Here is a 138,744-nt window from a genome sequence, read left to right on the forward strand (position 1 = left end):
TAAGTGTGAGCCAGGGGACTAGAAGGGTCATTCCTGCTGCCCATGGTACCAGACTGAGGTTGGAAATATTGATGGACCAGGGTTGTACTGTTTGTTTCAGTGAGAGTTTTGTTATAAAGGGAGTAGCAGATGGATGCTTAACACAAAGGACTGAATTCAGTGGTGAATGGCACTGTATGCAGCCCTTCAGTGGGCAGGTGTGGGGTTCCAGTCAGCTCTCAGTTTGTCCTCAGTGAAGCTGTTATTCTAGTTGGACTCTATTATAAGGCATGAGGTTTGCTTTGTTAGTGGGAATGGGATCAGAAATGCCTATACAGGAGACACTGCATACAAACTAAAGTAATGTTTCAGTTTTTCACAATTTGATTAGTATTTCTGGAGGAAAAAGAGGCTCCTGATGGTGACTCATATATAAAATTTCTGCTAGGTAGCTGCATCCTGCTGTGTTCTGCCCTGACCCTACATAGTTTTCAGCTGTCACAGGCTGTCCCTTGCTCTTTCCTTGTGAACTCTGTGAATCAAAACAAGAACAAGTACAGTGTGAAAGTGTGAATGGCCTGTGCTACAGACCTCCCTTGGGATCTCTCCAAGAACAGAAGTCTGGAGTCAGCAGCTGTAGAGATGTGCCCTGGGCAAGCTCCAGGAGAAGACAGCTTGCTCTTCACACCAGCAAACAGCCTCTCACCTGTGCGGCTAAGAGGCACCAAGCTCCTAGTGCTTGCTAGAGCAGCTGTCGTGGGATCAGGGCACAGAAAGGCAGAGCCTGAAGGTCTCTGTGGTGTCCAGAAGAATGGGCTGCACTTATGGGCAAGCAGCCCCTCTGCTGCTGCTGCTTCATGCAGAGCAGCCTGTCTTCCTCGTCTTAGGGTAGCATGGGGCTGGAAAGCTTCTTCCTAACTTTCTCATGTGATGCACCAGCAAGTCTGTTGCTTCTGCTCAGGCTGGACCACAGATGAGCTACTCAAAGTCTGGGTCTGGCTGACTGCAAAAGGTGTTACCCAACTTTTGTTCACTTGGCTTTGTTTTCCTCTTTCATACTGGGTAGGGAGAGCATTTGAATCTCCAGCAAAGTAGTGCAACACAGGTTTTTAGCAACACCTAATGTATTCACCACTCTCTTGCAGTCAAAAGATGCCAGCAGAACTGTACTGGACTATAGTGACTTGTTGTCCGTGTACGCCAAAGCTGGAGCCAGTAGCCTGCAGGCAGTGAGAGCAGCCGTTTTCCTCCTTCCTGCTGCAACCGACTCACGCATCCCGTGCTTGTGCTCCCTCTGCCTTTTCCTCTCTGACACGGACCATGTACATGCATATATGCTTAATGGGTGGCAGAAGCAATGTCAGCCTTACCTTTGGGTGTCTGTGTTTTTTTTTGTGCATGGCAATCTTTTGACCTGTCTCCCTGCTCTGCAGCGGAGAGGAAGTAGACTGAATGTTTATTACATTTTGTAGATTACATACTCCCATCTACAGCATATGTTTACAACGAATTTATAGACCCCTATAAAGGGGCTCACAGGCATTATATTTAATTAATGTGGCAGAAATTATATCATTGTAATAACTGCCTGGCCTTTGGAGGTAAAACTCGATGCCAAGGATTCCCAGATGACTCATCTCCGATAAGAACCAGAAATGACACAGGCCATATATTCTATGGCGAATTTGTTTGGATTGGTACCTTTAGGGTATTCAGCCTTGCCAAGTCTCTGTGGTGCTGACACAGTTTATTACACATTTTCATTTATTAAGGGATTATTTGACTGCAGTTTGTTGTTTTATTGTACGGCAGGTGATAATTTTACACTAAATTAACTGTAACATTTCTGTTAGGAACAGGCCGAAGAGGCTTCTTGCTATGATGCTAAATACTAAGTAATGGCTTTTATTCATCAAGGGAGTAATTTACTCTCGTGTGCAGGGCTTGAATACGACTTTCCACCAACCTGTTATTAGTCTGCATGTGTATGCAGTTTGGGTTAGGGTTAATGGGTCTTGTGCCAGTGCAGGCTGCCTCTTAAAAACAGATATCCATGCTAGAATCTCACAGCTCATTGTTTTGAGGCTTGACTGTAAAATGGTTTGAGGTTATCAGTTCTGCACATAGGCAAAGAAATGGCCACCGAGATCTGGAGGTGGGTGATACTCATCATGTAAGCCCAAAAGCTCAGCTTTTAGCACCAGATGAGGTTACAGCTGGGCAGGCAAAACCATGAAAGCTCCTAGCACAGCTTGATTCTTTGGTAAAATAAAAAGATGCTGTTTTCTTTCCTGGATTAAATTTTTGCTATTTCAACCAAAGAAATACTTCAGTCAGAAAATAATTTTCAAACCTTTTATAAAAACAAAGGAAAAAATGAGCAACAACCACCACACCCCTTTTCCCACAGAAATTAATAACTTCTGAAGGAAAAATGTTTATCCAAAAGCCCTTTTTTCCATTTAAAATAGATTACAGATGAAAATAATTTGCCTGTCCCTTAATGAAGTTCATTATACCAGACTAGTTTCATAGTCTGTCTCACACAGATATCATTGAGCTAAGCTTTATGTTGGGAGATGGGAATTCCACACCAAATTGAATTGGAGACTGAAGCAGGAACAATTATAGCTGCAAATTATTAAAGCTTTGCTATACTGGAAATTCACAGCATGCTTATAATGGTAACTTACTATTAGGAAGAACTGCACTACAAAGCTAAAAATAGAGGCAAAAATCAGAACCATATTGCTTTGATCACAATTCCATGTTTAAAGAAAGTAATCATTGGCAAAATAATCCCCTTCCCAACTGTGCTGTGGATTAGCTTTGGTTAATGCTAACATTTCCTTTATATGGAGCACATCAAGGGAAAAAAATATCAATTAACATCTAGAGCTGTGTAAGTAATTCGTAGTAAATAATTTACTCAAGGAAACCCCCTGACACACACACGCTCTTTCTCACTTATGACTTTTCTGCAAGCAAACTCTGACTTTCAGTACATGATACTGGTGAGTGATAACTTACCAAGCGGTTAGCTGTGAGTTACACGTATTCTGACTGGACAAGCAAGTGAAGTGTTATGCTTCTAGCTGCTGAAAGGACGATCAGAGCTCCTAAATTAGGTGTTCACTGTGGTGGGTTTTTTTTGTTTCATTGTTTTGGTTTTTTTTTTATGATTATTTATTCCAAATTGTCTGCTGGGGGATATTTTCTAGGACTCCTTTTAAAATTTGCTGCTCAAAGATCGTTCCATGGCAAATTTGTTAGCTGGAGTGTTCATCGAAAGCTGCCACCAAAAGCAGTGCGCATCCACACGCAGCTATCTTTTTCAAGTGTTCCCCAGGTCTAAAAGCACTAAATGGGCTTGTCTGATTTATTTGGGGATGTTTGCTATTGCTTTTAGATGAGGGAATGTGAGACTTTGTAAATAGCTGTTGTCTGTTGCCTTTTGGGGATGACATTTAATTTTCCCCCATCTCCCCAGTTTTCTGGAGTCCGTTTTCTGCAAAGGGAACATTCAGCAAATTTCCAGCTCATCCTCAATGTGGGTTGGTTGATTTGTGTCAAGGGCAATGGCAATACCAGCCTATGAAACAAAACTCCCCTGGGCCCCAGGCCTGGGAATTCAGTGTTTGCAAGTGGGAGGCTCTGCCTGTGCATGCCAGCTCAGGTGCAAACATTTTTTGGGGAAAAAAACCTGTCCACTTAAGAGCAGAGGAGTTGCCTGGCACCTGCACAGAAAGTACGCTTGAGAACAGATCCTTGCTGGATAGCTTACAAAAGCTGCTGCTCCTAAAGCCACCAACAAAAAAAAAGATGAGCAGATTTAGGAATGAACCAAGATTCAAACAAATCCTTTGTGCACGTTCAACATATCTTTGTGCATAACTGAGAATTTAAATTCATTCCATCCTTTGGAGGACATTTCAGTTGGTGCATTTTTAGAGGGATGTGATCTTGTGCCTGGTCTGGAACTTGGAGGTCCCTTCTCCTCTTGTCTCTGTAACATGCTGGTGATGTACATCTCTGTGGTTTTTAGGTGGCATGTGACAGCATGACATGAGCTTGTAAAGCCCTGAGAGATCCTTAAGTGAGGGTTATCCTACAAGGGCCCAGTGAGATTACAAAGTCCTGTTGTGTTCAGACAGTGTTACAAATAGTGAGGTGCGCTGGCATGAGTGGCATGGGTATCAGCTGCATCATGTCTAGTTTTACATCCAGCAAAATTATTAGAACCACTGCTGTTATCATCAGTGAGAATAAAAATTCCTAAAAGGATAGGGCTACTATGGGACATCCTGTACAAAATGATGCTTGGAAGTTGCACCACAGTATATGCCATTTTGGTACATTTCTACTCATCAAGCATCCCTGCAGCCTGTTCAAAGAACTGTAAGTAAAACTTGAGCTGCTGATAACCATTTTACAAATGAAAGCCTTGATTTTTTTTTTTTTTTTGATGGTGTGAGACTTGTGAATAAAATAGGGGGAAAAACACAGAGCAGAATAAATTTTATTAGTGGAGTAGATGTGGCAGAAAAATTACAGTTTCTGGAAGAGTGTTGGAAACAGCATAAGAAGGTTGGAAAAGAAATAGCAGCTTCAATTTTGATCGTCTGTTTGGGGTGATAGTAAAACCAAGAGTACCGTTTCCAGTCTAAAATCCCTATCTCCAATACTAAGGAGCATTAGAGGCTAAATAAGGATTTGAATACAAATGTCTTCAGCTCCAGCTCACCACAGAGTTAAAGGATCTGTTCCAGGGAATGCAGTATCCACATGAAGAGCCCCCCTAGATCTGTGCCTTTGAAGCTTAAGTTTTAATTTGGGATTTAAAAAAAACCCAGTTGCACAAGGCCTTGCACATGGCTTACAGGCATCCTGGGAGAGATCCTGCACTGCTGCTGGCTTGAGCAGAGCTGGCTTGGAGGTCTCGCTGCTTGCCTGCCCCGGAAAGGGAACGCTGCCCTTGGTGATGCTGCTGATGCAAGAATGATTCAGCTTTGAATGAGAGAGAAGTGCTGAATCCAGGACAGGTGGGGTGGCACACAGGGTGGCTGAGCGCCGACAACGCTGGCTTTAAAGCCAAACACACATGGTTTGGGTTAAAGCTGGCCTCCATCTGTCCAAATGCATTGCAGATTATAGATGATGTGGGCTTTGCATGGGAAATTTTTTTTTTCATCTTGGCATAAGGCAACCAAGGAGGCACATGTATGATGTGTGCATTTTTCTTGTGCTCTGTGTCTCATTTAATCAAAAGAGCTTTCTTAGCAGCCCAGATACGCTGCGTGACCACTTGTATTATTGTCAGCATTGTGCAATGTTGTTATTTTGCCTGTTCTCTTTCATGTGCAGGCTTGAGTGTACTTGGAAGCACCAGGCACAGCTCACTCATTTAGGGGCACCTGAACTGGGATAAAATTAGGTAGCAGGTAGTTTTACCATCACACCTTTACCTCCTAGTGTAGCCAGAGCTGGCAGTTGGGTCATCTTCAATGGATGCCCATGGGTGGCCCTATTAAACAAGACGCCTCTGCACTTGGAAGTGCTGTGTCCCTGCAGCAGTGATGATGGGGTCCCAGAATGCAGGGGATGCTGTTAGGTGAGCTGGTTTGGAGCTGGGGCTGGCCCACAGCTCCAGCCCAGGCCAGCTGGATTCAGGGTTTATGGCCTCTCTGGTGTATTCCCAGGTAGGTGTTGGAAGACCCAGCAGCAACAGGAGGGCCTGCCTCGGGGTGACAGTGGGGAGTCGCTGCCCAGCCTCACTGATGCTCTGTCAGCTGCCCAGCTGCTCTGTAAGCAATTCTGAGGTTGCATTTGTTTTTATTTATTCCATTACATAAAATATTCAAATTTGAGGAAAAAAAAACCACCAAACCAAACAAAGCCCCACAAAACAAAACTCCTCAACACCCAGAGATATTTCCAGAGAACAGTATTTTGTGTTTGCTTCTGCTGGGCAGTCTCTGGCCCTTCAGCTTGCAGTGCAGCAGTTTCCATTTTGAGCCCTCATATTCTTGGGTCAGACCTGGATACAGGAGCCTGTAACTAAAGATTGGTTTCTGAGTGATCTCACTGTGCATCCCAAGACCTGCACAGGGTCATGCCAGTACAAGCCATATTAGTAGCAGACAACTTCATTTACTCAGTGAGAGAATATGTGCATCACAGCTCAGCTGTGGGCTTGGAGGGCAAGGAAGCATTTGGTGAGGGATTGCTGCTTAGCAGATAAGCGTTACAATTTTCTCACCTGGGAAAGCTCCATCTTCCCCAAAATGGGGGGATGCCTCATGTGAGCTCCCTCCTGTGATATCTGGAAAACATTCTGAGAGATTTTTTCCTCCTTCAAATAAAGAACTCACTGAGTTTTCTGTTCCTTTGAGTCCCCATGCTTCCCATTCCCAGAGGCATAACATTGAGCCTAATCACCAACTAGAACAACTGAGGCCTTTATTTTGGCGTAAAGCTGCATGAAGAAAGAAAGTCCCCAGTGTATACAGCTGCAACACTTGCATGATTGTAAGAAAAATGGAGGAATCCACCATGATTTCCAAATCTGCGTTTTCTTTCTTCCTATAATGAGTGCGATGCATAATTTACACAGGCAACAAAACGTATGAAGCTGATTATTTTTTTCTTTCTGTTTGTTTTCATTCAATTGCAGAAGGGCTGGAACTGCAGAACGCTGAGATAAGAGCCCTACCCTTTCCTCAGCGTGGCGAGCACAACATGGAGGATGGAGAGGAACTCAAGGTACAAACGTGAGGACTTAGCTGGGTCTTCTAGCAGCTATCAAGAAAAAAAGAAGTCTCATCTCCTTCCTGTTTTGAAAAGGAGGAGCATGAAGAGCCACGGTGTGAAACACTCAGTGTTCTGGGGGCAATCACAGCCTCAGTCACCGAGATACCTGCCCACACCCAGGACTATGGCAATAAACTGCTGACTACAACCAGTATTATAAAAATTCCTCCCTGGATGCTGTAGGCACACCAATGATTTTGCATATGCCAAAGCCTCACTGGGTGATGACATAGTTCCTCTTTGGGTTGACTCATGAGCTGCTCCTCCTGGTTGCTATGAAAGTGGAAAGCAAGTACATTCAATGGAAAGACAGAAAAATCTCAGTATTGTTTCTGGATTCAGATTTGACCCTTTCACTTTTGCAGCTGGTGAGCTTTGCCACTTAGACATTTACCAACTTGTTTGTTCGTGGCAGAATCAACAACAATAAAATTTGTGTGTATAATTTAAAGCAAACAATCTCTACTGTTAATCTGGCCTTCAAGGCCTGAAGTAAACAACCGTATTTCAAGGTACTTGTACTGAGGAAAGAAAAGCATGTCGGTCCTACTCTTTTTCAAATGAGACAAAATGTTTAACAGACTAAAAGCTCTAACCCCCAAGTTGTTATGGTGAGATAACAGCTCCATTAATTAGATGATCAGATATTACCTTATTAGAAAATTCTTGCATTGGTCTGTCATGGCTTGTGGTTGAGACATGTTACTCTCTTCTTTTGAGCCTTTATAATATTCCAGTAGGTTATTTAGTGTAATTGCCATAATTCTCTAATCTGCACATTTGCATCAGTGTTGTGTGTTGGTTATGACCTCGTTCAGGGTATTTATCTGTGCTGGTTTTCAGCAGCTCTGAGGAAAAAAAAAGATCCTTTCACAATGTGGAAGTTTGCCACTGTTCCAGGCCTTGTTTTCCGTCACTCACCAGGGGAAGTGAACCTGGTAGATTTGTGTATTTGAGCCCTTTCTTAGTTAGCAGCATGCCAGCATGTAGGCAGACGGGAGAGTGAGAGGGAAAAGTCTGGATAAAGACATTAGGGCAGCTGACAGGGAGACTGAGAGCTGACATAGCTCCCCTGCCACTGACTCCTGAGCAGGGGCAGTTTACATGGGGGTGTAACAATGTCTCCTGCTATGTCTGTTTGCCCTGCTGCATGGAAGATTAAATTGCCTGCAAGCTGCTGATGGCAGGAGCTTACAGCCTGGTGATTTAAGGGGAACTAAAATCACTGCTGATCCACTTTGAAATGTGGCTGTCGGCAGAGAGCTTGCTGCAGCAAGAGCCAATGGGACGGTGGCACAGCTCTGCCAGCACAAGTCATCCAGCACCCAAGTTAGCACCAGGCTCTCTTGCAGGGCTATGGGCTGCCCAAACTGAAATTGCCTGTGGATTTCAAGCAGACCTAGCATTTCACAACACAATCTCTCCCTGTAGTTCACTATGGAGGGCCCATATACATTTGTGTATTGTACAGCTCCTTCACAGCCTGCAATACTTTTAAGATGCAATACATGTTTATCTCAATGTAGGATAGACACTAATTAACACTGCTCGTTAATGAGGGCACTATCAACTTGCATAACGGTGAACCACTGAGTGCGCGCAGCAATGTATGAATGAGAGGTTAACAGCAGATGACAGCTCATTTCTTTCTGTTCTTCTGCCCAGAACATCCTGCCAATACACACATTATAAATAATGTGCTCTTCTGATGGTAAGGGCAAGCATTTCAGAAGTGAGTGTCGCTTCCTTCTTCTAGGAGTGATTACATGACATTTGGGGTTTCAGCCTTAATACCATCTATTGCCTTGGTTGCTGGGATCAGCTGTTTCCCCCCAGGATCTCTACTGGTTGACTGCAGCCCCGTTCTGCTTTCTGAATTAGAAAGTTGAATGTGAAACAGATTAACTTAAAAGCCTATAGAAAAGGGCAAGTGGCATTTTTTTATGTGCCTGAGACGCCTGTGCCCATCTGACTCACAGTTCACGGCTCACAGAATGGTGTCATTAGTAATTCGTGTAAATGTTCACTTGCTCACCCACCCACAGCCCTGTTATATACTGCTTTTCCATGCAAAACGTTCCACCAGCAATAAAGCCCAGTTAGCATCATGCTATCTTTGCTCTCCCACCCATTATGCCACATCAGTGTTCCTTCTGTGGGAAATACATTTACTTGCTGTGAAGAGCCATCTAGTGAGGGTTTACTGCATATAAAATCAAAGTAACTATTTCTTTATTGTTTCCAGGCAATACTGAAAGAAAAAGTGCTCTCTTTTTTTTTCCTCTTCTCCCTCCCTCCATGTGCTCCTACTGCACTCAAGCTTCAGCTAAAGCAAACGGCTTGAGCAGGTGAGGCTGTGTGGGACTGAATGCTTATTCTTTTGGACATTTCTTTACAAAAAACAGGGAGCACTTGTGCTCACCCTCACTCAGCTCTGCTTTTGAGGTATAAGCATGGGTTAAGGAAGAGTCATGAAGGACCTGCCCTCTGCACCGGCAAAAGCAAAAGCAACGTGACTGGGTGGAGAAAACAGGGAAGGGCCACGCTATGCAGAAGTGAAAGGCTCTGAAGCCGGTCGTGTTTTAGTATACGGGGAATGGAAGAACAGAGCCAGGCGGTGAAGTGCCCCTTGTCACACAGGCAGCGATGGCATAGCCAGGAACTTAATTCAGCTTTCAGAAAGCTAAGCCAGAGCCTCACATAAAGGGAGCATCATTTGAATAGTGGGCAATTCCGTGCTTGTTTGCTTTTTTGTTTTGTTCTCTACAGGACAACAAACTTCAGCACAAGAAAATGAGGAGTAGAGTTGGGACTGTCCATGCACTACAGAAATTTGAAGTTACTGCTCCTGGAGTATCAAAAGCACAGATGCATTGCAAACCTACATTGTTAAGAATCTTACAGTCTGCAAAAGATACTGAACACACCGAGTTAAATATTAAGCATTCAGTCAGGGAAATGACAGCAGCTTTTCTACAGGCTTGTGTTGTGCTCTGAAACTATACCCAGTGAGTGTGGCTGGGTGAAGTGAGGGGGTGCAGGGCCAGCATCAGGTTTTTTGGCTGTACTCAAGCAGTTTACAAGCTAAATCTGAGTGGCTGCAGGCAGCGGGGTCTCTGTCAAGGTGTGCTTGGGATGCTCCCCAGCAGGAGATATGCTGGAGTCTCCATCATGACATTCACTCTGCAGCCTCCTCCAGCCCTTTCAAGGCACTCGGGGTGGGAGTTTGCAAGCAAGCAGGCAGCTGCACACCACTTTGCCTTATGCTGCACTGGCACTGGAGTTACCCTCCCCACCTCCTGCCTGCATGTTTCCAGTGCTGGTTCTCAGTGGGCAGCTTTTCTGTCCCTCAAAAGCTCAGCTCTGTGCTCTCCTGCCATGTTCTTGGCTCAGCTCCCCTAGGCATAGCCAGCCAGCCCTTGATGGGAGAGTGCTAAGCATCACCTTCTCTGTAGGGCTGAAAAAAATGGCTGGCACACTGGAGGAGAAGACTCTCAGTCATCTGACACTGCAATACACAATAAACAGGACAGTAATTTTTCACAGCTACACAGCTTATCAGGACAGGAAAAGTAATCCAACTTTTATAAATAAGCCTTTATTCTACAAAACCCAAACACTCTCACACACAACAAAATGCTCCGAATTCTGAATGCCTGTCACTTTACAGTGACTATTCCTTACTTTTTTTTTTTTAATGCAATCAATGATTTTTAGTTCTTTTTTAACAGTGGGAAAATCCCCATTTTTTAGTCAGTGGAAAGTGTCTGACTACATCAATGATTAATAGGTTTCATGTAATAGCTGCAACTGAAATTTAGAAAGCAAACGAGCCAAAGAAAGCCAAATGGATTTGTTATAATGATTTCATTAGGGATTTTTAAAAGTTTGCTTTATCCTTGCAGTTTGTTGTCAGAGAGAATTGGCTGAATTCAGTCAAAACGGTTTGTTCTTTGTCTGGCCGTGGTCACCATAGCTACCATTTCAATCTGTTAACATATGCGGTATTATTTTGTTCCTGTCTCTTAAACTCTGTTCACAGATGCTTTCAAGATTTTCCTTTGTACATATCTGATTGGTCCATGCCCGGTTTGGCTCCATGCCTTTTTAGACGAGAGCCTCTGTGATGAGGACAAGGTGGTTAGGCATGTGGTGCAGCAATGGCGACAGAAGGAAAAGCTGGGGTGGGGATGGTTCCTACTCCTCTGCAGCATGGGATCTGTGAGAAATACCTTGGGAAGACATTGTCAGAGGTGTATGTTTTTTCTGGAGAGTAAGTGTTCCCTGGATGTGCTGTAGCAGATCTTCAGCTGCTGTAAATCAGCACAAATGCATTCATTTTAGGGGAGCTGTCGTGACTGCTGATGGTCAGGTCCTGTGACGTTGCTCATTACACAGGTTTTGGGTAAGGAGCCAAGATATGAAGGGAGGCATGACTACAACATTTAAAATAAGTAAGTAATATGATTTCATAGCCTCTACTCTCTTGCTTTCTCCAGTCTTAGAAAAGGTTCAGGTTGTCACTGAGTATGGAGGTGTATCCACTCTGTACAGTGGAGGTGATTGGAATATTTAGTGATCAGATTATCCACATTTCACATTTTAATTGGCATTGAGTTGGGAAAAAAGTCAGTTTTCCCTATTGCTGAATGTGAAGATGATTGATATGGCTTCATTTTTTTTCCAACTGCGAAGCAGGCAGGTAAATGTATTGATGTATGTACACAGACAGTTTATAGTGGGGAAGCTGTAAGAGGAATCAGATAGTCTGGAAAAGATACAATTTTCTTTCACAACAAAACTCTCACAGTAAAGTTAAGGTGAGTGTCTCACTTTTTTTTAGTAGTATAAAAGCCTTTGTTTAAAGCTCCTTGGGTCTGATTTTCAGAGCTGCTGAGCACCCTGCTCTTCAATGTCTTTTAATTGGAGATGTAGGTGCTCAGCATTTTTGGCAGCTGGGACCCCTGTATAATGCCTATAGAGAGTAGCTGGAGAAAGTGAGAGAAATGTTACTGTAATGAGGGGCTAATTCTGCCTCTTCTTCCTACCTCTCAGCACAGATGAAAGAGTGCCTATGAGTCATGTGATGTGCACAGAGAAGGGGAATTCTGATTTACTGCTCTGGGTCCCCAGGGGCAGGGATGCTCTCTTAGCACGACTCACAGTATGTCACATCTGCATTTCCAGTATAAGGCCCATTTTTAAGGACTCCTAGTTTGGCTATAAAAATTCACTTAGCATACATGAATAGAAACCAAATTGACAAGGTAGATCATAACTGCTCTGAAAGGGCCATTAGTTCCTGTCATATGAAAAATCCACATTTTACAAAAGCGAATATTGTTCACACTTGCACAACAGCCTGTAACTGTTCCTTCTAAGTCTTTATAGCCTGTATGGAAATAATAGTTTCCAAAATCACTATTGATACCACAATAGTATTCCTGCACAGAAACTGCAGGAAGCAGATGCCTGTGCTTGATATTAACTCAGAGCTTTCCAGTGCCTCTGCACAGGTTCCAATCAGTACAAACTCTAGATTTACACTGATGTAACTGAGAAGAGGAAGACCACAGTATAAAGATTTGGTCTGGTGACTGAGAGTTTGGTGCAAGATTTCTGGTGTCCTAAGAAGCATACCAGCTTTGAGAGGGCACCAAGTCTGGTGAGAATCCATCTATCCCCTGTACTCACAGCTGGTGGGGAGGGGGTAGAGGAGATGCATCTGTATTTGGTGCTTTTGGTATTTAATAAGGAAAAAGCCTGGGACAAATAGGAAAGTAGCTGTTTTTTAAGTAGTGATTTTAAGAGGTACTAAGTCATAGCATTTTCTAATTTTGTTTTTCAGTTGTTAATTAATCCATCAGTTAATGCCAAATTGAGGTTTCATTAGTATTTTTCTTTTCCAGGTTTTCATCTGTTTCATATTTTCTTTAAACAAATAGTGAGGAACCAGCTTTGACTTCATTCTCCTCTCCCTGGGATCACTAGCATTTGAGTTTTACAGATTATATTTGGAATGGATGGAAGAGAAACTGTAAAATCAAAGGTTGGCACTAGAGTCCTGATGAGCTGTGCTATGCCTTAGGGGTGTGTTCATGGAAACACCGGGCCTGAACCTTCTTGTACTGGTTTTACAACAAAGGGAATTTCCAGTGATTTCAGCAGAGTGATCCTAAGTACATCAGAAGGATGTGAATAAGATGATTTTCTACACTCCCACATGTGTGTATGGACATACTGACCTATATTTTCACTCTGTTACGAAATTTTGCTTGGACCTATGACTACATGTTTGAAGGGCAATTTCAGATGAATTTCTGACAGTTTCTTTTCCTGTGGAAATGCCAGTGGTCAGAGGTCCTGTAGGCCATCCTGGCTGAATTTCCCCAAGATCCTCCTATGCCATCCTATGCTCCCACCAGTTGACTGCAGCGACACGGGCCACTGGAAAGCTGCAACCGTGGAGGGTCTTGCATAGAGGAGTTGTCCTGCTGGATCCAGCTGATGCTTCCCTGCTAGCCTTGCTGCTAGCAGAATCCTCCAAAGATTGTGCCACAGTGGTGAATGAGTAACTACTCCTGGGGAAATCTTCCCTCACTCAGAAGAAGGAAGATTTAAATGCTGAAGTGCAAGGGATTGTATTCCTTGCAAAGTTCTTAAATTAGTATCTACTGTTAAACTCACATTTTTGTCCCATTAGGTCTTGTGACGAAGAGCTCCCTGAAGGGATTGTGTGCATTGCTTCCTTGAAATCTCCTGTGAGAAAGATTGTATTACTGGACTCCCAGTCACCCTGAAAATGATGGCAGCAGTTCCCTGCCACTCCAGCTGCCCTCACAGACTTCATCATTGCATACTGCCTGCTCTGCTGCTGAAATGGCAATGATGGAGAGAAATGGAATGAAAGAAGCTTATAAAACGAGAGTGGTATCTTTCCAGGTAAATGCTGTGGAGCTGCAATCCTCCTTATGATGAATTGACTCCTGAAAAGAAATCTTATTTCCTCATTCATTTTTTTTTTTTTTAAGGAGTGATCAGTCTCTTTGCACCTTGTATTTCTCTTCTGAGACAAACATTTTCTAATTAAACACAGAACTGAGTGGAGCAAACCCATCAGCTACCTGAGGCTTTCTACTCTTATTTTGCTATGTCCCACTTTCTTGTCCTCAGGAAGGGAAAAGTGCCTGTTCCACCTCATAGGAGGCTTGGTTTCTGTGAGAAGGCATCAGCCATGGAGGGGTTAACAGCACCAGAGCCTAGCTCCTGTTTCCCCCCACCCTCTCACTGCTGTCCCTCCTCACTTTCTCCTCTGAGCTCTTCTTCAGGGTTCCTCAGGGGTGCAGGGTGGGTGGCATAGAGGTGCTACCTGTCTGGGTGCTGCCACCCAGGTGTACCCCTACTCTGGACACCTGCTGGCTGGGGCGGTGGAGGAGCTGAGGGAGAACAGGGCTCCTAAGCAGCCTTAAATTTAATTAGCTGAGAGAAGCTCCTGGCGGAAAAGGAGAGAGGGGAGTCCTGTGGGAGCAACACAGAGGGGTGGTGAAAGCCATATGCCCAAGGAGCTGAATTCCTGCTAAGGAGATGCTCACAACAGCGTGTACAGATGGGTGACTCCTGTTTCCATCAGCTTCATGAACTGTGAAATAGCTCCTAGCATGGATGCTGAAACAAACCCACTGGGGTCTGCGTTCACACTTCGCTGGGATAGACAGGGTGCTCTCTGGAACTCTGCCTGTGCCAAGATGTCATGCGTTTGTTCCAGTGCTCTCCCTGGCACCACCTGCCTCTGCAGGATTTCAATCCCATCCTCTCCCTCCCAGGGCCAGCTCTTAGTGCCTCCCCTCTGGGCCAGCTACGAGTCCTGCTCCACGCCAAGACAGGGTTTCCTGTGCTGCTGTGGCTCTCCTGGTCATGCCATGCTCACCCTGCAGCTGCAGCAGCCCTTCTGCCTCCTGCTGCTGATCAACCCCAGCTTCCTCTCTGCACCCTCTCACTCCCACCACAGTCATCCCCGTATTTTTTCCACTGGCCTCCCACTCACTACAGGATATGAGCCATTCTCTCCAGTGGGAAATAAAAGTTTGGATTAAAATTTGCTGTATTATTCCTTCTCTTTCAGGCAGCTTTCAGGCTCCAAGGACAAATTTCCAAAGGAACACATGAGATTTAGGGAGAGATTTTTAAGGTCTTTTAGTTACATTAAAATTAAGTTAGATGCCCCTTGGGATATCTTCAGCAGAAGGAGGTGGTTTTGAAATTTGCATGTGATGTCTGTTTATGTTTTTTAGGCAACTAAATGCTTCCAGAGATTTTGGGTTTTGAACATATAAGTCCCCTTGAAATCAAAGGGATCCAGGCATCAACTCCTATACATGCCTTCCAAATTCCAGCTCAAGTTGTTGTCAAACTTGGAGCACAAAATTCTAATGTAAGAGATTATAACCCTAATTTCCAATCTGCTTTAGCAGGCAGCTTAGCTTCAGAGGAAAAAAACAACCCAGTGTTAACTGTATAAGCATCTTGTTCAAAGGGTAACGTTTTCCTGATTAATAGCCTTTCAGTATTAAAAACATTCAGTCTAGAGCATGATTAATTGTCCCTTCTACTACTAGTGACCAAATATATGTGTATGTATATACACAGATACATATATATATATACGTGTGTAAACACCCAGGCACATTCTCACTAGGATAAGCATTTTCAGAGTGTCCGTTTTCAAGGAAAATATAATATGCATGAGGTGAGAGCTGTTTTTTACAACTCTGGCAAATGGGAAGGGTTTTAGCTCCTGTAACCCTTTGTTGCAAGAACTGGCAGCCTGAGGGATGTGTGGCAAGCATCGCTGCCTTGGTGAAAGGCACAAAACAATTACCTGGACAGGGAGGAGATGAAGAATGAGGCAGAAGATTCTTTGCTTTTAATTTGGGGAACAAAGGCTGCTCAGTTGATGGACATCCTGGCTGTGTTTCTACTTCCTAAGTATTTTACTTGTGGGACTGACAGAGTTAATGACAATAAAAGGTTTTAATTTAAAAATTGGCAAGGAGAGGTGTTTTTCCCTTGACAAAGATAACCAAATTTCAATAAATTATTTAAAAAGACAGTCCTGCCTGGTCTAACCTGTTATGCTACAGCAAAAACACAGCAGTGACATCTTTATAAGGATAAGACTTCCCCCCTTCCCCCCCCCAACCTTTTGCTCTGATGTATAAACAGCTGAACAGGTTAACCATCATGTTACAGTAATGTGCGGAAGTTGCAGCCAAGCTCAGGGCCTAGGAAGAATACCATCCTTGCCTTTTGTGACTCGGTCTTCTACAGATCATATACAAAACTCCTCCTGATCCTACACATGGCTTGATGAACTTCAGCAGAACATAGCGGTGTACACACTAATGTGTAGGATCAGGAGCTAATGTGTCTAAATGAAGTACTGATCCAGGTAAACAAGACCCTGTACCCCTCAGTCTCTCCTGGTGCTCATGGGGTTTCCTCCTTGTCTGTTCCACCTTGCAGAACTTCAAAATAATGAAGTCTTAATACTGGGATTCTCTAGAGCAAGTGGTGTGAGACGGAGGAGTAGAAATGTTGCTCTTTTGGCATTTGTAGTAGTCAAAGGCTGCAAAAAGTGCATTCACTGTTGCTGCTGAAAAATAAAATAGAATTCTGTATTTTGTGTACAGTCTCTATGTACACTCTCGCCTACACAACGTGAAGAGTTTTCTTTATGGCCAGAAAAGAATTTTTCAGTTTCCTTCAAGAACACCACCAAAATCTGTAGCGCTGTGTTGGGACACTCTTGAAACTTCAGGCTTTTAGCCTAAGCAGAAGGAAATCCAACACCACTGTTAAGGAAGCAAAAACAAACATGAAAATTTTTCTCAATGGTTACAGATGAAAAGCTCCATCAGCATCAGAGATGTTAAATTCAGGGCTCCTGAGTTTGTGCAGAAAGGTCTAAAAAAGCAAAGCTGGGGATGAAGAGGGGGGTGTTGGCTTGGGACAACAGCTGTGACAGGTGTAAACTGGCTGCGATAGTGACAACCCCGAGATCTGCTACTTAAGGACACACACAGTGCACACATTTCTACCCACCGGCACCAGAAGACACTGATTCGCTGCTCTTTCCGGGCATCTCATCTTCTGCCAGGGGCAAGGGCAGGCTGGTGAGCAGGCGGGCGGGAAAGGGTGTGCCCCGCCATCCCAGGGGATGGCTTCTGCACGGGTGGCATCCACAGGTGATACGGTGCTCCTCCAGCTTGCTCCTATGGGACAGTGCTGCTCAGGAGGGCCAGGGCCCTTCAGGAGAGGCAAGCAGTTGTGAAGTGCCAGCAGGAAGGGTTTCAACAGTTGAAAATAGTGAAATGGTGTTATAAATATTTTAGATTATGGATTTAAGAATTTAATCCTGGGGCCTAAGTGGGTAATGGCTATGAACAAGGGAGGAGGAAGGGAGAGGAAATGAGTGAAGACCAAAATTAGGTCTTGATTTGCAAAGCCATACACATGTCTTGGTGTATGTCTGTGGTCCCAGGTTCAGGTTCAAATTCAAGTTGAGTACTCAGGTGTGCTTTTTCTTTTTTTCAGGGGTGGGACCTTCAAAGCAGATGGAAAAACATTTCCAATTCCACTCAAGCTCATTTTTAAATGAAAAATTGGGTGTTCGCATTCTGCCCTTGCATTTCTGGAGCAGAAATACTGGAGTACAGAGAAGAATAAGGAACACTGCCATGTTTGTGTTCCTGTCTATCATGGAAAATGTATTCTTCACTGAAGAACTAATACACTTTGCACTGGGAAATATTTGTGGCCGTCAGTGCTGGGGTTTAAGAGCATAGCTAATTATTCCCCTGATTTAGAACTGATATTTTTAAAGAGTGTGTGATCAAGAGTCACTGTCATGACCTTCAGTTTTGTGAGCTAGAAAAAGTTATTTTTATGTGGTGTAAATATTATTTTTGCACTGTAAATAAACGTGGTGAAATCACAGGTACATGCATGTCTACATGAAGGAAATTGATTATGCATCTGTCAGTGTCTACACACAACACATATTCCAGCATCTGAGGAAACTAAATACTGTAAAGAGGTCAGTACACTGAAAGAAACTAACATGGATTTCAAAAGGTATTACTTTTCTGTTTTAATGGAGCAAATAGTGCATGAAAACTGGGGAGGACCCCTTCCAAACTATAACCTAGCAGTGAAATAATTTTGATAATCTTAAACACATTATAGAAGAGGAACGGTAAACCCAGCCCTAGAGCCCGTAGCTCTGCCTCAGCAGCACTTTCCCCCTCCCCCTGTGCAAATTCTCTTGGATTAAAATGGCAGAGGGAGGAGGGGAGCGGCTGGGGACAGTTTGTCTGATACGAGATAACCGCTGCAAGTCAAATCGCACTTTTAATTGCACGGACCAATAAATAAAAAAACTTGCTAAGGAAGTTAATTTGAATGAAAATACAAGACACACCCCACAAGCTGTTTTCCACGATTATGTATTGTTTTCCCTCGCCCTGCTGTACAGTTCAAGTCGCAAATAAAAGCGAGCAGTTTGTACACTTTTGTTGCTCATTTCTGTTATGACGGGTCTGGAGACCCCATTCCTGTCCTCCCCCCGAAACAATTTTCCCCCTGAAGCCTATAGGGTTTGCTGGTAGGAGCCTCGTGTCACAAGGAAAGGAAAAGTGGCCTCACTTCCCCTTTTGTTTCCGTCCCTCGCCCCTCGCTCCTCGCCCAGGCTCCTTCCCAGGTTTTGGGAGGCTGTGCTGCAGGTAGGGCAGTAGCCCACTCCCGGATTTGGCTGGGGGAAGGCACAAACACGCCAGACTACGGCGTCCCCGACTCCTGAAGCCCGATCTTAACGCTGGCAGCCACGTGGAGAGGGTTTCCGTGCCGAGCCGGGCCTTCGCACGCTGAAGGGGCAGCGCTGAGGCCCGAACTCCCACCAGGCCGCACAGGTCGCCTGGGGGGAAAGGTGCCCAGCCGGCAAGGCACGGGATATGGAAATCTGGGTGTGGGGTCTGTTGTTCAGGCCGGGCCCAAAGAGAGATTCTGACTTCGCAACAGAGCGCCTCAGGGGGAACGGAAGGGAGGGTGACTAAAGAAGTGCTCGAGGGGACCTCGGGACGACCACTGCCGCTGCCCGAGGCAAGGGCTTTGGCCGCCGGCTCTCCCTCTGGAGGGAAGTCGGGAGCGCCCTCCTGTCGGGACCCGACCCTGCTCTGGGCTGCGGCCAGGAAGGGCCGTCCCAGTGTGCCCGTTTTCCAGCTGGCTGCCCGCATCCCTTCAGAGATCTGCTCCCGGCCACCGGGAATCGCCAACGACGATGTCCCGTGCCATCGGTGCTGCTCCCAACCGGTCCGCCCCCCCTCCTCAGGCCATTCCTGACCGCTAGGCTTCCCAACACCTCGGAACACCCTTCCCCCTCGCGGAGCAGCCTCTGCTGCCGGCAACACGAGCCGTCCCGACCGGACCACGAGCAGAGCCACAGGCACTAACCGCCCCCGGCCGCGCCCCGACCGGACCGACGCCCCTAGCAACAGCCCCCATGGCAACAAGGGCTTTGTATGGAACCCATTCAAACCACGCCGTAACCTTCCGCCTGGGGGGAGGGGGGAGGTAAGAGGCAAAAGTAGTCCCTCAATACCCTCCCGGGGCTGACTTCACGCTGGGGCGGCGAACCCCGCTGTCGCCCACCCCGCGAGCCGAGCCGAGCCGAGCCGGACCGGGCTAAGCCGCGGAGCACCGCTGCGGTGGCGGCACAGCAGCTCGCCTCCATCCCCCTCCGCTCAGCGGCAGCTCTCTGAGAAGAGGTATCGCTGGGCGGAGAGATCCTGGAGCCCTCACACGTACGGCCCAGCGATACGCCTCCACCTAACCCAGCAAACGGAAGCGCCAGGCCGCCACGATGGGCAGGAGGCGCTGTCCAATGGGCAGACGGGCTCGCCTCCCAAAATGTAGGTTTAGCCAATGGGCAGGGGCAGGAGCGGGGGAAGGTGGGGCTGGTGGCAGGCAGCAGCGCAGGTTGAACGGAGTCCCAGCGCAGGGCTGGGATGAGTCTTAAAGTTCGGGGCGATCGCAGTGGGGGATGTAACCGCGCTGCTGCCGCCGCACACCGGCCCGGCCCGGCCCGCCCCGGTTCCCGCCCGCCCTCGGCGCCTCCCACAGCCCCCCTCCCTCTCCCCCCCCCCCCCTCCCCCGCAGTTTTTAAACTCTGCTCTCCCCCTCTCCCTTCTTCTCCACACCCCAACACACCCCCTCCCTCCCTTTTCCTCCCCTAAATGCCAGCCATGATCGAGAAGGGCCCGGAGGTCTCGGGGAAACGGCGGGGCAGGAACCACAACGCCGCCGGCGCGAATAATAACAACAACGGTGGTAGCAAAAGTTTATCCGCCGCCCCCAACGGCAACAGCAGCGGCAACTCCTGGGAGGAGGGCAGCTCGGGGTCTTCCAGCGATGAGGAGCACGGTGAGGAGCGGGGGGGTGGCGGTGTACAGTAACCGGGGGGGGGGGGGGGGGGGGGGGGGCAGGGGCCGGGCGGGCCCACGCGGGTAACGCTTCTCCCTCTGCTTCCCCCAGCCGGCGGCGGTATGAGGGTCGGGCCGCAGTACCAGGCGGTGGTCCCTGATTTCGACCCCGGTAAGTCTTCGTTAATTTTTTAAGGTGGGGGGGCGACTCCCCCCCATCCGTTGCTTTGGACCCCCTCCCTCCAATGAGCGGAGCCCCGATGTGTGTGTGTGTATGTGTGGCTCCGCTTATTGGGGAGGGGGTGTGTGTCCAAAAATAATCCTCCCCAGTTGCGGTCCCAAACACCCAGAGCAAGAACAAGGAACCCCCTTCTCCTCCCTCCCCCCCACCCCCGGCACACACGGTAGATAAAAGAAGTCTCGATGCTTTCCAGAGGGCGCTTTGCAGGCAGGGAGGAACAGGGAAGCTGGCAGGGCTAGGGGAGGCAGGAGATGGCAGTTGGGTGGATTTTTTTCTTTTTTGATTTTACCCTCTCCTGGACTCGTGTGTCCGTGGGCTCGGTAGCAGGGCTGGAGCTAGAAGACAATAAGTTGTAAATGTATTTTATTTTCGGAGGTGTTTAGAAGCGACTTGGGTCTGTATTTAATTTTTTTCCCTTCCTAAGAAGCTGCTCTCCTTCCCCCTCCAAAAAAAAAAAAAAATGTTTCACATTCCAGCTATTCTGCTGCGGTTCTTTGTAAGCTAATTTAAAGTGGTATGGAAGCAAATTTTGAGCAAACAAAGGAATTGGGGCTGTGCTGAAAGGCAGGTGCTGGAAGCATGTTAGTACTGATGTATCTCGGTGTATAGAAAGACAGGCTGTTGACCTCCTTAGTTTGAAATCTAAGCAATTCCCCCCCCCCCCCCCGCCGTATTGTTCCTTTGTAAGTGGAGGTTGAAGCTAGATGAAACCCTCCTCCTGTCTGGAGATCCTGACATTTGGAGTTATCCCTTTGCCCAGCCCAAACTTAATTGAATCATCTGCACCTCTTGCCTTAAAACAAGAAGAATGGTGTGGAACACCACAGTGTCTCCTTATCGAATGATCCTGAGAGTTACTATTGTGCGGATTCAGGAAAAACGTTTCTTGTGGATCATCCTCAGGCTCTGCGCTAATATGTTGAATGCCTTTTTGTATTATTAAATGTATATATTTGGTCGGGGAGGGTGAAGAGGTGTTTTTTTTTTCTAAGTTCAATATTATTTATATTTATTTTTGGAATCATTTTTCCCCATTCCTCCCCCCTTCATTTTCTTGACAAAATCAGATCCAAGGTCTTGGCACATGAGAACTCCATTTCTTGGTTGACCAGGAGGAAGGGGGGAGGGGGAAGAGGAGGAGAAAAAGAAAGGGGGGGGGGGAGAGAGGGAGCTGTTAGTTAGGCAGCAGTTGACTCTGTTTTTCAATCTGTAGGTCAAACACAACATTTCTGTAACACACGATGTGGATCACATTGGCTATTAGCCAGGTATCACAACAATACTTGGGCTTTTCAATCACCCCTGTGAATTATGCTCTTTTGTGCAATTTGTTTCTCTAACATAATAGATGGAGGGGGTTTGGAAATACTGTGTGCCCCTTCCTCACAGTTCTGGCTCTAACTTAAGAGACATTCTGGCTCATACTTAGAGACATGACCTATACAAAGGTGATTGCTTTCTGTGCTGTGTGGAAGGGAGGGGAAGTGTGTGATGTGGAGAAGCAAATTTTTTTCTGAGTAACAGCCTAACATAGCATCAGCAAGCACTCTTATCTGAGTACACAGTGTAATATAGTGAGCTTTTAGTAGATGCACACTATGTAAGTGATCAATCTTCTGATGACCTGAGCGGGCAGCGGGTCCTCCTTTACTCTATACTCTCCTTCCCTCCCCCCCTCTTTTGATTTCACAAGTTTGAGGTGAATTTTTGTCTGCTTGTCCATTGAAGAGTTGGTTTCCTGGCCTGTGGGATTACCCAGGAATAATTTTGCAGTGCAACATTATTCTCTGAATTTTGTGATCTCTTCTGGGTCCTGAAGGCTAAATAACCATGTTATGTTTATTTGGTATGCCTGTTTTGTTTCCCTGTATAAGAAAGAAAACCTTAAATAAGCTGCAGTAGGACCTTTTGACTGAAACTGTTGTCTTGTCTCACTGGTAGAGTTTCAAAGTTAAATCAATGGAATAGTGTTATCAGAGCATGCAGTATCTGTTTCTCAGTAGAGATTTTGGGGACTGTTTGACCGAAGGGTCCTAAAGCTTGGAGGTTCTTTGGTGTCAAGTTGTGGAGGCTTTCACCTTCAGATTAGCTGGCTGGTAAAATGCAGAGTGCTCATAATGCTTTAGCTGAGTCTGAGGGGAAAAATGGCACAAACTAGGCCTTGTGTGTATTGTTTTTGTTTTTTTTGCTTTCGACTTACTGTTCAATTATACCTTGGGTTTGGCTGATTCTGATGTGCATGTTCCTCTGTTCCCATGCAGAGGGGCAGAGAAAGCATTTAATTTTGTTTCACTTCTCAGCCACGTGAACTGTAGCAAAGAGCAATAAAATCAGGAAAGCTTTTTCTGAAATCTTATTCTGTGAGACTATGGGAGAGAAGAGTGATAGAACAAGGCCGTGGTGGGGTGTTGGTCTGGGTTTCGTGAATTAAATAGCCAGAGAAGAGTGAAAAAGTAGCATATTGTATGGCCTGAAAGTGAAGAGAGTGTCTCCTCAGTGATTGCCTAGGTTTTGTGAGGGAAGAGACCTTAGCACTTTTTAGTTAACATGGAGGAGGATAGAGAGTGCTTGTCTCTCCCTCTTTGAGCTGAGTATGAGGAAAATGATTCAGGGTTTTGCTTCATCCTTAAAACCAGAAAATTACAAGTTCTCATTCTGGATTAAAATATCTTAATGCAAGTTTTTAATACTTATGGCTAAAACTTTTTGTGGCAGTGGCCAAGGAAGGGTCTGATGTGATTCTTTGTAAAAATACTCATGGCTGGAACCTTCTGTGGGAGGTGGTCCCTTAGTAAATCTCTATGATGTCAAGGCCTATTCTGTGTCCTGGCAGAGCTTATAGGTTCTTTGCCAAAGTTAGTGCTGGTATCTTTCTCACTTATCCCGATCTCCCCTTACTCTGGGAGAGTAAGTTCTTGCTGCATTGATCCCACTTTTTTATTCTCAGTAACTTACACCTCTGTTATTTGTATAATAAGAACAGTTGTACAGTAAAGGCAAGGCTTTTGCTTTTTTTTGTTTATTAAACAAGCTGATTCAACTAGGAAGGAGAACAGGCAAAACTTTTGGAGCTGAAAATCTCATGTCAAAGCATGCTAGAGTTGGTAAAACTTGAGCTTCAGCTGTGTTTCACTGCTTGGCCATGACTTCACAGATATGATGTGAAAAATTGCTCTTGTCTCTCCTATATCTTCTTTTGTTAGAGCTCAAGAGTCAAATATTTGCCAGCTTAAAATTCTATGCATTAAACAAAGGCTGATATCAGTAGGTCAGCATTTCTTGTGAGTTCTTGGTCTGAGATGTTTTAAAGAGGGAGAACTATTATGGTTCTTTTAATCCATACAAATCCATGTGTCCTGATAATGGAAAAACTCAGTGGAAGGAAACATTGCGTATCCTAAAACTAAATAAAAATCTTTAATATGGGGAAGCACTGATATTGTACTTGACCATTTTACTTGTTGCTTATTAATTTATGCTACTGGAACACTGAAAGAAGGCATTAGTGAGCACTTTAACACAGCCAGTGAATTTAAGTAAAGATTAAAGCTTCTGTATGTTTGAGTGACTCCCTGAAGAGATCAGTCTCTCCTAATTTTGACAGGTATTGAAGGCAGATGAGCTTTTCTTTCTACTTGCAGCACTACAACTTCAGTTTTCCCTTATTTGTTATGGTAGTAAAAATACAAGCTGCATCTTGTACCTTTGGACATCAGCTGCGTTGGTCATCTTTGGAAAGCAGCTTCTGGTGCTATTTCCAGTGGAAACAGATGAGCAAAAGCTGGTTTGACTCAACAGTGTCTTATTGCAGAGGTCTGAAGTTGGGATGTGTGTGTCAATCCCTTGCTGGCTGTGCTGCTCTCTTAAGTTTATTGTTGCTGTACTGTAACAGGTAAAGTAAAAATGGTGGAAAGAAATACTCTAGTGCTTTCACCTCTAGGTGCAGAAAAACTTACTGGATGATGCTCACTGCCAGAAATCCTTGAGGAGCTCTTTCTCTGGTCCACATTTCTGTGCCCCCCTGTGCTTCTGCCCAAACACTTTGTGTATTTCCTGGCCTCCTTTCATGGTCAAGGCTGTGTTGTTTCAGTGTTATCAAAAATTAAAGTGAAAACAAACAAACAAAAAACCCCAAACCTTTTTAATGTAGTCAGAAACTCTTGTCAGTGTAGTAGTGTCATAAGAAGGGTAAAAAAAAGCAAGCAACCAAAAGACGCCAATCGCCCCCCTCTCACCTCCCAAATAAAAGAACAGTAAAACCCACCCAAACAATGTGTGGCATGGTCAGGTCCTAGGGGAGGGAGCTGTTGTATCCATCCATCACTTCTGGCTGTTAAAATTTGCCTGCTGTCTGGCTTTTTAGGATCAAAGGTGAAAGTGTAATAATAGGCCAGCCCCATGATGGCTGATTCCCCTGGAATAGCTATATTTCAAAAGGAAATGTAGCTATATCTGTAGGTGGTTATAAAGGCCATATTTCATTAGGTTGTATCTTCATCTAGTTTGCAGGGTTCTCTGCAGAAGCGCCTATTGGCCTACACAGTAGGGACTGAGATTGCTAAAAGTTGCCTTATGACTTACACTTGGCAAGTCCAGCTCCAAGCCAGCTTGTTCTGTTTCTTTGTTTGCAACTAGTGCTGCTCCTAACAGTCCATATAGTTTGCAAATAGTCTTAAGTACCCAATGGCTGTAAGAGAAAATGGTGTTTAGATGAACCGACTCAACAGAAAGTGGATGGGGGGAGAATGTGCTCTTCAGGTGGAACTTTGGGATCTCCATCTAAGCAAGTGTAGAAGTCAACTGAACTCCTGAAACTGGAAATACTGGTACATCTCCTCACATGACTTTGCCTTAAATGCCCTTAGTGCAACAGTCTCTGGAAAAGTTACTGGAGAGTTACGAGGATGTTTGATCTAATCAGAAATACCAAACCATAATCTGCTAGTGCCCAATCTGTTTGGGCTGACAGAGGCTGCCTAGTATCTTAATAAACCAGGCATGCCTCGGTCCTTTTACTGTGGTCTGAAGAGATGTGCATCATTCTAACAAGAGTGTGTTTTCCCTATTAGGTGGTAGAGAATTTAAGTCCTGTGGGCTTTCTCTTAAACTTTCTGGTGGGGAAAAGAGGAGCTTTTCTCTCTAGTTGAGTCTGCTCAGCCCCTTTCTCCCTCGTGGGCTATATTTGTCTTGCCCCTGTTCTTCCACAAGTGTTTTCTCTGTATGTGGTGTGCTGCAGAGCTGATGAGAAGGTGCCCAACAGGTGCTCCACCAAAAGCTGTTGTTGAAACCTTGATTTTTTTTTTTAAATTTTTTTTTTTTTTGGCTGTCTTGACCCCATGGGCTTTTTGATACAGTCAAAGGGGGTTCTAAAGGTCAAGCTGCTCCCCAGTAGTCCTGGGGAAGGGGGAGATGACTCCTGCCACCTCCTCACTTGTGTTGTGTCGGCAACTCTGCTGCATGAGTGTCTGTATCATCTTGTCCCGTCACTACTACATACTGCCTGGTCCAGTCACCAGGGCCGGAGAGGCTGTGGTCCCACTGCTACATGAGGAGAATGAAGCTGACTTGTAGATGCTGACACTTTAGCTTATCCTTTTGCTTTTTAAATCCACTATGGAGAAAAAGGAGTAGTGCTCAAGTTGGGGATGTATTATCCATATCTTTGGCACCTCAGCAGCAGTACAGCTGTTGATTTTTGTGCCATACCTTTCTTGCTGCTGGGCTGCTCGCCTGAGGGAAACTTTTTGTCTGTGTGGCTCAATAGTTACCTTTCATCCGGTCTGTTCACTTACTCTGTGAAGAGGTGCAGAAACTGCTAGTGGTGAGTAGAGCTCTCACTCCACCTTATGCCAAAGCATGGCTCCGGAGCTTTCTTGTTACTCAAACAATACCAAGAACATCCTTCTAAAACCTTAATGCTGTAGTAAACAAACAAGTCTCAGTGCAGCCAAAGCCTGTGGCTTCCTTCCCTGCCTGGCACATGCAGTGTTTGTATGTGGAGGTAATAGTTGTCTCATGTACTGACAAATGTATTAATGGCTGGCTTGGAATTAATACTAGGTAGAGTGACTGCTTTGTTCTTCATAGCTGGTTCCTGCTGCTTAATGAGTTGCTCTTAAAACTCTTGTTTTCAGCCCTAGTTAGGTCTGTGACTTGGCCAAGTGAAGGCTTAGAGCTTCCTGTGATTGGTCATTATAATTAGTTCAGAAATCTTTGCCTCTGTGATCAAGGCACACTGTATAATGCGGCTTATAGTGGGCTCTAGTCCTGTCACATACCTTCAGAGTAGTGTAAATGACAGTGCTTTGTTGGACGTATGTATTTTTTAACTGGGGTAACTTTTAATATACTTTTTTAATAATGTGCCAGACATATAAATCTGAAGTAACTGGCTCCTCAGAAACTTATGGTTAGTGCTAGTCCCTGCTTCCCTCAGATATAACAACTCTCTGTGGCCAAGGCTTGCCTTACTCATTCCACGTGTTAGGTAGGATAGGTACATGGTGACTGGTGGCTGATTGAGTCTAGAGACAAAACCAAAAAGAAAACCCTGGGGTAGTTAGAGCATGCTCCCTGTCTGTACTTCTTTCTGCACTAGGTGACCTTGTCTTTTGAGGCTTTGATTTGATGGTAGAAGAAAATGAGCAGTCCCATGTTTTTAAGTATTTAAACTTGAGAGAGCAGTTTGAAATTCAGTTCTTGAAAAGACAAAGTTGATTTGAAACTAAATGTGGTCTTAAATGCTTTTGTAGGGAATGTTGGATTAGACGTGTCTTTTTTTTTTTAACTTTACAAGCTTTTAATTAGTAGTCTCATATGAAATTTTGATGACTTTGTGCTTTTGAAAGTGCTCAGTCTTAGTGAAGACAGTGAAAGTTTCTTCAGCATATTCTAGAGTCTGGCTGCTTTTGTCCTTCCCTGACTGTATTTAAACACAACAGGTTGTGATGGGACTGCCTTTAAGTATTGTAGGTCAAACTCAGCGAATTTGCTTCACTTCTCATGTGAGATTTTGAGATGGACCAAGTGAGGTTAACCTACCTTTCCAAGTATCTTCAAAATTTCATCTCTATGCAGCAACTTTGAACATCATAAAGGAAGTATTGGTAAATGTTGCCTCTTTGAGAGGAGGAGGCTGCAGCAATGTGATAGAATTGCAAAAATCCCCTCTTGGGAGGAAATTCTAGTCTATGCTTCCCCCTTCAGCCCTGCTCTGTCATGCAGGTACCTCTAGGGGACATCTGCAAATAATAATCTGAGTGTGCCAATGGCTTGCTTTTGCAGTGCAGTTTCCTAATGAAAGGAGTCTAACCACGTGGTTGTCCATATGGCAGTTCTGCTTTTTGTAGGTATCTGTGATAGCCTGTTATGATAGCATGTGTGCGTACTTTTAGATGACTAGATGTCTTATCAAGTTGGGGATTAGTTTATGTAGAGACTTATGTTTGAAAGGTGGGTATTGAAAACAATTATTAGTGTACATGACCTTGAATTGGTGTCATTCTAGACTTTACAGTTGTAGTATGAAAGTATAATATAACAAATGTGTAATCATAGTTGTGGCTTCGGGATTCAGAAATCCCTAGGGAATACATGTAAAGAAGACTTGCATGCAGGGGCACAATGCCTGCCCTCCCCTCTTAACTAGTCCTTGGAGAGGGCACAGAGTTAGTTTCACAGGGGAGAATGGGGCTGGATAAAGGCGAAGAAAAACCTCTCCTGAGCAGGAAATGGCCTCCCCTCTTAAAGAACTGAAGCTACAGGACTAGGGAAGCCTGGTTTACATAACAGCATTGCTTTTGAAGCAACTCTGTACTTGCAGCTTGCATTGAAATGCAGAGTTTTTTCTCTTTCCTCTGACTTCCTACCTTCTTTGGGGATCTAAGCACATCTGTCTGTTACTATCTGTAGCGCTGGTTTGAGTTTTGGCCATGTGTGAGTGAGGATAGTGGAGGATTTTTTTGCCTCCACCCCACCCGATGTTGAGAGCTTGCTGCCCCATGTAGCAGGCACTGTTGGCTGGAGTTGTGTATATAGTTCTGCACTTAGGTTGCTGACAGCTGTGTGAGAATCTAAAAGTGCCACATCTGTAATTCAAGCTTTTTTTTTTTTTGTTCTTAACAGTGTAAATAATCTCTGGATACCAGTCTGCATGTCTGTTCCCCTGGCTGGCATCCCTCCATCCTTAGGAGGGGGCTGCTCTGGGTGCTTTCAGTGGGGAGTAAAGGGCTGTAAAGGCAGGCAGGCGTACCAGGTGTACCATTTGTGCTTTCTTAGTATTGTTTTCTGTCTGGGAGTCTTTAAGATGTCCCTCCTGGGACCCTTGTGCTGATTTGTGCAGCTGCCACCACACTGTTCATGACAGTAGCCATGGGAACACAAGTAGGATGGTACAAGTTTTAAACTCCCAACTTGTTGCTAGGCAGACCCAGCTCACAGTGTGTGGATTAACTAGTCTTAACAACAACAATGAAACCCCCTGTTCTGATATTCTGCAACTTCCCTAGGGGAAGACAACTCTGCTCACCCCAAATTCTGGGTATTTGTCTTTAAGCTGGGAGAATAAAACCAGCCCTCAGTGGATCCCCATTTACCAGCCAATTCTGGGGGAAAGCCCTCTTGTACACGTGAATAATGAGTACATGGTGGCTGCGTGAGCAGGAGTTTCAGCAGGTAGGTTTTGACGCAGCCTTTACTTAAAGTGCTGTGAAGTGGTGTGGTGTGATATCCAGTGCAAAACTGTTGCACTGCTCATATAGTCTAAAAATTGTAGCCTGCATTAAAATAGATACTGCTGAAAATGACATACACTCTAAACAAAGGTCACAGGCTTAAAATACCACAAGGTCACTTCTAAACTCTGGCTGTAAAAACTTAAAATTATGACTAAGAGAAGGTAAACACCTTCAAAACTTGCACTGCTTTTGCAGACTGTTAGCATAGATGCTGGTATGTGCTGGATGAGCTGGAGACCTTTTAACTTGGGCAATATTTTGTTGGTAAGTTACTGTGTCCCAAGCTCATGTTTTGGCACTTCTCGTACAAGAAGTAAGGGCAGCCCGTTCCCTAGTGTTGTTTTTGTTGGTAATGCCTGAGAAAGGATGTGTGGCAAATTGTAGGGGCTTGAAGGCGAATGGAGACCCAAACTTTAAGGGAAGGGTGGACCTCAAGTGTGTCTTGGAGGCTGAGCTCTAGCATGCTTTTCCCCTGCAGCTGTTGGCTTCCTGTATCACAGCAGTAATTTGTTATGCTCTGCCCACTGGTTTAAATGGATCTTTTTTATTTTATAAGCATTTGATGTGCAATAACTATCATTCCTGTTGGAATAAGGCCATTTATAGAGATGCTCCCAATTACCACCTGCTCTTTTTCTTTCTTAGCAAAGTACACTCTTACCTAATTTAACCTCCCACAGCAACTAGTTTGAAGTAGTTTTTATTTCACACCTTGGCTCACTGTTATCCCTTTCCCCTCTGACTGGCTTAAAAAGCTGCAGTTGTCCTTGCACGTCCTTCCAGAAGTTTCCTACTTCTGGAGGAAGAGCTGCTTGCTTGGTTTGCCCCAAATGTTTCTGCAGTCAGCTCTTTTTGTAGTTGGCTCAAAGATTGTTTTCCTTTAATATGCCTCAGATTTTTTTTTTCCTTTTCCTAAGTTGCTATTTGTGGTTCTTCCACTTTCATTATAATTTGTGTACAGCTGCTAGATCCTATCTGTCCACCCTTTTACTAACACAGCCCTGTTCCGATTTCTGTGCTCTTCCTCATGCTATGGGCCCTTTTTTCCTGTACCTGGTCCTTCCAGGGGAACCACCTTCTCTGTGCCTGAGCTACACTGCAGTTGTTCTCCCAGGTTCCTTCTCAGGCTGGAAGAAAGTGGTTGTGACTTTTGCTTTGTTCTAATTTTGCTCTGAAACGGGGAAAACATAGCAGAACTCTGCCCCTTAACCTATTTTACGTCTTGCATGCCTCTCTGGATATGGTACCTGCTTGCTTTTCAAGCATTTAAATAGCAGTGATGGTTTTGCCTTTTCAGGCTCCTTCTTCAAGGCTTTTTTTCCTCACTGAAGAATTTCTGCCTCAGCTTCTGCTGTTGAAGCCTCAAGGTGCTACTTGCTCTTATAGAAGCAAATGCTTCTCTCACCTTTAGCCTGCTAGAGCGTCTGTCTCTGGCTAGTAGTGTCACTCTTATCCTGTGCTGTTGCTGTTGTGAGCAAATAGGTGTGTGAGAAAGTTGATCTCTGCTGCAGCCGGGCCCGCAGTGGGGACAGGCTGAGTCTGGGCTGGCCCCTGCCTGCTGGGCACTGAGCCTGAGCTGCTGGGGGTAGCTCTGAAACCTGTCCTATGAATTTGGAGAGGAGGGAGGGGAGGTCTCCTCACCCCTTTTGCGAATAAAGCAAACCTCAGGGCTGCTGGCTGACTCAAATCTGCAGGCAGCAAGTTTTGATGCAATGAGGACAGGCAAGTGCCACAAAGAGCTTTTCCTCTTTTTGTTGCAGACTCGGCCTTAGGCTCATTGCTGGGTGGTGCTGAGGGGAGCTGGGAGGGTACAGCTGGATCTCATCTGAAGTTCTCATCACCTCTCTTCTGCTGTTAGGCTTTATATGAGTATTGAGTAACTTGGGGGAGAGGCTTGCTGGTGGGAACTTGATGGCAGAGGGGAGATTTCTCAGAGCTGTCCTCTGGATTTCAGCCCAAGATCTGAGCTGCTTGGCAAATTGTTTCCTCCTGTGCGTACTGGCTTTGCGAAGTGGGTTTGCTCTCTGGGAAACTGCTGCATTGCGCTCCAGCTCTTTCTGTATCTTGGGTGGGGTTTTAGTCCTTGGTTTGGTTCCTAAAATGCACCCCCCCCGCGATTTGCTTGGGAGTATGAGTGCATGGGATTAGTTTCTTTTGTTTCTTGGGTGGTTTCAGGTGAAACAGTAAAGGGTCTTTCACATGCAGGTCAGATGCTGTCCTTGTGATGCAAACATGGCAGGCACGAATTCAGCCACCTTGCCAGCAGTCTGAAAACTGGCAAGGGTCAAGGGTATATTTGTAGATTTGGGTGAAAAAATGACTTTTTATTGGAGCAGAAGCAAAGGTGATGTGAGCTGGGAGGTCTTGCGGTTTGCTCTGGTGTAGCTAGTGGCTGAGGAATTACCCGTGTGCTGGTCCAGAGCAGAGATGTTCAGCACTTGTTTTGCATGACAATCTGGGCCTGGCTGCTACTGGTTCCAAAGGATGGAGGTATATTGAGAGGACCTTTATAAATTCTTAAGCTGTTTAAAGCATCTGTGCAAAGTAGTTACATTAGGCAACTTGATGTCTCATTGTACCCATCTTGCTGAAGTTATTTTGAAGGATGGAGGAGAAATAAAGTTGGAACTTTAAACCCCCTAATTAGAATATTTTTAGAGATCATAAAATCAAATAAATGAGGAGTCAGGGGAATTAGGCTTGGAAGCAGTTGTTATTGCTGTGAAACTTGCTGGGAAGGGGACTGTTACATGTCTTCTTACCTGAACCATTGAGAAGAGGCTCTGGGAGCAGATGTTGGGCTCCTTTTGAAGCGAACCATCTCCAGCTCAGTTTGGTGGAATGCTGTCCTGCCTGGTTATCACTCACTCTGCTGCCACTGCTGTTGTTGCCCAGAGCAGCAGTCTGTCGTTTTATTTCAACTCAAGAGAAGGAAACTACTGGGTGCAGTAGTTCTGCTCACAAAATGATTTCTATGGCTGCTGAGGGAGGGGGTAGGAGGACAAGCGATAGGGTCTCTGAAAGAGATGGGTAGGAAAAACATTTCCAGTGACTATAGTGCCTATATAAATAAAAGCAGCGGATTGAATTCGTGCTGCCAGAGCAGGGACAAAGCTTGGAGCAGGTGCTCACCCAGAGTGTGCTTAAGTTGGATAGATGCCTGCTGAAATGCTTATCAAACATGAGAAATACAGAAAAAAGGGTGTATTCCACCTTTTTTTGATGATGTGTTTTAAAAATAACTTGCATTTCTAAAGTGAGCAGCAGCTACAGCCAGGGTTTGAAATACTGCCTTGGTGCTTGTGAGCTGCAGTGGGAAACACCTGTGCTGCAATATGCCCTGCAGCAGGAAGGGATAGAATGGCTGTGTGCTGCTTGCTCACTGTGGTGCTTGCTTGTTGTGGTGCGCTGCAGCGGGGTCCTCCTTGTGTGCTAGGGTTGTCTTCACACTTTTATTGCTACTCTGTTCTTACTCTTTCATCAGTAGACGTAATTTGGCTTGGTATCTGTATTTCACTGCTGTTGAAGTGGTTCTGAGCCTCTGGAGTAGGAAAGAATGAATCTAGTCAGTCTTAGCTCACTTATACCCCCATAAAACTATGGTGTGCCATTGAGGCACTGAAGCTGTCTTCAGACTAAGGAAGACACTACTGCACTAACGTGCTAATTTTATACTCTCACTTGGCAGGTTGCCTTTGTAATCAAAGGGCTGGAAATTTTTCAGTTTGAACAAAATGTTCTAAGTAGCTGTTCTCTAGGTGGAAATGGATTTGATATGGGATACTGCCTTCAAAAGAAACGTATCTTTCCATATCTTTCTGGGCATAATCATTCTAACCAAAATTCTCTTTCCTGACTAAGTGAAGCTTAGTTAAGACCTGAGTAATGCTTACCTGTGGAGTTTCCTTAGCAGAGGTAAATCTTGTCAATCTCCATGCCTCTGATGGAAATGGAGAGGGGGGATGTTTTTGGAAAGTACCTGGAAGTTTTAGGAATGAGAGTTGCAATGAATTGCAACAGAACCATTCCATTATGTGTCATTTTCTCCCTGTTTAATAACTATTGTACAAGCTTGGTAGAGAGCATGGTCAAAATGCAAAAGTTCTTCCAAAGCAAGTTTGGAAGAGAATGTCCTGGTGAGTTTTGCAGTACCTGACACATAGGGATTGTGCAGTGGGGAGTAAATCTGCTTCTTATTAGTAGTGTAATTAGAAACATCTTTTAATGCCCTCGGGATTTTTGCCCTTTGTTTTGGGGAATCGGTGAGCACTGACCAGAGAGCATACGTGTCCTGACTTTTACCGATGAAAATGTCCACAGGAGCAGGACAGTCACAGAGCAATCATATGTTTTTAGTGTTTTGAAATGAAATGTTAACGTAAAGGCTGTATTACGTTACTAGAAACCTTAAAACAAATGACAGAATTGCTTCCAGGCTGTATGAAACTCATGTCTTTGTGTTGCCTTTGATTTTTTTTTTTTTAAGTAGCTTCCAGTGTTCTTGAATCTATATATAATTTTAAATACGCTGTTTCCTAATGAGCCTAAAATTTCAACTTCTGTAATACTAGGAGAGTTGGCTGCTAGACTTTTTTGGTTTGAGTTTCACAAAACTGTGTGCTGTATGTGAAAAGGGCAAGCTGACTTGACAACAAGAATGTGTTTTTGTTCTGCATTTTGGCAAGACAGTAGTCTTGGAGGGTGACTGTAAGGAGAGAGAAATTGGTGAAGATGTGAAAATGATGTGAGAAGGACTTGTGAGGTCAGCAGAGCTGGAAGCTAAGTGTCATAGAGGGGAGGGGGATTAGGAAGACAACCAACCAAGAAGGGCTGAAAAGTCTCAGTGGGGAAAATCTTATTTGGAAAATAACATTGTGCTGTTAATGCCCTCTTCTAAAGACACTTGGCTGTTCTTTCTGTTGTTTTAGCATGTGATAGATTAAGCATATAGTTGCCAGTGCAGGTGAACACAAATCTACCCTTCTTATGCTTTGTAGAAGATGAATTCCTGAAATCAGTGAACAGCCAGACTGGTGAAGTGATGATGGAAAGGATGCTACATTGAGGACTATCTTACAGCAGCCTTTGGCTAGTATCTGAAGGCCTGAAACATCCATGTTGAGCTACTGCTGCTGCCCATAGCAGCTGTTGTTGTCTGTGTTAGGGGCTCGCATGTATGGCTGGTTACTGCTCTGGCAACCTGGTCATGGCAACTTGCCTGGTGGTGGGAGAAGCCAAAAGCAGGCCTGTCCTTCCTGTCTTTCCTCCCAGGGAAAGAGAGCTGTGGCTTTCTCTGCTCACATGCCCTCTACCAGCCCTGCAGTTGTTCAGGCCATTCAGCTGAAACCCTTCTTTGCTGTGGCTTTTGTTCTACCTTACCCCAAAGCAGTTTCCTCAAAAGTTGAGGGCTTGCATAGTGGGATGCAAGTAGTGTTCACAGTACCTGCTGTTCTTCCTCTGTTGCTTGTAATTTCCTGTGACCATCAGCAAACTGAAGTCCCCACAGCATACTGATTACTTGTCCCTACTGTACTGGGCTTGGTGAAGCTTGGTCACCATGGATCCAATACCTTGCTTGCCATAACCCGTGTTAAAGATGAATGTGTGTGTGGGTTGCAGGTGAGCATTTCATTTATCCAGGGAATGGAGACCTTGCGTATAGCTACCTTCTGCTGGTCTGTACAGGCCACAGCAAGTGTGAGCAAGCCACATGAAGTGCTGGTTCATGGGAGTGTGCCTGAGCAGGAAGAGCCATACAGTGTAAGTCACTGTGCGGTCTGGCTGTTGGCACAGTATTCAGCTGAGTAAAGTTGCAAGGCATGTGCTTTGCAGGGTCTGAATTCACCTCTGGGCGGCTCTCCTAAAGTCTTGTTATTTATGTCCAGGCTTGAGTTTTAGAGTACAGGTTCTTTCCTCCACTTCTGTTTTACTCCATATAAGTTGTTGGCTAAATACTCATGGGGTACGGGGTCCTTATGGCTTTCTCTCTTTCCACGTTTAACCTCCCTTCTTTCTGGACTCTGTGTTTCATTTCTGAGCTGCACAAAGCACTGTATCTCAGTGGTGGAAATGCTGTTACTACACTACCTGCATTCCTAGACCTCTCTGAGGCTGAGACAGGGCTTGCCTAATTGGGATCTCCTGGGTCATGGCAATTCCTGTTCCTTGTTCCATCCAACAGCTCAGCCTCCCCCGTCTGAAAAACGAGCAGTACTGCAGTTGCTTGTGTGCTATTCCCATGCCATGCTTTCAGAGCAGGACCCTCTGCTGTTGGGGTGTCCTTGCTGCAGCAGGTAATTACTCTGGTGCTGAGTTTGGCCAGGTGTGCACAGGACCCTATTCAGTAAGAGCAGGCAGCTTGTGCTAGTGCTGTTGTTAGGCACTTGGATCAGAGTACAGCTACACCCTGTTGTTTCACGGATGTCTGTGTCACAGCTGTAGGGTGACAAAGATGATACTGTCAAAGCAGATGTTTAACTTGCATTGTAGTGAGTGAACTATCTCCATGCAGCTACAGTTGAGTGGAGTAGGAGTATGGGCCAGCACTGAGGGAGATAGTGGGAATACTGCCTCTAAACAGCCATAAATAAATAGTCTTCGGTTGCAGCCAAGCGCAGTTAGAGCATGAATGAAGTGAGCAAGGGAATGAAGTAACGATCGTGAACAGATCCTGGAATGAATTGGATGGGGAAAGCTGTCAACACACCAGAAATGGCCCTACTGTCTAGATATCTGACTAACTGGCAGTGATGGGGGAAACAGCATGTAGGTAGGATGCTGGGATTTGACACTAGCCTCTGAAGGGCTCTTTGGAACGTATCTGACCACTGGAGGTGGCTTGTGGAGCTGGCTGATAAGTTCCTTCCAGGGTTTAGATATGTAATAATAACAGAAGGCAACTGAAGGTGGGCAGTGGCAGTGGAAGAAAAAGAACTCATTCCCCTTTTGCAGACATTTGGACTGTAAGAGTACAAGCTTGTACTGGGGTTTGGGAAATGACTGCTGTCACCTGCAGTGTTCATGGCTCCCAGCATGTAGGAGCCTCCACACTGAGGAGCTTGGGACATTTGTGTGCTACAGGGAAAGTAGCCACTGTTTCTGTTTAAGGCAGAACTTTCAGTGCACAGTTGATCTGAGTAGAAAGATGAGTAATTAACACCTCTGCTCTGCATGTGTGTTCTCCATAGCTAAGCCTTCTTCAAGTTCTTAAGTTTCCTACTTGTTAGCCCCCAGCTGGGTCACCTGTCTTTGCACAGTGGAGTCTGGACTTGAATTGAATGAGAAACCAGTTGGGAGGTGAGCCAGCTTGGTATGCAGAAAATGTGGCTATATTTCTTCCCTGTACTCCCCATTTTCACCCAGTGGCTTAAAACCCTGTTCTAAAAATCATCCTCGAGCTGTTTTTTTTTTTTTTTTTTTTTTACAAATGGGAAAACAGGCAAGGCTTCTTCTAATGAAGGGAGATAAGCTTGGTTTAGGTTTGCCCTGCAGCAAACAACACTGACTTCTGAAGGTAAGAAGTGGCTGGAAGAAGACTCTAGAAAGAGCTTGGCTTCATCAAGCGAAGTCACCTAAAATCTTGACATGTGAGAATAATTTCCACTTGGCATAGACTGTGACAGGTGTTTCACCATAGGAAACTCATTGCTTGACACTTCAATATGACCTTGGGCAGAAAGCTGAACCTTTCAGCTTTCTCTGTTTTACCTTAAAGCTACCTGTGTTGCTCAGTATGGGAATGAGAGTGTACTGAACAAGTGTGTGTATACCTAGAGACATTGGAGAAGAAACCAGTAGCCTGAGCAGAGCCAGTCTTTTATGAGGCAGGGCTGGAATCCCCTGTCTGATTTGGTGCAAAGAAGGAGAGAGGAGACGTGAGTGTGGTGTGTCTTGTTAACAGAATTGATGCATCTAAAGTCTGGTCTGACCCCAGCAAACTAGTTCATGTTCTGAAGGTAAAACAGGAAGAACTATTCCTTTATAATCTGTCTTCTAGAGGCCAAAAGTGTTTCTGGCTGCAGGGTTACTACGGTGCATTAACTATTCTACTGTGAAGACAGTGTGCTTGCTCTAGCTTTACTGTGAAGTAAAGCAGGTGCAGCCAGTCCTTGGCTTGCCTGATCATCTTGGGGAGGAGTCTACATTTGTGTGCTGGGAGGGGGGAAGACTCCAGCAGGGAAGGCAGAAGCTAAGTTTACACATTTCCCTTTGAGGCTGCTTGGAAGGAACAGAAATATGTATTAAATGTGTGTTGGGGTTAGATTCTTGTGTCAGATCGGTGCTGTGCATTATGAGCAGCCTTGATGTGTCTCAGGGTTGTAATTCCTTCCCTCTGTCTGTAACAGAGTGATGAGGGACTGGAAGGTTTCCAGGACTGCCCAGTTCTGCTCATGTAAGGGCATATTTTTCTGTATTACCTTAACTTTTAGTTCATGCTGGTTCCTCTCTTCCTTGCTTATGCAAGAAAACCTGTTCCTGGGGACCTGTGGAACTGGAGTGTCCTCTGCTCTGACTACTTTGGTGTTGTCCCTGTTGTTGGAATGTCATGTCTGTGAGTGAAGCCTGGCAGGGTATAGCAGCCACAGCCCTGGAGCAGGGACATTTTGCTTGCTCAGGAGAAACCTTCTTCCCCCTTAGACAAACGGTTTGGAGGGTGTTTCTTGGCAGTTTCCTTCCATGTTTTTTTTTGTTTGTGGTTGTTTGTTTGTTTGTTTGTTTTTGGTGACTGTTTCACCAGAGGGTTTCTGAGAATCTGGAGGCCTGTCCCTGAAAATCTGGGAAGGGAATACAGGATACTGGAGAAGGTAGGGAAACTACTGGGGGCAGTGTGTTGTGGCATACTGGATTCAAGCAGGTGCCTGAAGCCCAGAGTTTCTCACAGTCAAAGGCCTCATCTACTGTGAAATCTGGAGAAGTGAATGCCAAGTGATGCTAATAGAAGCATGTTTACTTCTCCCAGATTCCTCTGTAGCTGCCTGCCTAAATGTATCAGTCACACCATTGTCTCATGCCTCTGAGCTCACCTAATTTTCCCCATGATGGTGTAAAACAGGAAGTGAATTCTAAATCTTTATTAAATGACAACTCTAGCACTATCCGCTGCTGAGCAATGAGAAGACACCTGGTCGACAGAGACACCGCATTTGTCACTCAGCCACGTGCCATGTAGCCAGAGGGTGCCGAATGCCTGCTGCATCCATTGGAAGTCCTTGGTAGCAGAGCTCAGGTTTGTTCCAGCCTGCTCAGTGCAAGGTGCATTTATCCAACATGTGAGTGCCAGTTGTTTGGAAATAACAGAACTAGTGTTCTGTCAGCTCTTGGAAGGGAGAGATTAAAGGCACGTCCTTGATGTATCTGCTGTGGTCTGTGAAAACCACAGTCTATTGGATGGTGAAATTATCTTCCGAGGCTCAGTTATAACGGTGCCTTAGGGCACCCTGAGGGAAATAGGCTGTTCTTAACTCTCCTGTAAAGACACAATTTAAGGAGGCCTGTCTCAGGGTTCAGTGCTTCCTGGTGACCTGCTTTACCATGAGATGTTACCATGAAATGGGCAAGCAGAAGCTGGTCCAAGGCTGTGACCAAGTATGCCTGGTTGCAGTTTGACGTGTGTTATGATAGATGGGTATGTAGGTGAGCTGAGAAGATGGCAAGAGGTCGGAGTAGCAAGGAGAACTTTTCCTGGATTCAGCAAACAAATGGCCATTGTTCTAACCAGTACCTTGTGGGAATGGCTTGCAGAGAAAATGAAACAAACACTTGCTCAGTAACCTGCTTGCTGGTATGCACCCAGTGTCTTGAAAATGTGTGTTTGAGGTATGTTACTAGCTATGCAGAGCATTTTGTGTTTGACAGAGTGGTCTGTAGCTGTACCTTGGTTATGATAAGACTTTGAAGGTTATATCTATCCCAATAATATAAATCACCTGTCCATCTAGTACCAAAATCTCTTCTATTTATTCCCAGAAACTTGCTTCTGGATTATCAGATTGTGAACACTGGTGGGCTAAGCAATAAGCCTGAAGTGCATCATGCTGGCTTGGTCCCTCCTTGGTGCAGTATGCTGGATGGAGCACCTGGGTTCAGGAGCAGTTTCCTGGCTGCCTGCTGCTGGTGTCTTCAATTCTGTAAAGTTTTATGCTTCTCAGCTGGTGATCTTTCTCAGTAACTGATCCATGGGCTTGGAGGAAAAGAGGTGTGCAGCACCGTGTTCTGCTATAGAGCTACTTGTAGGGAGCAGAGAGTAATGTGGTGGGTATTTTGAGAACAGTCCTTGAGGCCCATTGTTCTTAAGTGCAGTGACTGGTTTTGATCAAGGGTTTCTAGCGTGGCTCTGTCACTAGTTTGCAAAGGTCTTGTGGCTTTATCAATTACAGATTTAAAAAGAAACTTTGAATTGCTGGCTCTGTGCAGGCTTGTGATGTCGGGATATGCTGTTAGCTCATCTTTGAGATAGGTGCATGGGTCAACTGTGGGCAGGCAGAAACCCCTAAGGTAGGTGCGGTGTGGCCAGCAAACCTCACCCTTCTACGAGCAGAAAGTTCGCCATAGCTGTACAAAGCACAGCTCTGCCAATATAGCGGGGTACATACTGGGAATACTCTGGGGATGCTTTTATACTTATCTGCTATGGAGTAAATCTATGAATTTCAGAGCATAAATGCCATGAACCGGAGCCCAGCTAGGTCAGTGTAACAAGTCCCTTTGGGTCAGAGGGGTAGGTTGGGCCTAGTATAGCCATTTCTCTTCTCCTTCCCAGTTTATTATGTGAAAGAACTGTAGGTTTCCCCTTGCTCCTCTCCATTTTATTTTTATGTAGCTGGTTTTAATCCACAGTGTTGTCCTTGTCCTATCACCTGTGATTCTCCACAATTGTAAATTGGCAAGAAACTTGATTAAAGCTTAGTGATATGCTAAGATCTTTTTAAGTACTCTGGGACCTTTTATAAGAACAAGATTTCTAGAACTTAAAAGGTCTTGTCCTTACTTACTCAGGTTTTTTGTTTTAATAGCTGTCTTTTTCAGGCAGTTCACCTGGTGTGGTGGTAAGGCTTGCTATTCTGAACTTTCCAGAATCACTTCTGCCCACCTGCCCCCTAAAGGCTCTGCACTTGGTAGCCACAGAGTTGCAGTGCCTAGTTAGAATAAACTGATGTGACATGTGAGGAGGAATGAACTAGGAAAGTAGGAGAGAAGACTTGTATCTGAAACTGCAAAGACATAGCCTCCTTTCTGATGGCTAGTAGTTTGCTTTTCTTTCTAGTTCACTGATTTATTCCTTCATTTTCCTGTGCATTAGTCTTTGAAATACTGCTGGAAGAGAATAGGCATAGATGCAGTTTCCTCTGTTCGGAAGTCTAATGGAGATAAATCATTAGCTTCTCTCAGTAACTAACTTATCCTCCTTAACTACTGCTTTTTGTTTCTGGGTTTTTCAGAAGATCTTGCTGACTTGCATCAAAACAGGAAGTCTGCAGTGCTGTAAATAACTGGGTGGCTCAGTCTGATTTTTTTTTTTTTTTTTTTTTCCAACCAACACTTTACCAACCAGAGTTAAAATTCCTTTTCATTGGCATAGTCATCCTGAGCTAGGGTTAGACTTTCTCTCAGCACATAATAATCTACCAAGTTTCATTATGGAGTAACATGTGGGATTTGAGGGGGATTGTTTTGGTCCTGCCTTGTCCTTCTGCTGTATTTTGGCAGTATTCCCTATGAAGGTACTGTATGTGAAGACACTGAGGAATGTCAGAGCATCCTTGGACTCATCCTGAAGATTGCTTTTTATCTTAACCTGACTGTAGGGAACAAAGGCTTAGTACAGCAGCCTCTGAGGAGGAGCATACCAGATGGACACACAGGATTTCAGTTTCCTGGTGAATTTCTGCTGCTGAATTGACACAGTCATACCAGTCTAACTGTGGAACAGCCTCTTTCACTGCCAGACTGGACATAGTATGTTGTGACTACTTTTTCACTGATAATAGCTGCTCAGCTTAACCTGCTCTCATCTTCTATATCTGCACAGAGATTTATGTTGTGACTGTCCCTGCTTGGGGTAGCAGCTATATCGGTATGTTTACTGTACTCTGTAGTGAGATTCCTGGATAGAAGAACTTCAGGAGCTCCTTTAGATATAGCTTTGGTATATGAGTGTCATCCTCCTGCTATATTCTTTTAGTAGTTTGTTTTAAGTAAAGCTTAAGCTGTATAGCATGCCTCTGGGTACAGATCTGCAGAGACAGGGTTCTGACTTGCTCTTTGTCTATACTAAAAAGCCTTTCCTGTATGAGCTGAGCTAGGGTGTGAATTTAATCAGCTGCATAACTCTTACAGAGGAACTCCAGTCAGTTGTGAGTAGCTTGCTTTCCCCTTCCCAATGGAGTCTCCTTTTTAAAAAGGGGTTTTGTGAAACCTTAAATAATATTTGGAAAGAGGCAGACTTTCCTAAGTAGGCAAGGCATCTTATATCCTGGTGGATACCATTCTGAGGCTGTGAGCCTATGGACACTTTCGTTTGTCCTGCTGGTGAATGCTTTCTACTCTTACTTCTCCCCCTCCTCCCCTCAGGACAGGAACTATTTTATGGAGGTCTGTGATATTTAGATCTTTGAAAAGGCCGGTGTTCAAAGCGAAAAGGAACACAGCTACCAAGACGCTTGCCCAGGTAACTAGCCTGACACTGATGTCTGCTACTGTTACAGCTGGAACCAGATGTGCACTGGTGTCTGTACTGTTCTCCTGCAGAACTCCATTTTTTTTTTTTCCTTCTCAGAGGAGTAGTTTTTGTAGTTCAGTCTGCTATGGAAGTTGTTCTTCAGTAGGCATTGTGATCTGCATGTGTTACAAGATGTTAATACTGGGAGGTTCATTCTTTGGTTGTGATGGGTGGAAACCTCCTATGGCCACCATTACCTCCAGGTGGTAACTTGAATTGACTTCTTGTTTTGAAGTGCACCATGGTAAAATTTTTCCCAAGGTCTGTCTTTGCCTGTCTCGTGCATGTGTAGCAGTTCTTTCTGCTGTGGAACATGGAACACTGTCCTGATAATGGCCCTTAAACTTCCTATCCCTTCTATCCTTTCCTGTCCTTTGCAGACCCTGTACGTCTGCAAAGTGCTGAGTATTGCCACAAGTTTAAGGAAGGAGGAAATCGAAGTACTGAGGTAAAGTGATTTGCTCTGCTCCTGGGAACAAAACATAGTTTCCCAGTAGCACCCCTGTCCAATGTTCAGTCACTTTCTGTGCTAGTTGGAAATAAATCAATTTTCATACGGCTTTTTCTTCAGAACTGCAGTGCATAGGCATTCTAGCAGATGATCTAAGCTTTTCTTGTAACAGTGCTTGAGAGGAGAAAACATGGGGCTTCTGGCTGAAAAGCAGCTTAGGAGGGTAAAGTCTTCATGAATCAGTAATGAAATGTGGGTAGTCCCATTCCAAGGATCAGATCTTTTAGGTCTATGAGTAGAAAATAATTCCCTCTGTGTGTGTTTTAACACATTAATAAAGTGGTTTTTATGGGTGTTTTGTGAACTCTGGGCTCAAAGTCAGAAGGTCAGACTAACACAGATCTTCATAAGCAGAAGTAAATGATACCTGGGACTGTTTCATGGATGATAGCATTGTGTTTCATGAAGGCTAGGTAGTCCTCTAGGGCAAGATTCAGTACATGAAACACCACTTAATCTATGGAAAGGTCATGATGTGATGTACTAGATGTGAGGGCTTGACAGGAAAAAAATAAGTCATTAGCTCTCAGAATCTACTTCTCCTTCCCCAAGTTCAGCATGGAAAGATCAGAAGGGATATTATTGAGAGAAATACAGGTTTAAAAGTGAAAAGCTTTAAATGGAGATGACTGCTGCATGCAAGTTATTCAGAATGTTTTCTGTTTCTAATGAATTTCAATATGTTTGCTTCATTTAAAAAAAAAAAGAAAATCAGTACATATATATATGTATATATATATGTATTGATAACGTGGGATCAGATTCAGTTTTTGTCCTTGCTGTTCCCATGTTACAATGAAGGGCACTTTTATGTAGGCCAGGATGTTACACTTGTTTCTTTATGTTGCCATTATGACACTAAGGTCTTTATTTATGTATCATTTCAGAGCCCCCAGGATGCATAACCTTCTGTTTGGGTTAACAATACTGATACTTTCTATTTCTGACACTTTCCCTCCTTCCTTTTGTCTCATTTTAGAGGCACACCAACTGGCAGCAAATATACTTACTACCATAGTGTGTTGTGACGTTCTGGTCTCACTTCTGAATAGTGATAGATGTACCATATATTAAAGAGCTTTATTTGAAAGCATACCTGATGGAAATTTATAGGCTAACTCAATTAGGCATGATATGTTTGTCATTCCTAGATGAGCAGATGAGTTTCCAAGTTCCTACAGCTGACTTCTTTGAAAACTTCTAGGAAAGGGCAGGTAGAAAGAAAAGACAAATGATTTTCACTCTCCATGTTTTGGAACTTCAGGAAACATTACACCTCTGGGTTATACGTGAGGTGAACAAGACTGATCATCTTTACATTAGGAAGTAATGAGACAGGATGGTATCTAATATGTGAGGACACGGAGCATGGCGCAGACCTTCCCCTGTCCTCTTCATGTGTGACTTGTTCTACCAGGTTTTTGGTGCCTGGGGATGTTCCATTTCTAATTCACAAGTGCTGTTCTTAGTGGCAGTCCGGAGAATGATGCTATTGTAGATCACTTTGAAATCACCTGAACAAAAGAAACCAGGAGGTATAAGGGAAATTCACCATGGTTTTTGAACAGTGGCAGAAGTGGTGGAGATGTGTGGTGGTTTCAAGCGAGTTTACTATGGAAGAGCCAAGAGAGCCCTGAAGGAGATTGCTAGTATAGCTAAATGACAAACCTAGGGATGGTGATTGCTACTTTATATATATATATTTATATATATATTTATAAGTGGTGCTCCCCCCAAACTTGTGGCAGAGTTTCTACTGGCCAAAATTGATGGTTCTTTAGGAACAGCAGAGAAGAGCTTCTGAATCCGCTTTCCTCGTGGTTTTGGTAGCATCTCCTTGGCCTACATATTTAAATTGGATCCTCAGGAAGGTGCCAGCATCACACAGTAAAGTTGCACATGACCAATCCTAAACTTGTTGAGGGAGTGACCATCTAAAGTGTGCATACAGAGTGGAGGGGGTCTACTTGCGGTATTCTTCTGTCAGGAGGTGTCTGTAAAAGACAAATGCCTTGCGTTTTGATTTCTGCATACCATAGCCTGGTGTGCTCCCTGTCCCTTTTGCCTCTCCACTGTTCCTGCAGGGGAGATTCTTTCTTGCAGGTGGTGCAGCAGGGCAAAGGCATGGTGCCCTTGCCTTACTGAAGTACTGCCACAGGGCACTAGCTGAGCCTGCTGGTGTATGACATTCAGGAATTGAGAATCAACCTAGAAGCTTGTTGTGAAAGCTTTAGGTTTTTAGTAGCATCACCCTGCTGAAGCAGGGCTTGGAAGAGAAAGGAAAGGTCTAGTTAATTCTGTTCCTGTAGACCAGTGGGTGGGATCTTCAGAAGGTCTTTTCTGTCAGGATGTGAGGGAGAAAGGTTGCATCACCAGCCAGTGTCAGATGGAAACAAGTTTTCCAGCCTGATTGCACAAAAAGAATGGTCCAAGGGCAGTAAGCCAGAGATGTGAAAACTGTGGTGCTCTGGTGTCATCTTTCCTAGAAATTGCTGCAGTTCTCTACTGGAGATAGCACAGATACTTAAGCAGACTGTACTTAAGTGGGAGAGCTGTTTTCTTGGTGTACTGTTGTAGTTAGGAGAACAAGGATTCTCAAACAGATAGAGCCCAGGTATCTTATTAGGCATTGCTTAATTATCACTCCTTTTCCTTGTGCAGGAATAACTTAAAACCTGCTCTCCCAGCATCTGTGCTAGTCTCATGTGACTCTTCTACATACTGACTGGTAGTTGCATAAGAAGGTGCTGAGGTGATAGGGGGATGTGCCAGGGCTCTGGAACTCCTTGAACTGCTGCTTTTGACCTGATAATGTCTTTTAATGAACTTGTTCATACTTGTGGCTGACCTTGTGTTCTGTGAGATGGGGGGTGAAGGGGAATGGAGGCTCTTGAAGGGGACTAAACTTTTGCAAGTTTAGACTGAACTCTGCAGCAACAGACGTCTGAATTCTTCTGCATGCGAATTGATGGCTCTGCTTCAGGACAGCACTAGATGCAATGGGATTGTCTTGTTCTGCAAGCCTGGAACCAGCCGGCAATGAATCTGGAACACTGCTACAAGAAAGTGGTCTTTTAAGGTGTTTTGTAAACTTAACTTCCTTTTTCCTTTCTGTGTGGGGGCACAGAAGCAAATAAGGCCATGCGATCAGCAGCTTGGCAGTACTGTGCAAGGGTGACTGCTGGTCTGAGACTGGTGGTGTTAGGACTGTGTTGCTGGAGGCCATGTGAGTTGATCTAGCATGTGGATTACCAGACTGGACACAATGCTAGTATCTGTGATAATCATGACCTTGAGGAAAAGAGTATTCCAGATCTCTTGGGGTCATCAGGAGTGTTTATCTCCCTCCCTTTTGCCAAGTTCTTGCAAGCATTGCTGCTGGTGCTCAGACCTTGCTTGAGCAGAAATGCTGGTGTTTGTAACTTATGCTGGATATACCAGTAAAAATACCTCGGTGCAAATATCTAGCATCAAGCTCTTGAGAAAGCCTGGGCCATACTCCTCCTGAATGGCAGTGTCTGGAAATGGGGCTTGTCTGGGGCTTTGGGGAGTCCCATTTCCCTGCTGCTTCTGTATCTTGTGCAGTGGCACATGCCGTGACCACTCGTGCAGGAAGCTCCCACAGCTGCTGCATGATAGTGGAGGGCCATCTGTGGAGGGTTGGGAGGGCAAGCATGTCGCTGTCGCACTGCTGCAGCCGGGTGCCCTGACAAGTGGAGAACACTTGGAAGTGTGTTGGAAGTGTTGGCAAGAGTGAGTTTAGAGTCTTGCTTCCATTTGAGCCCAGTACAGGCAGCGCTTGCTGTGGACATTGTTCAGGTGGGATCTTGGGAATGAGTAAGATGTTCTTGTTGCTTTGCACAGTAAATGCATGCTGCAGAAATCTGCTGTAGGAAAAGGGCTTTAGTCATCTTGTTTGGTGAAGCTGGTTTACTCTTCAGTAGTCTTTAACTGGAGCTTGGAATCTTTTACAGGCTGTGGACTCTTCCTCTACATTCAGACTAGGTGTTAGTGAACAGAATTATACCAGAAATTGCTGCCAGCATCATGACTATCCGACTACAAATAGCTTTATCGTTAAAAAGTTGGACTAATCAGAGCATGCCTTAAAGGAAGCTAAGGCTCTCAGCGGTGGCCCTGGATGTGATAACAAGTATTGGTTTAATGTGTACAAAGCTTTTGCCAAGGGCCTGTGAGGGTGCAAGGGGGGGGAAGGGGGTGGTGTAGGGAGGCTGAAGGATTTTTATGGGATAGGAGGAAGAGTAGGAGAGAGATGTCTCTGGAGTCAGTTTACCCTGAATTATTTTTATGCTCATTCTTTCATTTCAACACAAATATAACTGGACTTACAGAAACTTGTATTAGAGTGATGGCACAGAGCAAAAGACAGAAGACTTTCAAATGTTCAGGATGAAATCGGCGTTGCAGCAGTACCTACAGCTCCCAGTTGCAAATCGTAACTCAGTTGCATTGAGAATGGTGGTTGTTAGTCCTTGTTTCATGGTACCTGTCTTGTAGTCTATTCTTTAAGGTAGAGAACTTTTATTGAAATAGCAGCCTGTGAAAAAACAGACATAGGGAAAATGATCTTCTTTCAGTAAATGCAATAAATTGTGCTGGAATGTTGTGGAGAAAGTGCAGGCCAGGATAGAAATGAAGAGGTGTCGTGGTTTAAACCCAGTCAGGTAACTCGTTCACTGACTCCCCCGCTTCTTTCCCTCTGCCCTAAAAACATGCAGCTTTTCTGCTGAGGAAGATTCAAGTGTCTTGAAATGCTTGGCGGAGCCCCTTGCTACAGGTAAATGGTGCAGATTCCCTGCCTGCCTTGCCTTGCAGTTTTCTTTGACAGTCTGCTTTCCTCGCTGGTGTCAGAGTGTCTCAGCTTTTCTGTGCTCCAGCCCACCTATGCACCTGTAAGGCTGTTGTGTTCTCCAAGGTGGTCTACACAGACTGTTCCGTGGCAGACACACCACACCCCCCCCATTTGAAGCCCCAGCAACTTTAGCATGGTTTAATTTTCAGTCTCTAATAGCTGTGCTCTTCTAAATACTGTTGCTCCTCTTAGGCTCTCTGTCCTCTTTATGTTCCTGTGTGTTTTGTTTCCGTTGCTGTCTTGTCATTGCTGTGCTGTTTTGTTGGGGTTTTGGTTTTTTTTTCCCCTCCCTTGTTTTATTTTTTCCCTTTCTGTAGGGATATGTATAAGCCCCATTAAGCACTTTTCTGAAATCTGGGAAGCTGAGATTTGGATTTGAATGCAACCCTGTGGTAGAACAAGAGGCTGCATTGAGTCACTGACGCTAGCTCAGACACTCAGAAGGTGATGGAGTGGAGACAGTACTCCAGAGTGGCCAGGGTGGTAGCACTGGATGTAGGAGGATAGATGATTGCTTTAATGCTTCCTTATGTGGCTGGAGCTCAATGCAGTACCCTGTGGAGAGTTGCTGGTTGCTTTCATGGAGTTACCCAGTGGCCATTGGGTAAAGAAAACAAGTTTGGCAGCCACGTTTTGAATTAGTCCAGTGCACTGTGGAGCAGTATAATTGATGTGTGAGGAGGCACAGCTGTATTCAGATTAAACAGCTGCTGGGGGCTGGCCACTGTGTTCTTTTCCATTATACCATTTGTGGGGAGGGAAAGTGAGACCTCTGGGCTCTTTAGCACAGGCAGGGATGCTCTGGCTGCTCTCACTACAATGATGGTTTTTAGAAGAAAGGGAGAGAGGGGATGTTTTGCCATGAGCATAAATTATGTCTAAAAGGTTTGTTTGGGGTTTGTTTTTTTTTTGTGGGTTTGTTGTTTTTTTTTTACCCTTTGTAAATTGGAGAAAACACAACAAATTTCAGCCTCAGTAAAGAGGCATTTATGTGCTGAATAGGATCTCAGTCCTCAGATTGGAAAGACTAATGGCCCTGAACACAGTAAAATTAAGTTAATCTTGTAGCTGTGTATTTGTGTGTGTGAGGACTGTGCCTCGGTGTGCACAGTATGAGGGACATGCTACAGGGCAGGTAAGTGCTGCGCAAACTGCCTTCCTCTGCCTTGCTGGGAAGTGTCTCCTCCTTCCCCTCCCGAGCCAGTGCCAAGCCAGGTTCCTCCTTCAGCTCTCTACCAAACTCCACTATTCTCCCTACAGCAAGATCTTGGCTCCTCCATTTATCTGTGCTGCCTGGCTGACATTTGTCTGTCTTCTCCTTTATCTGCTTAGCCTCACTGTCCCTTTTGTGCTTGCTTTCTTGTGGTGATGGCTGGAGAATAAGGCTTAGTCTCCCCTTCCCCTGTCTCCTTGATGCTGGGGCTTTCCCAGCCCTCTCTACTGTCTCCTGCTGCTTCTGGGCTCTTTGTGTGAGCTCTGCTCCTGATGCTTGCCACGTGGTGGTTGCATTTTAGAGAGCTTGTTAGGCCTTGTGCCTGCAAACTTCAGTTCTCTTTGTTCAGTGGGGTGGGGAAGGGGATGGTGCTGTAGACGTGGATAGGTTGTAACTGGTTGCTTTTCCCCCGAAGCATCTAAGCAGAGCAGAAAGCCAAGTGGTCCAAACACTACGGGCCTCTTCTCAATGTTCATCTTTAAGCTTGTGTCCCGATGGATTTCTTTGTAAATATGCTGTGGTATGCAAATGCCAGCACTGCAGAAGCATTTGTAATCCCAAAGCAGAGGCAGCTCAGGAAAATCCAGCATCTTTGCAGAGCTGTGTCCCTGATTTGTTGCTCTGGTTTGCAAGTGCTGCTTCTTATTGTGGAGAGAGAGCCTCTCCTGGGTTTGGTTCGCTGTTACTTGGCGTCTTTTAGGATCAGTTATGTTTGGTGTCAAGTGAGAGTATGGGCAGAACAGTAGTGCAGAATGAATACTTCAGTATTACAGTGCAGAATGAATACTTCACACACACTGCTTGGTGTGAAGCAGTGATGAATTGTTTAGTCTCTTATAGCTATCATATGGCTTTCTTGCTCTGAAATCATTAATGTAGATGCAAGACAAACTAGTTCTAAGACTCTTTTGAAAGCAGAAGAAGGAGAAAGACCAGTTAACTTGTTTTGGATAGTCTTTTACTGAAAGCTCAATGTTAAAACTTTAAGATTTGCAATGATTGTTAGCTACATTTTAAATATAGTCCTTACTGTGCCTCCAAGTTTGGCAAAAATGGGAAAAAACAAACCGACTTGTGAAATCTGTCGGAAAAATGTGATCCAGGAGCTGCCTGCATTTCAAGGGCATGTTAAATCTGAATTTGTTTTTTGGGTATGAATATTTTTCTTGCAGCACCCTGTTGAGCCAGGCCCCACACAAGCAGAAGGAGAGGGACTGTCTGTACCTTGGGGAGCTTGTGAGCTAATGAATACACCAGTCATCTCCAAGGAGAGCTGGAAGCAGACTGAGTTTTCAAGATCCAATTTGAAATATTACAAATGTGTTATTTATGGGCTTCTGTTTGATTTCAGCATTTCTGAAAGTGGGATGATGAGGAAGAATGACCCACAGTTGGGGTTCTAACACGGGGCAAGGGAAACCTGGCTCAACTTGTGCCAGCCTGGCATTCTGTGCTTTGTGCGTTTGTGTGTGTGTTGATAAAAGGTTATCCTCTGGTAGGGGTGCCCTGAGGATAAAGACCTGGAAGACTCATGGATTGGGGGTGGGAGGAGGATATGCAACAGTCACAGATGTTTAGAAGTCAGATTTGTGTGGGTTAAACTGGGCATGCTTGCTGCCTGTTGATTGCAGTTGCATACCATATCGGTGCATGACTCAGTGCCTGGTGGGTTTTGATGTATAAGCTTCTTGTACACTCATGTTGGCCTGAGGACAGGTGTCTGTGTCTGGAGATGGCTGCATCAGGAGAGGAGGTGATGCACCCTTTTCAGAGGTTGCCATCTCTGCTGCTCTGCCAGCCAGGCCACTTGTGTAACTGCTATACAACCAGCTTCAGGTAGAAGTGGCTGGGTTTGGGTGACCTCAGCATAGAGGTTAGGCCTCTCCTGGGTGTGCTGGCAGGGCCTGATTCTGCTGTTTTTGGAGAGCACTACTTCCAGCAAGGAGGTGCTGTGGTGGTACCCTCCTGGGTGTCCAGCCTCTCCACAGCACCCAGCTGGGTTTGCTACTGTATATGATGGGCTTGTCTGCTTATGGCCTTGGTAAGTGTTGGTGTTTAAGCCAGGTTTTAAAGAAGAATAATAATGTGAAAAATCTTTACTGTCTTTGAGAGATGACTGTGCTCAGCTGTTGCTGATTGATTCATTTGACTGTAAAATGATTTGGTACTTAAGAGTATAGTAACATGGAATTTCTCTCTCACTTAACCTTTTGAGTGGACTCCTGTGTGGATGGAGACACCACTGTGTCCTGTCTACATGCCCTTCACAGTATTGTCCTGCCAAGGGTTAACACATTTGTCCAGCAGCCTTAGTGCATAAGCATAGCTGCTTGTGGGTTGTTTTATTTATTTTTTATTTCCTGAACTCCTGAGATGTAGGGTGAGAAGGAGAAGTGCCCACATCCCCACACTCTTCGGAGACTGGGTTCCAGTTAGTCAGATTTGTTCTTGGCTATCTCTTGGCAAGGGCTTTTGAAGTGTGGTGGAAAAAATAAACCAGTTACTTTAACCAAGAATCTACATTTTATATCTACATTTTATTTTATAGAGTGGTTTCTAGGCACTCATCACTTCCACTGGCCAGTGTAAGCTATCTCAAAAAGATGCTGTCATGTGAACTTTGGATGGGTGGTAAGGGAAGAGGTGTTGCTAAAAATAAAAAATGTAATCTCCCTGCTTTGGGAGCACTTGAGACTGACTTACCCCCCTTCTTCTTGCATTGGGCAATAGAACCAGGATAGTTGGTCCTTGATGTGTGGGGAAGATGAGTTGAATGCTACTTGTTTGGATTGCTGGTGCTTATTCAGACCTGTGAAAGTGAGTTTGAAACTTTGCAGTGGAGAAGAGGTCTGCTTTATGAGCAGAAAGGTTCAGTGCTTTCTAAAGACAAGGTGGTGGGAGTGTGTCCTCTGAGTAGAGGCAAAAGCACTGGTCTCTCTCCTTCATTTTCTGTTTCTCTCATTTTCTAAAGAGTGATGGGAATGGGAAAGGGTATCTGAAGCCGAGGAGCGGAAATTACTTGGGTCAGTCATCTAAACAGCATTGCTGTTGAATGGTAAAGGGAATGGGGGAGGGCACAAGGTCTGAGAAACCCTCTGTTTGCTTCTTGTGATATTTCTCCTGGGGGAAGAAGCCTTGGGAAGCCAGAGGTGTCTTGCAGCACTTCTCACTCTCCAAATAAAGCAACCCTTATGTATTCTCCATTTCAAATTACATATTGTTATTTTTGTTTCTTGCTTTTTATTTTTACTATGAACAGCTGGATTGTTCTTTTGTCAGCATGTAACAGTGTGTGAATAGGAAGAGAGAGCAGCAGGGGAGTGCGGGTATCTGCTGAATGGGGGGAACGGACAACCTGTTCAGTCTTGTGACAGCATGGCTATAAAAATGACAGGTGACACTTGCTGTTATGTGCTAAGTAATATTCGGGGGGGGGGGGGGGGGGTAGCCAGAGACGGACAGGGTAGGGTGGAACAGCCCTTAACTGTATGTGTATGGTAGTGATCTCTAAATTAGCTGTTGCCTTTCCACGTAAAGATCTTGGGAGTCATGGTGGTTTTTTTTCATCAACTCAATGATAATAGTGAAAAGGCAAGTGTATTGTTAAAAGCTGTTGTGAAAGCATCTGAGAGCAAAACAGAACCTCATTATGGCGTCTTTTATAAATCCTGTGGTGTACCCTCTTCTTGAACACTGTGTACAGTTCTGGTTGTGCCCTGCTTCCATCCCTCCCCCATGCATACATGCTTCTTGGAGCTGTAAGGTAACTGGATGAAGTACAGGAATTGTTCTTGTTTCCCATCTCTGTATGAGGGAGAAGCAGAAAAGCCCAGACTGTCTAGCCTGGAAAACAAATGACAGGAGTGTAGTAGAAGGTCTGTAAAACAGCAAGAGACATGGAGGAGGTGAACAGGGCGCAGTTATTCTCTGCTTCTCATAAGGCAGGAAATGGGGCCACCAAATGAAATGACTGAGTAGCAGTTTCAGAGCTGAGAAGGGAGTGTGTGCATGGGCTTTCTTTGTTCTCCTTCAGACAACAAAATTAAATTGACGCACTCTGCCACAGGATGTTGTAGATGCCAAAATTACAGATGGGTTCAAAAAGGATTAGATGATTTGATGGACCTCTTCTCCCCCAACACCCCCCTTCCCCATCATGAAGGGCCATTAAATCAAATAATGCAGATATAGTGCCAGGCTCAGGAAGTTTCTCTGATGGTCCTGGTCTTGTTATTTCTAAGTGCTGCCTGTGAATAATGGGCAGAACTGGGCCAAAATGGCTCTTTTTGTGGACAGCAGAGAACCCTGCTTAGTAAAGAAATGGGAGACCATATGAAAGTGGAGCTGTGCGTGTAGGAGTTGGTGATTGTCAAGGATCAGGGGAGGCAGCAGAATCAAGATCTGTGATGGAAAGAGAGGAAGATGCATTTGCCTTATCTTTGGTTCCTCATCAGTAGAGTGTTTGGCTTCAAATAGATTTGGCAGTACCTAGATATTTGTCAGCAGCGCAAGACCTGGCACTAGAGGGAACTGTGCTATGATACTGTTGTTCCTTTTCTGTATATTAAATTCTGTACCTGGGTCTTACTTGCATACATGTGGGCATACTTGTGTGACTTCTTGGTCACCTAAACGTGTGGAGGGAGGGAAGGAAGACTATTTCTTGTTGGGGCACTGTTCAGGGAGACTGAACGGAAACTAACAGTAGTTGGCTCATTGTAGCTTGGTGCTCAGGAGTAGTTTTGTGCATGCATTTACCTGTTTTTCACAAACTTTTAAAATGGTTCACTGTGTGGCTCTGCAGAGGTCCTGTATTGTTCTGTAAGGTTGTGAGTGTGCAGGGGTTCCCAGGGGTGGAGCAGGATGTGGGGCCCAGCATGATAGCTATGGGTTGTGGGCTAGTAGCCATGGGGTCTGTGGGACCCATGAGACCCTGTGTATGGTGCTTGCTTTTTGTTGCTACTAACTGTTGGGGTGACATGGGTCCAGTACAATACCAGTCCTCCTGATGGAGCACTGGAACTGCTGTGTCTCTGAACTGCAGCCAAGGATGTTCTCTGTGATGTTGAGCGGGGAGAAGTGCTTGGGAGAGCAGGTAGGCCTTGCAGGGCCAACCCTATGCGTGTGTGGCAGGCTTCTGCTTCGTTCTGGTTGCCTGCTTTTTGGCTGTGCATTCAGGATCGCTGTAGCAGAGTTACTAGTCCTCCTCCTTCAGAAAGAGGAAAAAAAAAAAGGTGGCTGTACAAATTTTTACTTTCTTAAAAAGCCATGCAAGAGATTTATGGTAAAATCTTTATCAGATGTGCATTTTCTCTTCTTAATTTTATACTTAATTCTCTCTTTAAACAAACTCCAACCCTTTCACATTTCAGTACAAAACCCTGGCCTTGTCTAGATGAAAGCCTGTTGTGATTAGCAGAGGTGTGCTTCTCAATACTGAGTGTGTGTAGGGGTATATTCATGCTTCTGATATGTTAATGTGTTTCCTGCTCCTGTATGGGTTGCGGGGCTTCTATATGCAGATCTCAGATTGGAATTGCATGCATGTAGAAAAAATAATTTTACAGACTTTGAGTGTATATTGAAAGGCTGTTTGCTTGCATGGTTATGCAGACCTCATCTATGGCTGCACATTGGTGCCACCTGCTTGCAGGAAGGAATGAGTGGACTCCCCTGTTATTCCGGAAAAAAAAATCCAAGGCGAGGCCTCAACATCTGTTCTGGCTTTATTGTTTGGTGTGGGCTGTGGGCAAAAAGGACACTGCTTTCGCTTTTCTGCTCGCTCTTAAACTGGAAAGGCATCTTGGATCAGATAGGTTCTTAAAGTTTAAAATTAAAAAATGCAAAGATGTGAAGTTCAAACTTAAGATGGATTGAACGTGATTACCTTAAGAAAATGAAACTGTATTGCTAGCTGTGGTTTTTCTCATTTTCTCTTCCAGTTCTTCTAATGGTAATAATTTTTATCACTGCAAAGTGACCTTTGTAATCATTGCTGGATGATTAATCTTTAACTGGGTAATTTTTAAAGCAGTATTTTTCACACTATTGTAATGTGTGATACCGTGAGGTTTTGTGGCACAGCACCCAGTTATTCTGAGGCAGTAAGGCCCTTCAGCCTGTGTTTCCAGTGCTGCTGCTCTGTACAGAAACCCAAATAGTCACCTTTGTTTCCTTAGGCAGATACAGAAATGCCCTGAGAACTTTCTTTGCATATAGATTATAGTGCCAGCCAGGTGTAGTCATGTATAGGAAGAGCAGCAGTTAGCAGCTTAATTTATAAGTTCTTAATTAAAAAAACATTCCTCATGCAAGATTCCAGTCTAAAATGTTCGGCTGCATTTCATGCTGCTATAGTGTGTACAAAGATGGCATTTGTAAGAGGTACCAGCTACTATATCTAGGCAGTCCTGCTGACTCAGGGTGAAGTCACATGCAGAAGGAAGTGGAGATGGGCAGCGAAGTTTTTCAAAGGTCTTTGAGTTGCTGCTTGGGATACCAGTGCCAGCAGTGGAGAAAGAAGGTGGAAAAAGTTGTTCTTCCAACTCTTAATTTTGTTTGAATCCTCTTGTGCCAAATAGATATTTTGTTGTATCGCTGTTATGTATTTACAATTACATTGTGAGCCTGAGTAATATCAATGGACCAGTGAGAGTAGTTTTTTAAACAATGGGAGCCAGTGCCTCCCTTGTCTTACTTTGCTTAACAGTCATCATGGGTACTGTAGACAGGGGATTTTACTTTATGCAATAAATACAAGGTCTGCATTGATTAAAAATAATAATAATAATAAAGCAGGGTGGGGAATGTAAGCACTTGTTTAATCTCACTTCATTAGAAGTAAATACACTTAGACTTGGTCCAAAACTGCTTTAAGCAGCATTCAGCAGCTAAATTGTTGTGTGTCAGCTCCAGTTCTTTCCAACAGTATCTGTTCTACTTTGGGTATTATACAGTGCATGTTTAATATATAGTCTGGGGGTTACATATTAAAAGGAAGGTGTTTCTTAGTATTTTTAAACCTGTAATATGTGATTTAAAAATGAGCTAGTACCAGTTATGGGGGTATTGGTAAGTGCTGTTAGTAACGTTAGCCTTTGTAGGTGGGAATCTTTGCCATCCTGTAGCTTGGGGTTTTCAGTTGTGTAAACTTTAATAACTTTGTGAAATGTTATTTAGAACTGGAAATCTTCTCTTGCCTGTTGCCTTGCAAAAGATTAGTACCTGAAGAATTTTGTGTACTTCTATGTAAAGTACTTTTTAAACTTGGATTTGCATGTTTGCCTTCCAGAGAAGGTAGACAGAAGTGTCTATCAGTAGCAAGTACCTGACAGTGGATATACTTTGCCAAGTTGCCTTTTGCTGTCTAAATAACAGAAGTACTGACTAGCAGCAGGTTCCCACTCTTCATGGTGTGTTGCTGTGCTCTCGCATAGTCATGTTAGTGTGTTTTGCTTTGAAATTCAGAGGGCTTCAATAGCTCTGAAATGCCTTGTGCAAACAGCAAAAACATCAGCGACTATCGAAAGGGTTGTGAAGAGGGAAGAGTGCTGGAAGCTGTTGGGCAGAGCTTCGCAGTGATTTGGGCAGGATAGAGCTGGGAGCAAAGTGTATCTTGGCTTCAGCTGGAGGTGAGGATTGTCTCTCCGAGGGGTCAGTATAGGTGCCAAAAACAAAGTGTGAAGTGCTCTTGAATGGCTTACAGCTGCAGCTGGAATATGCAGCATCTTTAGGGAGAGCTGTGAGACAGAGCAGCTCTCAAGTGCAGGAACTCAAGTGGGAGCTGGCACTGCTGCCTTGCACAGAAGCAAAATAGGCAACAGAGTGATTGGTGACTCTTTGAGAGGCCTCGACTCCCACTGAGTTTGTTCTGGCACATTTCTTTAACTTGGAGAAGAAAAATAAAATGGGATGTGTCATCTGGAGCTGTGCAGTGCTGGGCTCGTGCTCACTGGTGAGCTCCATTGCCATCCTGCTTGCTCTTCATGTACTCTGTCGTTCCAGCAGCAGTCTTTAAGACAGCCTAAGCTGGTGCTGTGATGAGAGGAGTGTCCTGCCTATTCCTGCTTCTTTATACCTCTTCCTTGTCCCTTAGGATATGTGTAGAATAAGAATTGGTACAAGTTAAAGCTAACAGCTTTCTTTTTTACGTTTTTCTTTCTTAAGTTTGGGTAGATCCCCTGTTTTGATTTGTCAAGGTGCTGGTGGAAGGGGAAACAGCCTCCTTCCTTCCCTGTCTTCTGCAGTGGGGCTGCTGAACCATTGCATTGGGGTGAAGGCAGAAAAGCCTCTGTTCACATGGGCCTGCGGCTCCCTGTTCCACCCCCTCAGCTACTTGTCTCATTTTGCAGCCCACTGATTCGATTTAATGACTGGGGGAAATGCTGTTTGCTTTCTGTTTTGCCAGGTTACTTTTAGGGGAGTATTCCTGGCTTGCAGGGGTAAATGCCAGAGTCAACACAGGATGGAGGGAAAGGCAGTGAGCATGTGTCAGGAGAGCAGAGAAACTGCTGGCTGAGCAGGACCTGCCTGCCTTTCAGAAATGGTGGGGGGTTGGTCAGATTCAAGCTACGAAGTGCAAGCTTCACCCTTTGGCCTTTTGACAGAGCTCTTCAGAGGCTCTTAGTTCATCACACCAGAAGGAGATTCAGGAGGGATGAAGGGAGTGCCAGGCATGGCTTTCCTTCCCAGCTGCTCCATGGCTAACTTGAAACTGCGGAGGGAGCTCAGAAGGATGGGGAAGGTACTTCATGTATGTGATACAGTGGCCATTGGTAGTTTCTGTTTGGAGACATGCCCATTTCACTTTCTCTATCAGGTGTCCTGACTTCACAGCAGCCTGATAGAGATGGTGGCAGAAGCACACTTACTGCTTTCAGCTTGGCTTTGTTGTCCATTTGCAGCAACTCTGCTGAGCATGATGGCTGAGGAGCCTGCAGGACACATGTGTTATGTACTGGCTCTCTTGCAATGCGCTGGACAGAGCCTGAACAAAGATCTGTGGTTTCATGTAAGCACAAATGTATTCATGATGACAAACTCTACAGCAAGTTCAACACTGAGCTTATTTTACAGTCCTCATTCCAGCACCTGTGTAACCTTGCTTTGCATAAGAGAAAATACAAAGTTACAGTATGTGCAAAAGAACCCCTCAGATGTGAGGAGATACATGCCTATTTCTTGGTGTAGGGAAGAGGGTGCAGGCCCAGGGTTTAAGCTAATAGATTCACCAGAGGACTCGCAAGGGTATTTAGGGCTTTGGTGTCTTTTAAGAACTTCTTTGCAAGTTCTACTTTTTGTCTCTGTTTCTGCAGTATCCTGGCAGAGTTGACCCTCCACTCCCTAACTTGGACTAAGTGCAGTAGAGGAGCGTGCCTCTGGAGGAGGAGAATGGTTTTTAAGAGTGGGAGTTTTTTGTTTGGCTTGTTTTTTTTGGTGTGTTTTTTTTTTTGTGGGTTTTTTATTTTGAGTTTTGTTTGTTTTTTGTTTTTTTGGGGGGGTTTGTTTTGTTTTGTTTTTGTTAAATCTCTTTGCTCTCACTTTACTCTTTGCTCTTGTTTGTGAGCTGGAAATCAGTCGGGTATGGGGTCTAAGGTGAATTTACCCCTGAGGCTTTTGTGCTAGTGGGAGAGCAGGACTGACATCTTGTATGCAAGTGAAAATGGGACAGACAATTGGCTTGGAGTGAGGCTGTTGCATATAGTAACCTTCATAGCAGGGAGAAGACATGCCTTAAAGACACACTACAGATTTTATTTCTTTTTCAATCAGCCTAATGCATCTTGGAGTCTGAGCTGAGCACTGCTGCTGGTTGAAACCTCTGTCTTGTTTTAATATGGGGCAGTCTTGTGACAGCTTTCCAGAAGTTGGGGAGGAGCCATAGCTGCTCCAGGCTGGGTTTCATGTCTTGCAGTGTGTTGCTTTAGCGCGTGCTAGGCCTGTACCTTAGTATGGGCGGCCCAGGGTTGGAGAGCCTCAGCCTACAGGCAGAAATGATAGGAACTCCAGTGTTGCTCTCTCCTGTGCGAACCAATGCATTCCTGCACACTATGTGGTCAGTTGCGTGCTGGTGGTGATACGTGTCCCCACAGTTTGGGGTGGGGAAGGGGGCAGAGAGGGGGAAGCCTTCACAACTTCTTTTTAGGATAATGTTGATGGGATACATGGGTATTGTGCCCTGCCTCATCTCCTGCCTTGCACAGCTGAACTGTTTGGGATTGTGAAATAAACCACATGCATAAATGAGACTGGTTTTAAAAGTACTGTTTTCTTTATAACATGAGTTTTAACCTGGATCAGTTCCTTCCTGTAGTTCAGTGTGTAGTCCATGGGGTAAGGGTATGGTCTGGGGATGAGGGAAGAGCACAATTCTGTGCCTGGTTAGGGTTGTACATCTGTGCTGCTTGTAGTAGATCTTCCTCTTTGGGATTCTTCCATGGGACAAATGGGAAAGCCAGCAGTGAGAAAGTGATTATACAGTGTAAGCTTATGTAACAGCTGTGATAAGGACCTAATGGCTATGGCACAGACTTTACAAATACCTGGTGGGTAGCCTAGATGAAAGTGCAGGATTAACTGAAATGTCAGATCATCTTGTCTGCCAATATACAGCTTCTCAGGACACAGGTTGTACTGATTTAACTGCAGCTGCTTAGACAAGCAAGCCCCCTTGATCCTAATTTCATCTGTCCCCCTGAAAAAGAGTAATCTTTGCCCTGTTTGTATGGCTCTTTTATATGATATATATAATGGATTAAATTTAATTAGCTTTTATCTTTGTCACTGAAGTGTGGACTATGTGAATTCACCCTGGTATCCTTCATCCAGAAGCAGGGGACAGGAGAGGGGATTCCGCCCTGTTGGAAGGCTGGCAGCTGTGCTTGAAAAGATGCAGGAAAGGGGTGTAATAACTCTTCTTCTCTAAGCCCCCTCTTCTCTTGTGGCTGTTGCTCTGAAATAACGATTTCCATGTATTTCCAGTTTCTGAGCAAGCTCTTAAGCTTTTTCTTACTATGTCATGTACTTGTGAGACCTCATTTGGAGTATTGTGTACAGTTCTGGTGTCCTCAACATAAAAAGGACACGGAACTGTTGGAACAAATCCAGAGGAGGGCCTCAAGGATGATCAGGGGACTGGAGCACCTCCCATATGAAGATAGGCTGAGAAAGTAGGGGCTGTTCAGCCTGGAGAAGAGAAGGCTGCGTGGAGACCTCGTAGCAGCCTTCCAGTATCTGAAGGGGGCCTATAGGGATGCTGGGGAGGGACTCTTCATTAGCGACTGTAGTGACAGGATAAGGGGTAACGGGTTCAAACTTAAAGAGAAGTTTAGATTGGATATAAGAAAGAAGTTCTTTACTGTAAGTGTGGTGAGGCACTGGAATGGGTTGCCCAGGGAAGTTGTGAATGCTCCATCCCTGGCAGTGTTCAAGGCCAGGTTGGACAGAGCCTTGGGTGAGATGGTTTAGTGTGAGGTGTCCCTGCTCATGGCAGGGGGGTTGGAACTAGATGATCTTAAGGTCCTTTTCAACCCTAACTATTCTGTGATACTATGATGCGGTCAGTACTGGACTCTGAAGAATGCATGTTGTGTCTGCCTTGCATGTGGAAGATGGTAAATGTGGGGCCTGTGGGCTTGAGAAGCAGCAATGGGGAGGAGGCGGTGCTTGAAGGTGGAGGAGCTGGGTGGCAGGCTACATCTTGGCTTTGGGGGGGGAGTCTTGGCCTCTGTGGATGTTTGAGGAACACACCTGCCCACACCCCCTACCCTTCTGTGTGTTGGCCTATAGGTGGTTCTGTTCTTTGCAGAGAAGCATGAGTTTTAACTTAATCCTACTGCATGTTTTTCACTGGCCTCTACCTCTGTTAAGCAACAAGGGTTGAGGGTGGACAGGTGGGCTGGGTTGGAGAGGCAGAGCAGGAGAGATGCTGTGGGGATACCAGAGGTGCTGCTTCACACCCATTTACAAGTGCAGTGTAACTTGGCTCGTGGTGGCTACCAAGAGGGTGGAGAGAGGCAGAGGGGAAGAAGCTGGGCTGTGGGAGCTAGGCAGAAGTCGATCCTGAGGATTGTGTGCAGAGCCTGTTATCTGCAGGTAGTTCTTGTTCTGAGTGTGAGGCCCAGGAGAGTGGATGGCCTTGGTTCATAGGGAGGGGATTTGGGGCTGGAAGGAGGTAGCTCCTAACCCGAGATATTCCCTTTGTAAAGGGAGGTCCTGGGTGCCTGAGAGGGGAGCTGTGATGGAGGACAAGGAACACATTTCACCCACCCTGCTTGGGTGCCATGAGCTCTCACAGTACCTCCCTGCACTGGTCGTCACCTCCCAGGGCTTGCTGCAGTTCACAGCCAGGAATGCTGTGGTGCTCCCTCTGCAATTCCCCAAAGTGTAACTTGGGGTTTTAACCGTGGGAGGTGAAACTTCACCCATCTTGCTGTAAGTGAGCTGAGCTCGTGGAAGGCGCAGCCGGGGTGGGGAGAAGGCTCAGCCTGTAAAACTAGGAGGAAATGTTTCTCTTTTCCCAGGTTAGGTGGGTTTTGCCGGTTCAGCGAGCGAGACTGTGGTAAAGACAGGCTGACAATTTGCCTAGTGTTAATCCTTGCTGGCAGAATTCGGGCGTCAGGCTCCTGAGCTGCAGTGGGTTACTGGGAATGTCATGGGATCTTTTGTTTTGAGGTTGTAGTTTGAAATGCAGGCACCCTTTGTGTTCTGTGTATAGACATGGTCTTCACACCTATCTCTCATCACCAGAGGCTGTCTCTTCTCATCCCTCTTTTTCTGCCTAGTGTAGAAACTAATGAACATGAACAGTACACAGAATATCTTGTATGCGCAGTTACTAACCTGATAAAGAAAACCTCAAAAAACCTCCACAAGAAACAGCACACCAAACTGTGTGAAAGGTAATCATGGGGTTTGTAATGAAACAAAGTAATTGTTAGTTTAATGTGCTTTGCTGACAACTGGTTATTTTTAATACATGCTATTTGAGCTTTAAATTTAATGTTAAAATATTTTTGTCATCTAAACCCTGACTGTTGTTAGCTGAGCAGGTTTCAGGTTAAAAACAGTAGTCAAACCATGAGCGTTCATAGCACTGTAATGTAATTTTGTGTTACTCTATCTTTCTTGGCCTGTTTGTTTAAAGCATCATGAAATGGTGATGTGTCTAATTGCACAGTGCGGAGAAACTAGCGTGTTGAAATATCACATAAAACTTCAATGTTATGTGATGTTTCGTAGTACTGTAGGCATTCGTTCATAACAAGACCTGCAAGTTGCTCTCGCCCAGGGTGGGTAGTTGAGCTGACTGCGTGTGTGCTGACTCAGTGGAGTGAGTGTCTTTCTCTTCTCATCATCCTCCTCTTTTGCTTGCAACCAAACAGCAGCAGATTCACTAGAACTTGCTGTTGAAATGTACCCTGAGGTTGCTTTTTCAAGCTACATGCAGCAGGGACTCTTCACTTGAGATTTTCAGAGGTCTTGTGCCTGCCAGGTGTTAGGCTGGTTAAAAATGGACTTGCTTTCTGAGTGTGGGCATGTATATGCAGTGTGCATGTCATTTCTCTGGAGCAGTTGAACAGAGGACCTGATTCTGACCTGGGGGACCCAGTGTCATCTGGCTGGGCATTCCTGTCTGTCTGGGGGATGGAGGCATAGGAGGGCTGCTGGGGCAAGAGAGGAGGTGTTCAGAAGTGAAATCTGGGAGGTTCATGCTTGTGTCAACCCTGAAGTGTTACTTATCTGGGGTAGACACAAGCATGTTAGCCATCTGGCTGAACAGTACAGTCACATGATGTCGAAGACTTGGAGCTGCTGCCTCAGCCTAGCTCCTCCTCTTTCATTTAAAGATGGCTGAAGGAAAAATAAGCATGCTGGAAGAGAAGCATTAATTAACTTGTAATTTAGTTCTAACGTATGCCTCTTGGTATACTGCATGAAAGTGAGTGTGTGGTATCTGTCATGTTATATAGGGGGTGATGCATTGAAGAAACAAGGAAAAGCCTCAGGTCTGCATGAAAAGATGGGGCTTTTTAACTGTGCGGATGAGTTTTTTATCTTGATTAAAAGCTGCTGATGTGTGATAAGTTGCTTTTGTATCCATTTTGCATCTGAAAAGGCTTTGTCTGTAACTTGCTTTTTATCTGTTTTCTCTTAAGCCAAACTTGCAAGGCGAAGTCAAGAGAGGGAGAATCTGGGCATGCTGGTCTGGTCACCTAACCAGAATCTGTCTGAAGCAAAATGTAAGTCTCTTCAAATACTTTTATTCACCTCTTTTCTTACATGTATTACTTCAAAAATGCAAAGTTGCCACTTTCAGTACCAAGGTTATGTCTGTGACCTTTACATTATGATTTGAAATTAATTTGAAAAAAGAAAAGCCTACAAAGCAATCCCCCAGAAGAGTTTTGTTCCCCACTGGGCAGCTGCTTAAAGCATCAAATCCACGGAAAGCTGGAAAAATACGACACACTTTCTTCTTTGCTGTGAATTCTTTAAGATACTTACCCATAGGCCTACATGATCTGATTTCCGCCCCCCCCCCCCTCCAGAATGTGCCAGAAATAACTGGAGAGAACAAAATGAAAAGTATTTGTGGGGGGAGCAGGTGGGGAAGAGATATACAGTAATTAGTACTACCTTTTTCTCATAATGACACAAATAAAATCCACATCTGGAGCCCATAGAGGTTTAAATGCCAGAACAATTGTAGTGCCTTGGAATTCCATGTGAGGGCAATTACCAGTGCTCTGTGTGTGTCTGGGAACAAGCCTCAGTGCTGCTGCCAGATGGCAGAACTAGTGTTTGAAAGGTTTGTCTAGCTACAGTTTTCCTCATGACTCCTTGATCAAGGACTCCTTGATTAAAGGGCTGCTGTTTGAATGCAATAACTAAACCGAAGTGCTTTTTTGGGAGGGAGCTGAAAGGAGCTATTTTTGACTTTGTCCTCATACTATTTTTTTTTTTTTTTCCATTTGTGATTCTGGGACCCATAAGAATCTTGCATTGTTTGTGGTGGCACTGTTAGGTTGATATCTGGTTTTCCCCTAGGCCCAAGGGCTAAACTGCGTGACAAGACTCTTCTGAAGATGTACTGGCAAATTGTCAGCAGAGATGGTGCACAAACTGGCTCTGCTGTGAAGGGGTCTGGGCTCTGCCCTGGTGCATTTGTTCCATTGATCAAGTTGCCCCTTAAATTATAGAAGGGTGATGGTACTGTGATGTATAGGTAAAAAGGGCTTTGCAAGGATCATGTCTGCCTTCTCTCTTGCCAGTGGTGCCTTGGCTGCTCCCTGCTGGCTACTGGATGCTGAGCTAAATATGACTGATGAGGACATGAATATATTTGGGAGTTATCTACAGCTAGAAATGTATAAAAAAGTGTAAGAGCAAGAAACTTTTGCTTCCACCAAAAGGAACTACTGTTCATGGGTTTCTTCTGATGCAGAGGATTCCTGTAGCTGCCTTTCAAGTCTTCGAGAGTCTTTTGAGTCTCGGCTCGGGTTTGGAACATTTAACTCCTGCTTGATAGGAAATGGATTTCTTTGAGAGGGAAGAAAGAATGGAGGAGGAAAAGAAGATATGCAGAGCTAAGTAAAATAATCTGTGACTGAATGTGCTGTGGCAATTGGCACAGAAATATGCAAGAATATTATAGAGTATAAAAAGGATATAGGATCTGCTAAAAAGATGTCATGAACCTAAGAAGTAATTAAAAATGTAGTATGACATGGATGAATAAAAACTAGGTGGAAATTGACTGTTGCTGGTATAGTAAAAACATTGGGGAAAACAAAATGAATATAGGAAGAGGGGGCAAGAAGAAATTTCTTGAAAGACTCAGTTTTAGTTAAGTGTGGACTCCTCAGTGACTTCCCCTTACAAAAAAAAGATGCAAAGAAAATGCTTCAGATGGTGCTTAGGAGAAAGAAATACACTTTTGTGTCATACATGACACACAATATTTCCTAGGTGCCTAATTGATACAGAAGGATGGAGTTGTGAAATTCGGCATCTAGTAGTAGTGAAAAAAATAAAAGGAGCACTGGGAGAAGTGGTTGAGGGGACCTTGGAGTGGCAGGAAAACTCCAGCAGATGGGGAGAGGGCAGCTGTGCAGGGAATGAGAGAACAGGGTAAGAGTGTGCTGGTTGGTCCTTGCTTTGTCTTGTGTCAGGTTGAGCTGACACTACCGAAAGGTACTGGTTACTCCTGTCTCTCTCTGGTGTTACTTAAAAACGAACTGTGAAAAACAAATCCTGCTGAAGGTAGCTGCTTTTGTTCTTTTCGAGACTAGAAATGATCTGTAGAAATAACATTATAGCTTTACTGTATTCAACCAGCTGTTAGGCATTGATTGCATGAGCCTGATTCAGTCCCCCTCCCTTTCAAAAGAAGGAAACGTTCTCCAAAATACCAGTGCTCTGCAATGGGTGTAGAGCACTTATTAAATATATTACAAGCAGAGTTCCCTAATTTTTTTTTTTTTATGGCTTATGATGAAAGAATATCAGGGGACAGGAGGTCTCTTCAGCTACTCTTTGCTTCACTGACAAGTCTTGGCATTGCTGATAGTGAATCCTAGTTAAATGGGTGTCCGTAGGGCTATGTAAGAGGACCGATAATGATCAGTCAACATTTCCACCAGTGATAGGGGAATTGATATGGAATTGCTGTGGAGAGAAATTGAGGATGAGCCATAGACTGACAGGATGGTAAATAAATGAATGCTACTGGTAGTCTTGTGGAGTGCTTAGGGTCTTTTCCTAACTTGGGCTGATGCAATGCAATGGGCTTTTAATGACCCAACTGCAGGATTATGAATCACAGTACTTAAGGCTCAGGCCTTCTGCATCAAGGCTGATGTTAAGAAAAAAATGGCTTGTAGAGCAATTTGGGGGGCACAGTGGGTAAGTAATTCAAGAACGGTTACCTATGTCTTGCTTGACCCAATGGATGATGTTGTGTAAAGAGTGAGGTAGTCACTAAAACTGTTTGCTGCCTCTGCACCCAGCAGCATTCAGGAAAATGAACCTCAGGATAGTGGCTTTAGTGTTGAACAACTGAGAAAAGGATGGAGATAGAAGCTACTGAAATGAAGCAAACTCCATCTGTTTAGCTTACTGAAAAGACTCAAAGGGTACTACTGTCAATTATTTTCTCAAAGGGAAATTTTGACATAGTAAGAGACATGCATAATACAAATAGATGGCTGCAAACTAAGTCCACGTTAATTTAAATGAAATGCCTGAGTGTGGGTTATTTTATTTTTTTTTTTGGTGTGATTGACTGTTGGAAGTTACCCAGGGAAGTGATGGATTCTCTATTTCTTGATGCCTTTTTGTGATATGTATGTTGTCCTTGGTGGGGGAAATAATTGGCAGCGTGAAATAGCAAGTGCTAGGAGCTGTAGTGCACAAGGTTGGTGTAGCCCCTTGTTTTGTAAGTATTGTGAATTCTAGCTAGCACGTCCATTCTTAATATTGTTGTTAAGGTTGAAGTGTAGGTGATCAAATCTTTCCAATCAGCAGCACCCTTTCCAACTTTCCAGTCAGTTGCTACCTGTGTCTAGTTGCTTCCATTTGTCCTTCAAAACCTTTAATCCATCCTGTGCCTGTTCTTGTGGCGAACTGCTTAAATCACAGGACTTCTCTCTGTTCCTGTGGCTGGGGCTCAATGGGAAGGTGGACATTAGTGTAGCACAAGTTAGCTCTCCATTCAAAGTGAACTGCTAGCTCTCATGAGCACAAAAGTTCCGTGCAGTCAGTGAAACTCTTGGAAGCCACCTCCATTAAAGGTGAATCTGTGCTACAAAACGCTGAGCAGATCTGTGGCAATGCTTAGAGGAATGCACGCTGATGTGTTTGGCAGAGGGCTGGCCAAACTGGTGGAGGTTGTGGGAGGGTCCTCTGTAGGCTGCTGAAATGAATCCTGGAAAGACCAGTGTGTCAGCCAAGACCTGTTGGGTATCTGCATGCCTGATGTTCCAGGCTCATACAATTAGTTAAAGCTTGTTTGGGTCCTGTGTACCCCATATGCAGGAGCAATGCTTTAATCATGTTGGAGAGACCTTTTGCCTGGATGCCATGAAATGAGGGATGTGGTAGAGAAGATAAAAACAAGCAAAAGTATGTGTGGCACATTGATCACTTTCTATCCCATGCTTTGTTAACCATTAATCCTGGGTACGAACCACTTACTGCCTTGCCCATATTAATATCAAAGTTGAATGCTGCCAGCATGTTCCGTATCAGCTGCTAGAGTTCTGCCTCTGAGGGGTTGCCTGCCTAGCAGTTGCCACCATTAGGGAGTATTTCACAAAGTTAACCCAAAGGTAGAAGCTTGTCCTGTCTCTTTTGAAGAAGAAAAAAGTAAATGTCACTGTGCAGTAACTAAACATTTGGATTTGAAATAACTGTGCTCCTCTTCCAGCACACGTGTACCCTGTGTGCTGTGACTGGTGGTGCACCTCTCTTCCAAAGAGATTGCTCTAAAAAATGAGACTCCTGAGAGGCTCTCTGAGGGCTTGATGCCACAGAGGACAACTCTACTGGCTGTGCTGGGACTCTGTAATGGAGAGTGACGAAGGAAATGGGGAATGAGGAGGAAGAATGAGGTCTTGAGCAAGGTGACCTTGAGAAGCAGGATCAGCTAGGTAGAAGACAGCATGTGCTCTCTTTGAGTGGCACATGGGGAAGGAGGGGGGGAAATCGTGAAAAATGCATTGTAATGATGCTGTGGAAACCCTGCACAGGATAGAGCTGGGCCAGCATGAAGCTATTAATAAAACAGCAGTGCCTCTCTCTGTGCCAAGTACGCCAATGGGTGGAACCATAAAAATGACATTGGGTTGGTTTAGAAATGAGCAAGTGCTGGCATGCTGCAGCTGCCCAGGAACGAGGGATGGAAACCAAGCGAGGGGATAGGATGTGATGATTGCTTTTATGCGTCTGCAGCTCAAAGGTGAATTACAAGAGGAGAAACACGTATTGTTTTGCTAATGATAAGCTCTGTTTTGAAAGTAACTTTTCTGCTCTCTCCCTGACAGACTGTGTGCCACTAGGTAGGAGTTTTGGTTTCTTACTGATGTCTTGGTAGGTGTCTCCAGTGAATTTGATGGTACTGTCCCTTGTAACCATGGGCTGGGTCCACTGGTCTTGCACTGCTGTTTGTTTGACCTGATGGTTGATCAGCATAGCATACCAACTTTTCATCAGTCCCTCTTTCCATTACCCTGTGGCATCTCTTCCTGTGAGGCTGGAGCTGGCTCCCTGCTTTACATTATGTCTGACTTGGTGCACTTAGAGAGAATTTAGACGGCTTCCTTCCCCGTACCAAGGGGAGGTAGAAGTGCCAGGGGACAGAGATAAAGGAATGCCAAAATTCATGATGTGCTTGGCCAAACCCCATGGCCTGGGGGGAAAAAGAAGGTCCCTAAATGTGCTGCTAAACCTGATGCTGGGAAGGCAGCAGTGTGCCAGCTGAGGCTCTTATGGAGGAAGAAGTGCTGGTTGCTATGGTTACTAAGGATATTAACCCTGTGATGTCTGGATGGACAGGGTTTAGTTAACTGTACCGCAGGCTAGGTAATGGTTTGGAAGCTTATAGCAGTGGTGCTCCACTCTAAGAAGCTACAAGCTGGCATTCAGGATCTCAAAAGCCTATGTCCCAACCAAGTCTGTGTGTCCTGGTCATTAGTGTCTCAACAGCCTTCTTTGGGTGAGAGTGAGTTTTGGTAGCTGTCCTCTGTTGTGAAGGTGAAGTAAGTCCCAAAATTTTGGGGAGCAGGTTTAAGTGGCCAGAGTCTGTCTCCACAGCTGTAGTTCAAGGGGTAATTATACATTGAACAGGCTATGATTATTTTTCGGTTTCCCTTTTAAAGGGGATGTGAAACCAGCTTGGAAATTTCCTTTGTCTGATTTTTTTTTTTCCAGCTTAAAATCTCTACCAGAGTAGAGGAGAGGAAAACGTTTGGCTTCTCAGGTTGCTGAGTGTGTTTGATCATGCTTTGTGTGACAAGTCTCTGTTTCGAGTATGTAGCTGAGTCATAACTGTTTTAAGAAGGTCTTCTGCTTGGTTTTAGTCTTTCACCCTTGGCTCACTTATTTTGGCCTGTGAATTCTGTGGACATATGACTCCATTAACTGTCGTCATCAGTGCTCATTTTCCTTGGAGTGCAGGGTGCCCTAGGAATAAATAAATGTGAGTGGAAAACCACAAATGGGAGAGAGTAGGCTGGGGATAAATGTTGATCTTAAAATCTCCATTTTAGAAAATGAAGCCCCTATTTAACAGGGTACATTTAAAATGGAAGGGATTAGTGCTTCAGCAGTACCCGAGAGCCACCCTTCCCCAGGCAGCAGCAGTGAGGGAGAGGATGTAGTGTTGTCTGTATTCAGCTTCAGCAAAGCTGCTTTTTAAGTACCTCCTCCTCATTCTCCTGCAAACAGTATACTTGAAACAGTTGGAATTATAGTTTTATTTTTGGTCCCCTCTCACTTCCTTCCCCTGTTGTTTCTGTGAACTGCTTTATAAGGCAACCCCACAAAAGGGTTGTGTTGGCACTCGGTGAGCCTGCAGCCACCTTGGTCAGGGATGGGAATGAGGGAGCAGAAATGGCTGAGTAGTCTCAAACTTAGCTGCAGTTTCTCCTTTGTTTGTCATCTGCTGTGCTAGTTGCTATTGCAATGCTGTGTGAAAACCTTGGAGCAGTTCTTTCATCATTATTGCTGCAGATTGATATTTCTGGATCCTGAATGCATATGTAAATTCAGGTTTTTAACCCTTTCACAGCAGTGGTTTGTATTGGAGCCAAGAAAACATATTAGGTTGAAAGGTCTAGGGTGTATGTGTTTGGGATGGATTTCAGTGGATTGTGGCTTGTTTCTTGGTTTGGTGGGGGTTTTTATTTTGGTACTTTTTTTGGTGTAGGGTTTTTTTTTGTATTTATTTTTGTTGTTGTTGGGTTTTTTTCCTTTTCAAAAAGAGCCCGCAAACAAAAAAGCCCAAAGGAGAGAATGTGTTGAAGAGTATCCAGGGAAAGAATGCCTTATCTAAGGTGGCTGCATTATCCTGAAGGAATTTTTGCTGCTGTGCTGGGGGGGGTGGGGTGGTGCAGTCACCAGTTTCTTCATGTGCCTTGTTCTCTCCTGCCACCTGTTTGTTCCTCCTTTTTACTGCAGTGTGAAACGGGCCTTCTCCGACTGTGTGGAGATGACCCAGTTTGAACACGTCGGCTGCCATGACTGTTGCTGCTGCTGCAGGGATTGAACTAGAGCTGGGGCTAGAAGAACCTTTTTTCCTGACAGAAGTTTAGAGACAAGATGGGGTGGATGTAATGGAGTGATAATAGCTGTGTTAAGAGTTACCTTGGCAGTGAGCCTTGATCTGAAATAGGTCTGGGAGCAGTCTTAGCCAGCCTGGTAGGTGCTGTGTGAGTTGTAGGACCAGTATGACGAGAACTATCAGGCTGCAGTTACTTGCTGCTGGAACCCAGACCTGGGATGGGCTCAGTGTGCTCCAGTCTTGCTGGTCCTGGTGGGAATGGCAGGCTTGGAGCATTTCAGAGGACTAGGTCGTTGTTCCTGTCCCATCTTACTGTAGCTGTGAGGGAAAATAAGAAAGATCAGGGAACTGGAGGATAACTTTTTTATTATTTTTTTAATTTATTTTTATTTTTCTGTAGAGCAAGGCTAGTCAGCAAATGCAACCAATAAGTGCATGTTTATAAGGATGTGATGGGAGCTGTGTACGGGCAGGGAGGAGCGCTTATGGGATATGTCCTCCCCTGAGGAATCCTTGGGGGGGTCATGGCCGTAACAGCTCACTGTGGTGAGTTTGCATACTGCTGAGTGTGACCTTTACAGAGGTGTTAGTGCAGGAGGCAGAGTAGCTAGGTTTTCTCAAGGACACGTGTCAGAGCTTCCTTCACCCTGATGTGTTTGTGGTGGCATTATGTGTTCTAATTAGGAACCACTCCCACTGATTATTTTCCATGTACTCTTATTTTTGCACTTCATTTTAAATTACTTTCCCAATCATGTGCTTCTCATGCAGATTCATGTTATGGTAGGCTGGTAGTGAATTTTCTAGCACTGGAAGGATTAGTAGTTAATAACTTATCAGTAAGGATTGGGCTTCTAAATCCTGGCTAAAAGCTGTGACCACCTACCACTGATACCCCAGGAACTAGTTACTGGTATTGGTGACTTTTTTCTGTCTCAGAACAGGATCATCCTTGAAGCCTGAAGTCCTGTATGTAATCCATATTTCAGGATGTGCTTTATGAATCTGTAACTTGATTTTTTTTTTTCCTAAATTGATTTAATTTGTAGCCATTAACATAATACTGGTACTTTGGTTTAGCAGCTATTAAAGAGCATGTTGTCCAAGATCTGGCTGTGTCAGCTTGTTATCTTTATATGGACTTCTTGGGAAGGATCAAAAACATTGCTTCGTACCTCTTTGGTTTCAAACCAGAGTAGGTTTCTAGGAAGCAATCAAGTGCAAGAATGGATGTATTGTGTGTTAGTGTCTCCTGAAGGCTGGCCTGCCTACAACAGAGCAATCTATGTGAGTTTGACTGAAAGTAGCTTCTGATTTTCAGTGGAGAAAGGGCTCTTCATCTAGACCTTGTTGCCCAGGTTCTCATGTTGTGTGAGGTAAGGCATCAGGAATTTCATGAACCACTGTACCTTAACCTGTAGTAGGTGCTTATTTATGTTGCCTTAGTTCATAGCCTGCTTTATTAAGTGATCAAGCAGCTGATTATCATGCAGCCGAACTGTTCTTGCAGGAAGCAGGAATAGAAACTTGCAGGAGAGGGACTGAACAGACAGCTGGGGGACAGAGCTACAACTGCTCTTGAGATAGGTTGTGTTCTTCAGGTTGTACATCACTGTGTGCATTGGAAGTCTCTTCAAAACAAGTTTTAGACCTAATATTTTCATTCTTAGCGCCCAGATGTAGTAGTGCAATGAAGTGGAGTTGTGGGAAGGCCCTTGCCTTCTCAGAAGGGGCCAGGCCCAGACATCTGAAAATAAGTTTTTAACTGCGTGTAGAAGGAACAAAAGCATCTCAGTAATACTTCAGAAAATATAACTGAAGGATTAGTTTTACTCCAACATCAAGCTGCCTTTACTTAGTCCCTATCATTCTTTATCTAATTTTGCTGGAAGCAAGTTTCATGCAATTTGTTAAAGAGTGCAGAGGTCATGTGCGTTGCTGAGACTATTATTATGTTATTCATATAGCTCAGTTTGGAAGTGAGGCGCTGGCCGCAAAAAAATACTGAAATAGTAAGTGGTGCTTGTGTGACCTGACCACTCTCCGTTCAGGATCAGAGCATTCTCCTGTTCTAGCTGCTGAGGAGCTGGATGTGGGCAATTACACCTGGAGGCTCATTCCCTGCCAGGAGCAGCTCCTGGCTCTCAGTGCATCTGTGAAGGGCAGCTTCCTTTCGGTCCAAGTGACCTCCTTCAAGGAGGTAGCTTGGGGACAAATTGATCACTTCTTTTGCTTTTGTGTCCCTTATAAAAGGGGTCAGCATGGCTTCTCATCTTTTGTCACAGGCTTTATTATCAGTAACAATAATAATGAGCTGTAATTTAACCCGATGGCTATTCTGCTCCCACACACCCCTTGTGTGCCTGTCCTCATGCTGCACAAAACTTTGTGTCATGGGGAAGTGAAGTTATCCATGCCGTTTAGGAAACCTGTCTCTGATACGGTTCTTCTGTTAGTTTGCATTTCTACTACAACAGGGAATAGAATAGTTCTGATTTAGAGATGAGCTTTTAAAATGTTTTGGAGGGTGGAAAATTGACCTTGGTGAAGGTTTTGCCCTCTTTAGAGGGTTTTGAGTCTGCATATTCCTTGATGGCTTCTGGAGCTGGTTGAGAGCAGGTTCCTTAACCAAACTTTATGGTAGTCTATGCTATTTTGCAGGCTTAGAATTTTAGCAATGTATGGCATGATGTGGATGAAGAACTGAGAATGTTCCTAGGTAGGGTAGTGGAGCCTTGTATCAGACTGCTGTTAGCCTGAATCTGTGGTCTCCCACACTGGATCTGTCATCAGTTTGTGTCAAATGGTATTTTTTCAAATCGGTGTATTTTCCTTTTGGAAAGGATGCACTGGATCATGTATTCTCAAGGATGGCAAGAAATAATAATCTCCAGAAGAAAATTGCACGAGGCAGGTTTCTTCTAATCCAAGTTATCTTCTGCATTGAGCCATCAGATCAAATATATATATATATATATATAGGTATTCTTCTCCTTGTCACAACTGTATCAATAATGTTGCTACTTGCATTGCTTGGACATGTAGTTGAAGTATATATAACCCAAGGTTGTAACCTCTCAGTAGAGTTAACTCTAGCCATGGTTTGACAGCAGAATAAATCTGGCTTTAGGGCATCTCAGGCTAAATTGAGAGCACTGTGCTGAATAATGCAAAGAACCATTCTGCTATAAACTCACTTTGTTGTTCGGGCATGTACTCTGTGCATTTGTCCTGTCTGTAGCTTCCTGTCTATGTCTTGGAAGGCCATACTCTCGAATGGGTGTTCCTTCCCTGCCAGAAGCTAATGTGTACTGGTTGTATGTTCTTACATGGGCTCCAAACCCAATATCAAATGCTCTGGCTGAGTACGTTTAATACAATCCAGTGCCTATGTCTGATTTAGGATCAGATTTTCACTGCTGAATGATGGCCATGCTCAGATCCTGTATGGTCACGGATTAGGTCCCTGGGTGATCAAATGTGGCTCTTTCTGTTCTGTGCTATGTCCCAGAGATAGTGTTTCCTCTTTGCTACTGTCCTGTCAGATCTCCCTTGTTCTTTTCTGTGGTACTTATAAAGACATCTGGGCTTGTGGTACCCAGGTTCTGTATCTCCCTCTGTAGATGCAGAAGCCTGTGTCCCTCCTCCATAAAAAATTGGCATTTGGTGATATGGCAGAGCAAATTTCTGGCTGAAGGTTAAATGTGATGGACATATAAGAAACAGTCTTTCTTCCCATAAGGCCTTCCATGAATGCCCTTGCAAAGGGCATCCACATAGCCTTTGAGGGAGAAGAGCAGCAGGGGCAGAGAGCAAGCAAGCATCAGCTGGTTGGTTTCCCCTATAGTAAAGGGAAAGCAACATCCACAGATGTACGCAGTGTTGAACCTCTTGATGTGATAGTGTCAGCTGAGGGTGCAACTTTAGGAATGAGCATATGTTGGTAAAAGCTTTAAAAGTAATGTGTCCACTAGCAAAAGGCCTTTCCTGGTAAACACTTTAAAATAGTTTTGGCAAGCTGCAAGAACTGTGCTAGATTTGTCAGTACACCTGTGTCTGCAGTGCAGCCTTCTTGCTGGCAGAGCAAAATTTAAAGGCAGATGAGTCAGGTCTTTAACCATCGCTGGTGTTTCGACTTTGGACTTGCCCTCAGATACAGGCCATGCAAAGAACAGTATTAAAGATAATAAAAGGGGGAGGTAGAAATACAGTGTTTCTTTTCTGTCTTATTAGTGTGTACTGCTTGGGTGGGGACTGGTTGCCTTTGAGTGGGAAAGGAAGCTTTTGGTAGGTATTAGGGCTTTTAAAGGGATAAATCTCCAGGCAGTGGGTCACTCCATTTTATTCCTTGTTTTATGTTCTCTGAGGCTGCAATTTCCAGGCCCCAGGTGTGGTTCCATGAGCAGCGCTTTCCTCACCAGTGCTAGTTGACATAGCCATGCCTGTTCGTACCTGCCTGCTCGCTCATCTCTGGCTCCAGAGCTAGTGCAAGAGAAGGGGCAGCCTGTGTAGCCAGGCCTGGGGATAGGAGGGTCTGGGACTGCCCCTCCTCGTAGGTGAGAGCATCTCCGTGCTTTCAACCACATCTCAGTGCTTGTATGGCTCCACTGCCACTTGGGTGAGGGGTGTTTTTCAGGTGAAACAGTTTCCCAGTCCAGTTCCCTGCGGGTCGAGGCAAATGTTTGTGCTTCTAGATGGGAAGAGGTGTCTGGTGGCTGTGGGTGCTTAACCTGGCTGTGCTGCCAAAGGAGACTTCTAGTGCAGTGGAACGCTACAGTCCTTGATATGTGGACAAGAGACGATATACAAGTAAAATCTGAGGTACAGGGAGGTAAGTGGATGGGAGGTTGAGATACACTGTGGAGTCCTGTGACTCAAGGTACCCTACCCTGCTGCATGGTATTTTCTCTTGCTCCTATTCAGTAAGCTTCTCCTCATAAGGTTGGCTTTCCTTTGCCTTGTAGTTGCATAGAGAATTTTCCCTCACCTGCTGCAGGTGCAGTGGAGTTGAGGCCTAAATCCTCTCATGCCTTCAGTTGCATGAAGTGATTTTTAAAATTTTTTTTTAACATAGCTTTTCCATCTGTGTAACTAGCACTCTGTCCCTAGAAACAGTGTAAAAGGAGGCTGCATGCCTGCCTAGGTGGGTGCTGCATGTGGCTGTGCTCTGGTTCTCCACTCTTCTGCCTATGACACACATAGTGTCTTTCCAAGAAGAGGGAATAGCTTTTCCAAGGCGGAAGACTCTTTTTAAATAGGAGGGTTTAATTTTCTTTTAAGTGATTTTTGCCCAGAAAAAGTGGTCAAGCCATGTTGCTTTGATCTCTCTCTGCTCCCCTTGCCTCCTGTTACAGGTAATTTAGTGAGACGCTTGTGCAAACTCTTTTTGCTTTTAGCAGCTTCCTCTCCCATGCTGGGACCACGAGGTGGCAGGATTGTTCCACCGATGCTGCGAGGGCGGTGGGACAGCAATGCAGCTGCTCGGTTTTCTAGCCGAGGCAAAAACTCTGCTTACTTGTTTATGTACCATCATAATTGTGTTTTGAAATTGGGAGAATTTCACATGTATGTGTCTAATCCATGCTCCTTATTTACTTCATGCAACATTGGTTTTTTTCTGTGCTTTGACTTTTATTTTGGTTTTCTTTTGTTTTTGTTCTCAAGGATGAGGGAGGGGAGGGGGAGATGTATAGCAACATCCAGAATTCCTCACAGGTTCCAGCACTGATCAAACCCTGTGAAGCGCATTACTGAGGCTGTGAAGAATGCTGCTTTTGTCCTCATTTCACCCCATTCTGTCAGGCTTTTGCATCACGTAATATGCAAAGTCTTCAGAGCTCCTGCAGTACCCCAGTAATAGGGGTGAACTGAGGTTGCAGCAACAGCTCTACCTCTGCATTCCTGTTGCTTTCTATAGACTTTAGCACACTTGCTTCTGCTGCAAACCTTCCTTGGGGTCGCTGAGTCCAGTAAACATGTTGCAATGCTTGTGGGGTCATAAGCAATTTGGGGGGGGGGGGGGGGGGGGGTTTTCCCAAAAGACCCACTTACAGAGATCGTTTAATCAAATGGTGATGAGGGGAGCAATTGCTTTAAGGCATTTTTCTCTTTTCAGAGTTCTCCCACCCCCTCTTGAAATTAATGTTCCTGTTTTATATGTCTCAACTCGGTGTTCTAGGATGCGGGACTGAAAATCAGCAATGCAGTTGTTTGCTCTTGTCCCTCCTCCTCTCTGTCAGCCGAGAGGGACCCCTTTTTTTTTTTGCTTCTGGTGAGGAATTCTTGCAGGAAGATGGTTAGCAGAAGAAAAGGGTGTATGAGAAAGATTACTGGAAGCAATACCACAAAATTTAGGGGGTTGATGGCACCATTTTGGTCAGAAACTCCTCTCTAGATGGCAAGGGTGATGCATCTTTCTGTGCTTCCTTTCCCATTCCTTTCCATTTCCCTTGTTTCTTTTGGTGTGTGCGCGCTACATCTGGGGTCTCTTGGTCATCTCATAGTAGACCTCACTTCTTGTATTAGGAAGAGGTTTTTTTAGCATCTGAGCCCTCTGCATTCCTCTTTGCTGGTGATAGTGTGTTTGTGGGTCTCTGTTCCCTTTGCATCCCCACCTTTTGTGCTACTTCTGTATTCCTGAGCATGACTGGCTGTAGGAAGGGGCTCTTTGGGCTAGTGCTCACACCATTTTGGGTGTGGGGCAGACAGAGGATCCTGCTCACCTCCACGTAGCTAAAATGCATGCAAGAGAAGAAATGTAGCCAAACAGGTGAAGAAATATCAGTTTATGATTCTCTTTCATGTCCCTTCCTCCCATCTGGTTTCTAGTAGCAACAAGAGCCTTCACAGAAGCAATGCATCTCCTATGTCACACGACTGTCTCAATTCAAGTGTTATTGTCTTTTTGGCCTGCTCTGTGCAGAAGTATCTTTCCAGCATAGAGGAATGAGTTGGATGGAAGCAGAGGATGCTCCTGTCTGCCCTGTTTGGGGAAAAGTTATGCTGGTAGAAAAAGTGAATGGTGGTGTAGTTAATGCTGAGGGAAATGGTATGGGATTGCTTTGCTGCTCTTGCTTGTTCTCTTGTGGAAAGCGGCTAAGAGCTGTGCTGGCAACCTGTCTCTTCTGGTGTAAGAAGGGCTCTGCCCCAGGCTCTTCTGGCTCTGAACTCTGATGTCTAAACAGATTGCTGGGTTACATGCCGAGAGTGACTGAATGGCACTGAAATGCAGTGGAGCAGAATTTCACATGCCCAGTACGCTGGGCTTGTGTGAAGTGCATGGGGAAGGCAGAGATGGAGGAGGGCATGCTTTTATCTGGTGTGGTATGTGAAGCATTAAGCTTGTGGCAGTTCCAGGCTCTAATGGTATGGGAGACTAAAGGGATTCTGTGACTCAGCTGGTGCCATGCTCTTTCTTGCTTGCTTCATATGGAGGGGGATGGTAAAGAGAGCAGTCAGAAGGATTGCTCAAGGGACTGTCATACCTCTCTGATGGTGCAAGCATCAAAGTGAGGAAACCTGCAATTAGTCAAGAAATGACAAGCAGAATGGGCTAGATTCAGTAAGCAGGTAGGGAACAAGCCAGGAGTAGAGTACAAGAGTGTACTCCTTGTCCTTCTTCTACAAATACTCTTTTAGTATATAGAAGGAGCATTGCTGTGTGGTCATGGTCGGTTTATTGCCTTACTGCCTTTTTCTTATTTTTCTTTTCTCTTTCTCCACTGTAACATTGTGTTACAGGCCCCACCATGACAAGAAAAGCATCCTGCCTCCTTTCATGCTCTGATCAATTACAGTCCACTGTTTGGGTTTGTGGGGTATTGACTTGAGTCAAGAGAAATTTTATTGGTACTGATAATGTGGGGACCTTGCTAATGTTCTTGCTCAGACGAGAAAATGCTGTAATGATTTCTTTTTTTTGATGGGTGGGGAGGGTTGGGTGTTGGGGAGCAAGGGTAAGGAAATACATTTTCATATAGCATCTGGTATAAGAAACATATGCTGGAAAGGAGAACAGCTTCATCTCTTCTCTGTATATATTAAAGGATAAGATGCTGAAGTCAAATCAGGAACGGTAGATCTTTATACAGTGAAAGCAAGCTAGTTAATGCAGCAGTACTTAGCATTCAGGAGCTTAATTCAGCCTTGGACTTAGGAGAATTCAACTCCTTTCCCTCCCCCTTCCTTCACCTCACTCTTAGACAAAATAGATAACACTGCATGTGCAGTACCTGTCTGAAGGAAGCTGAGAGCATTTAGTTGAAGTACAGGGAAATGTTGCAGTTGGGGTTCCACATCAGCCTTTGGTTTTGGTGTGGTTATAAAGTCTGGAAGCATCTGAAGTTGCTCTTCTTCCCATATCCTACTGATGTTCCCCGCCCTCTTTGGCGTTTGGGGGGGAGGTATGGTGTGTAGGGAGAAGGTACTTCCATTCTCTGTCTCATTTCCCCCATATGGTCATTCTGCATCATGTTATTTTGTTCTTTCCTTGGAGTGTGGTTTTGCAAGTTGTATGGGGTTGGTTGTTTTTTTTTTTTTATATGTGTGGTGGTTTTGTTTTGTTTTTTTCCATGGCAAAGCTGATTTCTGAGGTTCCTACGCTTCAGTAACCCTAGGATGTTTTATTAAGCAATGCAGTGATTTCAGCCAAAGAAGTTTCTGTTGCTATCGCAGTCACCTCCACTGTCTGCGCAGCCATTTTGCTTGCCTTGTGCAAGAACAGGTCGTTTGCAAGAAGGGGTGGTTTTTGTCCCAGTTCAGCATGGTCATTAGAAACAATTTGCTTACTTACAGGTAGATGTGTCTGTGCTGCAGGGTGCAAATGAATGGTGGTGATTACATCTTTCTCCAAAGGGCTAATAAAACTTTTATTGAATGTATCCAGAATGTGGTCCAACAAACAGGCTTGTCTGCCCCTTTGGAGTCCCAGTTATATGCAGGTGGGAGCTTGGAAGAGCAAGAACCTCATGGAGTGCCCTTGCTGAAGTGGAACTGTGCTTGTATTTAGTGCATGATTTTCTCCTGCCATGTGTGCCTGTGTGAACATTTTCATGTACTTTTGCAGGGCACTTAACACAGCACTTTTTTTGCAACACCTTTTTGTAAAAATTAATGAATACATCTCCTTTCCAAATGAAGGGCTGATATTGGTATCACATGTCATATTGTCTAGTAAGATGGGACATCTACTTCAAGTACCTAGATTTAATTTCTTTCCACTGATAACAAGATGAAAGTAAGAGGCTGGTGTTCTCCTGTTGTGCATTTTCTGATCTGTCCTCTTTGTTTTCCCAATACCTTTTGATTTTATTGCTTAATTTGAAGGGTGAAGGAAAACTTGGGGAAAGTCCCAGCTTGAAGGAAAGGCTTTAAGAAATGCCATACTATTAGAGACCAGAGACCCCATGCTAGGGTCCATAAGGGCAGAAAACATGGGAGAAGCACGTTTGAAAGCTGAAGTTATTTGTGAGGCCCAACCTATGGGAGATGTGGCTTCCTTAGCTGCAGTGTGCACAGAATAATTTTCTTCTGAAGTTGCTTAGCCCAGGAATTTGCTTGCATCCTGCCCTGGGTATCTGCAGAGAAGGAAGCAGGAATAATACTTGAGTTTATTACTGCGTGACTTATTTTGGAAGTCATTCTTACCCCAGTGTTGGACAATTCTACCTGTGTGTATCAGTTCTGTTGTGGTAAGTGTAGCAGGGTATAGCATGTTGATGATCCTACAGACAAACAATGCTTCCAGCATCTTCCAGTCCATTAGGTGAAGTAGGAGTCCCACCTTTTAGCTTGTACATTTAATTTTTTTCTCCAAGGGTGATGCTATTCTTTAATATCATTTAATAATGACCAAGCACAAGGGCACAGACTTCAGAACTCTACCACTGATACAGACTTTGATCCAGTCTTCTCAAATGTGTGGTGTTGGATATAATATAATCTCAGTCACTCATACTGAAAGAGACATTTGGGGTTTAGTCCCATCTATACAAAGTATAACTCCTCAGGGCATCTTCACGTTGCAAAGGTTAAAAGCTCATGAGGGCCTAATAATACTTAGAAGTGGGGTTTAGTCCAAGATGAAAACTGCTGAAGCATAAGGGCTGAAAAATTCATCAAGATATCTGCAGTGGTTGTGCAACACTAGGAGTCTGGCAGTACTGGAAGGTATGGATTGTGTCTGGGGATTTTTGTTCTTAAGAAAAAGCAACTGGATTTAAACCCCCCCCCCCCCCCCCCCCAGCAACAAAAACAAAACCCAAGCAACAACAAAAAGTGAAACAGTAAAACCCAACCAGCCAACCACCCCTGCCCCCCAAAATACCAAAACAACAAAAAGTGGTTGAGACAGTCATGTCTATAGTTTTGAAATACTATATTCTGTGTTTCAGCAGTATTGGAACTGTATTGGATATCATGCATCACATAGGCTTGTTAAGGAAAAAATGTAGTAGTTTGACTGGTTTGTTGCTTTTGTGGTTTTTTTTTGTTTTGTTTTTTTTTTTTGTTTGTTTGTTTGGTGTTTTTCCCTTCTTTTGGTTCCCGGAATTGTTGAAAACAGCAGCTATTCCTGAGTTATCTGTGGAGAATGCAATGACTGTGGCTGGAGTCAGAGCTACAGAACTGGGTTTTAGACTAGAAGGGGGAAGAGGAGAGATTATATGAAATATTCTTACCCCTTCTTTTTGTTTTTCAGTGGATGAATATATTGCCATTGCTAAAGAGAAGCATGGATACAATATGGAACAGGTAACAACTTTTTGAATACTTACTTTATTTTAAAATCTTTTTCATCAGGTATTAAAACATGACTTACACTGACTGCCTAGCACTGCTTCTTCCCTTCTGTACTGTGTTTCCTCCCCTCTTGCTTCTCCCAAAACTGATGGTTCCTAAAAGTAAATGGTGCTCTGGGGATATGGATTTCACCCCTGGTTTTACATCCAGACTCAGAAGAAAACCAAAACCATTGTAATTTGTAACAGAATTTGGCCATGGGTGTTATCCTTCCTATGGCGGCTACTTCTTGAACACTTTCTGAACCCCTTTTCTGTGTGGAGTTTCTTTATGCGCTAATACTTCCCTGGAAAGGGAAGGTGGGGAATCTGAGTGACTTACTGTATTGGCAAATTACGTACTTTCTCTACAAAGGGATTCTAAGAAAATGAGAGTTTATGAAATTTTTCAGGCAAAGGCCATGAGCATAGAAGTGCATGATTTGGATGGGAAAGGGTTTCTATTTAAATGACTGCTATAATCTTTGAGTCAGACTTCCAGTGGTTGATTCTCATGCTCAAAAAGACTTCTTGTGGAACAGGAACATTGAAGTTGAGAGAGCCACCAAATTTTTCAGCAAAGCCAGGAATGATGAGACTTAGTAATTATAGTTTCTAAGAGCAGAAAACAGCAATAAAAGGAACATGAAGGCACTAAAAGGCTGTGAACTTAAATGAAAATAAGATAGCTTATTTCATTTGAGATAGGTATATCCTAGTATTGGGTATTGTGGATAATATTTGCCAAAAGAGATGGTCTTGGGCAACCACAGAATGTTTTTGTTTTTAGAACTTCAGTTTGGCTAATGGAGATTTGCATTAATTTTAATGTTGGAATTGCAGGCCTCCCACTTATTCTTTGGAGTCTTTCTCCCTGTTTTTCTCCTTCTGTGTATAGAAGTAGGAGTTATGGGACTCGCCACACCAGGATGTGAAGTGACTGATCAATTTATAAATATGTCCCTCCTAAAAATTTTCTTATGCCTTCCCTAGCAGTCTCTCATAACACTCTGGAGTTAAACGTGTTTCCCAGGCCCTTTGGGATTTCCTAGACAGCTATTCTAGGCACTTCTAGGATATAAGTGGAGAGGATCTAGCTTGTATCACTCTGGAAGCCATGTATTCATTTTGTATTTTAAGGACAAGTGTCAAGGCTTTCCAGTCAGGATGATTTGTTGTATCACCAAGGGGCACTCTCTTTAGCAGGTATTATCAGAGTTGCTGTTGGCAGGGTAGTTATGGACAAGCTGATACGGCCTCCCTGGAAGCCAGTCAGAGCTCACTTTAGAGTTTGGCCACTGCCTCTGGGCTTTGCTGGCCAAGACAGCCCTTTCCCACACATGCATCCCCCTGACAGCTGGTCTCTTTGGACCTCTGTGCAGGTGGCTTGGCTGACAGTCATCACACAGAGGTTCCCATTCTTCTCTGTGTGGCCCTGCCCAAGACCTGCCTTTGCAGATGAAGATGTGCCAGTTTGTTGCGGGATATGGTGAACTGCCTGGCAGGGTGACTGGGGCATGTGCTGGTGCTCCCCTGCCCGGTGCCTTTCCATCCATCTGGCTGATCAGTGCCATGTGCAGCTCCCATATCTCTGTTCTTTCTCTCCCCTTGCCTTGTGCCAAAGTGCATGGTTGTTGGCTCTGCTGCTGTCGGGTGATGGCTGGAGGCTCAGGATTGTGCTGGTGGGAGTCCCTGCGCCCTCACAAGCTCCAGGGCAGGCAAAGAGCAGCCTTTGGCAGGCAAGTGAGCTTCTACAGGGTAAGCCCACTTCAGCTGGTGTTGTAAACGGCGGTAGGTGGTTGTGCTGAGCCATAGCAGCCACAGGCTTTTGGGAGTACTACAGCAAGTCTGGCCTTAAGCTGTGCCTTCCTGCCGGCGTGTCAGGCACTTTGGGACAAAGGAGGCTGGAAAAGCTGTGTACTCACCCGAGTGCTATCCTCTGGGATAGCATAGGATGGAAGAGGAATGCTGCTTTCTTGTTAAACAAACCTATGAGGAAAACCTTTTTGTTTACCTTTTGCTTTGTGTGAGCAGCTGTCCTCTCAGCCATTGTTAGCACCTTACCGGAATTTAATGCTACCCTGTCCTCCTGAAATGTCTATCTCCTTGTTTTCCCCTTGCTTTCTCACAGTGATATTTGATACAGATCTGAAGCTGAAGGAATGGTAGGGGAGAGAACTCAATTCTTTGTAACTGCAAAACAGGGTTTTTTATGTTGACTCCATGCTTGCCAGAGTGGATGGGGATTGGTCGCTGTGTGGCCCCTGTGACATCTCCACAGTGGGTGACTGTGCAGCCAAGACTACTTCTTGTTCTGCATGGTGGCAAAAGGGGGTAGAGGATGCCTGGACAGCACTGAGAGGCCAGTAGGGTCAGGACAAGACCTTGGATAACACTAATATTTATGCTGTCTGCTGAATCTCAGGGGATCAAGATCCCATAAAGAAACTGCTTTTTGCATAGCGAAGTGTAATGGGGAAACCCCAAACTTGGAGGGATTTTGTAGCTCTGAGCAGCCAGGGTGAAACTAATAGATGAGGGTAACTGTAGCAGTGAAACCTGAGCTGAGTTTGCATATGCTGAGCAGGTTACTCTGATGTTTTACTCAGCATATTAGGGATTGTTTTCACTTTACTGCCATTGCAAAAGGGCTGGTTTCTAGCTCTGCGGAGTCAGGCCTTCCCAAAATGACTTGTGGTGGTCGCTGGCCTGCCAGATGTAGTGATGTGTCCTAACGCTAAGTGGCTGCACGCGAGAGGAGTGGCTGTGAGCTAGGGTCTTGGAAATGGCAGGAGGATGACTATTTGCAGGTTGTGAAGCACACTGCATGCACTTTGTCATTGGAAATGAGAACCAGAGACTGTGATAGTGAAATGAGGCATCTCTCAAGGGAGCAAGTGAGCAGCCCCCAAAATGAGATTTGTTCCTTCTTCAGGCCAGGGACATCTTAGCAGCAAGTCAAGGTTGTGCATGCTCTCTGCCTTTCCTTCTTCCAGTTCCTCCCTCATTGTCTCCTCCTTTTCTTCCTTCCCCTCAGAAAGAGACTGCTGAACAACTGTAAAACTCCCATCAACTAAACCGACTTCCTAATTGCACAGGAAATGGAGTTTAGCACTGGCAAGAAGCTTCATTTAGTCTAGCCTGCTTCTTAGGTAGTCTCACGAAGTCTGCTTAATGTGCATACCAGGATCAGTAAAGTTGGAGTAATTTCTTCAATTTTCTTCTCCCCCTTTTCTGTTGCTACTCTCATATTACATTGCTACCTGTGTGGTTTGGAAAAACTTCAAGTTGGTCTTTTCAGTCCTAGCAGGGTGGAGGTCAAACTCCAGGTTTCTTGCACATGAAAAAGTGTCTGATGTAGCTGAGCATTAAAATAGTTTAACATGCCACCTTAGGAAAATGCTGTAGCTCTCCCTTTGCATGCATATAATAATGTTCCTTGTGATTACAGTTGTCCTCTTGGTGTCCTTATTTCTAGGCCCTCGGGATGCTGTTTTGGCACAAGCACAACATCGAGAAGTCTTTGGCAGATCTGCCAAACTTCACTCCATTTCCAGATGAGTGGACAGTGGAAGACAAGGTCTTGTTTGAACAGGCCTTTAGTTTCCATGGGAAAACCTTTCACAGAATCCAGCAGATGGTAAGTGGAGTCACAGGAATGGAAAAGGCGGTCTGACTGTTGTCTTCAGTGCGGACTGTACTGACCTCCTGTCAGGACAGAACAAGACAAAGGGGATGTTAAAGGGAAAGCATTACCATTAATAGAAGCAACCAACCTTGTCTGCAGAGTCTCTGTGGAAGTGTTTTCCTGAAGTGCTTTTCTGGCTCAGGATAAACTTTGACTGTGCAATGATTTTGGTGGGAAATGACAGTTTTCAGTCTCCTGCATGCTATGAGTGTTTGTCTCAGCTGAAGTTCAGGCATGGTCTGTACGTATGTGCCCACCCACACACAAAGATCATCTCTGTGCCAAGTTGATTTCCTTTCTTACAGCATGTTTTTTAGGAATTCATTTTATTTGACAGTGAGGTCTGTGTTTAATGTGATTTGGAACTGTCCGTGGATGTTGTGGTAGAGGTTTATTGGAAGCATTCAGTCCTTTGCTTTTGGTTAGCAGTGATTATTTTTAAACTGTGATTGAAAACTTCAAGGGTAGGTTTCTGTCTGAAAGGGGTGTGTGCAATTTTCTTTTGAAAGATGGACAGGATGGGTTGAAAAATTATTCTGATTAATTATATATCGAGTGTTTCTTCAAGTAGTTCATCACCTGTGTGGGAACCAGACTTTGTTCTTTGCTCTCCTTCAGTAAAGTGCCTCTTGAGTGTTCCAGCAGGACCCAGTTATGTTGGTTGTGACCCTTTGAAGTGAGCCTAGCCTGCTGCAGTCTGTTCAGCCTCTTTAAAGCACATGTGAGGGTCTGTGTTGCTGATGCCACTGAAAAGTGAAAGATGACTTGCCTCCAAGTAAGAAGGAAAACTACCAGGTCCCTTTTCAAAAGGGCGGCAGGAAGGGGCTCTTCTCGTGTCCTCCTTGAATATTCCTTCACTGGTGTTCATTTCCAAATGTTCTTGTGTCATAGGGTCTCCCACTCCCTTGGGTCAGATGACAGGGCTTGTGCATATTATAGACAGCTAACACAGTCTGGAGAGTTCTGTACTCCTGAAGGGTGAAGCTGTTTCCTTTATTCCTTTGTTCTTACATAGCAGGGGGAAGAGGGGGAAAAGGGAAGAAAGGGGAATGTCCTGGGAAAACCAAGAAGATAAAGCCTGGCCTATTGCTTGGTGAAATGCCAAAGCAGGAAATTCTCAATTTGTTTTATGTGCAGAAGCACGACTCTGTCCCTGAGTGAAGTGCATTCCTATACAGGGAGGCCAAGCTCATGCACTGTTCCCTAGGTAAAGATATTTTTTTACTGTTGCTCCCAGAAAAGCCATCCTGCATGAAAGGAATTAAATGGCATGAAGCTTTGTGTTTAGCTGGGGACAGGAATCAATGGCTTGGGAGCATGTTAGTAGTTAGTTTATATATGCTGCCCCATTAGCACCAGTGCAGCTTAGAACTAAGGGGAGAAGTCATTGGAGCCAGAGAGTAAGAATTGGGTTATGTTATTTATCGGAGCTGGTTCTGATATTTTGGCACTCTTAGCATGTGTTTGTAGCCAAGTGGATGTTTGTCATGAGCAGCCTTGTCCCCAAGTTTGTTCTGTGGAACTCTTTTGATTCCAGCATACCAGCCTGCTACATGGCTATTGGCAGCATAATATTGACATAGCACCCATGTTTTGCTACTGTAGATGGGTGTATGCCACTGTACAGCTGTGGGCCAGGATGGTAGTTCTGGTGGGATCTGTTTTTAGGACCAGAAGTCAATCTGCAGTCTGAGAACCAGGCTTATCTCAAGTGAAGACTTAAACTGCAGTTTTATCTGAATGAGAGTTCTGGCTCTTGCTCACAGTTTTGTTTACCTCCCCACCCATCCTGCCCTCCAAGCTGAATCAGGCATGTTTTATTCAGCAGGAAAGGCTGGACTTCTAGGAAGTAAAAGTCCTGTATAAGTACATTCATGCAGAGTACCTCAGGAGAGAATTAGTCTTAATGTAGTTTCATGCTTTTTGGAGGCAGATGTTTCATAGCTACGAGGAAATTACATTACTGTGAGAGGACAAAACAAAAAAGAGGGAGAGTCGTGTTCTTCTGTATCTTCAGTTCACCATACAGTAAAGTTTTGAAAACGTCTTTTGTTGAGACCTGTGAATAGACTTCATCATTTGAATTGTGTGAATAAGTCTTTTTAAACCAAACATCAAAGATATGCTTGGGGTATAGCCTGCAATTCAGCAGTTCCTGTGGTTGCTTACACATGCCTTTGTTGGCTTTTAAAACTGTTATCTCAGTTTCAAGGCCCCGTTTTGGATTTGCTTTTGATACTTTCCTTTATTCTGAAGGGAACCCAGCTACCCGGCTGGTGAGTGGAGGCTTGCTGAGATGCTCTTTAGAGATTTTGATGTTCTAAATAGTAGCACTAACCTAGAACACTCTCCCATAGATTCTTTTTGAAAGGCTGCAGACCTGCCTTGCCTTGAGCCTTTAAGAGACCCCAAAGTAGAGGGATCAGATGTTCCTTGACAAAACCAGACCCGATTGTATATGACCTCCTGGGGATACTTTACATATAAGCATATAAAAGGATACATGTTTAATTTACAGCTTCCTGACAAATCAATAGCCAGCCTGGTGAAATTTTACTACTCCTGGAAGAAGACAAGGACTAAAACTAGCGTGATGGACCGTCATGCTCGTAAACAAAAAAGGGAACGTGAGGAAAGGTAGGTTTGCAAGCAGAAAGGCTGTGTATTGACGCACGCTGATTTCTTTAGACTATCTCAGAGGTCTGTTAGCTTGTAAGAAACTAGATGTAGGATTTTCCCCAAAATGTTTCCTCGTACCACACCTTCTTTCCCCCCCCGCCTCTTCCCTGCTATGCATCTTTTTGCTTTGTTTAAAGCCAAAAGAAATCTGTCAGCAAATAGGTGCACTCCCTTTTCAACACTGTGCAATTTCTGAGTGTCCTCTAGTGCAGTGGTCAGTGTCCCGTCACTCCAGAGGCTTTTTCTCTTAATACTGCTTGAGTGTGGAGAAAATGAAATTGAAACTATTTGCAAGCTGATTGGCACTGTTGTCAGCAGAGCCAGAAAAGCTGATAAGCAGGACACTCTAAGGAAGTAATGAAACAGCTAGAAATCTGCCTTTGTTTCCTCCATGTGATGCTTAGTAGAGTGAGAACGTGCACCTCATGGGGAACAGGTTCTAGTGCAGCACCTGTCAGCCTGTACATATGTACACACAGGCCTTTCCCCCACCTTTCGCTTAGAAAACCTTTAGGCTGTCAGGCTAAGTGTTACTTCCTGGGAAAGGTGAAGTTAAGATGGTGTTTTTTAGTGACTGAGAAGAGGGTAGCACAGGAGAATTTAGGGTGATTTCTGGCAGAGGTGTCCTAAGGACTGCTGGGTGCATTAGGATTTGGGGTGAGGGTGGTGGTGTTCACGCCACTAGCCACTGAGCTTAAGCAGATGAGCTTGGCTCCTGCTTGTGCAGTTTTGTCTGCAAGTTCGTCTTCCTATATACCTATGAAAGCCCTTGGAGGTATGTCAGCCAGTGGCATTGTGTGTATTGCTAGAAGTATCTGTACAGTTAGAGCTGCCGCTTGGTGACTTCTCCTAGTTCTGGAGCTGACAGAACCTCAGAAATGAAGTGGCCTTACGTATGTGGTGGTGGTGGTAGTGGTGAGCTCCACCTCTGAATAGCACCAGCTTTATGCAGGTGCCTTCTCAACTTGCTCTAAAATGCAGTTCATGTCTTTGCAGACCAAAGTTGAGGTGTGCCTGGCTTTGGAAATTTCCTAATATAATTGGGCAAAATTCTGTGAAAGCTTTTCCCAGGGAGCTGTTTACTGGCTCCAGTGTGTATGAGTTGAGTCCTGTTTGGGAAGGGGAAAGAAACATTTCCAGGGATGAGCTGTACTGTACCAGTGACTCACTCAACCTCTCTCATCTCTCCATGAGATCAACAATACTTGCTTAACAGGCAGGGCCAGGGACAATACTACCAGCAAACTTGTCCAGTATTTGGCTGGCTTTCTCTGACCTGGGTCTCTTTTCCCCTTCTGTTGTTTTCCCTTCTCTGCAAAGGCTGACTTGATGGTTTTTGGTTTTCATGTTTTGGTTTGGTTTTTTTCTTCTCCCCATTCTGCTTTTTAAAATGTTCCCACTAATTTAAGAAGGGGGAAGTATCTTTTATAAGGAATGTTTGTCTCATACTGTGTAGCTTAGGATCTTTTAATCCTACCTCTATTTTTGTTTTGTGCTTATAAATGAAGTTACTGCAATTTGGAAACACACCTCTTTGATACCAATGCCTGTTCACTGGGAAAAGCAGCACCTCAGACCATCTGGTGATTGGAAAAGAACTGTATAGGCTGCCATGTGCTGTAATCTTGTAACCTTTCAGGAAGTCAGCTGGATTGGAGATGTGTAATTTGATTTACATCTGCAGCAAGCTAAGCACCAGGCCATCAGCTTGGTTTGATTTTCCCATCTTCCCCTCCATCATGTAAAATAGTCAAAAGCCCTAGACCCCTAAATATTTGTCAGTGCAGCCATGCAGGGGGTGGAAGCAAAGCTGTGTGAGAAGCTCGGGGTTGCTAGATTTTGAGGTTGCATGGTGCCATTGGGTGTTGGCAAAACTTCAGAAATGTTCTTCAGTTAATAACAATCAATGTCTAAAACTGCAGAAAAGGGGGGGGTGTGTGTGTGTCTAGCTCATGTCTAGGGAACTTGCTGGAACAGAGCACAGTAAAGCCATGGGGGTTTCGGACTTTGCAGAAAGGCTGAAATCTCAACCAAGGTGAGAACACAAGGAAGCACTTTTGAAGATGGGGTTAAGAGAAGAGGCAGTCTGAAGTATCTCACTCAGATACTGCTCTATCTCTTTGGTGGCTAGGCAGGGAAATTCCCCAACCCCTCACATTGTCACTAAAATAGCTCCCAGTGCATTGGGGACCAGGTTTTCAGTAGCTGTACTTAGTTGTGTGTGAGGGGCTTTGTGTATGTAGCTCTGGGAGGGAGTGCTTGTGATTGCACAAGCTAAGTATTCTTGTGGATGAGCTGGTGAGCCAGGCAGTTTCGAAGCGCTTGCATGTGTTGCACAAGTGACTGCTCTTGTGGGGATGAATACCAGCTCAAGCCACCTGGCAGTACATTCTTCCTTAAGTTGCCCAGGATGTCGCTGCAGCAGGGAGGCAGCAGCCGTGCTCACCTAGCACCTGCTATGCCTTCTGTCCCTGCTCCAGTGTGAGCACACCCTTGCTGGCTGCAGCACCCCAGCACAACTTCTGCTGTGGTTTTCCTGCACAGCCCTGTCTTTCATGGTGATGTTACATACCTGCACTAGCTTAAGTTCCTTGTCCCAGGCTGGAAAGTTTGGCATGACAAAATAGGTTTATTTTTTTATTAATAAAAAAATACCCAAACAATAAACCACTTTGATTACGTCAGCTTATTTCTTCTGTTTGGGGGCATCATCCCAAATGGTGCAATTAACTTTAGTTGTGTACAGTACAAAAATTCTAAATTGTGAAAATAGATATGATTTAATGTCTGATTGAAATTCCGATGAAGCCAAACTGGCCAGGTGTGCCAAGATCACTTTCAATAAGGCCCAAGTTTCGTGCTTGCTCCTATTCTGTAACTGATAACCTCTTTTTCTTTTCCAGGGGAGAATGAAATGTGAGGATGTCACTGGGGGGATGATAAAAAAAACCAACAACATTTCTTTGGGCTTGTTCTTGAGGGAGTTCAAACCACCACCATTTCATTATGCTTGTTCTTGAGGGAGTTCAGCTTGTGCATGTCTATTTTGCTAAATGTTAAGGAGATGTATGAAATCCCAGTGTTAGCTACTTGCTGTAACTCTAAATCTTTGTTTCTTTGTCTTAGGTTGTGTGAAGATAAAATGCTGCGTGTCCCATGTTCTTTAAAAGATAACCTGTGTAATCAATTCAGTGTACCTTCATCTGAGCAGGTGTATTTTAGTCAAGTACAGTACAGAGAAGTCTTCTTTTACAAAACATGGTCCTCATATCTTTACAGTTAAGAATCTCTTTATTTAAACCAAAACCAAATAAAACCCCAAATGAAAAAGCACATCCCAGCCCCTAAAAAAACACACTGGCACTAAAAGGAAGGAAAGCTCTTGGACTTGCTAGTGCATCCATGCATTTCTTCTAGCATGCTATTTATAGAAAAAGAGCCTCACAAACTAATACAATACTGTTTGCTTTTGTCTTCCAGTGAGGATGAAATGGAGGAAGCAAATGGAAATAACCCTATTGATATGGAAGTTGAACAAAACAAGGAGAGCAAAAAGGAGGTATAAATCTTTTCTTACTACTGTACAAAGAAAAGTGTTTACTTACTAGCTACTTCATGTAGAAGCTGACAGTATCTAATTTTCTTTATTTGTGCTTTGTATAGTTGTCATACAAGAAAAGAATTGTCTTAAGAATTATTCTTAGATCAAGGCAAGTATAGACAAATAAGTTGTTACAGATGGAGCTGGGAAAATTTAAGACTTTGCCATCCCATGATAATGTACTATGTGAATGTTTCTGGTCTTTTTGATTCTGTCTTTGACTGTGTTAGCTTCAACCACATGCAGTGATGGTTTAATCAACCTAACTATGTGGAGATGGAGTGGAAGCACTTACATCTCTGCTGAGATGGCTTGGTGGAGGGGAGCTATTTCCATTAATTTGTTCTAGGTAGACTAGCAAGGGCATGGTTATTTACACTTTAGACTATCCTGATGTACTGAAATCCTTCATAATAATTCTGAGGATTTTGGTGGCACCAGAATTGCAACTACAGCGATGAACAGTAAAGGAGAAATCTTTTGTGTGGCCAGTTCATTTTGTCTGGGAGGGGGGCCTTAGCCTGCTATTATACACATGGAATATTTGGTCTACTTGAAATGGACTCCTTGCAACTCACTTAAAATACTTCATTTTAAGTGAGCATAGAGTTCTGGATGAAAATAGCCACACAAATGTAACAGTTTTGAAAACCTAGTCTGTGATGCTTACCAGGAAAGTGTATGCTTCATTTTTATGTGTATAGCCTGCTAGTTGTTACTAAAAAAAAAAAGCCTTGCTGTTCAGCAGCAGTGTGGGTTGTATGTGTGAGTGTTATAGGAAGGCATTTACCCTAAGGCCTTCTCTCCTTGAAGTAATTCCCTTTCCTGTTTTCTCATAGAATGATTTCTCTCCCACTGTCATTTTCTTTCAGTTTAAGGTTGTTTTTTAAAAGGGTGTATGTGGAGAAAAAAGGAACACACTAGAAATATTTAGAAACATGGTTGCACACAGGCAGAATGGAAATCTTAGAGTAGCTGTTTTGTCAGTCACTGTCAGTGAGATTAATTTCTCTAATTAAGTATTTTGAATGGAAATAACTGAAAAAAATCACAGCATTCTTGTCTGTTCTTCACCCATGCCAGGGTGCTCTCTAGACTTTCTGGAAAAGCCTTTTGCTTCTGATGGAGCTGGCATCCTTGATGACTTCCTAGGAGCAGAGTGGACATGAATCCATTTGTATTCACCCTTACAAAAGACAGTTCTCCAAAGCCTCAGCAATACCCAAGCTAGAAGGGCCCTCACTTAGCTAAACTGCAAATCTCAGTACTCCATTGTGTCTTGTAAATAATTAAGGCTATAATCTCATTTCCCATTATTTTAGTAAGTTTTCAAGTTTAGATTTCTCTGCAGGCTCTTTGAATGCTTGCATCTGTAAGAAAGCTCCCTTCAGTCCCCTTTACTATTATTTCCTTCTCTACCAATGCTGGCATGCTCTGAAGTTGCTGCAGAAAGACATAAAGGTATTTCTTTGCCAACTTGGCTGCCTCTGTTGTAAGGCCAAACCAGATCACATATGTCTGATAGCTACCATCAAGGCATTTTTGTGGAAAGTCTTGTATGGGAGGAGGCTGTCTGCCCTCCCTGCCACACCAGTACAGGCCATAGTGCTCTGAAAGAGATCACCAGAACTCATGGAGCATGTGCAGTCTGGCCGAGTGTGTGATGGTAGGCAGCCTTGTGGGGACCCTTCTGGACAGGGGATAGTACTGGGTGCTAAAATGAAGCTGAGAACCTGCATAGCCTATTCAGAGATAATGTGATTTGATTTTGCAGTGCCTGAACCTGGGGCTGATTGAAAATGCCTTTGAGAGAGAGCAGGTATCCAGGAGGATGATGTGTTCTTTCTTAATTGTTAGATTTCTTTTAATGACATGGTCAGACATGCAGGCCTGGTCATGTGCTATTAGCCCGGGACTCTTACCGTAAAGAATCTCTCTGTCCCAACCCCATAGAGATGTTTTTTTCCAGCTCTGAGACATGTCAGTTACTGTATGACTTGCCGAGTAATACTGGGATTTCTCAGAGTACCTGAAATCTCTCATTTGTTTCTTCTTTTGGGTATCACCAGAGGGACGAATCTTCCCTTTTTCTCTTTTTTTAGTACATTCAGTGTTAGTGCAACTGTTCAGGTTTCTTACAGATAGTGGTTCCATAATACTGAGGTCATGAACTGGAGTTGCTTTCTCCACCTCTTCCCTGTTCCTGAAAACACCTCCCTGCTTTTACATGGCTTGAGATAGATTGGTCTTCCTTTTTTACACAGTGAAATCTGAGGAAGGGGACCTTGTTTGTATTAAGGGGTTTGTAAGACGGAAGTGTAGTGGTTAGTAGTGGCAATGTCTAAATAAATAGCACTGATAATTCCCTGTATTTTAATTCTTTATGTTTTTTCATTAATTGCTTTAATTCTACAGAGATGTGTGTGGCCAGGAAAGCAAGAGTTTCCAAGACAGGGTAGATGTTCAAATTTTCTGAGCCTGTGCAGTATCACTGGGACCTGGAGGCATTTGGAGCTGTCAAAACCCATTCTGCTGGAGCTCTGGCTTCTTGTCCACAACACAAGAGCTTCACGTTCTTTGAACCATGTAAAGCAACCTTTTAAAACTGCTTTCATTTTTCTTTAATGTTGAGGCTTCTGGGATATCTGCACTGCAGGCATTGTGTGTTGGTCAGCCTACAGCCTGAACCTGTTGTGAGGCATTACTGCATGACCCTGTGAAATTTTGTATGTAGATGAAATATGAATACATCTGAAATGTCTATCCATGTTGAATAATTTACCTGGCTCAGTTATCAAAGTGCTAGCTTCTGAAGCGGAGTGCAGAGCTTACGTCACTTGTTCATAGCTAAACCAGTCTGTTTTTTCCTGCTTATCACTCCCTTCTCTTTGAGGGTGGTATAAATCCTGCAACAGCAATAATTATCTTTTGCTCCTGGGCTTTCCTTAGGCATTGTCTCTCATGGAGTCCTTTGCACTAAAGGAGGGAATAAAAAAGTTGAGAATAGGCAATTGTCCACATTAGTGTTCCTGTGTGGCTCTGGCTGTTGAGCCCATGAAGAGGGTGCAAGCTTTTATCTAATGGCAGCTGTGCTGGGGCCTGCTAGTCTTCAGGAGGCAGAGCCTCATGATTGTGTGGTGGCTTTGTGCTCTGCTTTATGTGGATTTTAGTGTGAGTATTTTAATGCTCACTAATGAGCAAATGCTGCAAGCTGTTTAGAAACTACATGTAGCTGCAAATTAGCAGGGAAACAATAGTGCCAAGTGAAGCCAATGTGTTTAAAGCTGGTAGTTATCAAGTAGAGGATTTCAGACGTGTGGCCTCTCCTCTGCTTTTTCTCTCCCTGTCACCCTTCTCAGTGTTCTTGGCCAGGCTCCAGCCACTGGGTAATAAATCTTGGGTATGATGTGCTTGTTGAAAATGACTTCTGCAAGAAATGGTTTTGGTATTAGAGAATCGGATGTGCTCTTGAAGGATCTGTAGTATAACATCCTAGCTAATCTTCCTGTTACAGGTGTGGGCCTAATTCTTTGCTTGAGACAGAAAGTGTAAAAATAATGAGTGATGTGTGAAATATTCCCTTTTCCAAAAGAGACTTAAATTTTATTTGTGGTCAGAACTGCATCAGTTTAATGGAACAGTTGATGTATCAGTACTGTGGAAGAAAACTTGGCTTCCAAGAAACTGCCTAACAATCTAAGAATTACTTTGTAGTCATCTCTCTTCTTTATATATAGCCTTTAAATAAACTGGCTTATTCCTTCTCCTGTCTGACATGTAGAAAAACAAGGCTCTGTAAACTCTTCCAGTTGCATTCTTCCCCTGTCTCCAAGCTCCACTTTGTTTCCTTCTGGTGTTCAGTTAAACTGATGTGTGCAGGCCTGGTGACAAAAGCAAGAAGAGAGGTTTTGGAGTGTTTGAAAATAACCAGAATATTTAACTGCTGGAAAATTGGGCATTTTGTCTCCCAAAATGAGAATGTGCAGAGAAGACAACTAGTATCTCTGTTAACATTGAAAGCTGCCTAGAAGAAAGGAGACATTATACAAGATGGTTTTTTCATGACATGCCGCCTAAAGCAAAAAACGTCTGCAAGCTTTTTAATTCTCCAACCTGTGACAATGGCTAAAAGAGTCACAGAATGGTTTGCTTTGGAAGGGATCTTTAAAGATCTAGTTTTGTAAAGTGACTGCTGTTTGCCAGGTGCCGCCCGCTGAAACCGTTCCTCAGGTGAAGAAGGAGAAGCACAGTACACAGGCAAAGAACAGAGCAAAGAGGAAACCTCCCAAAGGAATGTTCCTTTCCCAAGAAGATGTGGAGGCTGTTTCTGCCAATGCGACAGCTGCTACCACTGTACTCAGACAGCTGGACATGGAATTAGTCTCAATCAAACGACAGGTACGGATGGGATAGTTCAAGAATAACTGCTGGGTTTGGTGGTAGTGCCTGTCACAGTCTGGAAAGTTCACAGGATTGTGTAGCTTGACAGTTCTGCTGTCACAAAAAGCTGGACAGTTTTGCTGCAGTTCATGTGGCTTAATTGATAAACTGCTAGCCTTGTGCTATAAACTAATGCAGCCCTGTGTTCTGTATCTCTTGCGTTTTAGTTCTATGGGCAAAACTAGTTTGTATGTGAAGTGAAGCAAGGAAAAGCCCATAGCACTGACTTGAAGGAACGTGTGTTGGTGCTTCGTTTTTCTTGCAGTTCAGGGTCCCTTATTTTTTAACTATGGACTGTGACATTCATTTCAGCAGTATCTGATTTCCATCTGCAGCAGTTTTCCTTTGCCTTCTCATATGTTACTTTTGAACAGGCATGTTGTATGATACCTGTCTGAGAGAATAAGACAAACTTCCCTATGTAGCTTTTGCTTCCCTGATGGATCTGCCTTGTAAACATATGTTTTTCAAATACCTGTTAGTAAAGACAGGTTTAATACATGAGTCTGTTTCCTAGAGCTGAACATTTTTACTTTTTAAAGCAGAGATCTGGCTCAAGCTCTTTATTAAACTTAATAGAATTGGTATTTTGGCCTGAAGCCTTTTTCTTGGCACTCTGGGAGAAGCGGAGCTCTCTAGCAGTCTTTGATTCATTATGTGCTCTGATCAGGGCCTTTCTTCTTATGCTGAGCTTTATACAGACCTGGAAGTTGGGGCAGTTCTTGCTCCAAATAACTTGCAGACAGGATAGAATAAATGGGATCTCCTGGTATGCTTCTGCATTGCTTTATTCCAATATAACAGACTTTCTTCTTGGAAAAGAGAGGTGGTGAGAAGCACAGGAATGCTGAGCTTGTGTGGTTCCCGCTGCGGCTGCTGGAAGAAGGCTTGTCCGAAGATTTTTGTTTTTAAATCCTTGTTAAAGGGATTAAACTTTCTTTTCAGATACAGAATATCAAGCAGACAAACAGCGCACTCAAAGAAAAACTTGAAGGCGGTATAGAACAATACAGACTTTCAGAGGTAGGATCATTTTCTGACCCTTGTTTATTGTGAAGATAAATGCTGATATGTGTTTACATACCAATGCTATTGAGGTTGCTAATAAGCTACTACCAGTGTCCTGTTAGTTGCTAGTGTGAACCAAGACCGCTATTGTATTCATTGTTGTTGTGAAATGGAAATGAGAGATGAGAAGAAAGAGCAGTGATTAATATGTGAAAGTGGTTTCTAATGAAGTATGGACGTTTTGCATATACCACGTTTTGTGTGTGTGTGTGTGTGTGTGTGTATATATATATATCACAGTTTTGTATCCGTATGCCCTGTGAGACAAGTAGTGCTTTGCTCTAAATACTGGAAAATATAGGAGAGGAAGTTAATGGCCCATCTTTTCTTGGCACTTGGTGGTTTTGCTGGTTTCTTCCACCTCATGCTGGAAATAATTTGACCAAGATTACAGAGAGTGTCTGTGATAAAAACAAGTAGCTGCTTTGGAAGAGTGTGGCTCTTGGTTATCTGTTGAGACCATTCTGTATCATTTTGTATTACCATGACTTACTGGTCAGTGTATGTCACAGCTAAATGATGAATGGATGCCGTATGCAGTTCTTTGTTGAAGACGTTGATATTAAAAGGAATGATAGAGTTTTGACTAACAATTCCTTGTTATGAGGTTTTTATGAGCTCGGATACAACTGAAAGTTGTTGCTTTATATAAATGAAGTTACCTATGTGTTTTTGTATTTTTTTTTGTCTAGGTTGCTCAGAAATTTAATGCACGCTGGACCACGGATGAGCAGCTTCTTGCTGTGCAAGGTATAGCACTACATGGCGATTTTTTTTTTTTTTTTTTTTTACTTCAGTTGCTAATAATCAAAGCTGCGTTTCAGAGATGTTCCACTTCAGTGGGTAATGAAGCATTTTGACATTGCTGTGTATTAATGCCCAAAGAACAGAATTGAACAAGGAAGCAATAGCCCCTCTTCCACTCCCTGGGCAGTATAAATTGCTCCATATGAATATTTACAAATAATCTGCTTGTCCAAGCCTTCAGAAAGTGAAACTGTACTGGAAGTCACTGCTATGCTCTTTGCCTGTGTGACTTCTCAGGTACTACAGGCAGATTTACACAGGTCTTTTAGATTTGGCTCTACCTGTCTTTATTGCACATCTATCTTCTTCTCTTCTCCAGGGCTTAACTGTCTCATGTGCAATTTTTTTTTTTTTTTCCTGGATTAATATGAGAAAGGATTGAGACCTTGACAGAAGTTCACCTTTGGTTTCTTATTGTGTCACTTGAGCCTGATTTGTGGTCCTTGTGGAAATAACGTGTTGGTTTTTTTGCTTCTTTTTGTTGTTTTTAGCAATCAGGAAATACGGACGAGACTTTCAGGCAATCTCTGATGTGATTGGAAACAAATCTGTGGTGCAAGTGAAAAACTTTTTTGTAAATTATCGACGTCGTTTCAACATAGATGAAGTTCTGCAGGAATGGGAGGCAGAGCATGGCAAAGAGGAGGCAAATGGAGCCAACAGCCAGAAGCCTGTAAAATCCCCTGATAATTCCACTAAAATGTCTGAAGAGGAAGATGAGGTAAATCCTATTTAAGTCACCTAAAATTCCCAGTCTGAGCTCCTTTCGGATAGGGCTGTGTGTATATATATATACACACTCTTTGCAAAAGCCATTTTTGACAATCTTCAATCTGAGCATATTTTGCTTCAGCTGGATATACAGATTTCAGTACAGATTTTTGGAATTGGGAATTCCAAACATGTACGAAAGTGGAAAGAGAACAATTTATTTGCAGCCCTCTGAAAGTGTATGCGTCTCTTCAGCACATGGACATTTTAATGCCTCTTGCTGCTGAAACCCCATACATCTTTATCTCACTTGGATGTTTTCCCTGCGCTCAGTTCTCCAAGCTGTTTTAGGTTTGGCTTTGTGGGACCGTACAGTCTTCTGAGACAAAGCTCAACCTTTCAGTTTTGACGTGGAGTGATTTCACTCGGGGGAAGGGAAGAAAGCTGTAAAAAAGGCGAGTGTGTGACACTTCACTCTGGAATGATGTAGAGGCAAAGTTTCCTTGATTTTACAAGAGTTTCTATGAAGACAGATTCTAGAAACAGCCTCTCCTTGATGGCGCTGCATGGAGTTAACGCTTCTCCAAAGACAATTTGTGTTTGAAGTTATCTAAGGACTGTAGAGTGTCTAAATATGGAAGTTATTTGCAAAAATGTAATACTACAACAGTCTTGCAAAAAAAAAAACCCCTCTAGCGGTTTGCGTGTTAAAAAATGTCTGATCTAGGAATCCCTTTGGCTGAATTTTACAAGATGGCTTGGCACAAAAGCCGTATCTGCTAATTGTAAGCACAGTCAACAGCATAAGATGAATTTTGGTCTCACATGGACTAAAGATTTCTCAGTGTACTGTATATTTTTTTTGCCCTGATTATGGTTGGCTCACCCATATGTTACTGTTCAAACATTCAGGGAGCAGAGCTTCATTGCTTCACAAATCTGAATGTGTTATTCAAAGATGCTTATATCTGGGGACTAGATCCAGAGGTATGATAGCTGAACAAAACCAAACTCAAAAAACTTTCCTTCTGAGAACAGTATGAGTGAAATTGTCAGTCTTCCAGAATTGAGAGGTGGAGCAAAGCAGCTGTGGTCTTAATATGTAGCTATCCATTTGAAAGACAGGTGGCCTGTGTCACTGTCTTTTCCTGTGACCAGTGGAGTTGTGTCTATTGGCAGGGCAGAGCTTTTCTTCTCTGAGCCCTCTGAGATTCTTCCTGGCTTCAAATACCCCCTTGCTCCTGAAAGGTGCAGTCAAAAAAGGGGAGTCTTGCTTGAGACAGGAAGAAAATGGTTGCAGCAGTAACTGGAGCGTGGTGATGTGGCCAAGTGTCTGGATACTGGAGCAATGAGAATCCCAGGCAAGTTAGCAGAGGAGAGGGGGGAGTGGAGGCAAGACAGCAAGATCTGGTGACATGACTGGTGGAGCAGCAGCTGCATTCCCCAAACCAGTGATGAAAAGTGCCCAGGCTGGAGCTGAGCAAGTGCTGAGTGGTGGAAAGGGGACTGAAACAATAGGCTGCTGGGAATAGTTGCAAAGCCTAGAGAAAAGGCAGCTATTGCAGGAGTGAGATGCTTCTCTGTGCCCTGCAGTGCACTAAAGTATGAGGGCAGAGCTTGCTTGCACTATGCTGACACAGGCAGGGGCCAGGCAGGGTTGGCAGTAAGCTGCCAGCTGTGACATATCATGTATGACATAGACTAGCACCATGTGGCTTGTGGTTTTGATGAAGCCTACTCTGGACAGTAGGAACTGATGTGTCATGGCTGGGAGAAGGAAGGTGCTGGCAGCATGAAGGGGATTGTAGCTACCAGGTCTGCACGGTTTTAAAAAGATGCACAAGGAAGGGACACAAGGGTGTTGCACAGTGGATGTCTAATGGCCACGATGCTCTGAGCCTGTCGGATATTGCTGCTCAGGCTGGCTATAAAAGTGATGCTGCTGCCTTCAGAGATAACATAAGCACAGTGCTGACTGGGTGCCTGTCTTGAGTTGTTCTGGGGACAAAGTGAAATGCTATTGGAATTATCACATCAGTGATCTGTGTGGTCTAGGAGGGTGTGCCTGGCCCCTCCTGAGCTGTGCAGTACTGTGTGGCTGGTGCCTGCTCTGGAGAGCATTTGCGTGGTGCTCAAGCTGGTCAAGTCAGGTGGACTCAAGTCAGCAGTAGCCAGGAGAAGACTTTTGCTGGACTATCACAGAAACCTCTCTGGTGCTTTCTCCCCTGGCATGCCTTGTTTGTCTGGCTGCCAGCTTAGTAAAAGCTTTGTCAGCCCTCTGACTGCTCTGGGTTTTCCCCTTCAGTGTGTTTTCATAGCAAGTGGTCACAGTTCCTTTTTATTGTTTGTTTTTGAAGGGGGGAGGCGAGACTGCTCATTATAAAGCAGCTTCAACTCCAGTCTTCATTTTTTATATTTACACTCCCGACAAATCCCAGTGTGGCTCAGAATAGGGGAAGTTGTTGAGATTCTTCCCATTTTTGCCAGGTTGTCATCTTTGTTGCTTTCAGTACTGTGGACCCGGGGTGAAGTTTGGAGCTGCAAGGCCTATGTGTAATCATTTTTAAACTAAACGTGTCCTTTTTCTCCCCCCTCCCCCTTCCCTCCAGGCTACTTCTGTTCTTGATGTCAGATATGCATCTGCTTCGTGAGAAGGTGCTGTAGCCTAGAACAATTTGTGTTGACTACTGTGTTATCCAGGATATCAGGTATTAGCAAACCTCAGACAGCCATCTGCATCATATCTATGGACAAGCAGCTATTACCAAAAAAAGGCAAATGCTTCCAGTTCTGTGCTACATCTGCCTTAATCTCCCCTCGTTCCTCCATACTGCCTCCACTTTCTTTCAAAAGCACCCAGGTAGCTCAGCTCTTCATTTCATCAACATCCTGTGTAAGCATGGGGATTTCTAGAACCAGTAACACCTGTCTGTAAATCTTGACCAACCTGCAGAACAAGGAACTCCTTGGCAGCCCCACTGTAACTCTACACATTAGGAGTTCTTATAATACTTGGTCCATAGGGTATAAGTGCGTATTGCTGCATGGCCCTGTGGTCTCTGCTTCCTGTGCATTCTTACGATGACACTATTCTTAGCGAGCTTTCTATAAAGGAGAGAGGCCTGTGCACATGCCAGTAGTGTCAGGTTTGTTCTGAACTGACAAGGCATGTTAGCAAGCAATTTTGAATAATGCAGAAGTGATAGGAAATGTCTTTTTGAAGGTTTGGTCAGTCCAAGGTTGTAGATGTAAATCATTATGCTTCTGGTTTGTGCAATTCTTTCCACTATAATTGTGTGTTCTCACTTAATAGAAAGCTCCCTAATTGAGCATTTTATTCCTGTATATTTTAATGGCTTTTATTTAGTGCAAAAGGGAATAAATAACCTGAAAACATTTGATACGCTATTTAACCCCTGGCATTCAGCATTTGCATTGTAACCTGTTCAATGAGTGCTACACAACTTTCTTTTTCCTGATCCTCTGCGGGATTAAGTCAAAACAACTTTCTCTGGTGCCTCTCCTTTTGGAATACGTGCCTTTTTCCATTTGGCTATCATAGGTCACTTCCTGTCCCAGTGTCTCACTCCTCTTCGGAGCGCTGTTTGCCAAAGACATCAAACTACTTCTCCCACTGGAAGTCTGGATAAGGGTTGGAGCACAAAATTCAACCTTCAGATAGTTTTTTGGCCTCTCTAAGTTTAATGGAGAAGAACTGGCTTAATTTCATTGGCCATTTTAACCCTTCTGAAGCACACATTGCTTTCATGTTCTGAACCAAAATATGCAATTTAAAAATCTAAGAGGTGCTTTTCCAAATACTTGGTGCATGCAGCTTTCAAATTCCCAGCCCTCTGCTCAGTTGTGCTATGCTGTGGTCTGTCTAACTGGCTTGAACTGGAGCCATTCTTGGAAGTCCTGCCTGAGGACTTCACACCTTGAACAAGGTGGTTACTGACTGCCGAGCAGATAGTGTTCAGAGAAGCTAGAAACAGCAGTATTACTTCTTGTCCAGTGGAAAGCTGCAAAATAACACTAGTCACAAAGCATTTAAAAATGGTTAATTATGTTGGAAGAAACCACCTGTTGTCTTTTCAGGTGGAAAAAAAGGACCTTCTTTGCCTCCCTTCCTCTACAGAGGGTTCAAGCCAAGATGGCACACAGTAACGCATGGCACCAGTTTCTCTTAACACAACCTGAAATGAGCTAGTCCGTATCCTGGCCTGCAGCTGAGGTGCTGCAGCTTGGAGTCTAGCCCTGAACTTGGTGCTGATGTTTGAGCTGCTGGGCTGGGCCATGTTGTGTGCTGTGGTGGCTCTGTTCTCTGTACCTAAATGAGGTATGCTAATGCCAGCTGGCTAACAGCCAGATGTGACTGTACCTCCTGTAACGCAGATGCAACCGAAGGAAAGGCAGGAGAGGGGAGCCTCATGTACCAGTGAGATGGTCTCCTTCCCAGGTCTTGTGTGAGGGAAGTAATTCAGCATCAGAAATTGAGCGACAGTACACAGGTGAAGGAGCAGATAGGCGTTTGCTAGGGCAAGCTAGAGTGTGGAGCCCTAAAAGGGCCTGTTTCAGCCACTTTGCAGCTTTTTCTGAGCCATTTCGTTCTGGTAGCTCCAGAGAGATCCTGTGAGGTGATGGGAGGAGGGAAAGGAGCTCTTCCCTATCCTCTGTTTTGGAAACCTGTAATCCCAAGCTTCTGTCAGTGTCTCTACAGCTGTTGATGTGAACTGGCAGCTCTGGTGGCTTTGTAGATGTTCCTTCAGTCCGGTGTCAGTTGGAGTTGGGAGTCTCTTGTGGGAAAGGACACTAGTTGTTAGCCAGTGTGAATTAGAATTAAAGACCAGGCAAATAGCACTGTGAATTCTGCTGACAGTTCTGGTGTAAAGCAATGCCGCTCGTTAGAAATACTGTGGTATTCAGCCTCCTGCTGGTACCAGTGCGTGGAGATAGGTCCTTGCCAGTGTGAGAGGGTTCTGTGAGATTGCATCCCAGCTGATGAAATTCCTCAGGAGAAACTTCTGCTGGTGAATAAAGCCACCCATGAGGACTTTCCATTGAGTTTTGCCCTCAAATCTGTCCATTTTATAATCAGAAAAGTTGTGTTTTGCCTTTATCCCTAAGGGGTAGGGAGAAACATGCGTCATTCATGATATTAGGAAGAAAAAAGTCGTTAATTACCTTTCAGTTGACTGCTATCTTATTGTAGTTAATACGTACAATATAATAGCACTATTTTAAACCTTTAGTTTTCTAAATTCTCTTTATGTTTTTAAATGCAATAAAATCATTTTAGCTTTGAAAGTTTAAATGGTTTGGTCTTTTTTTGGTGAAGACCCTCTCCTTTTTTCAAATGGGTCAAGCATTAGATACATCAACTGGTTGCATTCTGATTAGAAGGGTCCACAAAGATAACTGCATAAGATAGAATATTCACTTAAATTTTGTTTCTTAAACTATCAATGTGAATGTCATAATTATATATATTGTGGAAAATGGGAAATTATTTCTCCTAAGTATAAGTTATTGTGCAAAATATGGTATCGTCAAAGAAAATGATAGTTTAAGTTTTAGTTTTAGAGATCTTAAAGATATAAAAGTGTATTGCATATGCATAAACAAATTTCATTTGTTCTATTTAATTTTTATGTAGTTGTGCAAAGTGCTAGGTAACTTCTCTTTTTGCTTATCCATAAAAATGACCTTGTTACTTGAATATTCGTGTTTAACTGGTTTGAAACAGTGATCAATTTCTGATAACCAAGGGAAAAAAATACATGCCTCAGTTGTGCTTAACAGTATAGCAACAATGTACAATCAGATGCGTAAGACCATAGTAGCCATAACTGGTAGTGCAACCACAATGGTTGTCTTGATATATTTAATACCAATGGGGATAATGAATTCTTAATATATATTTTTAAAATTTGCAACCAGGAAGACCCCATAAACATCCACTAGAACACTTTTTTAATAGTTAATGTAAGAGCGAAATTCTTACTCTCTTAAAGCAATGTCCTGACATTTTTCTTTCCTGCACAAATACATCTGAAACATTATGTATTAAAATATTCTCATTGTCACTTTAAACTTCAGTTTTAATCGCTAACATGCTGTTGGTATTCTTGCACACCAAATATGAGCCAAACAGTGCATTACACTAACTTGACCACTGGATTTCTGACCATAAATCTCCAAGTCAATGAAGCGCAAAAGTATCGTAGGAGGTTTCCCTGATAATGCGTTTTTTTAAGTCTGTATAAAATTATGCATAGCCCATTCCACGATGAGTGGCTGATATTTACTCTTCACCAAAAACTGAAAGAAAGCAAAAGAAAAAATATTTTTATTAGCTCCAGCTTGTCTTCAGCAAGTCAAAATCTAGTGATCTTGTGCAATGCCCCTAAAGCAAATACTTTCTGCCACTCCCTGGATTAATGCAGCTTTTCCTGTTGATAGTAAAGCACAATTGCAGTGAAAGTTACCGTTCAGAAAATGGAAGGTCAGTATAGTCTATGCATGTTGTATAATAATGAGTGTTTACATTCATATTCTCCTAAAATAAAATTTATACTGGAGTGTATAGTATTCCATTATGTAGATTTTATCAATTTTGTTAACTGCTTATAGATTGCTTAAAAGAAGTTTTTTCAAGATTTTAAAAGATGTATAAGGTTAAGTTTGCAAATATAATGGAAATGCTGTATAGCTTTTGAAGTGATAAAATACTCGTTGGGATTTTAAAGAAAGTATGTTGTCATAATGCTGTTGTAAGATTTTAAATGTCTTTTTTGCCTGTTTTCTATTATTCAGCACACTTACTGTGATGAATGTTCATAGCATTATAAAATTGCTTAGCCACTGAAAAGTAACATTTGGTTTTGAATTATTTTACTGTATGAGGAATTGTAGTGGGGTAAATTCCCTTGTGAAATTCTACATAATTCATTTTTCTATGATTTCCAATGTTTGCTGACATCAAATAAAATTTTTTCAAGCCATTGATGTAATAAAATATGTAGTAAAATGTTACTGATGTAAAATGTGGTTCTGGTACATAATTGGTCCCCTACCTTTCAAATGTTGGTCAGGAGAACCAGCCAGGTTCCTGTGTTTCATCGTTCTGTGCATAGGTGTTGTTGGAGTACAGGTGAACTGCTTCTGGTGTTGATGGGCAGAGTCCTGCTCTTTGGGGAAGTTTGAGTGGCCTCTGGTGCAGTGCTCTCAGCTGGAGCTACCTCCTGCAGTTCATGCTGGTGGCCCTGGAGATACTGCAGCTCCTTTCTTGATGGCACAGCATATTCCTTCCCCAGCTTGTGCGCTCTGCAGTCCTGCTGGCTTGGGCATCGTCTCCAGTGCATGGGCAGTGCTGTCACGAGGCAGCTCTCATGTTTGAGAAGAAGTGTGACTGGGATACTGCGATAGAGGGGTAGAGTTGGCATCCAGCTTGTTAGTGTATGGATGGACACCTGAAGAATAAACTGCTGTGTGCTAATTGCAAAGAGCTAGAACTTGGCCGGACAAGTTAACATCATCAGCATCTTTGTCCAGCCATGATGAAAAAGCATTTAAAATATACAGGAAAAGGAAATTCTTACCCTTGAAGCTTAACAGTGTGTACATAGATGTTGCTATCACAGATGCTCAGAAAAACAGGAAATTTTGCACAGGGGTTAACGTTGGGATTTTCAGGGATCTTCTGTCTTCACATGCTGGGTGCAATACGCACCAAATGCAGAAGCATGGACAGGATGTTAAAGGGCTGTTTGGGGGAAACTGGTGGTGTCCTATTGCATTTACCGGGCAGGGTACCAGTGGTGCTTTGTAAGCCGGGGAGCTAGCACAGGCCAGATGACAAGGCATTTTCTGCTTTGCTCACGTGTGTTAAATGCAGCAGAACTAATCCTGCAAGATACTGTGGTGGTTTGCAGTGCCATAGTGTATGGAGGGCCGGAATTAAGTCATGCCTTTCTACAGTGTAAAGCAGGTGGGGTTGGAGGGAGATGTGCTTGGGTTTTTGGAAGCACAGACAGCATTTTTAGGAGTTAGGTGTGTTTCCTTACTAGAAATTAATTTTTCTGGTGGCAGTGAATATGGAAACAATGTTGTAAGGTAGTGATCCACCTTTTTAGTGGAGTCATCTGACTCAAATACCTTTCAGCCCTTCCTGCCCATGCTTCCCCAACACAAAAATGGAACAGAGAGAAACACACAGAAAGGAGTTTCTCCTCCTTTCAATCAGGAAGCATAAGCAGGTGAGGAAACCACAACTTCCTCTGCCCAAATACATACCTGAGGGATCTCCTGAGGAGTCCAGATGCAAAGGTGAGTAGTGCAAATGCTACTCTATTTAAAACCAGAGGGCCTATGTTCCTACCTAATGATGGTATGTATTTGTAAATGGAAATGCAATGTTGAATTTATGCTGAATGGCGTTCAAGTGCTGTATTCCTAATAGCCTGTTTCCTACGTAAATTGATACCTGATAACTTTCAGTGTTGAAGTCTTAAGGCATCGGCCCTATGTGATTTAAAGTCTGAACTTATTTAAGCTTTGGACCTTAACTAAGAATGGGAATATGTATATATAAAGAAACTGTAGTTTCCAGAACACATGTATGTGACTTCTAGGCCTTTCCTACCTCTGCAAGCTATGGAGTAAGAACAACACGACAGCACGGAGCGCTTCTCCCTTAGGATAGGAGCTGCTTCACACCACATGGTAGGAGCTGGAGTTCAGGCTGAAAGGGCTGAACTGGAAGGGTTCAGTGTTGGTGCTGTTTGTGTGCTGAGATCTGAATCTAATCCCCAAATACCAGATTTATGAAATAACAGTATAAGCATGGATTTTATTTCATAAACAGACTGTGTGACGATTGAGAGAGCTGGGTGTCAAACCTAACGTCTCTTTCCCCTCTAAACTGTGCTCTGGCTTATCCACCCAAATCCTCTTCGAACTAAGAGAAGCAAATGTAATTCCAGGTCTTGCTTTTAGTAAGCAGTAAACAAAATGTGCATGCATGGATGCAGAAACAAACAAAAAACGCCAACCAACCAAAACCAAACCAACCAAACAAAAAACCCAAAACTCAGCAAAGTGGCAGAGGAATTGTTCGCCTTCACTGTGGAAGGGACCGGGAGAGAGTTACTGCAAAACATTAGGGGGACTAGGTCCTGAAGTCATCAAGAAGGCAATTCTTGAGGAGGAGAGCATAAAGGAGGTCTGAACTTTGATCTAAGATGAAGAAATCACCTGGAAGTTTCCCTTCCTTCAATGGAAGAAGCTTGTGTGGAAGAAGGCTGCAGGCCTAGCTTAACCAGGGCAGTGAGGGGCAGGACCTTGTAAGATGGCGACAAACGGTGATTAGGCAAGGTGTTTACACTGGGGAGATCAGGGAATGGGAGTAAGCATGACACGTGTCATTTCTGACTGCCACGTGTTTCCAGCCAGAGACAATGGTGAGGGAGAGGTCAGTGCTCTGATTCTGGATGCAAACTTAGCTTTCACCAAGGTAGTTTGGAAAAGGAGAAGGTGTGTGTGATGATGCAAAGAAAACATGCACCTGTGAACTGAGAGGAGCTTTCCTCCATCTGCATGCTTTGGGGCAGCGCATAATTTTCCTGACACCTGGCATACCGAACTGTGTGTGGCTCAGCAAGACCTGAATAAGCTTTTAAAATTTAAGATGATACTTCGTGACTGACAAACTGAACTGTTTTTTGAAAGAGAAAGATGAATAGTAGATCTAGGCAGCTGCAGATTTCTTGATACTGCCTTGTGTATTCAAGGTTTAGAGTAAGTCATGCTGGAAAGAAGAATTAGGTGAATTAATAAAATAGAAGAATGGATGCAATGGTTTTGCAAGACAAAGACTTGTGCCTGACTAGTCAATCACAAGGTGCAGGATCCATCAATGGATATGGATATCGCTGCCTGAGCTTGCTGTCCAGAATCCCTCAGAGAGAAATAAGCTTTTCAAGGGTATAATTAACTTAATCCTAAATTAGATGATGAAAACTGATCTAATGTATTACATCCTGAACGTGCTTATTTCTCTCCTTATGACAGATTATATGTAGAGCCTGGGGCTCTGTCTCAGATGTGGAAGCTAGGCATTAACCACGCCAGTGCCATGGCTGCCTGGGCTTAACCCCAGAAGGGGCAAGGACTTAAACCCCTCACTGCAGTGCTGGGCATTGCGCTTCTAGCTAGATGAAGAAATGTTGATGCCATATCGATGCTTTTAAAAGCTTCTTTTGCGTACAAACCTGGCTCAAACTCTGGAAGACAGGTCTGCCTGAGCAGATGGAAAAGGAAGGAAGTCACCCAGTGAGCTTGGCTTGCTTAGGTGGTAGAATAAAGGCTGGGGGGCTGTGTCTGGTCTCCATAAATATCACCCTGGGGCTTGCAGGTAAAGATAAAGGCAGCACTGATGGAAGAAAGGCCAGGTTGGATTTTAGTCTTGCCAGAACCTTAGTGGGGCGATTCTTCCAGGTCTGGTGGCAAATCTCTCCATTAAATCTAAGTTCTTAAAATATGTGAAGGAGGTGCCATGGTTGCTGAGCTGAACTCCACATGGCAGAAGGTTCCTCATAGCTCTCTTGGTACAGAATATATTGGGCAAGCTCTGGTTTGTCAGTTGGGTCCACCCTTGCTGCCAGCTGGTTTTCTTCCTCCAGCAGCCGTAATGGTGTTGAATCACAGTGGTTTGTCCTGTTGGTAGGGCCACAGCTTCTGACAAAGGGTGCACCAGGAGACGTACCTACCTCTGATTGTATCTGTAGCCTTCCCCTGTTGTGGGCACCTGGCTGCCTGCAGCTGACCAGCATATTGCAGAGGCCAAGCAGCTCTCTGGTATGAAAGTTGAGGAGAGGTGCTATGAGCATGGAAGAGTGTGCTGGCTGTGGATTTCATGTCCAAGCTTGCACTGGGATGAAGCTGCTGTCTGACAGCTGTGTCAGGGCTCCCTGGAGCTGTCAGCTCCATGGCTATGCTCTGCATCCTGCCTGCAGGGTGAGATAAAGGCCCTTGGGATAGGGGGATACTAAAAGAGATGCCCTTGGCCAAATGAAAGTTATGTTGTGGCATTCCAGTCTTGATTTTGCACTTAGTGTTCTGGATGAAAAAGCTGATTCGGAGAAGCCTTGGACTGCAGCCCATACCAGCTGGGCCACTTGTCATTGGGATGCAGTAACTGTTTGCTCTCCCTGTGCCAGACCCAGGACCTTGCTCCTCTATGTGAAGGCTTGGGAGGGCATTCATAGGAGCACCAGCAGATTCCTAAAGATTCCTGCTGTTTTGATTTGGGGATTTTGAATTGGCTTATGCTTTCTTTTTCCTTATGTAAGATGAATGAAGTTCCCTATAGGAAAGATTGGCTTCAAATACTCTGCATGTTTTAATTTCAGTAGCTACTGGATGTTGAGTTTCCCAAAGCTGCAGCACAGTATGCCCTGGAGGCTTGTCTCCATCGCATAATGGAACTGCTTGTCCTGCTTTCCTGTAGGAAGGGTCCTGTGCTCTTTTTTTATGAAGGAGGGTTCAGTCTGCTTCCTGGTGCAGGATGTAGTGGGGGATCTGGTGCAGGCCTGGAAACTTCTGCAGCTTCAGGACAAGTATGTCTCCTGAAGGTCCCAAATTTTTGTTGCTTGTTGAAATACCCCTCTGATGACAGAACTATCTACCCTGCGGTTTGGTGCCTTTTAATAGGTACCAGGTACTCTAGAAATGTACCTGAAGGAGGGGGGAGCGACACAGGCAGTCATTGGACCCACTTTCCATTCTTTTGGGCACTGTGTCCCACCTCTCTTGAAGAGGCAGGGAAGAAGTGTCAGCATTTGCTAATGATAAAAATGTTCTTATATATTTTCCATCATTTTTAGCTTTTCCAGTACAACTTTAGAGACAAGTTTTCTAATGCCCAAAGTAGCTTTGCATTTCTGATCAGTGTGTTGTGCTGATAATGTTCTCACTTAAACAAAAAAAACAGCTATTGAAACACAAAACCAAACCCAAAAGCAGTTAATTGGATGTTCTCCTTTAGGCTAATTCCCTTTTGCTGCATGGCTGATTCTCTCCTCCCTGCATGGTCGAGTCTCACTGGTACAACTATTCTGAGAAGATAAATTTTAATCTTAATCAAATTCTCCTTTAAAATTATTTGCATAAAGATTCCAGTTTCTACAATTAAACATGGGAGACCCTGTGTTCAATGCCATGCCATATGAGGGAAGCAAACACTACCCATGTCTGTGCTCCATCATCACAAGCAGCCTCTCGCTTTGACTTTCAATGAGTGACCAGAGCCACAATGGGATTTAGCAGCAGAAAAATGATTTAAGAGAACTGTGCTATGCACAAGAGGAAGATAAACTACTCAAGGAATTTGTTACAAACAATGTCATTAGCTCAACACATGGATGGACAGCTTCTCTTCCTCCTGGTTGTATTTTCATGCGTTGTTAGCAGTGAGTGCTGGGATCTACCCAGGGCTCCAGATCTGGGGCTCAGAATCCAGTGTCAAGAAAAAAGATCCAGAATAAATAACTATAAACTGGCTTGCATATTCACTGCCTTCAAATGTGTGCTGCACAAGGCCTCTGTAATGTGAAATACACTAAGTCTTCTTCTGCCACCCTGTCTACCCTGTTTTCTCAAGGTGTGGAAAAAATCACTTTTCATAACAGGACAAAACTTGACTTTTATAGATGTAAATTTACATATATAAATTACTCATGACTCCTTAACTCCTGCTGGATTTCCCAAGACATTTTTGCATTAATGCTTTAAACTGCAAGTCACCCACACGAAGATGCCCCTGCTATAAGCATTGAATAAACAGCAGGGAGCCTAATCCAAGCCTTGTTAGGAGGTTTTACATAGTCTGCAGTAAGATTTGGAGCAGGTGAATAGTAAATAACTTCATAGTGTTAGAGCAAATGCAGTTTTAAATGATTACCTGTCAGGCTCTGATTAGTGTCTGGGGCCAAGCAGAAACCTGACAAGGAAAGATGTGCCTTGCTAACAAAGGAACGCATCAGCACACTGAGTAGCGGCAAGGTTTCAGCAATGCTTTTTTGACTTGGGAGAGCATCTTGCACCTCTGAATTGCTTCCTTGTTGGTCAGTGAGCCTGTTTGGAGGACTTAGAGGAGAGAATTATGTTGTGTTCAGGACTTTGTCCCCTGGAGATGGTAATTTCCTGGATCCAATCTGGTTAATCTCAAGGATTTCACCAGTAGTATGTGTTAACAGGAGGGCAGTGCCTTCAGACCTGGATGTGGGCCTCTCTTCTGTCCTCCTGCCATGTTTGGCCTTCACTCTGTGTGGAATACTGGGGGAAATTAGAGACACCACCCCTAAAACATCCTCAAAGTCGTGTTACAATATTAAAATAAATAGGGTAAAATGCAGCTGCTACTTCTGGGATGGAATGTGGTTAACGTGCACAGAACCCACCCTACAACAGCTCTCCAGGCAGCCCTGTGAACTTAGAGTATGCTGAGATAAACTTACCAGAGTGGAGCAGAGTGAAGGCACCACGGCCAGGGTCTGTTCTACTCCCTGCAGGGGCAGGAATATGGAGGCACCATGTACTGATGAACCACCTTGCAGCTACAAACAAGGGTTGTAAAGTGAGTATTTCACACCAAATGTGTATGACAAGGGCAACTCAAGCTCCATAGGTGTTTAAACTCTGTAATCATATGTTTAAGCTCCATAATTGTATATAGTTAAAATTCCATGGGTATTAAGTTAAGGAATTGTACTACTGTGAAAGAGGCTGAACAGATACAAGAGCCTCTTAAAGGGTCAGAATACCTGAGAAACAACAGTGATTCACAATGAGGACTGAGAGCTGGAGAGGCTTTGGCCTTGTAGGCAGACTGAGAAAAACAAGACTAACGAATCAAGGAAGTCTATCCCTGAAGTCTGTTACATCCAGACAACACCTGGACAATTGTCAGAGTATGTTTTTTCATGAGTGAGGAAAGACATGACTAGGTATCTTTTTGGTGGACTATCCTCATTTTAATCTCATTTTAATACTAAAAATCACATCCTGAGGTCTAAAGACCCCAGGTCGGGAGACCCTCCCCTAATGACGAGCATATGTAATTAGGCATTTGGTTATGTAATCATTGTGCAAAGTACTTGTCTAATCAGTAAAAGGTGGGGGGGTTGTGGGGAGTTACTAAATCAAATTATATCATACAAGTATGTGAAATTTGGGAGTTGGAGGGGGAGAGCCAGAAATGAGGGGGCAGACTCCTCGTAATTGCTGGGATCTGTTGACCAGCTGAAACTTCTCCCCCCACATAGGGACGCCTGTTGGGTAAGAGCTATACTTCATGTGCATGTAATGATTGATTTTTAGCTGGCTTTATATATTATTTTCTCACTTGTTCTCACAGTACATTACGTTGTCACTGGCAATCTTTGTCAGCCATGAAATTTAGTGTCATGAAATTATATGATAAAAATCTTCAGTTAAGATCTATCTTGTGTGAGTTTCCAGAGATATAAATTGGCTTCGAGCTGGCTTAAAGACTCACTTAAAAATTTTCATCTTGATGGGTGAATCTGGTACCTTGTACCCTGAACAGGATAGGAGAATCACCCTCCGATACTGTCTGGTGGAGCGCCTGCAGATGGCTTCAACTGGCTTATCAGGCGCAAGGGTCTTGTCTTTCCTGGGATGGTAACAGAGCTGTCAAACTTACAGGGGGTGGTGTTAAACCCTGTACTGTGGTAAAGACCCCCTTAATGTGGCAATTAAGTATGGAAGCTGTCCAAAGAAGTTGTGGCTGCCCTATCTCTAGAAGTGTTCAAGGCCAGGCTGGATGGGGGTTGAAGCAACCTGGTCTAGTGGAAGGCCATGGCAGGGGGATTGAAACTGGATGATCTTTAAGGTCCCTTCCAACCAATTCTTTGACAAGAAAATGTAACCTGCAAAATGAAGCAAAGAGGGCTTCCATAATTTTTGTTGCTGTTCTTGCATTTGGAGGTTGCCAAGAGGCAGTGGAGTACTCTCTGTTTTTCTTGTAAAGGTGCATTTTTTCATTTAGTAACTCAGTGTTGTTTCTCCAGCCTCCTGGGATGGAAAGGTCACAGTGCTGTCTAAATGAAAGCCTAGTAATTGAGATGGTTTTCAATGTTTTTACATTTAACTAAAAAGTTTAATGTGTCCTTAATGCCCTGTAAGCACTCAGGAGAATCCATCTTTGTTTAAAAATTCAGGACCTACTAAAGGCTTCAAACAACTGCTGGTCATCTGGTGAGACTTTGCAGCACTGCTCAGAGTCACTGATGTACTCATGGAGGAGGAGGGAAACTATAATTTCTGCCAATTTCTGCCGAAACAAAGTCAATGTTAACTCGCCTGTGAGCTCAGGGTAGAGAGTTCTAATGTCAGTGTGAAAGTGCTGATGTCTGTAGATGGGAAGTGTTAGAATATGTCCTCCCTATGGATAAGTCCTAGAATAATGCTCAGTTTAAGCTTGGGTTGCCAACCTGTGGGTGTTGGGAGGTAAACCCCTTAGTTAATGTTGCACAGTTGTAGAGGAGCAATTATGTACCTAAGGAAGAAGGCTGTTCCTAATCCTTGTGATACACGGCTACCAAAGGCCCTAGAATATCATTTTAGGCAGTGCACTCAAGATGTCATACAAGTGATTTGGGGTGGGTGTTGTCTAATAACAAAGGGTTATTTTTGACTTGTACAAAACAAGCCCTCTGAAAATCAGTGCTGGTTGGAAGGGGGCTGACTTGAGAAGCTACACATGGTTGTGAATTTGGCCCTGTTGGAGGAACACTGCAGAGGCTGAGGTTGTGTATCTGAGTAACAGGTTGGAGGGATGGGTTCTCCTTTGGATTCAGTTTCTGGAGAGAGGTGTCAATGTGGGCTTGTTTCTGAAGGCAAAGCTCCCTGATGTTAGAAGGGTGTTACCCTTGGTGTTTGTCTTGCTCCTTGTCAGTGATGGTCTTTATAGCAGGCTTTTCTGAAAACTCCTAAGCAGGGATAACCAAAGTACAGAGGGAAGTTGGAGAGCACAAAAGAATGTCTTGGTATTATGCACATCAACAAGATTGCTGGGCTGTGCTCCAGCTACAGGCTAGTGTGGGCGTCAAGAAATCAAAACGTACCTTGAACCTATGCTGGGAGTAGTGGAAGCGTCATCACAGACTGTGGGGGAGTTGGGGCTTGGGACCTCTGCCATGGTCTTACCTCTCAGATCAGTCCTGAGTAAAGGATGAACAGTTTGTTCTGTTTTCCATGCTGGGTCTGCTGCACATCACAAGATTTGTTTTTCACAGCAGCCTTTTACAGCAGGTTGCTATCCTAGAATAGCCAGAGCTTTGGAGAACACTGTCCAAATTTCTTCAGCGTGTGACTACTTTGATTCTAAGTGAGTTGTTTTGTAGGCAGACCCCAAGGGCCACTTGCTGGGTGGCTGTAGCTTGGCTTGGTTTATTTTTCAAGTACTAATTATTCCCATGAGATGCAGTTCGTGATTTCTGTTTAGCTATTTAGGTGTCTCAGCTGTAAAGACAAAGTAATGTGTCATTTAAGTAAATTAGTATGTGAAAATTGTGTCCTGAAGTGTTTGATTAATGCTTGCAGAAGCCTTTGGAAGCCATGTGTTTGTGGCTGGAAGCTGGGCAATGCATGTGTGCTGCTGTCTTTAGCATTGCCTACAGCAGAAGCGGGGGAAGAAACTGTAGATCATACAAGAGGAAGGGGCATGGATGTGTCCTCGCATTTTCTCTTCACTCCTTCCTACCCCTTTACAAGAAGGTTTTTCACATGAGAATCTTGACCTAAATCCAGATTACTCTGGCCTTTCAAAGGCCAGAGTAATCTGGATATCTACTCATAAACTGATATCTACTGTTAAAACATCCACCTCCCTCCTAGAGATCAAGCCAAGGTTGCAGAAGGGCAATGACAGTAATGGCAAAGGGCCGGAGGAAAGTGGTGCAAGTCCCTGAGGGATGGAAAGGAGGAACTGAGTGTAGGCTGTGCCACAGATGAAAGGAACAACTCGAAGCCCTAAACTATATTTCTTCAGGGGTGGATTCTGGCCAGGGATGTTGACAGGTGACTGCTTCAGACCAGGCTGTGTGGTAGGGCTAGAAATGAGCTCTCGACAAAGTCCTGGAAATGAGGTAGAAAAAGGAATTAATCATCAGTAGAGCTGAGTGACAGATGTGCCTCATCCTCTGTTGCTGCTAAACTTTGAGTACAAACTATTTCTCGACAGCCTGTGTTCAATGCAGGCATGCCAAGTGGCGTCTCCAGCCTGTACTGTGCCAGAGTTGGTGAAGCTGTGGAGGAGAGGGTAGTCAAGGTGTTCCCAGTGGCTATGAAAAGTGATTAATCTTGTCAGATGACAACCCAAGTGATACCTAGTCCAAAGGATTTGGAACTGCTTGAACAAATTATGAATCATGAATGATTTACTTGGGGGTTTTCTCTGAAGAGAAGTCTCAATAAATATAATTTGAGAGGGAGGCATGAACTGTGCTGGGATGCGTGAAGGACCCACATGTCTAGGGCTAAATGATCTTGTAGGTTTTGAAGGCCAGAAAGGTCCACAGCTATGTTTTGTGTGGCTTATCCCACCTCTCAGACCTTAATAGCCCTGAAACATCTCGGAACCTGTCTAATGACCTCTGCACTGAGACCTGCGGGCTGGCTGTACTTGTAGCTCTTCTGCAGCTCCTTGGGGACTTCTCTAGGTCTTCTGGTGCCTCTGTCCCATACTCCTGTCTCCCCAGGGATGGGGTTTAAACCTACAGCTGCCTTCTGATGTACCGTGGTAGTTTCTACGTGTTGGATGTCAGCTCGACCTCCCCAGTTCTACTGGGGCAGTAGCTGTGCAGAGGCTCCTGCAAAGCAAGTTTATGTTTGTTCAGGTTAGCAGGACAGCAGTGGGGGCAGATGATGCTTGTGAAGCACGTGTTTGGCATTTGGTACAGGAGTGAAGGCTGTTCCCCTGAGTCCAGCACTGCTGGTGTTTAGCTCAAGTCCAGCCCCCTGAGCCAAGCAATGCTGTTTTCTTTGGGAGGTGATGTGTCAAGAGGACGAGCCGTCTATGCAGGCAGTTGTGGGAGCTTGCCCCAGTTATCCCTTTCTCCCCTTCAGCACTTCAGCAGCTCCCACTAGGTAAGGAATACCAATTTATTCATAATGACTTCTGCTTGATGTGACTGCTTCCACGGCCTTTATTATATCTCCGTGCTTCCAGAACATCAGCTCTGTCACACCTGTAATTTATTCTCAAGCTGTAACATAGCTCTTGGAAAGATGCCTAGGTTTGACTTCAAGCAAAGATGAATCCACAAGGTCCCTAAGCAAGTTGTTTCAACTGTAAGTTACCTTTGCTGCCTTAATTTGCCCAGCATCCTTTCCTTTTTTTTTTCAGCTTGGTATATCTCATTGCATCTCCTCCTGCTAGGTTAAAGACTGTTAGCAGACACTTTTTCCCAGCCTGGTACTTGTAGATGAAAAGGCAGCTACGTCTTAGTCTTATTTTGGATAAACTGAGGAGTATGTGTTTTCTGCTCATGGAAATGCAGACTTGACAGAACAGGAAATGCCCTCCGCTCAAACCCATGGCATCAGGCACTGGTAACATGTGGAAGTGAATCTTCCTTCCTCTATCTTTTCCTGGCATAAATTGTCGGATAGTATGTTACAAGGTTCCAGTTTTACAGTTGCAATGAAGATGCTTTTGAAACCAGGGAGCCTGTCTAACCTGATCCTATTTACAAGGCTTCTCTTTTACAAATAGTGGTTTCCTCTTTTTATATCTTGTCCCTGTGTGTGTCAGCCACAACTTACATGGGAAATAAATCTCTGTGTGTGGCTGCTTTCCGTGTTTGAAGAACCAGGCCAGAGCCCATCTCCCAGCATGACGGAGGATGCTGAGTGCAGAAAGTGATTAACTGTTTGTCTAGCAAGCAGAGCAGTGTGTTTGGTTGCCTGTGGAAAAAGCCGGCTGGTGGGACTCGAGCTAAGCTCATTCATTTGCTGATCCCTGAACTCATCTGAAAAAATGAAATACAAACTGAGAGCAGTTCTGCAGTGTCTGCAACTCTGTCTCTAATTGATGGAGTCCAGACAAGAGGCCTCAGGTGCTAAAAGATGTCCCTGAGGAAAGAGATGTGTTTTCTTATAGAGGCCTGGTGGGCACCAGGGTAAGAACTGACCTGTGGGCAGGGAGCTGGGTTTAGGCTCCTCTGGGAAGGGCATGCAGAAGTCTCCAGTCCCTATGTCCCTTCCCAAGGATACAGAGGGACACAGTGGGCCAGGGGTGGTGCCTCCTTCCTGCAGTGAGGAGCTTTCAAGATGCATCCTTCAACTTAGCGGCAGCACAAAAGGGTTTGCATTCCCTGTAGTGCTCCCCCATGACACCCCCACACCCCCCCCGCTGCAGAGAGGGACAGGGAAATGGTTTGCTGCTGGTGAGCGGCAGCGCACCAAGGAGCCTTGTTAGCACGCTGGGCGGGTCAGCTTCTGCATTTGACTTGTCACCTTCCTCATCCTCTCCTGTTCAGCTCTGGTACCCATGTGTTGCTAGTGTGATCAAACCAAAAAGGGGGAGATGAGGTTCTCCACGCGTCAGAAAAGGGAGCTCAGAGCCCTGGTGAGGGTCCCATCAGCAAATGTTGAGGATGCCTGGGGATTAATAAGAGCCCATGGGTAGACTTGCTGGTCAGGAAATGCCAACCCCAGAAGAGAGCCCAGGGTCACATTAAGGGCATTTGTCAGTGTGTAGTAACCGTAGTAACTGACTGCAAAAGAACTGCTCATGAATCTTACCCTGACCATGGGGTCTGTTAGGTTCCAGCTCAGTGCCATTGGCTGAAGTAGGATAAGGGCAGTGGGATGCTTGTTTCCCCTTGGAAGCTGATGGTTCTGGGCTGAGCCTTCCTAAAGGCAATTTTCCGCTCAGCGGTGATGACAATCTAATCTCCTCTCCTCCTGGAGAAGATTGCTTTGCATCTAAGTTAAGGAAAGTATCTCCAGTGTTCTGAGATAATGGGAAAGCTCTGGGATCTGTGGAAGATACTAAAGAAAGAATAAATACAACTAGTGAAACTGCCTCCCACTAACACAGCACCGGCAGTGTTTGAGCCACTCAGGAAGAATGACTATGGAGATACTCGATTTGACCAAGTGGGATTTATCTCAGTCAGCCTGCTGCTGTCCATCAGAAACCGAGAAAAGTTATGTTCTGTGCTGGAAGAGGAATTTTCTAACCCCAGTACAAAATGAATAATAAGGGTAAATCAATTGGAGATGCACTGTGCTTATGCTAGGAATGGCACAGCGAGCAGCGCAGCGTTGAGTTCAATTGGTAATGTTAGATAAAATGCTGCATTTCATATGTAGGCACTTACTGGTATTTCCTTTATTTTTAGAAACGCTATTGGCTTTTGTAATCATGCTTCATTTCACTTTTGCAATAGTATTATTGTGAAGAGAAATAGCTGGGCTGATGCCAGCTTTCTTCTGGAGCACTACCCCATGTTTCTCCAGCTCCTGGGGGTAATTAGGGCCAAAGATCTGCTCAATTTACTGCAGCCTGGCTGGGTTACTCAAGGACGAGGTATCTGCACTCAGTGTTTCTTATTGCTGCTGCCATGTGAGGAGCCTCCTGCATGTGCTTTTGAGCAGTCCCTTTAGGGGTGTGCCCCTCTTACCACATGAGCCCCCAGGCCTCCATTTTCTGCAGGGAAAGCTTGGATTCACCGAGCCTGCCTCTTCTCCTTCAGTGCATCGTTTCTCCCTGTGGCTCCTGAAACAAACCCAGAAGTGCTGGATCCCTCTTACAGACACACCACCCTCAGAGCTGTGTTATGGGCAGGAGCTTGAGGGAACACAGGGAACTTTCTTAGGACAACATCTCCACGTGCTGTTCTAAGTGCCTTTATATTGGGTTGGAAAAGCCAAGCCCTCCAGCTTGCTTCTCTAGGAGTTGCTGTCAGCCCATGGACTGGTGTTGTCTTCTGTGGCCCATTGGCTTTGGTCACCAGCGGTTCAGAGAGGAGATTTAAATGGCAGGAGGATGATGCTCTTCAGTTTCCACACTTGTGGGAGATGGATTAAACCAATTGTTGTTTTTTTCTTCCTCTAACAAAGAAATGTAATTAAATATTCCTTTCTTTAATGTCTCCTATGGTAATTTGAGACAACTTATTAAAGGCTCAATGACTATTGTTGCTGCATAGCACTGCCTCCTTCCCAGCACCCCCAGCAAAGTTAGGGGTCTGTTGTGTGAAATGCTGCACTTAATATGCAGCAAGATGTGACTCTTTCTTTGATGATCTCCTTCTCAGTAGGCAGCTGGGATCTGTGAACCCCCAAAGGGGGCTGCTTTTTTGGGAAGATGTTCCCTGAAAAGTAGGAGTGAAAAGGATACAGTATTTCTCTGTGATTTCTTTTAAAGAGGAAGTGTAAGCTATTGGAAGTAGTACACATGCCTTTGCTAATCCATGCTCAGGCATGTTGATGTGATGGACCAAAAAAGAGGAAGCTTTGTTCAAGGAAAGAGTGTCACTCAGTAGGAAATTTCCTATATGAAAATCTCCTTGAGTAAGGGCAGCAGCACAGAGATGAAGTGTCAACATGAAGCTTCAGCTGTGGCAAGGAAAATATATTACAGCTCTGAGGAGAAAATGCAAATGAATTCAGCATACTTCAACATGCACGTCTGTTAGGGCTCCCACCTCTCAGTCAGGCTTCCTCTCCTTTGGAAACATAAAAAATAGCAGTCAATTAAAAATCAAACTGTCCCATGAGTACGAGCCCAAGTGACTGGGCTGTTGTTGTTTTTTTTAATGTTTACTTCATGCACTTACACTAATTGAAATGCAAGTTATATTGAATGAGTCTAAAAAAGCCCTGGCACACTGTATCCCAGCAAATGTCACCGGAAAAGGACATTTAATTATAGCCTGCTTCAGGAAAAAAAATCAAAATTAAATTAATACTAATGTCTGTTTGAAAAATGTAATGAATGTTGGACTGGGTGAGGAAGCATGAACAATTGTCTGCAGCCTTGCAGGATACTGCTTTTGCAAATCCATGGAAAATTCAAACCCATTAGCATCCAGAGCACTTTGCAGAGGAGTTTTAACAGAAGTTGTGGTTCCAGCTCCCCTGCCCTACTGGAAGCATCCTGGGTGGGTTGCCCTGTGCTGCAAGCTCTGGGCAATGCCTGCCCTGGGCTTGCTTAGCTGGAGCATTCCTTCTAAAGGGACACCAGGTCAGGTAAGGGGTAAGTTGGCTGTAGCAGCATTGTCCTCTGCTGGGAAGCAGGGGCTTGGTGAAGATGCTGTGAAAGTGGCAGCTGGGCTGGGAGTTGGCACCCTGGGGCAGATCAGGGGCTTGGCAGGGGAAGGAGGATACAGGAGGTTTTACACTGTGGTGAGAGGTGAGGCTGCAGGTTACACATGGCTCTTAGCCGTCAGGGCTCCCTTCACAAGTGCTGGAGCAATAAAGTGCACTGAAACAGCCAATGCAGAATGCCTGTCAGCCTGCGGATGAGTTTATACAGGAGCTGATCCGTAGCCAAGGTGGGAGGGCTTTTACTCTCATTAGCAGATATTGGTGGCTGCCACTCTAAAAATGAGCTCGGCTGTAAATCAGCTTTTCTAACTCTGCAGTATTATTTTTCTTTCTATAGTTTCAGTGCACTCAGAACAGCATCAGATTTTAGTTCTTCTCTTCTCTCTCCTCCATCGTCTCTTGTGCCTAAGCCAGGGGCTAAAAATCCCCAGTTTCTGAAAGTGAGCACCAAGCTTGCAGCAAACCCCAGAGGTTGCAGTGCTCTGGACATGGAGGAGCTACTGAAGAGCCAGCAGGGACTGCAGTTCCAGCAGCGCTTGCTCGCTCAACCGGCAGAACTGGTCCCTATGGGACCAGACTGCTTACCCCCAGGTAGCTCGATCAGGGAAGTACAGCCACAGCATTGGGTGGAGATGTCAAGGTACTGGCAACAGCTTCTTCATGCAGGCAGTATATGTGATGGTGGTGGGTGAGGGGGGGGCAGTTTCCTGGCTGGGGTAATGACTTGGATGCATCTTAATATAAGAGATAAATTAAAAGTCATTCCTGCCAGCTGAAGAAAGGCACCATCTGCTTGGCTCTGGCTGCAGGCTCTTACTGTTCCCAAAACTGCCGTGATTGGGTTGCTCCGGGACACTGCAGTTCAGCCACACTGTCTTAAGGAAGGAAGGAAGGACCTGCATAACATCGAAAAAACAGTTCTGTGGGACTTGGTTGTGCTCAGAGCTGGCCTTCTTGCTTCTGGTCCCCCAGGTGTCCCTGCACTGACCCCCTTAGTCCTGTCCCTGGTGCAGTAAGTCCAGTCAGCCTTGCTCTGCTACCTGTAGAACCAGAGCTGCCATCTTCCCATTTTCTGAATGAACCTGATGAAGGGTTTTCTGTTTCTGTTAGAGGTCTGGTCCCCTCTAGAGGGTGGAATTACCTCCCAGCATCCAGAGTAACACCTCATTATACATTTGTAAACTGGGTCGGGACTGGATTGGACTGTAGGCATTGCTTTCCATGAGGTAGATAAGCTGGAAAACCCAGACTGAGCCAAATTGCTTTGGGCTCAGAGGAGTTTCTTCATATTTTTCCCCCCCTGAAACACTTCAATTGTAATGCTCAAGCTGTGGTTTGTTATCTGTTGTTTCCGTAGTTGTTGTGCTGCGACTGGCAGATACACTTTTAGAGACCACATGGTTACTGGTTTGTAATCTTTAGTACTGCTATTTTTGGATTCTAAGAACAATGATCCAAAATCAATATACATTTTCCCAGCAGAAGAAGGCCTGTGCCAGCCTTGGCCTGGGAATCTGGCTTCCTTCAGTATGTTTGGAAACATTAGCTTAGGGGGTTTTTAATTCTGTCTCTTTTTCATTTTACTTTAGAAGGCTCACTTTCTGCATTGCCTTCACCTACTGCAGGGAATTGGGCTTTTATTTTGGGTTGGGGTTCTTTTGTCTGCCCGTTGGGGTTTTTTCCCCCCTTTTCTTTAGTTCTGCTTCTCTATTTACTTTTTTTCTCCACAAGCTCCTGTCCTATGATACCAATTTTATGAATTTTCAGGAAGGTAAGATGAATCCCACCCTGGTCTCAGAGGATGGCAGCCATCCAGCTCATGTAGATACCTGCGTTGTAAAGCCTCTCTTTTTATCTGTTGAAGAAAAATACCCACACCTAGGATGCAACTCATCTCCTTACAAGCTGGAGCTAAGCTAGATCTCTAAACTGGGTGAGATGAACTGCATCCCAGAGGTGCCTGTTTTCCTCCCTTAAGGGCCCTGGACAGGCAGTGCAGATGCAGGCTTCCATACGGGACATCCTGCTGGTTGGGGCAGGTGAGTCCAAATGTTGAAGCTTAATATATGAATTTGTTACTTTAAACAAACTTCTCAGTGTTTTGTTTTCCTCTGACATCCAGCTTGCTTCTGCCTATGACAGAAATTGTTTTCCTACTGCAATAGCCAAGCGCAGCAATGAGCACAATTATATTTCCTTTTCAACCCTTTTACTGAAACTCCATCTACCCACTCACACAAGTGTTCCATTTATAACAGACCTTCATGCTCAGGCTGACGTTTCACCCACTGGTGCCTTGGCTTTAGAAATCACCCACATCTCATCTTTGTACTGAGGCCATCTGCTCCCTGCAGGGATGGACCTTTGGGATTTCTTTCGAGGTATGTTTCTGTTGGTCCTCATTGTGTTCTTGTAAATGCAGCAGAGTTGCAGAAGCCCACACATGCTTCCACACTGGATGGAAACTCCTTTATGCAAATATGCCAGGCTTTGCAAATCTCTTCTCAGGTCTTGGAAATCTGGCTCTGCATCCCTCATCCCTGGGGCTGGGATTTTATTGTTTTGTCCTACATGTTTTTTGGCCAGGATTTGCGGTTGTGATCTGCAGCAATGGTGAATTCTTACTGGGCTCTTTTAGCAGGCTTTTTTCCAGCTTTGTGTCTTTGACAGCCCTTGCAATCTAGCCTTAAACTAGGCATTTCATTAGGTTGTGAGTTTCAAAAGTCAATCTCCCATCTCAAGCCTCAGAAGCTTCTGTCTTTATATGAAAGTGATATCCTTCCATTTTTTGGGGGTAAGATTGCACTGTTTTATTTCTTTTCCAGTGTCACCTAATAACCAGTTCTTCTCACTTAGCTGTAGACTATTGAGCACGACTAATCTTTTTGACTGTGAAAAATTATATTTGTTTTAGGGCCATGCTTTGCTTGTCTTCCTTTTGAGCATGTCTTCATAAAAATAAAATCTTCCATAAGCCTTTTTTGATGGTATTTCTGGTGCTAGGCACCTTCCTGTCTCTTAATTCCAAATTCTCACAGGCAAGAAGCAAGTGTTACAATACATGATTTAATTTCATATCTCGTTTCTCCTTTACCCCTGTCAGTTCTATCCACTTGGTGCCCTGTGCTCTCAAAGCTCCATGTGTCAGTGGGTAACTTTCCTGTGATAAAGGTAAGCGATTACTTTTATTCTTTGAGGAAAAGCAGTGATTTTAGTAAGTGTCATTGCCTTGGTCTTGCCCAGAGCATTGAGCTTTACAGCTGTAATACATCACTGATGCAAATCCAGTGTGGCTTTCCTTTGTCTGGCCCCAAACTACAGCACAGGAGTAAATAAGGCATCGCTGCCTCTGGGAGAGGAGATGAACTTGTGGCATCCTGAGATATTTAGATGCTTGAGAAGACCAGCAGATTACTATTGACTTAAGAACCTCAGCCCTTATCATGTGTTTCCGGAACCACAGGCACACTCTTGTTTTAAAACCCCTCTTTTTTGGAAGCCCCTTCTTACCTGGCTTACTGAAAGCAATACACCTTGCAGTGCTGGTATATGGTTTACCTCCTATAAGAATTCTGTGAGCTGCCCTGATGGGAACACAATGATTCAAGCTTGCAGCTGGATCTTCTGTTATACAAAATCCTGAAATGACAAATTAAGCTTTCAGAAACAGGTACAGTGTCATTCCAGAGCCACTACAGAGCATTCTGTGTACATGCTGTTCCCCTGCCTGATCACCCATTGTGGTTTACAGTGCTTTTTCCTACCCTCCGCTATTATGTGCAGTGAAAAAATGGATTAGTCTGAACCTTTGAACAGCTAGTTGCAGCCCTCTTAATCCATGGGAAAGAGATGCTGTGGTATTTATCAGTCTGTCAATAAGGATGCCTGGAGAGGATGAAAAGAAGGTCTGAAATACAAACATGGAAAATAAACAAACAGAGGCATATATATATAATCTGATACATATTCCTCACAAACTAGCAAAAAGGAAGCAAACTGGTGTGTCTGTCGTCTAGAAACAGGCTGCTACAGTGAAAGCAAGAGGAGCATTAAACCCTCACAAAAACTGCAAATCAACACTTTCTGAGCTGAGCCACTATGCAAGAGGCACCTCTGCATTCCATTTCTAAATTAATTTATATAAAAGCAAAAAACCCCAACCAACCCCAACCCACACATGCCAAAACCCTGACAAATATCCAGCCAGCTCCAGTTTGTGTTGCAGTGGAGATCATTGCTAATTTTTCTGTAGAATGACTTGGTGCCAGACTGTTATCCTGATGCCTTTTACTTGGGCTAGAAATGTCCTGCAGCTCCTTTCTTCCCGTCTCTGGGAGTGAAGAGGAGCACTTTCCCCCCTTCTATGATTAATTGTTTCACATCATGGGGAATGGAAGAGAAAGCAGCAGGTAAGGGGAAAACAGTAATTCCTCGTGATGCCTGAGACAAGGTTGTGGATGCATCAGTGGCCAAGCATTTCCTCATTTTTGTTAGCAACAAATCTGAATTTGTTGGTGGCTGCATGCTGGATTAATGCCAAGTCTCGGGGTAATGTGAGGGGTTTCTAGCATGGATTTAGTGAAAGAAAATCTTGTGATAAACTGGATCTGAAGAGTTTCAGCTCACTGTTGCATGATGGTGGGAATGAAGGATATAGGTGCTACAATAGAATCCTTGTGAATACCATTTGATTTTGAGCAAGCGCTGGAGGGTAGAGCACATAGTGATGATGTGACTCGAGATGCCAGTTTGGGAGGGGAGAGCTGTGGGCCCAGACAGCTGAACAGAGGGATGCACACTGCCCTTGTGGAACCAACAGAGGACCTGTGGGTTTAGCGTTGAAGCTCAGGCACCCACAGTGCTCTGCTCCAGCAAACCAGCCGAAGGCTGTTTCTTCTACCACTGTGGGCACTGGCCTGCAGCTTCCAAAGGTAACCTCACCCAGACACTTCACGCTTTCTGCGGCTGGTGGGGAAAAAGCTCTGGAGGGAAATGAAAGTGCAAAGATTAGGGACAAATCCTCGTGGGGGAACTGGTGCTCCTTCCCTGAGATAAAGCACAATCAGTTCAGTGCTGAGGGTTGGACCTACCTGGCTTTGATGGGAATGAAAGGAGGGTTCATGATCAAGGAAAGAGGAGGAATAAAAGAGCAGAAAAACATAAAGCAGTGATAAAGTGGTAAAAGGAGAAAAGACAGAACAGAGAGTAAAGCAGAAGGAAGATCCTCTCTCCCACCTCCCCTGCAGTCCCTCTGGTGCATGGCTGTGCTCTCCAGCTCAGCTTGCCATGAGTGCCAGGGTGGACACAGCTGCTGAGCCCTCTGCTTGGTGGTGAAGGCTGAGCATAGTCAGACACTTGAGCAAACACAGCATTTTAGAGTGGTAAAACAGGGTTTTGGGGTTGGGTTTTTTGGAGTCAAGTAGTAGCCCCAACCTGGAGACCTTGGGGCTGGCAGGTGGCCAGCTCCTGGTGACAGCATGGTGCTCAAAAGAGCATCTTGGACTCCAGCAGACGCAGAGCTCAGTAAATTGATCTGTTACTCGGAACTGGAACATCCCAAGTTGAGATCCCCTGAGGCAGATAACCCTCCAACTACCTGGAGTGCTGGCCAGGAGCCAGCCAGCTGACCAGAGACATTAGCCTCCACCCTGCCTGGCTGCAGCCCACAGGGGCTGCACAGAACCACTCCAGCCAAGAGGCTTTCGGCAGTGACTTGAGATGCAGCTGGATGTGTTGGTCACTGCTGTCAATGAGAGTGACTTCATGACCCGGATGGAACAATGGTTGCTTCATGGGAAAGAGTGGTACACAGTGGTCCACAGATCCTGAGCACATAAAGGTTAGCTGGAGGCAGCGAAGTCTCTTGTTACCAGCTCCTGTACAGCTTGGCAGTCTGTGATTTGACTCCTGTCAAATCATGATCTACAGCTTATTGCATTGCATGTGGTACAGAGTGCTATTGGCTGGATCTGGCCTTCACAAGGAGTGCAAAATGGGTATTTTAAAGCAACTTCTCCCCTTGTTTATCCAGCACATCCTTCGGGTACAGCAAATGAGTGTACCTATTTTACCTACAGAATAGGTAGAGTTCTATAGGTACAACTATAGTAGGTGTACCTACTGTAGTGAAGGAGTGTGGGATGGAGTCTGGCTTGTTTTTATAAGAGCATGATGTCTGTTTTACACAGTAAAGATAATTCTGTGCAAATAGCAATTGCCACCACTGCATCTGCAGTGGCACGTCATCAGGTGCTCTTTGCTTACTTGGGTTCTCTAAACACTGCCTGCAGTGGAAGAGAATGCAAATAGTAAGTGGGGAAGGAAAATCAGATTCATACTGTGTGTAAGCCTGAAATGCATAATAGGGATACTGTGTCATGTCGTTGTGTTGTCGTTTCGTCGTCCCCCCCCCCCCCCCAATTACAATTTAGCTAAGCCTCTCCTTATTTTTGTGTATCTGTAGAGAATCTGTAACTTTCTGGAGTGTTCTTTCCCTCTGCATGTGTAACAGAAGGTTTAAGTGATTTTAAGCGAGACAGCCTGCTAGTGAAATGCTAAAGCAGTGCTCGAGCTAAGTACATTTCATTTGGGTGTCTTCTGCTTCTCAGTTCTGGACCACCAGCCAACTGTGACTACAGTTCCAGATAAGCAGCTAGAGACAACAAGCTATTGCAGGCAGCTTCCCCTGCCCTTGTGCTGCAGCTCTCAGAGCAGATGGCCCCAACAAAGGCATTTAATAATTGTACACGTTAGGGTGCAGGGATCCAAGGGACTGGCTCTTCGGGCCAGGGGGAAATCCCTTTTCTGCCATTGCTGTCTGCAATCCTGGAAGTGATTCTGCATGTTTTTAACCAGGATGGCTGTGCTGCTGCGCTGTGTTTGATGCCGTATAACCCACAAGTTATATGACTCACCTGAGCAGCCTAATTCATAGACATGACTGGCTGAGGTCATTAAAATTTCCTCAGTTTTGGATCTCCTATGTTGTGAGTTTTTAGAGGGAAGTTTCAATTCTGCTCCACCTAATCAGGCAACGATCAGTTTTGTTCATCCTGATGTTGGGGGATGATTTTGTTTTCTTTCATATAAGCGTTATCTCCTCATTTTTAGAAATAGTAACAGTGGCAGACTCGTGTTCTGCTGAGGTTTGGGTAGTGCTGGTGATCAGTGAGGAACAGCAATGGCAAGAAAGGCAGGAAGAAAGCTTTTGCAATGGCAAGAGTGAGGAGGTCATGGAGTGGTGGGACAGATCTGGGAAGCAGCCTGGGCAGGAGAAGGTAGAAAAGAGGGCTGTGACATTTCCTGGGGGTCACTGTGTGATATTTAGAAAGAGAAGGATGTATTGAAATTGCTCTCAGGCCAAAATGGAGGTAGGTAAATCTGCCTGAGGACAGCAAAACAGCCATCTTACTCCCCTCCTTTTGATGAAGGGGAACAATGCATGTGCTGAAGCCCTGCAGGATGGAAGGCAGCATGTTATGTTTAAGACCAGAGGTAACTTCATTAGAGCTGTTATATTTAGCCCTTCCTATAGAGACTCTTATTTCTATGGAATATTACATAGAAACTGTTACTATGTACAACACAGTAGAAAAACATGTTTTCTGTCCCACAGAGCTCACAATCTGCCTCTGCAAATTAACTTTACTGTCAAAGGTTAAATGGCAAAAAGGTAGAATATTCAAACCTGTGAATTATAAAATGTGTGGATCAAGAAAGAGAAGGGAGTAGGTCTAGCTGGGAGCCTGCGTCTCCTGTGCTGATCATAGTTCTGAGGTGGTGAAAGCTCCCAAGGAACAGAGATGGACCAGGGGCCCTGCAGAGGGTGCCAGAAATGGAGGAGACCTGAGTGAAGGTGACCAGTTTTGCCCCAGCTTTGATGATATTTTCAGATGTTGCCAGATTAAATCCCAGCCTTCCTGGATGTTACCAGTGATCAAACATAGGAACAGGGCACACAGAGCCGATGCAGCATCTTCACCTGCAGGGACATAGAAAACCCAGCCAAGCAAGCTGCTCTGGCTGACCCTGCCCTGGGCAGGGGTGGGCGGTCTCCAGAGGCCAGCCTCACCCATCTGATACTGTAAATCACCCAGTTCCATTGGTCCTCTTCCTCCCTCTTCCTGCTTGGCGACACAGCTTGTGCATTGTAGTCCTGTAGTAAAGCTTGAGGAGGATGCCCTGAGCCTCCCAAACACCAAGAAGAGTGGCAACAGGCTGGCCTAGGGCATGCTGAGAGGTCAGAGGGTTAATTGTGAGAAGCACGTGCCTTTGAAACTAGCACTGAAACTCATCTCTCAGCTATCTGCTCCCTAGAGAAGGCACGCAGCTGCTGCTTCCCCTCACACCGCAGCCCTGCACCCTGGGGATGCCCCACAGCCCCATCCCACCTGCTTGGCCTCCACCCAAACCTCAGGCCCTCTGTCCCTGAAGATGATCTGAAAGCATTGGATTAACCTGTTGGATGAGCTCCAGGCTCAGGCCGGGGGCAGAGCCAGCCCTCAGTGAGCTGCCCTGCAGGAGCTGAGCAAACGCATCCTTGAGGAGGTGGAGGCACTAAAGCATCCATCCATCCATCCATCCATCCATCCATCCATCCATCCATCCATCCATCCATCCATCCATCCATCCATCCATCCATCCATCCATCCATCCATCCATCCATCCATCCATCCATCCTGCAGGGGTGATGCTCTGGGGAAGGTCTATGTGGAAGGCTCAGGTAGCCACTTTCTGCTGCCAGTGCTTTTGAACCACAATGTGCCTCCAGCCTTCATGCAGAAAGCCAGGGCTGGGGAAACCACTGCTGTTGGGACTGGGCTGTGGGTGGTTTGCTTTAAAAAGCAAGCAACCATCACCTGGAGGGGTGCCAGGCAGCACCCTGGCCTGCTCACCGGAGGAAGGCTGTCTTCTTCATGCCCTGTGGGAGCTGCACCAGGGTCACACCAGCCTCTGTGCAGGGGGAACACAGGCTGCCCTGGTGTTTCAGGGTGGAGGGGGGAACTTTTGGGAAGCCTTCATCATTGATGGAGTTAGAAAAAAGAGATGTATGGCTGAGACTGATTTCTGGGAACAGGGGGCCATAATTTAGGAAGGCAAAAGTTGCTCCCGTCACTCAGCTGAGAAAGGAGTGTGCTGAAAGAGGTATCTGCTGTTCTGGCAGCACACTGCTGCTTGGTCAAGGCAGTGGGTGGGGAGGAGCCATTCGAGGTGTCAAATAATGGCAAGGAGCTAAGAAAAACTGCAGGGAAATTATTAACCTCAGCTATAAATACTCTGTTAAATTGCCATAAAATGCATGCAGTGGTAGCATAAGATGCTGCAAACAAATGGTCATTCATTCAACTACTGAGCAGGGCTCCTAAACCACAATTAACATAAAAATGCTCTACCTCGAGAAACCAGAGTTTTAGCCTATTGTGTTTTGTTGGTTTTTTTTTCAGAGCAATATTAAGATGCTGAAATGTGTCTCAGCAGCTTTTTAGCCCTTGTCCATAATAAAGAGTAGGCATTTTCAATCTGTGTTAGAAAGAGTGGCTGCCTGGTTGTGTTGTGCCCAGCAGAATCTGAATACTGGGGGAGGCAAACTCCTCCACTAGCAGCATAATTATAAACAAGGAGGTTTCACATTTTACTTGCTGATAGGAAAAGATTTGGGGAATTGGGTGCACTTTGTTTTCCATCTGGGCCATCGTGATGCTTTGACCACTAACGAAGAGTGAGCCAGAGGAGGGAAGCCTGGTTAGGAGAGGCTCAGGGCTTTATTCCTTGTGGAAGTGGAGCCGTACACCTAGCCGCAGAGCAGCAGCACATTAAGCTGTCACTTGTGATATGTGTACCCAGCAGTGGGAGATAGCAGGGGTTTCTTACTGGTAATCTCAAGTCTGGATGGTTGATTTTGTTCCCCCAGTCAAAGATCTGTCCTTTTCTTTTTCTTTTTTTTTTCCCCTCTAAGTGTCTCCTGAATCAGTCAGGTTTTGGTCACTGGTACCTGGAACATGCTACAGACCAGTACAATTCACTGCTTGCTTTAGCTTAATACTTCAAGTTTTTTATTTCCTTGCTGTAGACTGTGATCCCCTACATAGTAATTAGAAGGTGGATCTTCAAAGCATGGATGCTAAACAAAAGCCTCCTCAGATTCAGTTTCCTACTGTCTGTTTATCCAGTCAAGAACTAGATTTGCACAATGAGTGGGATGCCCGCTTGGCATATTTTGCACCAAGAGAACCTTTTCTGAGAGGATCCTTCTTCAGTTGATTTCCAGCAAGTATCTGAATGCACCCAGGTTTGAGAAGGTCTTGATTTATGTGTGTCGACACTAGGTTAGCTGGCAGCTCGAGGCTTTGTGTGGAGAAGTGCCTCATCCTGAAAATGATTGTTTTAATTTCATTCTAAAGGTAGAAGATATTAGAAACCAAAGTCTTAATGGCTTACTATAAAATATGGAATAGCAACTACCCATTACATTTGTTATTGTCTCTTTCTTCTGTAAATCAATATAATTGAATTTTTCCTAACTTCCCCAGTATTGCATGTAGCCATGTGAAATCACAGGGGACATTGCACAAAGATGAATAAGCACAATGTTGTTTTAAATGAGCAAGGCACCCAATAGCCTCTCCATGAAATACATTTTGCAGCACGCTCACGTTCCCCTGAGCTGGCCTGGCTCTATCCTGGTGGAAGACTCCTTTCCCTGCAGTAACTGGGACCTTCTGCAATATTCAGAAGTAGCACATGCATTTCTTACTGCCAGGATTGCCCCAGTCTCAGGAGTGGATGAGACCCGCAGAGTAAGCGTCTTGGTGTCAGTGAATTGATTCCCAACTGAAGCTTGTTTCTGCCTCAGTTTCCTCAGCTGTGTGACTTTACCAGCTACCTGACTTCTCACGTCACTTTTAATTTGTTTACCTTTGCCCAGGATTCGCCAGGTATGGGGCAGTTAGAGCTCAGCTTCGCGGAGCGTCAGCATAGAATCTGGCCTCACACTTTGCTGGGCTATGGTCACACTGGCTTTTGAGGGGGGATTAACCGTGCTCCTAGGGCACGCACCCAAGCAAACATCCTGCATGCATGTCTGGTGACGCTGTTGCCTTCAGATATTGTTGGTATTGAAATGTGCACATACTTTAGCTGGAATGGATTACCAGCACCCTTGGAGAGGGCTTTCCGTGGACTCAACCCCTACCTGATGCTGAAGGACTTTACTTGCTAAGCCCTCCCCAGTGAGGGCACAGACTCTTCTGGCTTGCTGTGAAGCACACTAGTATGCTTATCAGTTGTTAAACTCCTCCTCCCACCACAAGAAACCCCCTAAAAATCACAAACCACCATAAAAATGTGTTGGCAGAACAGGAGCAACTCATGCAACGATATTTGGAAAACACAATCTTGTTTTCAAAATAGATTAATGATGGGTTTGGTGCCGGGGAGTCTGCCCTTCCCACCCTCCCACCCCCCCCCTTAGAAAAGCATTACAGGCAGGTCTGCAGTCTAGCAGTGTAACTTCCTAAAGAATAAATAAAAGACTAGCTAATAATAACAGCGCCACTACTATTACTACTAATAGCGTGCTTCTGGCTGGCAACGTCTGCGCTCGTACGAGCGAGCCTGCTCTGAATGAGAGGAGCGGGAAGGAGGAGGTCACAAGCCCAATTAACTGGGCTCCACCCTGGCAGGGGCAGGAGCATTGCCTGGTGAAAACTTAATGGCAAGGTTAAATGGCTGCCCTGCCAGATCCTGAGGCAGTCCATGCTGCTCTCAGCGGGAGGTAGTTTGACAAATCTGAGGTTTTTCCCTCGTATCTTGCTGGAAGCCAGGCTCTGGTCCCACCCTGCAGAGCTGCACTGGCTGGAGGGGTGATGAGATACAGTAGGTGCTTGAGAGAATTGTAATGGAATAAATGCCTTGGATGTGCCCTGAGCAGCCTTTTGCCTCCTAGGGCTTGTTCAGGGCATGGGGAGTAGAGGAGAGGGTGGGTATGTTTATCTGGCAGAAATTCACTTTTGCAGATGACCTGCACTCAGCCCACTTTGCCAGGGGATAGCCTGGTCTACTTGTCCTGGAAATACTGCCAGTGCAGCTCTAGCCCCTGCCCAAAATGTTCCTACCTGCCCTAGCAACGTTTTATTCTGCAGCAGAACCGGACCAGTTGGAGCAGAAAAGCTGCTTGGAGGGACTGATGCTGTGTCTTGCCATGAAAGATGTGAGCGGTGGCTCCTGGGGACTCAGGGCAGCCTGGGTGAGGGGATTGCAGTCACATACTGCTACTGCAGGGCTGGAGGAGAATTAGTAAAATTTGCTGCAGGATTCCCACACCCTTGCAGCAGAGACTGGCACTGCATCTCAGGGGCCTCTGATTCAGCTCTTTCTCCCTTTGGTCTTGATTGCCAGCACTACATTTTTATCAGATACCATGGACTATAAAGTGATTCTCCTAAAAGCTGCTATTCAGAGCAATCTCCCCCCACCCAGTGCTATTCTTTAATGAAATCAATACACAGAGTTGTTCTGTGTTATGTTGTTTGTAAGCTATAAGCTTTCAAGCTAGGAATTGGTTCAACATTATTTAAAGGCTTTTCAATTTACCATGCCTGCCAGCTTACATTTTGACTGTGGTATTTTGCCCAAATTGCATCAACTTGCTAAAGGAAGAAATTTAGGTATGTTAACAAGAAGGATTAGAGTCTGTCATCAGGATTTACCTGCTTGTCAGCGGAGATGTGGCTGCATAGACTTTGTTTTTCCTATCAGTTCCTCAGTTTGCTTGTGTGCATGTGTAGCTACAGCACAGCCTCCTTCCAGGCACTGTCAGACTGCACCATGCACTGTTTGCTAAAAGGAAAGCCAAGGTGCGAGCCTGCAGAGGCACTGGCAGTTGCACCTGGGCTGTGCCAAGTCTCCCTCAGCTCTCTGCTGCGCCAAAGCATCGTGATCAAAGCTGTAACGCTGCCAGCGTGCCCCTGCCCAGGGGAACCCACCTGGGTCACTGCAGCAAGGCTGGACTAGGCTGCTGCTAAACCAGCCTCCAGCTTCCCCCTTTTGAGCTTTTTTTAAACTGTAGTTTTGCAGTTGTACTAGAGCAGAGCTGGGTATTGAACTTCTCTCCTTTTTTTATAGTTGGAAGGTGGGAGGGCAAATGAGCTGTGCTTAATAACCCTACTGATGAAACTAGTCCCAACTCCCCCATGAAGTTCATTGCTCATTAAAGTGAACAGGCTGCATCTATGCTTTTGGCTCTTTGCTCCTTTCAGCAGTGCCCCACAGACCAAACGGCAGCACTGCAGCTCTCATCACCGACATGGTATCTTTTTCTGCACAAAGATCATTCAAAGCATTTTCCTTTGGAATAAAAGCTTTATAGTTAGTGAGGAGATCTGAGGAGACGCTGTCAGGTTGTCGGCTCGGTGAGATGATGAGTGGCTGAAGTGACATGCAGCATGCAGACTGCATCTCCCGCAAGTCCTTTGGACTTGTGTATGTGACATTTTGGTTTAATCCTCATTAGGAGATAGCAGCACATCCCTTCCCTTCCTGGGCAGATCTGAAACTGTGTGTGTAAGTGGTGGTGGTGGGAGAAAGTGCAGCTGGCAAAGGAGACAGAGGAGACAGATGCTATCAGAGATGCCATGGCCCATGCTTCTGTTTTGCCATCTTCGTTATGTTGGTCAGAGCAGTGGCTTTTTACCCTTCTCTTGCAAAAAAATAGCTGTGCTGGCAAATGTCCCAGTTCTGATGCGGTTGTATCACTTGAAAAGGACTTTGCTGGCATTATTTGCTCTCTCTCAAGAGCCAGTCTGTGATATTCCAACCAAAGGACATTGCAATAAGCTGCATTTCTGTAAGGGTGTTTGCAGGGAGATGCGATCTGTAGCTGGGTAAGGTGGGGATGCTCAGGAAAGAAAAGATATCCTTTTAAAAATGTAACTCAATCACTTGCAAACTTATCTGCATTTCTGTTACCAATCCCCCCTCTTCCCCCTCAAAAAAAAACCAACAAACACCAAAGCTCGTTTTTTTGGGGTGCTCCTGCTCCCCTGCATGCTTTTTGAACCTCTGCAGTCACTGCAAGAACCAGACAAGTGCAAGCAGGAAAGGAGTAGTTTTATCTTCATGAGAATGGCTAAGCCACAGAGACCAAGGGTTATGTTAGAGAAGCTCCAGGATGTCCTGTGGTGGTGGTTTGGAGCCTGATTGTCTCTCTCTGACCACTCCAGCCTTTGCTGGACATTACCACCTGCACAACAATGAATGGGAGTCCCTATCTCAGTTGTGAACTGTTTCCCTGGCATTAGTGGGCTAGCAGGGAAAAAATAGAGATGGTTCTGTGCCCACATGGAGCTGTCCCATTCAAAGTGTGTGACAACACATTTTGCTGTCCTGTGCTCTTGTTCAGCACACAGGAAAAGTTCCTGCAGTAAGAAATTCCAGGTGGCACATGTCATAGAATAGTTAGGGTCAGAAAGGACCTTAAGATCACCTAGTTCCAACCCCCCTGCCATGGGCAGGGACACCTCACACTAAACCATATCACCCAAGGCTCTGTCCAACCTGGCCTTGAACACTGCAGAGATGGCAATTCAAAACTTCCTTGGGCAACCCATTCCAGTGCCTCACCACCATATAAGAATTTCCTCCTTATATCCAATCTAAACTTCCCCTGTTTAAGTTTTAACCCATTATCCCTTTCCTATCACTACAGCTCCTAATGAAAAGTCCATCCCCAGCATCCCTATAGGCCCCCTTCAGATACTGGAAGGCTGCTATGAGGTCTCCACGCAGCCTTCTCTTCTCCCGGCTGAACAGCCCCAACTTCCTCAGCCTGTCTTCATACGGGAGGTGCTCCAGTCCCCTGATCATCCTCATGGCCCTCCTCTGGACTTGTTCCAACAACTTGTTCCATGTCCTTTTTATGTTGAGGACACCAGAACTGCACACAATACTCCAGGTGAGGTCTCACAAGAGCCGAGTAGAGGGGCAGGATCACCTCCTTCGACCTCCTGGTCACGCTCCTTTTGATGCAGCCCAGGATACAGTTGGCTTTCTGGGCTGTGAGCACACACTGAAGCCGGCTCATGTTCATTTTCTCATTGACCAACACCCCCAAGTCCTTCTCCACAGGGCTGCTCTGAATCTCTTCTCTGCCCAACCTGTAGCTGTGCCTGGGATTGCTCCGACCCAGGTGTAGGACCTTGCACTTGTCATGGTTAAGCTTCATAAGGCTGTCATCAGCCCACCTCACAAGCATGTCAAGGTCCCTCTGGATGGCATTCCTTCCCTCCAGCGTATGAACCGAACCACACAGCTTGGTGTCATCGGCAAACTTGCTGAGGGTGCACTCAATCCCACTGTCCATGTCACCGACAAAGATATTGAACAAGACCAGTCCCAACACTGATTCCTGAGGGACAGCACTCGTTAGTGTTTTCCAACTGGACATTGAGCCATTCACAGGATGTTCCAAGCTCCTCTTACTGGAACCATGAAAGAAATCTGTGCCAAGCGCTCTGGATTCTGAGCTCTTCATGGACTTCAGATCCTGCTTCTGATCTGGTTAAACCATCAATATGTAGCACCAGGGAGTGCTTCTGTTTGGAGCAAAGTCTGATCTCTGAGCTAGAGCAGTCTAGAGCATGTATTCACAACATGGGTGTAGTGTAACCATAGGTACCTTTTGCAGACTTGTGTGCACTTCTGCAGACTTTGAAGATACAACTTGTTTCTGTGCTTGCTGCAGGATACAGACAAAGGAGAGAGTGACCACGTCCATGTCCTCAGGATCCTGCAGGAACGGATGAGGTACTCACATGGGAGCACTACCTCTGAGCTTCTGGTAACAGAGAGAAGGGGAGGGAGCTCTTCCCCCATGGTCTTAGGGAACCAAAAGGAAGGGATCACCCTCAGGATGCTGTATGGCTTCTTACCTCATCACAGGGTCTCAGCCAAGCAAAAGGATTAATTCCTTTTTAGATGCTGAAATTAAGGGAAAAGAAAAAAAACAACAAAACCCAAAACACCAAAACCCAAGCCAACAAACCAACACAAAACCTCCAGGTATTTTTCACATAGGAATATTAAAGTAACAAAAAAACCCCTCAATTCAAAAAACAAATCTAGACACAAGCCCTGAGGTGGGAGTTACAATAGAAGCTATTTTCCTTTCATAAGATTCATGGCAGAATTCACTTTGCTACAGGGTAATGTCACAGTGCACAGTACATCGCCAGGAATGACATATTTCAGCCAGAAATAAAACTTGTAGTTTGAATGTCTTTTAAAGCCATCCTTTATTTCTGTGCCAGGGGTTTTCTGATTTTTTTTCCCCTCCTTTCCTTAACAGAAGTAGAAAAAGCCCCAGCTTGATGGCAGGGGGAGCTACATGTACCTTCATCAAATGAGAAAACCCCATTACATAGAGGTAAAGAGGGCTCAGACCCCCAGTGCAAACTGGTAGTCTTTGCTAATGCTGAAACAAAACTACCAGTTACAGCATCACTCTATTTTTACTCAAAATAATTAAAATGCCTCAATTTTTCTTGTATGTTCACTGGATAAAGTTGAGGGTATACTTAAAATAATGAGTTTTGCTGCTGCTTTCTGTAAAATCAGCTATTTTGTTTCCCCTTGTAGCTCTGGGTAGCTTTTTTCTAGAGTGAGAAGGAAGCTCAAACAGAAATTGCAATTATATATCCAGAAAAACATTCAATGGAGAGAAAAGGGTCAGGTGTAGCTTGTGAAATTTTTTGTATTTTTTTACCACTTTCCCAACATCATGCAGAAAATATCCCATGAAATTCACAAACATCTTAAAACAAAAGGAAAAAACCCCACGACATGAAGGTTTTCTTGCCTTTATTCCGACTCTGGTCAGGTCAGAGAACTGCCTATTTGTGCCATTCATGTTAATTATTTTCCCTGAAACAAAACCCACATAAAACAATGCTGGGAATCTTTTTCTTCCTTCAGGCTGGCTTTTGTGGTGAGCATTATGTTTGCCTCTACAGCACATTTTTCAATTTGTTTTCATGTACATTCGTAACTCCTACAAAAAAAACCCTCAACTTTTGAGGGATAACTTAGAAGAAAACCCTGCTTAATTTAACACTGTTTTTCATGCTACAGTAAGCACAGCTCGTTCACTGATCCAGTCCTGTGGCTCGAAGTGTGTTGTATTATCTCACTTAGATAATTACATAGGCTCTGGTGAGCAGCAGTTTGAAATAGTCAATAAAGTAAGGTGAAAACCTGAATCATCTTTGTTTTCACACATTTTGGAATGCTGATAGAAAGCTCGAGTAACAGCACCAAGAGGAGTATTGTATGTGTGCATTTAGCCCTAGAGTCATCTCAGTTCAGCTCCATGGAGCTGGTGAAAGTGGTTAAGAGAGCAGATGTTTTTCTCATTCATTAGATGGCATTGGCCAGCATATATTTCTGTACAGAAGAACATAGGGGCTGATGTAGACATGAGACCACTTTGTGCTATGTGCTCTGATCTTATACCTGATGTTGCTGTGCATGTGCTGCAGGGCTGCAGAGCAGATCGCTGGGGTACGAGCTGTAGAGAAGCCACAAAGCCAAGAGGCATGACCACATATACCCATTAGCCACCAGGAGAAGGGATGAATTTCTGATCCCATTGAAGTTGGTAGGAGTTTCCACATCAGCTTCAATGTGTTTTACTCTGACTCTCTGATTCTTTGGCTCCAAACCACACATTTTTATCTCCTGAGCAAAAAGACAGTTCACGCAACTGTCGGTAGTAATAAGTCTCTTCAAGTCAGTTACTAGGGAGCAACTTCACTCATTTGTACACACAGAGCCAGTGTAATGCAGGGATGTCAAAAAGCAACTGTGGCCAGCACCTGCAGACAGACTGAAAAAGTCAATTCTCACTGACTCGGGAGCAGCAGTTCTGTATTGACTTCAAAGAATTTTCCCTGCATGAGAACAGCGGGGCTTAGTCTGGAAAATGCTAGAGCCAGCTAAAGGAAAGTGCAATTATAGCTGCTGATTATAGATGAGGAGTGTCTGTCGGGATCCCCCTTCCTTCCCTCTCCAGCCCAGAGGAATTGCTTGGACCGGAATGCACCCAGCATGTGGAATGTAACATGGGCTTAAACTTCAAATGTCTATTAAAGGTGGTCAGTCTTAACACTTCATAGAGAGATGCCACAAGATCTGGTCTCTTTATTTATTTTAATTTTGAGAAGGTGAACTTTATTGTTCTTGGAACGATTGAGTATGGTGGCTTTCTTAAGGAATTTGCACCCAGATTTTTTTTCTGTGTTTTTGGGTGATAACTAAACTAATGTTGCTGACAGTGAGAGGGCTGCTACAGAGTCTAAGGACGGCAAATGTTCCTGTGCTTGCCAGCAAAGCTCCTGCTGAGTCTGGCTTGGCAGAAAGAGTTCCATATGGTCCCTTACAGTCCATATGTATCTGTATATATATATATATTTATTGTCATGTGTAGTTTTTGAAAACAAAGGACTAATCTCAGAAATACACCACTTGTCAGATCCCAAAGAGTTCTGCTTTTTCAGAAATACTTTTATTTTGAAATATTTGTTGTTTAAAATAATATTTCTCATGAGCTCAGGAAGGAGTGTGAGGTTAAGGTACCAGAAATATCAACAACAGGCTACATGAGCATCACAGCAAATATCTAAGAGTGGATTGAATTTTATGATGGGTTCATGGTTTGGTGAAGGGGTTTTGCTGGTGCTATGATTAAAATCTGCTCCTCTGCCCTCATTATGAATGTGGGACAGAA

At 44.5% G+C, this 138,744-nt stretch overlaps 1 protein-coding gene across 2 annotated transcripts; it reads left to right on the plus strand.

The window, feature by feature from the left end:
• The first annotated feature begins 19,606 nt into the window (after positions 1-19,606).
• On the plus strand, positions 19,607-104,639 carry RCOR1 (REST corepressor 1). 2 transcript variants are annotated; one of them, XM_057397104.1, is made up of 13 exons: positions 19,607-19,754; positions 20,086-20,265; positions 20,377-20,436; positions 62,712-62,795; positions 80,532-80,584; positions 84,089-84,250; positions 86,817-86,935; positions 90,458-90,536; positions 94,782-94,976; positions 95,964-96,041; positions 96,779-96,836; positions 97,385-97,614; positions 100,214-104,639. In XM_057397104.1, exons 1-13 carry the CDS (start codon positions 19,706-19,708, stop codon positions 100,253-100,255), a joined length of 1,389 nt encoding a protein of 462 aa, XP_057253087.1. In that variant the 5' UTR covers positions 19,607-19,705; the 3' UTR covers positions 100,256-104,639. The 2 variants fall into 2 exon arrangements, with proteins under 2 accessions (XP_057253087.1, XP_057253088.1); XM_057397105.1 differs by lacking the exon at positions 19,607-19,754 and having other exon boundaries at positions 20,037-20,265.
• The last annotated feature ends 34,105 nt before the right edge of the window (positions 104,640-138,744 follow it).

Source organism: Pezoporus wallicus, unplaced genomic scaffold, assembly GCF_028554395.1.
Source record: "Pezoporus wallicus isolate ANWC-B61680 ecotype Strahan unplaced genomic scaffold, APGP_CSIRO_Pwel_v1 contig_7068, whole genome shotgun sequence".
NCBI lineage: Eukaryota > Metazoa > Chordata > Aves > Psittaciformes > Psittacidae > Pezoporus > Pezoporus wallicus.

Coding starts and splice junctions, on each gene's coding strand:
- RCOR1 (XM_057397104.1), top strand. CDS start 19,706: ATGGGCAGGAGGCGCTGTCCAATGGGCAGACGGGCTCGCCTCCCAAAA. Junction 96,042..96,778: donor AACAATACAGACTTTCAGAG/GTAGGATCATTT, acceptor TTTTTTGTCTAG/GTTGCTCAGAAATTTAATGC. Junction 97,615..100,213: donor TGTCTGAAGAGGAAGATGAG/GTAAATCCTATT, acceptor CCTTCCCTCCAG/GCTACTTCTGTTCTTGATGT.